Raw genomic sequence first — 142,100 nt, 5'->3', positions numbered from 1 at the left:
GTGTGTGTGTGTGTGTGTGTGTGTGTGTGTGTGTGTGTGTGTGTGTGTGGCTTTGTGTTAGTCAGGAGAGACTAGACTTGTGTTTTGAAACAATCTCCAGTTTTCAGTGGCCTAACACAATAAAGGTTAATTTTGCACATAACATAAGCAGTGAAGGCTGCTATTGAACTCTATTCCACACTCAGGGACCCAGGCTGATGGAGGTTCCCTCATTCTGGAGTTGTTTCATCTCGATCCTGCAGTCTCTTTGTGCACCTCATAGGGAAACAGAGAGCCAGATGGCTGTATGCTGGTTCTTATGTTTTATTCCAGAAATACCATGCCACGCCTGCCTATAGTCAACTGGCCAGATCTAGTTACAGTTAACCCCCAACCGAAAGTGGGGTGGGTAGTGTGGAGGGCAGATGGAATGCTTCTTGACCATTGCTGCCTTTGTCACAGGCTTTTTGATTGTGAGCCTCAGTGTACAGGGATCTGGCTGGCCTCAGGTGTCAGTATCTTTGTTTTTTTCTCTTGAATTGGTCATATTCCAGAAGAAGTCTCTTCTACTCTCTTACCTAGAGAGTGAGGCCTAGTAGCCAATCTCTGGAAGAGGGAAGGAGGCAGAATGGGTGGTGAGGGGAGCCTCAGCACTGAGTATGCATAGGGTCATTCAGTTCCTCTGTTCTGTACATGTTCTTTGGTTTCATCTGCTTCAATGTTAGGTGTGGGAGGAGCCATCATCCAGTTTCTTAGAGGGGAGAGGAAATCAGAGGGTCTAATCACTTCTTTAAAGCCTTTTAACCAGTTTTCCTGTTTTTAGCCTCATCTTCATACCCAAATTCATGGGCACCTCGCGCCACCTTTCCTGCTGCCAGCTTAGAGCATAGCCAAGCCATTCACCCATCTGTTTTTCATCTTCCCAATTTCTCATTTTCTCTCCCATTCTTTATGTGCCAGAGAATTTTTATCCCTTTTAAAATATTTTAATAGGGCTTCTGAAGGAAGTAGAGGTGGATGGATGCTTTAAACCCCCATCTTGATGCAGAAGACACGTTCTCACAAGTTTTAGAAAATCCCCTTTCTAATAGGACGCCCACGTCTTGAGTTGTGTATACATCTTACTTCCAACGTTTTTATTGGAACTTGGGACAGCTCTGTCCGACTGCCATTCAGGAAGAGAAAATGAGCATTTTTACTCACTCTGTCTTCCTCCTCTTTAGCAAGGGTAATAAGTAGATTTCTTAATTTTGGAGCATTTTTGTAGATGACAGACCATGGTTAATTCAAGGAAGCTTGGTAGAGTAGGGCCAATGTATGTGGAAAAGGGTGTTTCCTTTCTCATCAACCAGATCACATATTCATCTACCCAATATGCCCTCAAGACCTAAAACGCTGTGCTCTGAATGGTACCATAAACCTTCAGAGTGGGAAAGAAAAGCATCGTGTGGCTTTATCATAAACTTTTTCAATGTAGAAGAGGCAGAGGGTCTCTTAATGTTTTAAGAGTTTATTTAATGGTTTATTTGAAGCTTGATGAGAGCCCATTTTGTTCTCTTTATAGGGAGTCATAAAAGACCTGATTTCCAGAAACACATTGTAATTTAGCTGGTTCATTTTTTTTCTCAGAGAATATGGTGGAATGAAGGGAGACTTTGGGGAGTGGGTGGTGTATGTGAGACACAGGGACACCATGTTGAAGTTACAGCCTGGACTGAGCTCTCACAGGCTTTATTTTGTCTCCAGTAGAAACGAGTCATTGTTTGTGCTTTCCAAAGGGAGGACAAACAAATGCTTTGTGCTTGGGGTTTAGCTTCTGAACCCTGGTATAGTGTTTAGAAGATTATTGGGACTCAGTTAATCAACACTGCTTTTACATGCGATCATTTGACATCTTCCAGTTCCCTGGTGTAGAGCTAAGGCCCTCTGAGTTGAGCTCTGATGGCAGTCACCTGATGTCACGCCTAAGAACCAGGGGCTAGAATTACGGAGCTAGAACAATGTCCTCTGCACCATCCAGGCCAGCTTTCTGCCTTTAGCACATGCTAAGGAAAAGTTCAGTTTGAATCTAGCCTATGACTTAATGTTTCCCGGGGAAACCTCACTGTAATTCCATAATGGAAGTCACATTGTTCTTTAGATTCCCTCTCAGGATTGGCAAGGACAACGCCTAAGTCATAAGCAGGCAGGGCTCCTCTTTGTGCCCCAGTTCTAGAAAAAGGCTAGACCCCCCTCATTGTGCATGCCTTTTTAAATAGGCTGAGTTCAGAGTTACCATCTGGTATAGGCAGGAGTGGAGCTGGTGCCTCGATTTCACCTTGCTTCCTCCAACATCTTTTCATCAGTCTTGATGACTGTCCTGTCAATTTATTACCTTAAATTTTTTTTTTTTTTTTTTTTTTCTTCATGCGGGCCTCTCACTGCTGTGGCCTATCCCGTTGCGGAGCACAGGCTCCGGACGCGCGGGCTCAGCGGCCATGGCTCACGGGCCCAGCCCCTCCGCGGCATGTGGGACCTTCCCGGACCGGGGCACGAACCCGTGTCCCCCGCATCGGCAGGCGGACTCTCAACCACTGCGCCACCAGGGAAGCCCCAACCTTAAATATTTTTGAAAAGGCACCACTTTGTAGAATGGGCTTCTCTTCTGTCCTCTACCCCCACCTCCAGATATGATTCAGGGGAGAACCTCCTGTTAGTTTTTCCCCCTTTCTTTTTAACTGAGAAAACAAATTGTGAGGCACATGACTCTTTACCACGCTGCCTTTATTCCTGCCATTCATTTCTTCCTCTTGTAAGTGGGAGGCTCACATTTAAGGCTGTACATCCTTCCTGTCCACGGAGAGGGTAAGAATAATGCCCTTGTTCGGGATGGGAAACTGGAGATTATGGTCACATTAGTGGGATCCTGACTGATGACATCATTAGGTGTTTCGATCCTGCTCCTCATAGCCAAGAAAAGTCCTTTTGTCCCTAGGTCAGAAGAAAAAGTATAGGCTCCTGCTAGCCCAGCTGAGCAATTTGAGGAGCTCCCACTGCTTTCCTCCTCAACTCCTCTTCTCTGTCTATTGTGACTCCCATCAGAGGGTGGCAGGAGACTTCCACTATCCCTGAAAAGGATCAGGAGAAAGCCGAGTTGCACCTGAATGGCCTAGGCAGTTGACAGCAATCCTGGGAAACTGTAGTATTTCCTGAAAGATTGGACTGGAGACTAGTAGACTTTCAGAGGTCATCACAGACCTTCTGAAGAGGCACCTTGGAAGCTGGAGTGGAGGGTGGCTGGGACTCCTCCATGTACTAGCTTGGAAGTTAACAACATCAAGTTAAAAGTGGACAAACCCCAGATAACTAGGGATCAGTTGAAGCTGGTAGAGGAGACATGGACAGCCAGCATCAGGACCATCTGAGGCAGAATACCACTGGAGAGGGAGACAAAGCTGCATGGAAATGCTATGAAATAAGACACCCATGCTGGCTGCCCCTGGAGTGGGAGAAATTTGTTCCTGGCAAGTTTCTGAAGATGCACTGCAGGAAGGACAGTATAGGTTATGAAAGTTTGTGTCCTAAATATTATATGAGACAGGAGACTGTTGTAGAAAGAGCATGGGCTCAGAAGTGAGATCAGTTGTCATTTGTTGGTTGTTACATCCTTGGACAAATTACCTAACAAGTATGATCTCCATTTCTTCATGTGGAAATGTGGAATATATATCTATCTATCTACATCTATATCTATCTCCACTAACATAGTGCTTGGAGAAATGTGGACACTTGGTGTATTAGACGTGGGAAACTAACATTTATCCCTACTCCCTTATAAAGTCTCTGCTATATTTGTGGGGTTGGAATTCTGAGAAATACACTTCCCAGCATCCCTTATCAGCAGGATTCTAATTTAGATTCAGAATGGGAGGCATTCAGGTGTGATTTAGAAGCAGAAAATCAAAACAGAAATCGCTATTGCACCTGCAACTTTTGGGACAGTTACATGAACTTCAGAAAACAGTAGACATGAGCTTTTGCCAGTGGCTTCTGGGACTGCCCCCAAAATTGACCCACTTTAGGGCAATGGGCAGCATAGATCACTAGTGGCAGTTTTTTTGGGGGGAGTCTCTGTACTTTCTCATTTCCTGAAAGTTAGTTTTGGCTTTCCCTGACTTTATCTTCTCAGTTTATCCAATAGTATTGTAAACCTCTAATTCCCTGCACTAAATCCCTTCCTGTTCAAAATACCTAGGGAGGTTTCTGTTTTCCTGGCTGAATCTTACTAACATATCTGAGTTTTAAAAATACAGAAAGAATGGTGAGAATGAATGGTCTTATGTTTTCCTAATAAAAAGAGGAACATTTGCAAATCTGAAAGATGACACTGAGGGCTAGAATTGTAACAATTGGCATTGAGAATTGGGAAAACTTGGCTCAGGTTTAACCAGGAGAGCTTGAGGAAGAGAGGATAGGAAGTCATAGGTATCTGGGTAAGAAGTGAAATTTTAATTGCTTATCTTTCCCTGCCACTGGACAAGGAATTCTTGACAGCAGAATGATCTCAAGCAGAATAAATTGAACAAAGAAAAATGTAACCTGAATGGAAAAATAAGCTTCCTAATACTGATGTACATGAGACTGTAGGTGGAGAAGAGGTGATTGAAATAAAGAGATTTACCCCATAATAGATAGAGGTGCACCCATGTAACCTATGGTGGGAGGAAGAAACCCATAACTGCAACAAAATGATATCTCTTTAATGTTTTATTAGACAAACCTCCTGACCCCTTTAAAATAAATGTCATCTGCACCCCATTCAAATAGCCCTTTCAAAGTTGGTTAAATTATAAGTTTGTCTTCCTATTATCTGAGCGAAAGCATGAGCCCTTCCTCCCATGCAGACCACAAGGCACTTCTCAGAGGGGATCTCAGGTCGCACGTTGGTATAACAGAAAGCCTGTAATTTTGATGCATTCAGCAGTGGAGGTGCAGTTGTCAGTCTGCTTCTACTTGTGAGAATTCTCTTCACCCTCTTCTTCCATGCAGCTTTTCAGTAAAGACAAAGCCTTATTTTTTTTAAAACACTGAAGTACAGTTGATTTACAACGTTGTGTTAATTACTGCTGTACAGCAAAGTGATTCAGTTATACATTGTTTTTTTTAATATTCTTTTCCATTACGGTTTATCATAGGACATTGAATATAGTTGTCTGTGCTATAGAGTAGGACCTTGTTGTTTTTCCATTCTATATATAAAAGTATAAAAGCTTACATCTACTAACACCAACCTCCCACTCCATCCCTCCTCCACCCCCCTCCCCCTTTGCAACCACCAGTCTGTTCTCTATGTCCATGATTCTGTTTCTGTTTCATAGATAGGTTCATTTGTGTCATAGTTTAGACTCCACATATAACTGATGTCATATTGTATTTGTCCTTCTCGCTCTGACTTACTTCACTTAGTATGATAATCTCTAGTTGCATTACGTTGCTGCAAATGGCATTATTTCATTCTTTTTTTAAATGACTGAGTAGTATTTCATTGTATATATATACCAAATCTTCTTTATCCATTTAGGTTGTTTCCATGTCTTAGCTATTGTGAATAGTGCTGCTATGAACATAGGGGCACATGTATCTTTTTGAATTATAGTTTTGTCTGTATATAGACCCAGAACTGGGATTGCTGGATCATGTGGAAATTCTATTTTTATTTTTCTGAGGAACTTCCATACTGCTTTCCACAGTGGCTACACCAGCTTACATTCCCACCAACAGTGTAGGAGGGTTCCCTAAGACAGAACCTTATTTTAAACTCTGAGTTTGTTATCTTATTTTCCACAACAAAATCAATCCAGATAAAGGAGCAAATATGAAAAGAGACTTCACCAAGTAACAGAGATGTGTCTCTTCCATGATCTGTTCATGACTGCCCACACCAGACTGGGGTTGAGAGAAGCAATTTCAATATTTTGAATTGTCCAGATGGCTCCTCCAATCTGAGCTTCCACTTTCCTCTAGGGCTTGAGGGCAGTTCCCTCCAATGCTCACAGCTGACTGGATGGGGGCAGAATACCTAAGGGGTGAGGTCCAAGAAATTCCTGTCTTTGCCCACCTGGGCCACCCAAGGGGAAATTTCTTTGAAGAGACTCTGAAATGAGCCAGGGATCAGTCGCTCTGGGGTCCACTCAGTGTGCTGGGCCAGATGGAAGACAGCAGTAATGAATGAACACGAGCTAGGGAGGACATGGCTAGTCAAGGCCACAAGGAGCGGGCAAATGGAGATGCTACATCAGAAGATAGGGCATAGTGATGCCAGTGGCTCAGGACATGAGAGGGAGCAGACTCAGAGCCCTCTCATCTTGGACATAGTCAGAGGAACTTGTGGTTGCTGGGTTGGGCATCTTTCATGTATAATTTTGAATTCTCATGCCAGAGTACAAGAGATGCATTAAGGTGTCTGGCTACCTCTAACTCCAACTTTTTCTACCATTCGGTAGATTCGGTTAGATAATCTATTGTTTTGGAGGACACACATATATTAGGATAAGTAATGACCATGTTGATAATATATTTCTTGAGGAACGATTTAGGGTGTTTGTAAAGACATAAGGTTGTCCTTATATATATATGGACATATTCCGCCTGTTGCATTTGGTAGAATTAAAAGTGTTAAGTAAATCAAGAGAGCAGATCCCCTACAGTAGGGACTGGGGTAAAGTGAAGAGATTAGGAGGAGGGAACCACAGTGCGTGGCCACGGTGAGGAGGTCCAAGAGCACAGCTTATTGTTGATCGGGTGGAGCCGAGAATGCAGCCAGGAGCACACTGAGCAGCCCGCACCCAGCCCAGTTGCTATGGTTAGAGGGTCTCCTGCAAGAAAAAGAGCACAGTCCTGCTCGCCCAGCTCAGAGATCTATGGAGCTGCCACTACTTTCATCCTTAGCTCCTCCTTTCTATCTGCTTGACTCCCACTGGTGAGAAGCAAGAGAATGCTATCCTCCATGAGAAAGACCAGGAGAGAGAGGATATGGGCTTCAGTGGCCAATGGAGTTAACAGCCATCCTGGGAAACGCTGTAGCATTTCCTCAAGGACCGGACAGGTGACTGGTATTACAGTGAGAAGAGCTGCAAACCAACCACGGAAACTGTGATTAGAAATGGAACACCGAGGTCTTGTTAGCCACACCTTGGGGGAAGGCACAGTGGGAAGAAGATGAAGCCATGAGGGGTGAGCTTGGATTGGAAGAAACAAGCTGACACAGTGGACAACAGCTGCCTACTGAGTGGGCACCTGCCCGTCCTTCCTCCCCCTGGCATGGCAGAGACCATTATCCACAAATCAACATTCTCACGAATCCAGTTGGCCTCCCCTGGGGCAGCGTCAAGACCTAGAGGGGTGGCGGGACTGGTGATGGCAGGGCTGACTCCTTTGTTGGCTTTTGTGAATTGGCGGAAATTGGCACCAGTGTGGCAAACAGGTGCTTGAGCTGTCCCCTGTCCTTTGCTGTCACCAAGGAGGGGAAACTTCCCAGAGAGGGTAGTTGAGAGTCTATCCATCTATCAAAATTCCACGCATTCAAGGCCCAGCTCATCTATCATCTCCTCTGTGAAACCTGTTCTGAATCCCCCCAGCTTGGATAGGTGGTTCCCTTTTATTTTGCTCTGCCTTGGTTGTACATAATTGTTCCATTAGACTTGAACCTGCAGGGGCAGGGGTTATGTCTCCCACAGTTCCCGGAACAGGGCTAGTTCCTTGCTGCCTCTCAGTGTGTCCATGAAATTGAATGAATGACTGGAAGATGACGTGGTTAGGCACACTGGGAGCCTTCTCCTTACCTGTTCTTGTTGGTGCCATCTGTTGAGTGGCTCGTAAGTTGAGGGCTGTGTACTGTACATGTGGACTACACTCCAGAGCTGCCCCAGAGCTGGACGGTCACCACGCTTTGGGAGTATGGGAGGATAAGGGCCAGAGTGTCCCATCCCTCCCTCTCCCTTTGTGGTCCCTGTGTGTGTAGAGGAAAGGGGAGCTGTCTTCATAGGTGCGTGAACTAAGTCCCTAGGGTTTGTATCGAAGTTCTGCTTCCCCTCAGTAGTAGAGGTCGTCATAAAGAATGGTAAGTTGAAGAGGAAGAATCTGTAGTGCATGAATTAGAGAACTAACAGCAAGGGGAACACTCATTTACTGCAGGAATTCAAATGCCCCCTCCTCTGTGAAGCATGTCCCCTAGTGTCCTCCCGGGTGTACCTTCCTACAAGCAGAGTTCTTTGCTCCTTTCTTTCTGTTCTCTCTCTCTCAGCAGCAATCTGCTCATTCCTCTACATTAACCCTTACAGCGCTGTACCATATCTCTGCCCTCCCCCCTCCACTCCCACCCCTGGGCTATGAGTCCCTCAAGACCATGAACAGAGTGTTCATGTGTCATGACACCTGGTGGGAATGCCCTGATGTTTCTTAAAGGAATGGATATAGAGATGAATGAATGAGTGAGTGAATGAATGCACGGGCTTCAATTGCTGTGCAGATAGGGAGGCAGAGATTCATAGAAGGAATTCTCAACCTGGGTTAAACTCTAGCTTGACTACTTACTAGCCATCTGATAAGCCATGGGCCTTGGCCGCCTCATGTGTAAAATGGGGATAAATAATCCTGACCTTATGGTGCTGATGGAGGAGAGAGATTATCTAGTCAAAGGTCCCAAGGCAGTGGCTGACACATGCTAGACACTCAACAAATGGACAATTCTAAGACTACTTGACTCAGGGTGTTGCAGGGATACCAAGCCATTTGGAAAAAAGCGCCTCTTCTGGAGTGCAATAGGGAGGAAATTGAGGGGGTGCCAACACTAAACTAGGGGTGCCGACCGGCATTCAAAACCCTCAGCTCTCTGTTCCACTACTATGAACACTCCTGCAGCTCTCTGGTAGAGGGAGGTGGAGAAACCTACCTATTCTGTTCAGGTACGGAAACCGAGGTCTGGGCAGCCCATCTGGTGAGTAGCCAGAGAGAAATGTTTGAAAACAGGGAAGCACCAGGACATTCATTCATTCAACAGGCATTCCTTCATTATTGGGCACCTACTGCCTGTCAGGCCCTCCTACTTGCTGCAGAGACAGCCAAGGAGGTGAGCTGAGCCAGGTGGGAGCTGAGAACTCTCCACACGCTAGTCCTTGCCCCTTGAGCCTGGGAGAGCGGCTGGAAAAGAAGGCAGTGAGTTGCCCTGCCTTTATCAGCTGCCTTCTGTGGGTGAAGGACTCAAGGTGTCTCATCAGGTTCAATTCCAAGAGCATCTGAGCCAGGAGGTGTCTTTTCTCAGTTCACTGATGAGGAAACAGAGACAGGAGGTGAGGCAGCTGGACCCAGCCCACACTGCAGACAGAATGCTGTAAAGGAGAGGTTAGGCCTGGGTGGTCTGAGGTCCCCAAGTTTCCCAATGCTGCAGAGGGTTGGAGGCCACCTCTCTGCTGTAACCCAGTCTGGTATGAACACCTAATTTTGAGGCATGCTGTTGGAGCAAAGGTCCTAACTAGGATAGCTGGTGACATCTTGCAGAGGCCACAGGGAAGCACCAGGACATTTCCCAACCTGTATCTGTGGTCTTGCTCATCATTCATGCCTTTCTGTCCTCTGTTTCATTGGTTTTACTTCTCGTTTCCAGCCTGGCCTCTGCCAGAAGGTGATTCCACATTTTTCTAGCAGCCCATGGTTTGGCTGCCCCCATCTCATTCCCAGACACCAGGCCAAGCGACCCAGCATATGCAGGTGGGAATGTCTAGTTCCAGCTTCCCTGCCAAGTTCAAAAGGTAGCAGCTGCATCCACAGGGCCCAAGGCGGTGCAGCCAGTGCCTGTCACTGTCGCTGCACTAATGAGAGTTTCCACTGGGTGGGCCTGGGGGTGACAGCTTGGGGTGTGGAGGGGCTAGCGGCTGAAACTGGTGTGGGAACAGCACCTGTGGATCACTCACCACAGCTGGATCACTCACCAGCAGGCTAATGCAGACCCCAGGGCATCAAGGGACGCTGATCAAAGTGAAGCTTAGGGGCTTCCTGAACCCCTTTGGAACCCGAGGACTTGGGTTCAAATCCCAGTGCAACTACTTCCTAGCTTTTTGATCTTGAGCAAGTTAACCAGCTTCTTTGCCTCAGTTTTCTCATCTGCGAAGTGGGAATATTAATAGCATCCACATGAAAGGGATGGCCGTGAGGTTTAAATGACTTAGTCCATGTAAAGCATTTAGTTAGAGCTCAATAAACATTATCTGTTCTTTTCTGGTCCTCTGTCACCCCCTCCGTGCCCCATCACCCTTCTGCCTGCCAGCCCTCACAGATACTATTCAAAATAGTTGTTTCCCATCACTGGTCTTGCCTGACTGTCCTAAGATGCCTCTCCTTCTCCGTGTGCCTCCCCACGTTTCTAGAATTGAATTTGCAATCTGTACTCACAGGGCCACACAGATCATGTTCTCTGGGTTAAGGGATGTACCCATAGAAAACAAGAGGGAGAAAAGGCAGCCACTTCTCTAGGTTTGGCTTCCACAAAAACACAAATGTGATGAGGCTCTGGTGTCTTGCCCAGTGGTCCAAAATGCCCAAGCAGCCCTCCTGCTTGGAGCGTGTGGGAGCAGGGGTGATACGAGAAATATTCAACAATTCAGAGGGGCCCTGACCAATCAGAGTGGACTCTGGCCACAGTGCTGGATCACGGGGTACTGGGGGCTGGGGTCTGTAGCTCTTGACCAATTGGCAAGGAAGTAGTTTAACAATCGACATTGCTGCACAGGTATGTTCTGGGTCTATAGCAGCTCCCCTGGTGGGAAGAGTCAATGAGGGGCCTGTGTGGAGTCTGGCTGGAAGGAAGGCAAGTCCTGTTCTCTCTCCATGACTACATGGTAGAAGGTTGAGAGAATTAAGTGGTCTTGAGGGGCTAGCAGGGCAGGCTGGTGTTAACTGTGTTGGCTTTGACATCAAACTATCCACTTATGTGTTTTGGCATCTTGAGCAAATTTTTAACCTCTGAGAACCTTGGTTATCTAATCTGTGAAATGGGGGCAATGAAACACGCAGGGCTATTGCTAAGGATAAGTGTGATAGAAATCACCAGAATGCAGGGCCTAGCTGAGGAAGTGGGAGCAATCTCTGTTCATCTTTAGTATGCCTTGGTGTTCTTTCCATCAGGTGGGACTCCTCCCAACTTTGGGGATCAATGAGGTACAAGTCTTTCTTCGAAGCACTCACGCACCTGTGCAGCTCATGCTTGTTCTTTCATTCATGCAATGAGGGTTTACTAAGTGCCTTCTCTGTGCCGGGCACAGTTTCAGCAGCTGGAGAGGCTTCAGGGAACACACCAGACAGGGCCCCTGTCCTCATGGAGCTTGCATTTTGGAAGGAGAAGCAAGCAGTATGGCAGCCAAGCCTTTCCTCCTGCATCAAGCACTCAACAGTCCTGAGTCCTGGACGTGACTGACACAGGAGCAGCAACAATAAAACCTGCTAACCTGAAATCAAGGAAGAAAACCCTCAGAAGCCATAAATGAAAGCATGGCCTCCAACCAGAGGCCTGAGCTGGGCTGCTGTGGAAGAGGTGCTGGGGTTCAGGAACTGGATCTGGGTCAGCACTTTCCAGCCGGGGCTGCACCTCAGTACCAGCTGGGGAGCTTCTGGAGATGCACAGGCCACACCCAGACCAATCACATCAGAATCCCGGGGTGTGGGGTCCAGGTACCAGTGGGTTTTAAACTCCCCCAGTGGCTCCAATGTGCAGCTGAGCTGGCCAAGGTCTTTGAAGTGGGGCTGGGGATGAGCCTCCCGTGTAGGGCAAGAGTCATGAAGGTCTCTGAGTAGGTGGAAGGAGACTGGAAAAACTCCACCCACCAGCTCAGCTAAAGGGGTAAAATGCTGGTCATCTACCTGCAGGGGCCACAGGGGACAAAGTGTCACTGTGAGAATTCAGAGCTCGTCTGCGCCTCCTGAGAGGGCCAGGAAAGTGGTCACACCGCCGTCTGTTGCCAGTGCCCCAAGAAAAGACGTTAACCATAACCGTGGAGGGTGACCACTTCTGCCACCCAGGGCACAAGACACTGCTATGGAAAACAAGTCCCCACTGAACAGTCTAGGAGGGCAGGCAAACAATAAACAGGGGAGCAAATATGTCAGTGTTTCCCAATCCTGGCCGTGCACTAGAAGGGTTTTTTTTTTTGTTTGTTTGTTTGTTTTTTTAACTTCTGTCCCTCATTTGTTTCTGGAGATATTGATTAAACTTGTCCCCATTGTGGCCTGGACATGGGGGTCTTTTATGAATTTTCTCAGGGTTGAGAACTACAAAATAAGTGAGATAATTCAGATGGCTTATAAGGACCACCTAGCAGGATAATGTGTATGTAATAGAGAGTGATTGGCTGAGAGAGACTTGCGACAGACTCCCCCGGAGGTGACGTTCAGTTTGAGACTTGAAAGATGAGGTAGGTGTGTCCTGCAAGGAGCTGGAGAAGAAGCTTTCCAGGCAGAGGAGACAGAATGTGCAAAGGCTGGAATGAGTCTGGAAAGTACTAGGAGAAGCAAAAAAGCCTGTGTGGCTGGTGTGTAGTGAGCCGGAGGGGAGGGGAGCGTTCAAGACTACATAAGCCATGGTAAGATGCTTCGAATTCTCTTCCAAGGGCGAAGGAAAGCCACCGATATGTTTAAGCAGGGCAATTACATGAGCAGAATCCTAAAACTCATGGCTGCATGCATTTCATTGGCTCCCACTTACCCCCACCCGACTTTTCTCTCTGCCCCATCCTTTATTTGCATTTTCACAATTACTCTGGGAAGAAGGTAGGTAGCTGTCTTCTCCATTTTATAGCTGAGAAGGCACCAGTGTTGAATGACTCATCTGTGTCCCCTGGGTTCTTGAATGGCAGGCTTCTGGATCATCTGGTACCCGTCCCAGAGCTCTTGCCCAGAGATACTCCTGAGCACGAGAAGTCACAGTTGTTGTTACAGTGAGTCCCCGACATATGAAGCTCCAAGTTGCGAACTTTCAAAGATGCGAATGTGCGTTCGCATGTCCAATTACGTAAGTTAGTTCACGTGTCTGGCGTACATTGTCACGTGCGTGCATCCTCTGCAAGTAGTTGTACTTTTGTGTATTGGGTTGGCCAATATGTTCGTTCGGTTTTTTCCATCAGATGGCTCTAATAGCACTTAGTTGTCTTTAACTTCATTCGAAACGATTTTGTTAGATTGTATGTGACAGCTGTCATATCAGCGTGCATTTAAAAAAAGACTTATCAAACTTGGTGAAATTTTGTGTAGCCATTTTAATATTGAAGATGGAAGGAAAAAACATTTTTGGCATACTGTTCTTTATTATTTCAAGAAAGGTAAAAGCACAACCAAAACACACACACACACACACAAAAGATTTGTGTAGTGTATGGAGAAGGTGCTGTGACTGATCGAACGGTCGTGTCAAAAGTGGCTTTCGAAGTTTCACGCTGGAGATTTCTCCTTGCTGGACGATGCTCCATGGTTGGGTAGACCAGCTGATGTTGATAGTGATAGAGACACTAATTGAAAACAATCAATGTTATACCATGTGGGAGATAGCCAACATACTCAAAATATCCAAATCAAGTGTTGAAAAGCATTTGCACCAGCTTGGTTATGTTCATCGCTTTGATGTTTGGGTTCCACATAAATTAAGCGAAAAAAACCTTCTGGACCATATTTCCACATGCGATTCTCTACTTAAATGTAATGAAAACATTCCATTTTTAAAACAAATTGTGACGGGTGATGAAAAGTGGATACTGTACAACAATGTGGAATGGAAGAGATCATGGGGCAAAGGAAATTAACCACCACCAACCACACCAAAGGCCGGTCTTCATCCAAAGAAGGTGATGTTGTGTATATGGTGGAATTGGAAGGGAGTCCTCTATTATGAGCTCCTTCTGGAAAACCCAACAATTAATTCCAACAAGTACTTCTCCCAATTAGACCAACTGAAAGCAGCACTCGACGAAAAGAGTCCAGAATTAGTCAACAGAAAACACATAATGTTCCATCAGGATAACGCAAGACCGCATGTTTCTTTGATGACCAGACAAAAACTGTTACAGCTTGGCTGGGAAGTTCTGATTCATCCACCATATTCAACAGACATTGCACCTTCGGATTTCCACGTATTTCGGTCTTTACATAATTCTCTTAATGGAAAAAAATTTCAATTCTCTGGAAGACTGTAAAAGGCACCTGGAACCCTTCTTTGCTCAAAAAGTTTTGGGAAGATGGAATTATGAAGTTGCCTGAAAAATAGCAGAAAGTAGTGGAATAAAAGGGTGAATAAGTTGTTCAATAAAGTTCTTGGAGAAAATGAAAAATATGTCTTTTATTTTTACTTAAAAGCCGAAGGCACTTTTTGGCCAACCCGATACTCTACAGTACTGTATAGAGTACAGTAGTATGGGTACCGTTATTTCAAACTCAGGATGTCTGGAAGCAAGCGTAAAAGCAGTGGTATATAGCCGATTGTGTTCGTTGGGTACCCAGGCTAACTTTGTTGGACTTACAAAGAAAGTGGACTTATGAATGTGCTCTCAGAATGGAACTCATTCATACGTAGGGGACTTACTATACATTGAGTTACATTCACTGCAACCCTGGCCGTGGGGATGGGAAAGTTCAATCCTGGCTTTCCTTGAGCAAAGCAGCTCACCCCAAAGTGGTCTTCTTTGCAACAGCCAACATCCCATCACAGACACTGTCCTGCAACTCTACCGTGACAGCCTTGTTCTAGAAAATGAAGGCGCTTTGAAATAAATCAAAGGGGTGTTTTGCGGCGCCAGCCTCACCTTGACTTACCTCAATGTTCCGCCCTGGAGTCTGCAGTCCTTGTTGGCTGGGCCTGCTCTGTAGGGTCCACGTGGGCCACGGGGCCATCTCCCCACTGCCTGGTTGTCAGCCAGGCAGTAATATTCTACTACTTCCCCAAGGACTGACTGCTGACAGCTAGTGCTAGATCAGTTTTAGGGAAGCCTCTTTAATACTTGAACATGTTGTCATGGCTGGAGTATTTGGGGTTTTCTTGACACATGTCTTGGAACCCCTTGGGAATCCCATTTCCCACCCCAAGTTCTAGGGGGAGGTGGGATGGCTGAGGAAGTGGCAAGGAAGATGGAGACAGGCCACAAAGGACCTTCAGTGTCCTTGCTGAGTGGCTCTGTTGGGCTTTGGCTACAGCCAACTGGGGTGATTCTAAACACATGGGATGACCTGGGGTTGGAGAGCTCAATGCACTGTATGTGGAAACTGGTCCCACCACCTGGACCACTAAGGATGGAAATGAAACTCCTACCCTCATCATGAAGCCCAAAGGTGACAAAAACATTGCTTCTAGACAGTAACCATGGAAACCTCTCATTGCTATGGATGGCCCACCACCAGAACAGCTCCTTGTTCTATGGCATAGAGTGCCCCCCTCTCTCCTCCCCTCCTGCCACTTCACTACATTGCCCCAGGCCAGGGCTCCGGTCCCCAGGAAGAGCTATAACTTGGCTCTCCAAGGTTCGCCCTGATTTTGGTGGGTGCCAGGGCAAATAGCCCTGGAGAGGAGAAAACGAAAGGATGGGGATAAAGATGGGAAAAGATGATGACATCCGGCAGTGCTGGTGAGAGACAGGCAGGCTGGGGCAGACTGTCAGTGTCATTGGGGATGCTATTAAGGGCATTCATGAGGCAGCATGCATGTCTGGAGTCCCATCTGACTGGCATCATTCATTCCTGTTCCTGCTCCATTCATTCTGGAAGGGGAGCCTTAATTAGGCGTGAAGAGATTTATCAAACAGCAGCCCCTTGGAGCTGGTAGTCTCTTTGCCAGCTGGACGGATGGTTTCTACCTTGTGACAACAGCAGTGGGAATGATTTATGAGGTCCCACAGCTCCACCCCCTGGGCCTGGTAAAACCTGAATGGCTTTTGTCCTCTCCAAAAAAGAGCGAGATTTTGCCTGTGCTGATGGGCTCATGAGCGGGGGTTCGCAGTAAGGTTTGCCCGACTCTGTGAAGTTGATGCCCAGACCCGTGGCAGCCAGGACCTTGCCTAGGCTCAGTTTTCAATTTACAGTGACCCAGCTGCAAGGATGAACAGAAAAAGCCCTGGAGTGGGGACCAGAAGACCTGGATGCAAATTCTTTTGGTGAGCTATGGGGCTTCATGTGTTTTTTGCCTCAGTCTTATGACTTATACAATGGGGATAATGATTTCTGCATCTTCCTAACTCACGTGATTCTCTGGAAGTTCCTGTGACACTATAAGACACAAAATGACTTTCTTAATTATACAACCCTTGATAGGCATTGAGGATTTAATCCAACAAACATTTATTGAGCAATTGCTGTGTGCTATGCACCACCCCTGGTGCTGTGACGGACATGGATGAATAAAACACAGTCCCTGCCCTTGGCGAGCTTACAATCTAAGAACGGTCATAAGACAAGTGCACAATAACTATAATACAAGGCAGAATATGGTAAGTGCCATGAGAAAGGTACAAATAAAGTGCTACGGTGGTTCAGCGGAGGGAGAGATCCCAGTGGTTGGTAGATCGGGAGGGGGCTTCATGAAAGATGTGGTTTCTGCATGGGCCTTGAAAGAACCAGGAGAGAGTGTTTCAGGGGATGAGAACAGCAAGACCAAAGGCACAGAGACAGGAAAACCGGGCACCCCTTCCAGGAATGACGGCTACTCTAGATGGACTGGTACAAGGTGTAAAGGAAGGATGGGGCTTTACTGGATGGTCTGTAACGTCAGGACGAAGACTTGCACATTATTTTAAAAGTTTGTGAATGGCTGGAGATAAAAAAAAAAAATCTCTATGAATGTTTAGGATGGACTGGAGAACATGCAAGTGTGCCCAGAGGAAATCTGGGAGAGGAGACTGCTGCTGAAATTGAGAGACCAGAAGACAAGGATAGTGCAAGAGTAGCAAGGGAATGCATGGAGAAGACATGAAGATGACTTTAGGGTCTCAGAATTGGGGGGTTGAGAGGATCATGGGTCTTCTAACAGTAAAAGGAGAGATTGTAGAGGAAGGGGAGGCAGAGATGATACACTTGGCTTCAGAGATGTTGAGTTTCCGGTGCTGCCGGAGCAGATGGGGTGAATGACCAACGAGCAGTGTGCAGTCGAGCCTGGAGCTCAGGGGAGGCGCTAGGCTGCCGGAAGTGTAGGATGCCTCCGAAGGAAGGCGGGAGGTTGCTGATGAGATTGTGCAGGGATGTGATGAAAGGGGGCCGAGGAGAGGACGCCGAGGTGGGGAAGATCTAAGTGTGGGGTAAGAAGGAGAGAGGGAAATAATGGTCGGATCTACCTCAGCTACTTTTTAGATTAAGGTAAGGGTGTCAATAAATAAATCATAAATACATAAATAAATAAATACATAAATAAACAACAAAGGGGCGTTGGCAAAGGAGAAGAGTCACGAGAACGTGGCTTCCTGGGCACCAAGGGGACAGCGAACGTCCAGGAGGAGTCAGTGTAGAGCCAAGCAGTGCAAAAAGCTTGGTGATGAGAAAGGGCTTTTGACGTGGCAGCTGAGTCTCTGGTCCCAGGAGCATGGGGGCCACGAGGGGGTCGAAAGGAAAGGCGGTGCCAGCACCAGAAAGCCCCCCACCCCCAGGTCTGGTGGTGAAGGGACGAGCCACAGCAGCCAGGACGGGTGGAATGAGTGCCTGTTGGTGGAAAGAGAGGACAGAGGCAGCAGAGTGGCTGAGGACCGGTGAGAGGATGAATGCCGTTTCCCCGGAAGTGAAAGGGGAGGGGAGAGATCAAGAGATTTTGAGGAGAGACTGCGTTTCAGATGATCCCACCTCTTCACTGAAGGAGGAGGCTGACGGTAGGGGTCATTTGGGGGTTTGAGGCAAATGGAGAAGATCTGAGGGACTTCAGGGTGGGTGATGATGGGGTGACTGGGGATTGACTGATGGTCAAAAGGAGGTTGGCTGACGGAGCACCTGCTCCCGGAGGCCTGTGGCCACTGTTATTACAAGGCAGCAGATCAGGGTACCGGGTACCAGGTACAGGCCGGGACTCCGTGGGGCTGCCCCAGACTAGCTGGGCTGCGTCAGAGGCTACAGAGGAACCTCAGGCAAGTTGAGCTCTAAATAGGAGAAAAGGACAGGCTGCCTCCTGATCATGGTGCCCAGATGGAGAGGGCGAGGGGGGAAGGGAAGCCGAGGTCTCTGGAACTCACGCCATCACGGGGCCAAAGTGTTTTGGCAGTACAGGACGTGCGGGTTGGGAATGGTGATGTGTGGATTGTCTTGGGTCCCCAGCCTTCTCTGGAGAGAACCCAGAGGCAGGTTTTAAGAGTTCCTTCCCTTTCCACTCCATCAATTTCAGTTTAAGGAACAAAGACCAAGAAGAGACAGAAAGAAAACCGTGTTTTCCAAAGAGCTCTGGCCCCTTTACTCCCCTGCAGGTGGGCACTGGCAGGTACGTGGGATGCAGGGCCAACTCCAAGATCTGACATCGGGTTCCTCTCTGCACTCACCACTGGAACCTTCTGGAACCCAAGGCCTTAGCTAATCCACTGAGGCCCCACTGGCAATTTTGCCTGTTCCCCAGGGCACTGCGAGCTTCAACAATGAAATATCTTCCAAGGCCTCTGAGATTCTCAAGATGAAAGGCCCTGGAGAAGTGTAAAATGTGATACTAATTATTTCCACTTCTTGTGAGAAGTCCAAACCACTCTGTCCCCATAGAGCCAGTTAGGGCTGTTGCTTTTTTAAATATTAATTTTCTAATGCAAATCCCAAATCTCAGACTTCAAGCGTCAACAAGAAGAACAACAAGGGAAGACACACAGAGACATAGTATCGTGATCTTGGTTTGGAACTGGAGCGTCCGCGTGCAGGGTTAATAGGTTCTGAGCACCCTTCCACTGTCTCCACTGGCTTCCCGTCAGGCATTAATTTGGAGCAAATGTCCTGCTTGAATTGCCATTGATTAATTATGTCATCTCATATGCTTGGGAGCGGATCTTGATCCCTTTTCTTAACCCCCTTCACCTTCAATATAATGTTTTTTGACTTATCTTTCAAATATATTTTAAAACACCGTTATTTATCAGGCAAGGGAATGAATCTAACAAATCAAGCTGGCTAATGCTTGTCTACATGTGACATGTCATTCCAGCCCCTAAATTATCGGCATCAAGCCCAGGTTTCCCTGGGGAGAGTATGTCCAGTATTTGGATACTACATTTGGCTTTGGGTTTTGAAAAAAAGTCTTAACTCTTAATCTTAATAGGGGGGAAAAGGATTTTGCCAAATTCTAAAATCACTGCCTCTGTGAAAAGAAGGAGGTGGGGATGGACATTGGAAACTCTCCCCACAGAGCTGAAAACCTCAGTGTTGGAGCTCAGTGCCGGCAAGTGCCGGCAAGTGTGACGATCAGGGTAGGAAAGTGACAAGAAAGTGACATTGACACAGCAGTCTGGCTGCAGAGACACCCCCCACCCCGCCCTGGAGTGCAGGATGCAGAAAGCAAACACAGTGGCTGTAGAGAAATGGAGCTCGATGCTTAACATTCTTCCACACTCTGCGGCTCCTGAGGCACCCAGGAAGGCAATCATATATATTTTAAAGGGATGACATTTATCTTTGCGGTACCCTTTCAAGCTTTTGCGGCGGCTTCCCTGGAGGCAGAAGGGAATAGCACAGCCCTTCCTGTGACATTCTAACAGAGCAGGAAGGAGGCTAACCCTGAGGATGAAAGCCCAGGGTCCCTTCCTCTTTGACAACTCAAGTGGCTTTAAAGAACCACCACCACATTTGGGACACTCTTTTGCCCTATTCGGGGCTGGAGTGCTGACTCTTAGTAGGAAGCTGCGATTTTTCAAAAACACGATTTGGAACACCCTAGCAATTTAGTGTCATCTGCCTGCTCGGTCCCAGGTTCTTGGGGGTTCTTGCAAAGCCAGAATAGGACCTGTCCACTGTCTTCTCCAGCCTTCTCTCCAGAGCTATGGAGGCTGGTCTGGGACAGGTGGGTCAACTGTGGTTCGTCCTGTGGGCAGTTCAACTCTAAGTTCATGGAACCAAGTCCTCAGCTCTGATGTGGCCTCTGCTCCTTTTGGTGACCTTGTGCTCCTTGGCTGGGCTGAATGTTCCAACCTCCCTCTTCCTGGGAACAGCACCATTTTAGACTTGGGTCAAGTTGTCCCCTCTGGTGTTGGCTCACCCAGAATCCACATTTCTCAGAGGCTCGGGGCAGCTGCCAACAAGTGGTTCTCCAATCATCCATGAGCCCAAAGATCCCTCCAACTTGGGAGGCAGTCATCCAGTCATGGGACTGACATCTCTTCCTGTCAAGTCCTTCTGCCCCCAAAGATGCTCTGAGTCTCAATCTGATCCAGGTGGGTTCTCCACACCTTCTTCCTGTGGCTTATCTGCCTAATGCTAGATGAACACCACACAGTTATAAATACTCAGGTCAATATATATATGCAGGTATAGATATATATATTCTGGTCACTGTTTTACACTTGAACAAAGAAAACCACTAGCCTGCTTGTTCTAGAGTTTGTGCCACCCCGACTCCCACCTGCCTGTGGTGTAGCTGGCAGGAAATGTGAGCCACTGAGTCCCACAGGGTGCTCACCTTACGTGGCCCCGTCGCACTGGCCGACAGTCAGTTTCAAAGCCCCCTGCTCGTGCAGGTTCTTCAGGGCCTTGAACTCCAAGGGCATGGTATGGGGACCGGCCTGGGAAGTGTAGCCGTACTTGAGGCTGTCGTAATAGTGGTACTTGACGGGGTTCTGGTTCTGATCTAGCGGAAAGGGCCAGAAGCCATAGAGGTAGATCTGGTTGCAGAAACGCGTGGCCAGGGTGTACATCAAGAGGCCTGTGGTGGGTCTTTTGATGTGAACTTTGTTAGTCAGCCAGTATCTGGGGAACAAGAAAAAAAAAAGAAAGTGAAACAAAGAAACAAAAAAGAAACCTGAGTTTGCGAATTATCCTTTCCAGGAAGGGGAAGATTTTGTCCTGGGCCACAGCCTGCCGCCTGCTGAGGACATGAGGTTCAGCGATGAAAGGGGCTTGCCCAGGTTCACCTGGGTAGAAAGGGCATGACCTTGACTTGAGCTCAGGCTGGTTGAAACCTAAAGCAGGGTCTGGCAAACTTTTTCTGTAAAGGGCCAGGTGGCAACAATGGCTGGCTTTGCGGCCATACTCCTGGCCTCTGCCATTGTAGCCCGAGAGCGCCACGGACAACACACACGGGTGTGGCTGCGCCATAGTTTGCCAACCCTGATAAAGGGCCGCCTCTTGCATGGTGCCCACTGCCTATTGCCACACCTGACTCTGGCAGGGGTTGACCTCCTTGCCTCCTAAGCCTCATCAGAATTCTTTCCCATCCCTGCCCACAGGCCCCACCCCCACCCCCTTCCGCCTCTGATGCAGGCTGCCCATCTCTCAGCATACGTGGCTTCCCTGGAGGGCAGAGGGAGCAGCAAACAGCGGCCTTCCCTGTGAGGCTGGGTTCTGCAAAGGAATCTGTCGGAAGTGTGAGAGGAAACACCGGGCGGGGGCAGGGCGGGGAGAGCAGAGCTTTACGCTAAGGGCTTCCTGTGTTGAGTGAGGTGCTGAGCTACCTTTGTACATAGAGGGCCTTGGTTTACCTTAATCGAGAAAGAAGTGAGGAAGAAACCATCTTCATTTCACAGGCTAAGCAACAGAGGTTGAGAGGTGGTTTCAGTGACAGTTCTGTCTACAACTACCGGTGTGCCTTTGAGCAAGTTGCTTCTCCCTGCTGGACCCACTTTTTCACATTTATGCAACGATGGGGCACAGACCAAGGGATTGCCAAGACAGCCTCCAAGTTCCACCACAATCCAGAAGTGTCTTCAGAAGTGGGAAAATAGACACTCTCTTTGCCATCATTTTTATTTTCCATCATGGTTTTTCTCCTGCTTGGATTTAGAACCCACTGGGACGCGTGGTCCAACCTCTTTATTTCTAGTAAAACCTTCCACGTACCCAATGCTGAATCCTTTTAGATGTAATGTGTATGCCTTGGTGGAAAGCCGTACTTCCCTATCACAAAGTCCTTACTACTGTGTCTCCACCAGACAGTGTCCGTGGTTTTCTGTACTCAAACACACTCTGTGGGCCCTCATCCCACGAGCTCCCATTTGCTGCTGTGAAAAACACCCACGCCCCCGTCGGAAGCACAGGCCAACGACGTTCCCCGCGGCACCTCGGCACAGTGATGCCCAAGACTATAAAGTCACACGTGTCAGTGAAATTCATGCCGGAAGGTAAAACGATGCTGGACAGAACGCTTACATATTGCTGAAAGTTACAAGTGTTTTACATTATTAACAGTGCTTCTAGCTCAAAGTTTGTGGGCAGCTTCTCTAGAAGCCCAAGTACACCCTTTTGCAAGAGGCTCCTTCTGCAGCTCCAAACTAGGAACCCCCGAACATTTCAGAGACTCAAGCTTAAATCCTTTAGCTTTTGGGGGAGGCATTAGCCTTTGTATCAGACAAGGTTATAGATTCCTAATAACCCATATAATTTCAGTAAATCATATACTATTGGATATAATAAAACTTATTTCAAGGCTCCCTCCCATCCCATCCTGTCTGTCAGGCCAGGGTGATCTGAATTTCCCCCCTAACATTGATGATGGAGTCTGTGGTCCCCAACGGCCGGAATCAGAGTGAACATGATTCTTCTGGGCTCTGCATGTGGCCCACTTTCACAACGGCTCTTGTTTCATAAGCCTGTCAGTTAAAGGCCCCTTCCTTTGTAACCTCTCCTTTTTCATCTTGTCTGAGCCAAGAAACTTCCCTGCAGCTGAATTTTCCGACCTGGAATCAGACAGAGAGGCAGAGGCAGAGGACAGAAGAATGGCTCTAGTAACTGCAAACACAATACAAAAAATAATAGGAAAAGAGTTGGCGGACATACCACAGAACTTCATCATTTCTGTCCTGCATGGTTGAGAAGTTTCATCCCAGCTGATATGTAGGAGGCATGGTGCTGGCTCAGTGGGGTGCTTGATGCTGAGACTGGGGCTTATTAGGTAGGGAGCCCTTCCTTAGACTACCTCAATACTCTATACGCTCAGTGGGGTTGAGCTGAGCTTGGGAGGACCCTGGAGGTTGAAGGCAGGAAGAGTGCATGGAGGAGAAGAATTCAGAAGAGCAGCAGCTGACATCTCGGCTTAACTACATCTAATCATGGGGAGCTCACCCCCTCTTGAGCTACTCCATTGCACTTTCAGCTTTAACTTAATGGTTCTCAACCTAGGCTGCCCCTGCCTGGAGCTTTAAGAGGACCCATCCTGGGTCCCACATCCAGATGCAGCCTGGACGCTGGGATTTTTAAAACCTCCCCCAGTAATTCAAATGTGCAGCCAAGGCTAAGAAGCCCTGCTCTAACTGGTAGGTGGTTCTGCCAAAAGAACCTAAGAACGAGACTTATTTAGAGAAAAGAGGGGGAAAAAGTAAGCATAAGGGATAGTCATCGAGTTTTAAAGACAGTTGGGCCTGGAGAACTCATCTAGCTCAGCGGTCTGGCAGGGGATATAGCTGAGCGAGCTGGGAGTTGGGACATGTGTGTAAGGAAAACTGACACTGGCCTCTGTGTTGCCAAGGCAATAGGGAGTGGGGGGTACTGTGGCATCTAAAGGGGCAGCTGGTTTTATTGTTGTCTTGTATGGTCATGTAAGATTTTCTGATTTTTTCAAAGGTATCAGAAATCTGGATTTTAACACAAATTCTCCAAATTTTTAAATGTTGGCAACTACTTAAAAAAAGTTTTTTTAAAATCTGGTGAGTCCCTATTGAGTGAGTTAACAGACCATATCTATGGGTAATCCACGGTTCTCCTGGATTGAACTTGTCCTCTTCTTTCAATTTACAGAGGAAAAAGTGAGAATCCAGGGTGACTTGCCAGAGAAGAGGCAAACCTCTCACACAGCTGGTCAGATAGAGCTTGGATAAAATGCAGCCTCCCCACTCCTGGTTCTTGGGCTTTTTTCACTCCATAGTGATTCTGGGGGGTGGGGGCGTTGTCGGGGTTGGGGATGAGCTGGCTGCAGCTGCTGTTCACACTATCCAGGGACACATGAGCCACGGGCTGTGTCCCCTCATGAGACCATCTCAAAGACTGTTCACTCCCTGAGAAATTCAAGCCCGAACAACGGCCACATGACAGATTAGGGATTTGCGGTTTGTTTATTTTCTGATTGTAAGGGCTTAGCAGAGTAAGGCTTTCAGAAATAAATTTCTTTTCAAGCCATTGATGCTCTGCCCAGAGAGAGGCAGTGAAGAATTGAATCAGTGGGGAAACGTCCAAGTAGCTCATAGGTGGGTCTGAGTTTACCCAGACAAGTGCAGTGCCCTCCCCGTAGATGTGCCTTTCCCCTACATGTCCTCTTGGTGAACTCTCTTTTTTTTTTTCCCCTCAAACTGAGCACGTGAATCACGTCTTCCTGGAAATGCTCCCTTTGTTCCACTCTCTTCTCAGCTCAAACTGAATTAGTCATTCCCCCTTATTATTATGAGTTTTGTTTCCATGGATCCTATTGTGCTTATCAACCCGAGCTGATCCTTCATCACTGTATGGGTTGGACTCCCACTTGAAACGGTACTGTGATCTCCCCAAGAGCAGAGGCCATGCCTTACACTCCTTTGTGGGGTCATCAGAGGCACCTGGCTCAGTGTGTGGTGCAGCCAAGGCACTATGGCTGAGACGGCATCGCTCAACCAATCCTCCATGGGCTTGCCTATATCTCTCAGCATCCCTTGTAAATGAGCTGGGGTCACATGACCAGTTCTGGCCAATAGACTGCAATAGGAAATGGTCCCTGCTGGACCAACTGTTCCCCAAGAGCTTACTCCTGCCTTGGAGAACCTCAGTGCCTCCTGGAAAGATGATGTCAGCCTAAGATGAAAGAAGCCTAAATCCTAGAATCACTGGTTGGAAGACAGCTCCAACCAACCTACATCACACTTTGCGAGGATGAGAAATAAACTTCTGTTGTGCTAAATCACAAGGGTTTCAGGGATTGTTATTGTAACATAAACTAGAATTGATTATCCTGGCTTCCATGGCGCTCGGCAACTTTGGACTTAAATGGAATTGAAAAATGGGAAGAAGTAGAAAAGGAGAGAGGGGGAAGCTAGCAGTGCATGCAGCTTTGTGACTCTGGCCAGCTAAGACAGGAATAGAAACACCCAGCCTCTCAGATCTGCTGCCCAGAATCGCTCACTGCGAAAGGTGTTAACAGCAAAAGAGGTTCCGGAATGAATTGAGAGCTCAGTGGCAGGGAGGGACCCTCTCATTTCCGATTCTGCCTCTGTGGGTAAACAAGAGCTCCTGAGTGAGGTCTGACAGGGACACGGGGACACCGTTTAATGAGCAGCTTGTTCTAGAAGCTGACAGTTATGCGGGAACAAATCACTCTCCATTTCCTTTATCGCTCCTCAGTCGCCCTGGCCAATTTAGAGACTGTGTGCATGGCCGACTTGTAGACGATTTCTTTCCTTGAGATAACAGCTGGGTGTTAAAACACAAACTAATTAATTTTGCCTTCCTAAACGAGGTTAGCTGGGTGCATCCAGGATGCTGTATTGACAATGCACCTTTAATATCCCAGTCTGGAGGCTTTAATTAGAAGGCAAAGTCATCTCCAAAAAGGCAGTAATTATTTTTCAAATTCGTTACCCCAATTGCCAAGACAATTAAGTGGCATATTTTATGAGCATGGACGGAAATAAATGAAGATTGCCAAAATCATCACCAAAGCACACTTGTCCTTCTCCCTGGATTCCTCTGCTTGGTATGTGGCAAGCATGGTGGCTGCCATGGTCGGAAAAAGTGACCAAAGGGGCTTTCTCTAAGAAGCTGAAAGCACTTTGTGGGATATAGCTCATATCATCCTTAAGGAACAGGAATGCCTCACAGGTGGTCATCGAGGGATACTTGGTGATGCTTTGCACAGGATCATCAGCAAAGCCAGAAACAGGGCTCTCAGACTCCTGTTCTCTCGTCATCTACATCACCAGCCCGGTCTCTGGTCCAGGGGCCTCAAAGCTCATTGCTGTCTTTCCTTGGGAGCACCTTAGAGCTCTGGTGTCTTGGGGGGCATCTCAGGACGTAGCTTCCCAGCTTTGTGGAACTGGAGATCGGGGGGGTTGTTTCAGAATTTGGGGCTGGTGTGCAGAGCTGGTTAAGCCCTGGGGATGCTTGAGGCTGATTCCTGGTCCCCAGGCCTCCCTGCTTACCCAAGCCAGTGCTCTCATTCAAGTAAGCCAGGCTAGCCTCAAGTATTACCATGCCACCAAAAGCTCGCCCATGACTCCTGGGGTCCACAGGATAACATCCAGCAGCCTCAGCCCAACCTGTGCAGCCCTTGAGATTTGGGCCTGAAATCCCTCCTACCACCTGGCATGCACAGCCACACTGCCACCAGGAACTTCTGGTCTCTTCCAGGACACCACCACCTCCTACTTCTCCTGGCTGGCAACTCCTTCTCAGCTTCCCTGAAGGAAGCCTTCTAGGACCTGCCTGGATGGTTTTGTGTACTGTATGCTGTTCTTTTCCTATCCTAGCACTGATCATGCTATCCTGTAACGATTTGTTTACTTGTCTTCTCCTCCCCTACAATTTAAACTTCTATGAGCAAGTGGGTTGACTTCTTGCTTCCATGTAACCCCAGATCCGAGCATAGCTCACCCATAGAGTGGGTGCTTCACAGATCTCTGTTTAATGAAGCAGTGAGTAAAGATTAGCAAGTAGGGGTTAATGTCTCCCTTTGGGGGCACTGGCAGGAGAGGTGGAAGGAGCCTGGCCTCACCCTAAACCCTTCTAGGCAGCCACTGGGTTCTCACATGTGAAAGGTGGGCTAACAGCATCCTAGACAGTATGTTGCCAAAAGAAAGAAGGAAAAACCATGATGCCGGTTACTTAAGGCGTTCCTCCTGCTACACGTGGGGGTGGCCCCAGGGAGTCTAAAGACTGCAGCTCCCGCACAGGTATCGCTTCTGTCGCTAGAGGCCCTGCAGGGACTCAGCAAGACCATTTCTTGGGGGTTTAAACCTTCTGGCTAGATTCTGGAATCTAAACTGAGGCCACTACAAATAGAAAAAAAAGTTATATTTAACCTCATTCATAATTAAAGGAAAATTCAATTTCACACAACGAGATGCCATTTTTCACCAGATTGGCAGAGATAATAGTTGTTGATAACACATTATGTTGGGAAGGTTATGTGAAAACAGGTATTTTCAATAATCATAGGTGGGAGTGTAAATTGGTAAATACCTCTGTGGTGGGCAATTTGGCAATCTCTATGAAAACTAACAATGCTTATAGCATATATCCATCTCTCGTTTTTAGCAATGGCACATCTAAAAAGCAAGACTACATATATACATATGTGTGTACATGCCAGTCAAGGACAATTGCTGTAATACTGATCATACCAGCAGAAGCCTGGAAAAGCTTGCGACGCCCACTGATGCCTTCTGCTAACAGAAATTATGGTCCAGACACGGTGGAGTGTAAGGCAGCTGTGAAGGAGAATGAGGTGTTGCATGTCGATATGGAATAATTTCCGGAATTTAGCAAAGTGCAGTACTTAAAACATGCTCCCTTAGGTGTGAAAGTGGATATTTCTGGAAGGACACACATAGAAAAACCAGTTTAATAGGCTGCTTCTGTGGAGGAGGGCTCACTTTTCACTTGAAATCCTTCCATACTATTTGGCTTTTTCTTTTGACTATGTCCATTGCTATTTAAAAAAAAAATGGAGACAATCCATTAAAAATGACCAATGCCATCTGTGCTTTAACACCCCAGACCTTCCTCCCTTTCTGTAGGTAACACCACTATGCAATGCACTTCCACACTCCTTGTCCACTGGAGGAGACTGGGCCTCAACTCCTGTGACCAGCCCTGGAGACTTGCTCTGTGGACTCTGATAGGCATGTCTGGGAGGGGCCCCCTCCAGGCTTAGCTGGTCTCTCCCCTGCCTCCCTGCACCCTGCTTCCTCTCTCACCCTGGACCTGCCCTCCGGCCTCAGGTTCTGCTCCCCTCTGACAGGCAGCAAGGCCTACTTTGCTGAGCTGCTGCTCCAGCCCTGGCAGTGGTGCCCGCTGGATCAGTGCCTTCTGAGGGCCTAGGCTCAGCACTCCTGATGCCTAATTAAGCATGAATTCACCGGCCTTCCGTGCACTAGGCTTGTGGGCTGGGCGGCTGGTTACACAGGCCAGCCAGCGAGCTGCTTTCCTGCCCGAGGGCAGCCCTCTCTGTAGGTCCCAGCCTTCCCCATTGTGGTAACTGAATTAGAGCCATTCACTACCAGCTGCTGACCAGAGCTTCCCACTTCCTGCAGCCAAATTCAATTGCCTGGGTGTCCTTCCCCTCCATTGCTCACGCCCCTTGCCAACAGCCAGCCAGGGCACTGTGCCACCTTGAGGGCCGGCAGAGCCAGAAGCTCCTGGAAGCCAGGTTGGGTCAGGGGCAGTGAGTGTCGAAGGGCAGGCCTTCTGCTCAGTGTCTCTGCCTCGCGCTGCCCACTTCCCTGTAATATCCAGGACCGATAACTGCTACAGATGGCAGGAATCTTGAGAGTACATGGTGGGTAGAGATTCTCCTAGCACAGGTGTGTTGAATCAAAGGCTCTCTGTGGGGGGGGGGGGGCGCGGGTACTATGTAGCCCAACTGTTAAAGGCTGAATTGCATCCCCTCGAAACTCATATGTTGAAGTCATAACTTCCAGTACTTCAGAATGTGACCTTTGGAGATAAAGGGTCTTTACAGAGACAACCAAGTTAAAATGAGGCTACTAGAGTGAGTTCTAATCCAATATAACTGATGTCCTTAAATCTGGAGACAGACAGGGAGAATGATGAAGATGGCCATCTACGAGCCAAAGAGAGAGGCCTGGAAGAGATTCTTCCCTCAGAGGCCCCAGAAGGATTTCTAGCCTCCAGAACTGTAGGGCAATTCATTTCTGTTCTTTAGGCCACCCAGCCTGTGGTACTTTTTTACAGCAGCCCTAGCAAACTAACACCCTAACTGTATAATACATATTTCCCTCTCCACAGCCCAGTAAGGGGCATCCCTTGCTGTCTGGACATCTCCAAGAATGCAGAATTCATCCGTTCCTAAGAGGCAACTATACTCATTTCAGATGATCTTTATTTGTTGGAATGTTCTTCCCAGTGTCCAGAGGAAACCAGACTTACTCTAGATCCTTTCCCGACCCTAGTTCATACGTGGAGACTCACAGCCCAAATCTGCGAGCCCTTCAAGGGCAGGAGCCTTGATTTATTGATTTTTGTGTTCCCCCAGCACAGGCCTGGAACACTTGAGGTGCCTGTAAGTATTTGCTGAATAAGAAAGATTGCTCTCATACTCCTTGGAGACTTCTCTTCCCAAATCCTTTCAACTTTTGAATTTCTTTGCCACTGTGGTCCCTCTCCAGCCTGGTACCCAAAACAGAATGTGATTCTCCAACAATCCATCGCTGACCTCCCTGACTCTCAAAGATGTTACCCATCCATCCATTGCTATGGATGTGTATTGCTAAGATCACATTATCCCTTTGAGCAACCACACATCTGCTGATGGTTGGTACTGTTTATCCCTCTTTACCTGTACAACTGTTTGGAACCCAAGTACAGAATCTTGCATTCATTCATATGAAATTTCTTCCTCTTAGATTGGCTCATTGTTTCAGCCTGTCAAGAGAAATTTGGATTCAACTCTAAGGCCCCCAATATTGGGAATTCCCCAAAAGTCACATCACCTGTGAATTTGCTAAGCAGACAATTGATGCCTTCAAGTAAGTCACTGGTAAAAATGGGGACAGTTGGCAGGACAGGGTGCTGGTGGCCTGTTCTTAAAGATCTCCATGAAGTCAACATTAATCTAATCAATTAGTGTCTTTGGGGCATCAATGGTCAACAGACAGTGGTCAGTCTATGTGTCAAGGATATGGGAAGGCAGGTGGCAGTGGGAAAAGCAGAGACTTTGAAGCCTCTACATGTGGATTCTAATCCCCCTCTTCCCATCTGAGTGATCTTGAGCAATCCTCTTCACATTCCTGAGCCTGTTTCCTTATGAGTAAACTGGGGATGGAAATAGTATCTATCTTATAAGGCTGTTCTGAGGTGTCCTGACCTTCCCGCTTGTGCTGCTTGGTGGGGAAGCTGCCCTGTGCTTGCGATAACGGTGCTGTGCAGGTGGAGTCTTGACATGCTGCTATCCGCTGCGGTCTCCTAACACCACATCTTCAGTGCAGCAGCTCCCAGTCTTCTGAGCTCATAGCACCCCCAAATCCAGAACTGGGTGGGTGTGAATTTCTGCTGCATCTGGTGCATTGCATTAAAGGGAGACAATGTGGTTAATTTCATGGTTGTGACTCTTACTGGCTGGGTGACCTCATACAAATCACCCAACTTGTCTGGTCATCAAGTTCCTCATTTGTAAGATGAAGACACTAGGGTGCTCAAAGTCAATTCCCACTTGACACTCTGATCAACAAGCACAAGGATTCTAATTTCCTCACACTTGTTATTTTCCACTGTTTTGATAATAGCCATTCTAGTGGGTGTGAAGTTGTAATATTTCCCTAGTGATTAGTGATGTTGAGCACCTTTTCATGTGCTTATTGGCCACTTGTATATCTACTTTGGAGAGATGTCTGTTCAAGTCCTTTGGCCATTACTGAATTGGGTTGTTTGATTTTTGTTGTTGTTGAGTTATAGGAGGTCTCTATATATTCTGGATATTAATCCCTTATTAGATAATATGATTTGCAAATATTTTCTCCTATTCTATGGGTAGCTTTTTAACTCTCTTGATATATTGTCTTTTTGGCACACGAAGAGTTTTAATTTTGATGAAGTCCATTTTTATCTATTTTGTTGTTTGTTGCTGTTGTTGTTACCTGTGTTTTTGGTGTCATACTTAAGAACCCATTGCCAAACCCAAGGTCATAAGGAGATTCCCTACGCTTTTCTATAAGAGTGAATTTCTTCTAAGTGAATTGTACACTTTAGAATGGTTTCAATGGGCTATACTATCAAAAAACCAAAATAATGAGTGTTGGCCAGGATGTGGATAAACTGAATAACAAGTGTTGGATGAATGTGGAGAAACTGGAACTCTTGTACACTGTTGGTAGATTGTAAAATGGTGCTGCCACTATGGAAAACAGTACGGAGGCTCCTTAAAAAAATTAAAAACAGAACTATGGTATGATCCAACAATTCCATTTCTGAGTGGATATCCAAAAGAATTGAAAGCAGGGTCTCAAAGAGCTATTCACAGACCCATGTTCATAGCAGCACTGTTCACAAGAGTCAAGAGGTAAAAGCAACCCAAATGTCCATTGATGGATGAATGGATAAACAAAACATGGCATATACATACAATAGTATATTATTCAGCCTTCAAAAGGAAGGAGATTCTGACACATGCTACAACATGGATGAAACTTGAGGACATTAAGTGAAACAAGCCAGTCACAAAGAAGCAAATACTATATTACTTTACTTATACGAGGTATCTAAAGTAGCCAAAATCATAGAAACAGAAGTAGAATGGTGGTTACCAGGGGTTGGATATATGAGGAAGAGGGGACTTGTGTTTAATCAGTACGGAGTTTTGGATTTGCATGAAGAAAAAGTTCTGGAGGTCTGTTTCACAACAATGTGAAAATACTTAACACTACTGAACTGCACAGTTGAAAATGGTTAAAATGGTAAATTTCATGTGGTGTATATTTTACCACAATAAAGAAGTGTTTATCCTGTCCCACCCCATAAATGGGGTGTTTGTTGGACAACAGATTCTTAATAAGGAAATAAGATTATTCTGCAAACTACAACCCATATTGGAACTTTGAGGTAAAGTTCAGGTGAATTTGAGTTAGTCCATTTTTCTATAGGCTCCTTTATTAAATAGAGCATAAATAATTTTCCCTCCCAGTGATTTCACCCTCTGGTCCTGCTTCTACCTCTTGAGTCTACAGGACAAGTGTAATCCCTTGGTTGGTGGTTGGTGGCAGCTGCCATGATCACAGTAGTTATGACTGATTGTCTGTCTCCCCTGTGTTGGCACAGGACACACATTCTGTCGTAGGTATTGCTCCCCAGTATAAATAGAGAAAGCAGGGCACAGGAGACAAGCCACCTGGTCAAGGATGTTATACAACCAAGGGAGTAACGGAGCTGGGATGTGAACCCAGGTGTCCCTACCTCCAAAGCTCATGTTCCTGATGCTAGGCCAGATTGCCTCTTAGCCAGATTCCTCCTCAGCCTTATTCTCTATGATCCCTTATTGTTTTCTCAGATGCCTTTGTTCTGCATCCCTCACCAGCTCATTCTTCCTCTTGCAGTAAACGCCAGGTAAGTTCCCACCTGGTGGGAACAGAGGCAAGCCCTTGCTCTCAATACAGACATTGCCCACCTTCTCAGTGATGCCCTACTGGACCCAAACCCTATAGGGCCCAGTGTCCGCACAGAGGGAGGGGGCCATTGTCAGAAATCCATCCCAAGGCCCCTGAAGCCCTCATTCCTGCCCCCTCCCCTTGCTAAAAGGAGAACCCTTTCCCATCCGTCTCTCCTGCAGTATTTCCTCCCGGGAGTTCCTGCAAAGGAAGATGTTGCAATCTCAGGATTAAGAGCCTGTTTGTTTAAAGGGCTTATTACTGGTGCATAATGCTATTTTGACAGGTGAAAGTGAGTCAATTATAGCTGGAAATAGTTCCGGCTGCATAGTTTCTTCCAGGTGGTTGCCCATTCCCTAGCCAAGGGACTTCTTTTCTCTTTACCAAAGGGCACTTCGTCTCTTTCCCTCATATCCTCTGACCTCCAAACCACATAAAGACTTTCCTCCTTCCAGGAAGGAACAATGTTAAAGGCATGGAGCCTAAATCCATGAGATGGGGGCTGCTGCAGCAGCCCCCCTCCGTGAGGGGGTGAAGTGAGTGCTAAAGGGAGGCTTGACAGGTCAACCTCCAGGATAAAGAATGCAGCCCTAGCGAGCCTGGGTCCATACAGGTATCACTCTTCTCCATCAGCCACGAATGTGGCTGCCTCTCATTGAATGTCTCTCTAGGTCTTTCTTGAGGGCAATGGGTTTCTGTATTGATACCCATCCTAATTAGACCAGTGCTGGTCACAGGCTTGGGTGCCTCAGGTCGGGGGTCACCTTTATGAAGACAGCAAGAGTTCTTTCTGGGTGGCTCAAAGGACTTCCTAGGGTCACACCAAGTTAGGCTAAGGCCCCAGTGAAGATCATTCCAATGTCCCCCAGAAATTGTCTTATGTCACCAGAGCAGGACTGTGAACTGCCAGGTGGTTGGATGGACCACTGGATTCAGGGCCAAGCTGGCAGTCAGGAGTGTCATGAGATGTATTTGTAACAGGTATCTCACAGTTAATATGCCCAAGAAAGAGCTCTCTTCCTCAACATGCCCAAACACACACAGACTTCTTCCAGACTCTCCCATCACAGAGAATGGCACCACTGTCCACACATCTGCTCCAGCTCTAACTCTGACAGTCATCCTGGATTTCTCTCTTTCTCTCACCCCTTGAGGTCCTTAAATAGAATCCATTAGCAAATCCTGCTGCCTCTACTCCAAATGTTCTAGCAAATCTGACCAAAGTGTTGCATATCTACGACCACTGTCCCAGTCTAAGCCACAGTGATTCCCAACCTGGACTCTTGCAACCGCTTTCCAACAGATATTCCTGCTTTCCTTTTTGCCCCCCTGTGGTTTCTCCTCCACCCAGTGGCTGTCCAAGAATCATTCTCCACACCGCTCTCTGGGTGGGGGCAAGAGATTGCTCAGAACTGGCACGCCACATGCCACACATTTGCCAGCCTACTTCTCCAGGAAGGGAGGCTCAGAAAGGCCAGGTGACTTGCAGAGGTCAGACAACGAGTGAGTGGTGGAGCTGGGCTGCAAATGCACCTGGGAAAGGAAAACTGCCTCTCAAGCACCCCCCGCACCCCGTGGCTGCTCACCCGCGGACGGCGTGCAGCAGGCGCAGAGAGGGGTATGCAGTACGCACGTTGACGCGGTGCTTCAGGATGAGCTCGTTGACCCACTCGACCCGCTCCTTGCCGCCCCTGGCCATGAAGGCGGGGATCCACAGGATGCTGCCGTTGAGGCTGTGCAGCCGCTGCAGCAGCTTCTCCCGCCACGTGGCATTGACCAAGTCCTCGAAGGCCCGCTGGATGACAGAGGGGTTCATGGTCACCAGGTCTGTCTTGAGCCCCACATCCTGGGCGTACTCCTGCACCGGGGCCAGGTTGCACCTGCCGGAGAAAAAGGCAGCGATGGTCCTTTTGGGGAAGCTGAGGCACTGCTGCTTATACTTAACTTTATCCATCCTTTATCTCTCCTCGCATCCTTCTCATCCCCAAACAAAGACCTAGGGCATCTTCCTGAATTCACCAGGCCCTCCTGTCATCCCTGTTCTTTCTTCTCCTGACACACATATTGACTGGGCCCTTAGCACATACATAGAACCTTGCTGGGCCCCGGGGTTGTACAATGCCTGCCTGTAAGTCAGTCCTCAGCCCACAAGATGACCATGCTATAGGCAGGTGTGACCTGGTCACATTAGGTGACAGAGTGAGGGCTCTGAAGACACACTCCTGGGTTCAAAATTCAGCTCTGATATTTTCTACCTATGTTATTCTAGGTAACCTGATCAACCTCTCTGTGCTTTCTGAGAGCTTCCTCCTGGCTAAGGAACAGCCACAACAGTTTTTTTTACCTATGATGGACATCACAACAGCATCCCCTCCAGGGATTAAGGCAGTCCCTAGACACCCAGTCCTTAGAACGCTGCTGGACCACAGTGAGAGCTCAGTACATGTTAACTGTTACCATCATCCTCACGGGGAGGAGCATCGGGTGGGCTTCCTGAGGTGGTGACCATCACAGGAAGTCTGGAAGGATGGCAGAGCAGAAGCCCATCTGTGGATAAGGCACCTCAGGAGAGTGTTTCTCCAGCTTGCAAGAGCAGAAGAATCATCTCAGGCAGTGGTTAAAAATACAGAATCCCGGGCTTCCCTGGTGGCGCAGTGGTTGAGAGTCTGCCTGCCGATGCAGGGGACACGGGTTCGTGCCCCGGTCCGGGAAAATCCCACATGCTGCGGAGCGGCTGGGCCCGTGAGCCATGGCCGCTGAGCCTGCACGTCCGGAGCCTGTGCTCCACAACGGGAGAGGCCACAACAGTGAGAGGTCCGCGTACCGCAAAAAACAAAAAACAAACAAAAAAAACCCCAGAATCCCTAGGTCCCTCACCTGGAGGTCCAGATTCAGCAGGTGAGCTGAGGAATTGATATGTAGTCTTATAACCAGGCAGTTTAGGAAACATCATGCTATGGCATTTCAGGCCCAATAAATGTATCACGGGGGCCTAGGGGTATGAAGCAGTGTGGGTATTTAGGGGAAGGCAGGTGATTCGCTCTGATGGGGGCGTATTGTGTGGAGGAGATGGGGTGAGAGAGGCAAGCAAGGTGAGATAGCAAAGGGTCTGTGTGTCAGGGATGCTGCCACCTGGCAGCCAGTGGGGGTCTGTACACAGTGGCGCCGTGTGACTTTTGTCCTGAAAGACCACACAAGTCGGCCCCATAGACAGGCAGATCTGTGAGAACCATAGAGTAAAGGTCAAAGTACAGCCACACATTGTTCTAAGTGGCTCCCGCCGTGGTGTTTCAGGTCCCTCTTTTCCAAGTGCGTGTGGACCGTTGCGGACGTGAGTCCTGGGAGAGGCAGAGCATGCTGTGGCCGTGCCTCTCAAAGTGCGGTCCAGTCATCGGCACAAGGGTATTTGAAATGCAGAGTCTCGGGCCCCACCCCGGACCTGATGACTCTGCATCTTGATAAGCTCAGATGCTTCATATGCTGGTTGTGTTTGGAGACACTGGGCTAGAGCCTAACGGAAGGACTTCAGAGACCGCCAGCCGAACCGCCCAGGTTACAGACGATGAAACTGAGGCCCAGAAAGGGGAGTGACACACTCCAAGTCACGTGACAAATGGGCAGCAGAGCCAAGACTGGACTCCAGACATCATACCACTCACCTTGCTGTGCAAGTGTCAGAAAAACAAAACAAAGCAAAACAAAAAAACTGTGGGTTAGAACCTGCTGTGGCCTCTGGAAATCCTGGGGCCGGGCTGGGTGGAGCACTGAAAACTCAATATGGAAACCAGGTCAGGAAGGCCGCCTTCAACGCTGCCAGGCTCCCCAGGAGGTGATCAGACCCTGCCAGGGTCAGCTTTTGCCCTCTGACCATACCTTTAACGCCCTCCGCAACTACCCTCACCCCTTCTCCGGCTTCCAATCAGACAAACCTGCCACTTCCCTTCTCCTCTCCCTTCTCCCCTCCATCCCCAATTTTTCGACTGGAGAGCTTTGAGAAACAGGACTGAACCACTGGGTACGCCAGGCACAGACAGAACCTGGGAAAGGACAACAAACTAAGACAAGCGTGGCTGCTGGGCTGCCACAGCTTGTGCATCACAGTGGATGCAGGAGTCAGCACGCCACCTAATCCCATGTCCTGAGGTCCAGGGAGCTCTGTGATAAGGCCGCTTCCCAAAGCCCGGGACAAGGCTCTCTTTGCATCAAGAGAGTCCCGATAGAAACGTGAGATGCGGTTCTGCCAGTGCTGGGGTGCTGTTTGGGATGAAACTCGAGGCTCTGTGTGCCCTACTTTTGACCAGGGGACAGCAAGGCCTTGTTTTTGAGTTGGGTTGGGGGTCAGGTATCAGGGCCGTGAGTAACTGTGTCCAAATGTGTCCCCAGGCGACTGGAAAATGAGAAATGAGAATGAGAGCTCATTCTCTCTTTGGAGAGAATGATGGTCAAGTACAAATACAAGTTTCTCTGTCGCCCCTTCACTTCCCAGATTTTGTCTACAGGAGAATAAAGGAACTAGTAGAGTACACCTTAAAAGAGTTTTCCAAACTTGGGCCAACAACTGGCCAGTCCAGGAGACTTTTTTAACCAACCTTTTGGGCTGGGCTCTATCCAGTGGTCAGCAAACTTTTTCTGCAAAGGGCCAGATAAATATTTTAGGCTTGTGGGCTAAATGCTCGCTCTGTGGCAAATTCTTCAACTCTGTACAACTAACTCAACTCTACATCGCAGTGAGAAAGCAGCCACTGAGGATATGAGAATGAATGGGCATGGCTGTGTTTCAGTAAAACTTTATTGATAAAAACAGGTTATGGGCCATAGTCTGCCTGCCTCTGTTCTAGACCAACGGTTCTCAATCTTGGCTGTACAAGATCCTTTTTGACCCACGTCCTAGAGAAATGGAAATAAAAACAAAAATAAACAAATGGGACCTAATGAAACTTAAAAGCTTTTGCACAGCAAAGGAAACCATAAACAAGATGAAAAGACAACCCTCAGAATGGGAGAAAATATTTGCAAACGAAGCAACTGACAAAGGATTTATCTCCAAAATATACAAGCAGCTCATGCAGCTCAATACTGAAAAAAAACAAACAATCTAATCCAAAAATGGGCAGAAGAACTAAATAGACATTTCTCCAAAGAAGATACACAGATTGCCAACAAACACATGAAAGAATGCTCAACATAACTAATCATTAGAGAAATGCAAATCAAAACTACAATGAGGTATCACCTCACACCAGTCAGAATGGCCATCATCAAAAAGTCTACAAACAATAAATGCTGGAGAGGGTGTGGAGAAAAGGGAACACTCTTGCACTGTTGGTGGGAATGTAAACTGATACAACCAGTATGGAGGGTTCTTAAAAAACTAAAAATAGAACTACCATATGACCCAGCAATCCCACTACTGGGCATATACCCTGAGAAAACCATAATTCAAAAAGAGTCGTGTACCACAATGTTCATTGCAGCTCTATTTACAATAGCCAGTACATGGAAGCAGCCCAAGTGTCCATCGACAGAGGAATGGATAAAGAAGATGTGGCACATATATACAATGGAATATTACTCAGCCATAAAAAGAAAGGAAATTGAGCTATTTGTAGTGAGGTGGATGGACTTAGAGACTGTCATACAGAGTGAAGTATGTCAGAAAGAGAAAAACAAATACCATATGCTAACACATATATATGGAATGTAAAGAAAAAAAAAATGGTTCTGAAGAATCTGGGGGCAGGACAGGAATAAAGACGCAGACATAGAGAATGGACTTGAGGACACAGGGAGGGGGAAGTGTAAGCTGGGATGAAGTGAGAGTGGCATGGACATAGATACACTACCAAATGTAAAATAGATAGCTAGTGGGAAGCAGCCACATAGCACAGGGAGATCAGCTCGGTGCTTTGTGACCACCTAGAGGGGTGGGACAGGGAGGGTGGGAGGGAGATGCAAGAGGGAGGAGATATGGGGATATATGTATATGTATAACTGATTCACTTTGTTTTAAAGCAGAAACTAACACACCATTGTAAAGCAATTATACTCCAATAAAGATGTTTTTTAAAAAAAATCTTGGTTGTACACCTGAAGCCCTCAGGCTCCCTGGGCTACATGCCCCCACCCTTCAGACGGACTTAATTGGTCTGGGGTGCAGTCTGGACATTGGAACTTTCCAAGGCTACTGAGCAATTCTAATGGACAGTCAAGGTTGAGAAAGGGGACTCACCCAACTAATCTTGTTTCAACCTTTTGGGACAACTGGCAAAGCTCAACTTAAATATGCCTGTCACTTTGTGTCCAGGGAACCTACTGCGGTTACCTGATGACAAAGCTGTGTGTGTCAATCTCCTGCCCGCAGCCGCTGTTCAGCAAGACCCCAGAGTTGCCCACGATGGCACAAGTCCCGAAGTGCTTGTTCTTCAGTGGAGAGGTTCTGGGGAGGAGCTCATAGAGGTTCTGGGACACGTTCATTGTGCTGTCTCGGTCGAAGATGTAATGAATAATATCTCCGGGTTTCAGGGTCCCCTTGAGGACAGAAATGTCCTTTTCAGCATCCAAGAACTTTAAGATTTGCTTCCTACGAAAATCAAACACACATGAGGAAAAAGTCTCCTATTGCTACCTGCCCTTTGCCAACCCGGCTTTTCCTCCCCTTGGTCACCCTGCAGGGCTGATGCAGTCCAGCACACAGGGGCAGCTAGAGGTCAGATGCCCTCTGAGAATCTCTGGTTACACAGTTTTTAAAGTAAAATCTCCAGTTAGGATCCTCACCTTCCTAGGGGCAGGAATAAAACTTCCCTGGTAATTCTGAGAGGATTTCTATCCTTTTTCTGACCACATCTCATCCCGTCTATGTGTTTGACTGGAGAATCTCCAATCTCTAGTTCTGGGCAGAGACTGGCAACACGGCCCAGAGGCCGATCTGGTCCTACTTCTAGGAGATAGGATACCTGCCCTGGGAAATGACTTCATCAGGACTGAATGTGAGCTCATCATGAAGGGCCCTGGAAGGAAGGGTGACCTGCCATCCTGGTTTGCCTAGGAAAGCATGGTTTTAGACTGAAAGCCTTGTACCCCAGGGACAAACTGTACCTGAGTCTTGGGCAAACCCAGACCATGGTCATCCTATCTCATGCTCCCCTCTCTGAGTGGGATTCAGGGCCACCATCTGACAGGCAGTCCTGAATTAGGATCTGGAAACCGGAAAGACAGGTGTCCCTCATTCCTCAGTGGCCTATTTTCTTCCCTGGAAGCCTTCTCTGTGCACAGGGGCCTCCCAGGGGGCGAGTGGGTGTGTGGACACTGTGAGGTGTGTCGACCACTCCCCGTTTGCAGGACTGCGAACATGGTCTGCCGTCCGTGCACTGGTCCTTTCTGTGCTGTGTGCTCCCTGGCCCTCCTCACTGCTGGCTTGTTTGGAGTTTGTAAATATTGATACCTCTCTGGTCCCACAGAGCAGCGTTGCTTTGTGTTGTTTCAGAACTAAGGTGATCAAAAGACAGCGCTCTAGGCTTCAGCGTGACTTTGATTTATGAGGAAAGCTCCAGAATCATCTAGCAAAGCACATAGATGGGATGGGATGTGGTCAGAAAAGGGATAGGAATCCTCTCAGAATCACCAGGGGAGTTTTATTCCTGCCCCCAGGAAGGTGAGGATCCTAACTGGAGGTTTCACTTTAAAAAGTGTGTAAACTGCCCCAAAGATTTTTAGAAATGATTCAAGTCATTCAGAGAAGGAAATATGGTACCCAGATCACCTGGAATTAATTTCATTTCCTGCAGCTAGCGAGCCCCCATCTAGAACAGACACAATGATGCTGTTCTTTTCCGTCAAGCCCCAGAGGAACAGGACCTTCACACGCTTTGCAAATGTGAGGATTTGCAAGGTGGCTGCCCCATTGCACAGATGGTAACACTGATCCCTGAGAGCCTGTGTGATCTGAGATGGTCACAACCTGTGGTGTATCTCAGCAGGATGCACATTCAATTATTTGGGGAACTATAAAGAATTCAGAGGCTCCAGGCTGACGCCTGAGAAATCCCGATTCTGAGTGTGGCCCGGGTCTCAGCACGCTTTCAAAGGCTCCGAAGGGGACTCTAAGGTGGGTCCAGGTTTGGGGGCCTCTGGCGTCACCAAGGGGCACCTAGAATGCTTGACAGGGCACAACGCTCCTGTTCCACTGGTCTTGCCTTATCAATAATCTGGATCTCGTGCTTTCATGCAGGGGAAACCACTCTTGATGCATAATTTGTATCTCTTGATGGAAAACAGAGATACAACAGAAAACATCATTTTTATTTATAGTGCTTTACCCGGGGTTACACAACTTTACAAACTAATATGGTCTGGAAATTGCTGAAACCTTTGCAATTACTTACCCCCAGAGTATTTAAAAGCAAAGAGAGCCCCCAGAAAGCCCACAGACAAACTCCTCTGTGGATGAATTAATTTCCAACTAATTGTGAGAAATTACTACTGATTATTAAACATCATTCCACATCACTCACAGAATCTTTATTATGAATAATTTTGGTGACTAATTGAAGGCAGATGAAGGAAATCCTTTTCCCCCCTGGGTGAAGGCACATTGTTCCTGCCGAGGTAGCTGTGTGTTTGCAGGATCCCCATGGCGGCCACAGTCTGGTCTTCTCCGAAAGGGGGAAATATCCTTTTCTCTACCCAGTGGTGGGAGAAAGAGTGAGTGGAGATTGAGGTGGGCTTGTGCTGGCAGGAGGATTTCACTCACAGGTGGTGTAGTGGGGTGAATAGTGGCCTCCCAAATATATGTTCACCTCCTAACCCTGGAACCTGTGAGGTGCTTTATTTGGAAACAGCATCTTTGCAAATGTATTTAAATTAGGGATCTCGAGATCATCCTGATTACCCTGATGGGCCCTAAATCCAATGACAAGTGTCCTTCTCAGAGATAGGAGAGGGGACACACAGACACAGAGCGAAAGGCCATGTGAAGACAAGGCGGAGACTGGAGTGACATGGCTACACGGCAGGGAATGCCTGGAGCCAGCAGAAGCTGGAAGGGGCAAGGACAGATTCTCCCTTGGAGCCTTCAGAGGGAGCGCTCAGAATTCTGACCCCCAGAACTATAGGGGAATCCATTTCTCTTGTGTGAAGCTACTGAGTTGGTGGAAATTTGTTACAGCAGTCCGAGGACTCGTGCTTCACAGGGCTGCTGACCAGGGGTGAGTAACGCAGGTTGGCAGCTGTTGGGGTGTAAGATGAAGGCCGAGGGCCCAGCCAGGGGCCCTCAGAAGAGGCCCTGAATGAGGGGAGGCAGAATGGTGGTGACAGGAGTCAGCTCCTTCAGATGCTTTCTCAGCTGCTAGGGCTCCAATCTCACACCTCTCTACTCCTCACACTTCCTCAGGCCCCAAATCCAAGCCTCAGGAACCTGGGGGTAGGGGCATTTTGACGGTGAGCCCACCTGAAGGGGGAAGCTCCCTGCTCTGTATGGTGGCTACGGTCAAGGCTGACCGCCATGCCCCAGCCCCCTGTTCTCAGCTTCCTATCCATGATGATGGGCTGGGAAGGTGGGGCTGTGATAGTCAAGGCTTTCCCGTCTGGTCCTGGTTACTGCACTGAGCTCATCACCCCCATTCCCTCCTCCTGATGGGTGCTCCAGCAACACAGCACAAACACCAGACTTCAGGCAGCAGCTTGGCATGCCTGGCAAACTCCTAATTATCCTTCAAAACCCATTGCTCCTGGCAAGCCTTTCCTGGCCAGCCCTTTTATTCCCCTTACAAAATGGAATACTCTCCTCAGTATGATCTATCTCCACCTATTTATATGAGGCAACACCGCCTCATGTGTACATCACACTGCCCTGCTCTATCTTTGTTACATTTATGCCTCCTGCCAGCATGTCTGATTCATGTCAGCGCCCCTGGCTCCCAGCACAATGTCTGCAAGTGAATGGCTGGGTTATACTGACCACTCTTTGCTGCGTCTATCACAGCTGTCAAAGTCAAGTGGCCAAAGTGCTGACATTGGAATCCCTTCCTTACAGTTCCCCATTCCCGCCACCCAGCAATGTCTGCACTGCTCTGGAAACGTCACTCTGCAAAGATCAGGACAAGAGCTGCTCTCTGGCTAAAACAGACCTCTCCCTTTGTGGTTAGGTGTCTCATCGGCTCCTGGGTCACCTGATGCCCAGTTGTAGCTTTTCTTCATGTCATCAGGGAGTGGCTGCCTACTCAAGCCACACGGGCTGTGGGAGGAGACAGCTCTCCAAAGACAAATGGGGGGACCATTGCCGCTGAAAAGGCATGGATGCCAGGCAAGGACTGCTGCTTTGGGGTCCTCTGGGAGAAGCCATCTGTGATCCCCCTGCCCCAGGCTCTCACTGCTGCTGACCCAAGAGCCTCACTCCCTCCAAACCCAGGACCTCAGCCAGTTGCTCCTGTCACTTCCCCAGCCTGAGTCGCCGCACACATGTGCTGGGCTGCCGGGCTTGCCTGGGGTTTTTATTTCCAATTGATCAGTGAGAGATACAACCTGCCTCAGCGGGAGGTAAACATTTTATTTCTATCCTGACTTCTTTAGATGATGGAGAGCGGCAATTTGCCAGCTTGTGCCAAAGAAGGCCAAGTCTGTCTCTTGTCCTAGAGGTAATTACCACTACCTGATCCTCAGAGAGAGCGTTTGGTTGTGTCTCCACTTGGCCGAGGCTGGTTGGATGTTGCGCTTAAAGCCTTCATTACTTCTGTCAACAACAGCCGGGGACGAGGAGCCATTTATTACAACTTCAGCTCTGGAAGGGGGAAAAAGAAAGAGGAAGAGGGGAGACATGATCTGTTAGCAAGCCAATGACACGTCTAACAGTTTTGTTTTTGCACAAGCTTGAATGTAAACTTCTTCAGAGGAGCAAAATTGCAGTTATTACCTGAGAAGGGAAGGAAGTCTATTTATCTTCTAGAATGCACCAACTCTCTCCCTCAGGTATTACCTACATATATTCTGGGAGACAGGAAGGGGGTGATGAACTACCTTTCTTCCCACCCTCAGCCCCCGATGTCTCCTCCCAGTGAAACCTAGCCGTCACTGTCGTAATAGTAATACTTCAAGCCGCTTTTGTGAAACTCCGAAGAGCAGTTGAATTAACAACCAAGTATCATAAGATGGTTTACAAACTTAATAAAGAGGAAACAAAAACTCATATTGGGGCAATGGGATGTAGCTTTAGCTCATTATCCCTCGTTTGTAAGATGCCACTTCAAACGTCTGTGTAGTTCCAGAGTTATCCTAGCTCTGTTTCTCTCTCCCACTAGATTGTAAACAGGGGAGTTCCCTCACTCATTTCTATATTCCCCAATGGTCTAACATAGCAGCTGCTAAATAAATGTTTGTTGAATTTGAATTTGAATTTGACCTTGGGGGGGTGCCTGGATGGATGAAGTTGCTGGCTGGCTCTGAATGCCCGGGGCCAATCATAATTCTGCGTGCATACCATCTTTCCACCTGACTCAGGCGTTACAGGACCCGCTTGAATTCAGCTGTTCGAAATCTATGCTAGTAGGTTTCTATGAAACTAGGTTACGATTACATCTCAAAAGGCAGTGTAGGAGCCAGCCTGCCTCTGCTGGATGCACACAGATGCATGTGGGTCACATCGCAAGTTCCTTTTGTCTGTGCTGACAGCAGATTCTCTCAGTTAGAATGATAAGTGGATTTCTGATGCCAAATTCTGGAGCTTTAAAGAATTCAAACCAAACAACTATGTCCTCTGCATTTATCTTGGAACAGCCAAGTTAGAAAAGATGAAATCCTTTTAACAGGTCTAAACCCAACGCTCTATTTTGCTTTTTGTAGGTAGAAAGGAATTTATTTGGGGGTGCACGCTCTCCCCACATACCTCCATTCCCAATATTCCTGACTCCTCTGGCCGATATTACTTGTCTGGGATTCAAAAATATGTAACTTTTGCAGAGAACAGAAAATTCGAGGGTTTTGAGTAAGGTGGATGCATTCCTCCAGCCTGCAGGCTTAAAGGGAAAGCTATGAAAGGAAACAAAAGACCTGACCCTTTGCAATTTTTGCTGTTTTCATGAACAGAAGCAGAGGGTGTAGTGAAAAGATTTCATAAGCTGTGTGACTATGGGCAAATCACTTTATCTCTCTGAGCCTCAGTTTCCCCATTTATAGAAAGAAGGTATAGAAGAGGAAGATATCCTCTGGATGGGGACTGGGTAGCGTCCAACCATAGCCAGCGGCAAGCCTGAGTTTGTTGGCTTACAAGGCGTTTGCTCACACTCCTGTATCAAGCTGTCTTCTGGCCAAAGACCGTCATCCGAGGAAACACTCTTAGAATTTAGAGGGTGCCTTCAGTAATCAAGGTTAACATTTCTCAGTTGACTTCCTAAATATTTTTAAGAGGTCTCAGCAAAGTTCCTGAATGCTCTATTTTCTATCTTTACCTCCTGGACAAGCCATCTACCACAATGAAATTGGGCGAAAGTCCTGATTCCTTTCAGAGTCTCCATTATTCGGCAAAAATTCAAGTTATGAATAAGCTCATTGGTGGCTCAAGTGCCTCCAAGTGAGTGGGCTCTTTTGCAGAAAGAGACTCTTACTCATCTGAATTTTCTATCTCTGCAGACTCTAGACCTTGGGCCATTTCACGGGCTCCTCCTATCGACAACTCCCCCCGCCCCCCCAAAAGTGATTAGGGAAATGCAAAGCCAAAGTGAAACGAAACAGATCTCTTTGCTATTTGCTAAGTAAGAAGGGCACCATCCAGTAAAGAGGAGAAGCAGATTAATAGCTGCCTTACAGCAAAAACAAATGAACACAAAATCTAATTTACAAACCTATTAGATTTGCTATGTAAGCTGTTCACAGCTGATCTGATTGTACCTCTGCCTCCAGAATTCCTGCAAGACAAAGGAAATGCATTATTTATAAACCCAGCTCTTCTTTGCAAAGCCCTCTTCAGTTGCCAGGAGATCTCACAGCCCGCCTTGGAGGACTACAGAGGGACAATGAAATCTCACCTAGGCCTCTCCAGAAATGGGCAACCTCCTGGCCCAGCCACAAACCCAGGCATTTTCAAGGAAGTAGACCTCCTAGATCCTCCCTGGGCCTCTCACTTGGACATTGTTTCAATTCTCACCAAGGTTTCCACTTGAGAATTTCATTTGAGCTTTGAGACAAACTCCTTTGTCTCCTCTGGTTAAGCCCATAGGCTAGCACGCTTGAGCCTGACTACGCACCTGCTGCAGCATGACTCAGCATTTCCTTTAGCCAGACTCATCCTTTGCCCGTGGTCTTCGCTGGCCATCACTCACCTGTGGTAAGACGTTGTCCATCACATGATCTCCAAACTTGAGACATCAGAAGTCCAACAGAGGCAGCAAGACTGACTCAACCAGTGCCTCCAACCAAATGTGAGAATGATTTGCTTTTTGGGGGCAGGAAATATAATATTAAGTGGTGTCACTTTACCAGGGAGCAGGAGATGGGTGAGTAATGGGGTCCTTTGCATCTTCCTCTGGAGGAAAAGGTTTTTGGAGTAAAAGCATTCTAAGGCCCTTTCCAGCCCCACCACCTCTTCAGTTCTGTCAGATTCCATTCTGGATGGGGGCCATGAAGTTTCACCCTGCTTTGCTAATCACACTGGGCCAAGGGGAGAGATGAATCTATCTGCCCCTGGTACCCAGCCCACTTTGTGCTCTGTGTGTGTTTTTTCAAAAGTTGTATGTGACACTAATTATTTGTATTAAGTTAAATAATTTTTTCACCACTGATTTATAGGATATGTGGTTTGAGGAGATATTTCTTCACACTTTTCTCATTTTTTATTTGGAGAGCTATAATTTTTTTGTGATTTTATTTTAATTTTTGAATTAACTTTATTGGAGTATAGTTGCTTTACAATGTTGTGTTAGTTTCTACTGTACAGCAAAGTGAATCAGATATATGTATACATATATCCCCTCTTTTTTGGATTTCCTTCTCATTTAGGTCACCACAGAGCACTGAGTAGAGCTCCCTGTGCTATACAGTAGGTTCTCATTAGTTATCTATTTTATACATAGTATCAATAGTGTATATATGTCAAGTCCAATCTCCCAATTCATCCCACCCCCCTTTCCCCCCCCCCCGTGTCCATATGTTTGTTCACTACGTCTGTATCTCTATTTCTGCTTTGCAAATAAGATCATCTATCATTTTTTAACATCTATCATTTTTTAAAAGTTCCATCTAGCCTTTCAGCCAAGGTGTTGGCACACTCCAAAGAAATAATTAAAATCACTGCAAAAGCTGTATATTTAAAGAATCCTGTGACTTAATAAGAACTCTTTGGGGGAAGTTAATGCCTAGCTCCTCACTGGTTTTAAATCTGGATTTTTCTATCTGCTTTCTTTAGGATCCACATACTTGTAGATATAACATTGTGTGTGTGTGTGTGTGCGCGCGCGCGTGTCTTTTCCTGATAGATTGAAATGTCCTTTCAACATTATTTGGCAACAGGAAATATTCTGCCTCATAGCTGGATGACCAGGCAACAGGACGTGTGCTATGACTCACCCAGTGCCTCATCTCAGGTCTCCCTTCAGGTCTCAAATTTCATTACACACAGTCTAATTCTTAATTACACAGAGTATCATTGGTTCTTCACATTTAAATCGATGCGTAATATCTCTTTTTTGTCTCTCTTCATTTACCCTTGGGATGGCGGCTTTCTCACACATCTAATCCAAGGTTCTGGGAATACCTGGCCATCTCTGGCCTGTAGCCATAATCTACTTAGGTCAGTGCCCAAGGGCTTTCCTGGGCCCGCTGCTGTCCACATGACACTGACCTTTCACATGTCCTGACCCTGACCCCAGTCCTCAAAATCAGCACTCCTTGGGGGAGGGAAGACTTGCTGGGCCAGATATTAAGTCAAGTAAGTAATTAAAAGTGTGGTCATAGCTCAATACTAATGAAAGGTTATTGGAACAAAAAAGATTGTCTAGAAATGCTGCACACGAGAATTGATGTATGATTTTAAAAAATCATTATCAACGAGAAATTCAATAAATGGTTTGAAGTAGTTGATTAATAATCTGGAGGTGAGTTGGAAGGAAATCATGTAAGTGTTCCCTGACTTATAAATTTCAAGTGGATTTAACTAGTGTTTCTCAGACTTTAGTAATTCTCATATTCCTATCAGCAGTTTGCCATATTTTGTTTATCACCCATACTACTGTCTACTTAAGTTTTTAAATTGACTCATCTTTTAAAAACTTCTTAACCTACACAAGACCATTTGTGAAAATATGGGTTTGATATCATGATTATATACTCATTTGAAAAGAACACAAAACCATTACCACAAAAATATTTATCGGTGGAATTCCTAAAATCATCTTACTTATTACCAAGCATACTTATAGCACCTCTGGGGAAGACTGAATTAAACAGTTAAATATTTAAAGAAGGCAACCCATACAAAATTGGTAAGAAAATGGAAGAGGATATTTATCAAATCTTGATGAGGTATAAGGGATATATGTGAAGGACTTTTAAAATTCAGAAGTGGAAGAAGAAATCCTAAGAGAAAATATAGTTTTAAAAAAATCTTCATAAAAATTTAAAATTCTGCTTATACAAACAGCAAACCTCAACAACCTCTGCTCAGCACCTTTCTTGAAATCTGAGAGGACTCCAGGTGAGGTGAGCACTGCATCTGTGCATCTATCTGGTTTAACGCAACCAGGGGTTTGGAGAGGACTCAATGCTGAGCAACAACTTCCTCCTGCTTTCTCTTCTCCTGCCTCCAGGCCAGGTCCTGGGGAGCATCCAGCCCTGCTGACGTGGGCACCACAAACCATGCACTTTTTCATACCAATCCTTCCTCTAACTCTGGGTTTCCCCACCTCGGCACTATTGATATTTCAATGTGGGTGTTGGGGGTTGGGCAGCTACCTGTGCATTGTAGGGTGTTCTAGCTGCATCCCTGGCCTCTACCCACTTTATGCCAGGAGCAGCCCTCCCCACACCCCCAAATTGTGACAACTAAAAATGCCTCCAGACATTGCCAAATGTCCCCTGGGGCAGGGAGGCAAAATGGCCTCCATTTGAGAACCTCTGCTTTGACATTTGTTTTCTACCTAATGCCTCTGAGAAGATGAATCCCCTCCATCAGCCAACCCGTCCCATCACCTTCCTGTGCTAAACCCCAAGCCCAACACCTGTGCTTCCCCTCAAAACCATCTTAGTTTTCAATTCTCAGCCACCTTTTCCTTCTCTCCCTAAAGCATTCTATTACAGCATTTGTCACCTTTTCATATTTAATTATTTCATGGAATCACAGATGGGAGACTTTAAATAAATTTTGTCATTGACATAGTCTAAACTCCTCCTCTTATAGTTGAAGAAACCAAGGTCTAGAGATTTGGTTCTGGTTTCGTCTTCCTCAGCTGCTCGCCACACTAGAAGGGAAGATCCTGGATTGTGTGCATTAACCATGTCTTTTATTTTCTTTATCTGATGCTTTGACATCTGGGACCTTGCTGACTGTGGAGGGACAGCTCCTCTCAGGGTTAGCAAATTCCTAGAGATAGTAAACAACTGGCCTGGGAGTGCACCTTTCAAATACAAGTCAACTAATCTAGAGCCCATACCCCTGCCACCTCCCTTAGTGGGATCTTATTCTCTGGGCCACTATCCACCTGCCATAATCACCTGGAGCTAGGTACCAGACATCTATGCATCTATCTGGTTTAATTAACGAGGGGTTACAGTTGTCCCAGACAGGTAGGACAGCTCCTATGCCCCAGGGTCTGCTGAAGTTATCCAAACTAGCCAATCTTAAGCCTGCTTACCCTGCTTCACCCTTCCTTCCTACGGAAACCACAATAAAGGCTTTTGTCCACAGTTCCCTCTCCCCTCCCTCCTAAGTGACCTGGTGCTACTCCACGTGGCCCTGCATGATGTGGTGTGCCACCCCTCTTGGAATGTGGGAGTATAACACACTACATTTTCAATGGTGGTCATCTCCTGATCTGTTGGCCTGACCATACCTAAATAATAATAAAACCTATATTAAAACAGGGGGACCCTGTTTTTTTCACCTTCCCAGCCTTGCATAGTACTTTGTCCAGCTGGGGCTCAGTGAATCAAATCTAACTTCAGTGCTAAGTGGGACTTTTCTTCCAAAGTCTTCCCTGCAGTTTGCATGCTGTGTTCACACATATTACTTATACCTGTACAAGACACAGTTTCACCTCTCAGATACCCAGAGAACGGGGCAGACTGTCATTCAAAGAAACTCAGGTTGCAGATAATTTGGCTCAAAATGAATCCCATGAACTGGCAAGGGATTTTTTTTTTCTAATTAGGTTTTGCCTCCATTGTTATTAAAATAAGCTTTCATCCCTTGTGATTGGGGAGTGCTGATACCTGCTTGGTTGGGTGACAGAGGAAGATGGTCAGGTGAGAAAAATTTGCTAAAGAAAATTCATCAACTTCTGGAATCATAGAAACAAAGATGCTTAGGTCATCCAAATGAGAAAATATATGGGAAAGCTCTTTGCACACTATAAAAAACTCTATAAAACAAGGTATAATATTAGTAATAATCCCTGTCCACTTGACCCTACCCAATATTCCCAGCCATAGTGAGGATCGGAGTCTGATTACTCCAAAGCTCTACATTTTAAGATGTCAGTCTCCTTTCCACCATGAACATAATACTCTTTCCGAGCAGTAAACTAAGACAAAAAATAAAAATAGCCTGTTTAAAAAAATAATAACAGGGACTTCCCTGGCGGTCCAGTGGTTAAGACTTTGCTTTCCAACGCAGCAGATGCGAGTCCAATCCCTGGTCAGGGAGCTAACAGAAGCAATATTGTAACAAATTCAATAAAGACTTTAAAAGTGGTCCACATCAAAAAAATCTTAAAAAAAATAATAACATGCATAATTGGATTTGTTTTCAGTGAAAAGCAATTAGTAAACCTGAAAACTGTATTTCTGTTTAGCCTCTTCATCCAAGCGCAGTTGTTTTATAGGTAAGGTCATGTTTCAGTGTGCTGGGGTCTCACAGCTGTGTTAGAAACTCCCACGTCCTTGGTTCCTCACTGAAGAGTCAGGCTCAGTAAATGAACTTTCAAGAGCTGAAAGCTTTAATTAAGTGTGCGGACCCAACTTAAACAGTTGATTAGTCCTGAGAATAAAAGATTGAACTAAAACACAATTCATGAATTTTCAGATGATTCTTCCTTTACCGTTTTGGGAAGATACTGAACGTGTGCTTTCAACTTGTGCATATAAACCACTGGGGTTCCTGCCTGTTGATCCTCCAAGGACACATTATAAGTATGTGGCCCCACAAACACATGGTAGGGAGAAAAGAAGCAAAAGGATGATTTGCAGTCATTCACATGAACAGAGCAAGGGGTTCCAACAGGGTTCAAGGGTGTTTTTTTTTAAGACTTTTTCTTTTTTGTGGTGAAATATACATAACATAAAATTTCCATGTTATCCCTTTTTAGGTGTATGATTCAGTGGCATCCAGTATATTCACAATACTGTGGAGCCATCACCAGCGTTTATCTCTAGAATTTTTTCATCACCCCCAACAGAAACTCTATACCCACTAAACAATAATTCCCCAATCCCTCCTCCCCCAACCCCCTAGTACTCTATTCTATTCTATTCTTCTATCTCTGTGAATGTGCCTACTCTAGATATTTTTTGTAAGTGGAATCATACAATATTTGTCCTCTTATGCCTGGCTTCTTTGACTTAATAAAGGATTTCAGGGTTCATCCATGCAGTAGCATGTCGGAAGCCTGGCTTTGGATGTGGCCATTCTCAGGAGCTAGAATATCACAGAGACGGGGGAAGGAAGGTCCCTTCCAAAGTGTTTGTGTCTGGATCATTGAGCACCTGTGATTAGGACAGGAGCAGAGGTCCCACCAGCTGACAAGTGCTTGGGGCTCAAGAGCTCAGGGGCTCTCCTGCCCAGAGCATACTTGGCTAGGAACTTCCTGAATTTTTTGCTGGCAAAGTGAGCTTTGATGTCCATTTCCTCCTCCATTTGAAGAGCTGGTCGTACTTGGCCAAGTGCTCAGACGGGCAAGGGGGCACCCGCCTTGGTTGGTCCGGTGCAGATCCAGTCACAAGGCTGGCAATGACAGTATCTTCAGTTTCCCTGGCACAGTGAGAAATATGGTGCCCCGTCCTTTGGACTGGACCAGTTTGAACTCCTGAAAAGACTCTGTCACAGGGTCTTTTTCATTCACTCTGAGCAGAAGGCAGTTGCACAGAGTCCTTGCCCACAGGCTTGGGAATACGTTTCAGGTTGGTCACTGTGCAACCATCCCCTACCACCTGGGCACCACCTCCACTAGTGGAGAACTTCCAAGCTTTCCAGTCATACTGGTCTAAGGCATCTTCAGTGGATGCCACTAGGTAGTCCTTGATGAAGGACTTGTACTCATTCACCAACTCATCAGAGTGATATAATGGCTGGGGTCATCGGGAGACCCAAAGTTCAAGGTCATACTTTCCAAACTCTAAGAGTTAGATGCTGCTGCATCTGTGCCATTCACCAGCCTTTCCCACCACATTCCACAGCAACTCCAAGGCCTTGAATTCGTTAGGATATAAGTTGGCAAACTTTTCCTTAAAGGGCCAGACAGCAAATATTTTAGGCTTTGTGGGGCCAAGAGGAATAAGTGAAGATCTTAGGCAGATGAAGACACTTAAACAACAAAAGAGAAAACAAATTTCGACAAAGTTCTTATTGATGAAATTAAAAATATAATAATGATGATTGAGTACATTATTTTGGGTAACAGGTCTATTAATAAGAAGAATGTAATTTTTTGGGGAGGATGAGACTTTAGTTAACTGAGGTTCAAAGTTAGTGTTCCTGTCATCATGGTAGAAAGGTGGCCTCATTCCTCTATAGAGCCTTCCCTTGCTTCTCTGAAACACTGTTACCTTCCCTCTGGTGAACTCACCGGATTGTGTCGCCTGAATCTCCCTTTTGGACTTATACTCTATACACCCTAAGAGTGTTGGAGAACTTGTCATACGGGGAAGCAAGTTAAGAGCACAAGCTCTGAGATAAGACTCCCAGTGTCTGCATTCCAGCTGAACTGATCATTAGCTGTGTGATCTCTGACTACTGCTAACCGATCTAGAAGCTTCCATTTGTTTCCTCATCTAAAAACATGAGTGATAGTATCTACTTCATGGAGTTTTTATAAAGATTAAGTGAGCTAATGAGTGCAGAGGTTAAAACAGTGCATGACATATCATAAAGCACTTGGTATTAATGTTATACTTATTTAGATTTTTTTGCAACCCTTTAAAACTGTATAATCATCTCGGCTGGAGAGCCACATAATATCAGGTAGCTGCCCGGCTTTGACCTGTGAGTCGTGCTTTGCTAATTCCTTCTCCCCTTTGCCCCTCCACAAAGCATCTCTGACACATTTCTGATGACATCCTTCTGGTTGAGGTAGGCTTCTGCTGCCCTGAGCACGGCTTTCCTGAAGTCACAGCTCCAACAGTGAGGATCACAAACTCCTGTATTGTCGGCTCGTTAGCAGCGTGAGAACTACCCTGGATCACAGTGAAAGCTGGAACTGGCCAGTCACTTCCGCACTGCTAGCCAGGACTCAGTGTGACGGTACAGGGGCCCCTCTCAGCAGCTTCGGCTTTACAGGCAGCAAACGACACTTCTGGTATGATGTTCGCACCAAATTTAGGTTCATTCCCAGTGCCACCCGTGTCTGACACCAGTTTGTTACCCTCCTCCAGGTCCACCCACTCAGCTTCCAGCTCTTCAGGCCAGGTCTCACACCTTCACTGATGTGCTCGACAGTCTTTGAGATGCCTTTTCCTATTCAGCAAGTCTCGTGATGGCACTGGAGCTCTTGGACTTCACAGACACTGAAACGCTGCCGGGCATAGAGCTCCAAAGAGACCAGTGTAGGTTTCAGCCTTGACAATGGTGTTTCCATGACAGCTGAGACCTCTGGCTTATGTGGGTGTTGTAGGCGCTAACAGGAGGGTTACAGCAGCAAGCTCATGGGCTTCTGTCTTCTTATGCCCACCTCACTGAATGCTCAGCTCCTTCTTCTGCCATCCCCCTCTTCCTTAACGTTAAATATTAGCTTGGTCTGATGTATCTGCTGGCTGCAATTTCAGCAAACTGGTTTTGTTTGTTTGTTTGTTTTTTGCGGTACGCGGGCCTCTCACTGCTGTGGCCTCTCCCGTTGCGGAGCACAGGCTCCGGACGCGCAGGCTCAGCGGCCATGGCTCACGGGCCCAGCCGCTCCGCGGCATGTGGGATCTTCCCGGACCGGGGCACGAACCTGTGTCCCCTGCATCGGCAGGCGGACTCTCAACCACTGCGCCACCAGGGAAGCCCAAACTTTTGTTTGTTAATCAACTTCCATCTGTGTTCAAAAAGGTACCAGCTCACTCTTGGCTCTTCCCTCTGCTCGACCTCAGAAAATATTCTTGAGAACGGAGGGCTTTGATTCCAGCCAATTTCCCCAGTCTCTTCCCCTAGTCATCTGCACATCAGAAAAGTAAACAAGCCACTTGGATGCCAAGCATTTCCCATAACACTTATTCCTGATCTTTTCTCTTTCTCATCATGACCAACAACGAGGAGAGAGACCATATAATTTATCATCCAGACCAAACACTTTCGCAGTAAACCGAGGCACCAGCCAGAAATGATACATGAACTGGGATGACCAACTCATGTGGTACTGGTCCTCCTCCAATCTACACTCATTTTATAAAGGAGACAGACTTTATAATACAAAGACTTCTAAGAGAATGCTGCATTCCAAATCCAGACCACTCAAAACCCCAGAATCCAACGCAGTTAAAACTCAGAGGCGATACATACCTATGCAGTTGGTTGGACTGGAGCTGGTGAAAGCTGTCAGTAGAGAAGACTTCTCCAGTAAGTAGTTCATGGCTATAGAGCCTTTTCTGAGTCCCTCCCACCCCCCTTCTGAAGACCCTTCTTTACAGTGAACTAGCGTCCCTTGACCTGCCTCGGTGTCCTGGTCACACCTGCAGCAAGGTTCTCCCTACACTCAGCTACCACTGCAGCTTCACCTAGCGCGTGGCTTCACCACCAGCCCCTAGACTGGGGCCAAGCCTAGGACAGGGTCCTGATCATCTCTGCATTACCATGGAGGTCACATATCTCCTGCACATCCAGTGTGCTCCAAAGAGGACTGCTGAATGAATAGATGAGTCAAAAAAGCTGAAGCCATCCCTTCGCTGTAGAGAAGAGGATTCAGCCCCCGCCGGAAGCACGTCTCGGGGAGGAAGAAGGGAAACCCCAGCCTCACTCCCACCTCCACTGCCCACCTACCCACACCTGCCAGGAGTGCTCCAGATACAGGGCCTTCGCACTGGCTGTTCCCTCTCCCTGGAACATTTTTCCAACAGATACCCCATGGCTCACTCCTCCCTTTCCCCCTTTTTCAAATCTTGGCTCATATCGGACCTTCTCAGAGTGGCCTTCCCTCACCATCCCATTTAACATAGCATCTGCTGTCCTACTCCCCCCACTGTGGCCCTTCCCACTCCCATCCCCTTCTGTCTTCTCATCACCATATCATGTATCTTGTGTACGGTCTGCCTCTGCCACGGGAGTGTAAGTTCCATGATGGGAGCGCTGTGTCTACCTTGTTGATGGCTGCACCCCTAGTGCCTGGACATCATCAGAAGTCAGTGGATATTTACAAATAGAAGGAATCTGCCTCCTCCCGTCCTTTGTTACAAGAAGCCAGCTGTCCTCTTATCCAAACCCAGTACCTCCACCTGTGTTCGGAATTGCATTCCCTTCCTGCCTTTGGCGATTCTTATTCCATCAACTACTTCTTCTCTCTTCCCCATATAGTTAAAGCTTCATTTCAGCTGCGTAATAATTCTGGTCTTTATCTTGGACCTTGTATATGTCAGACTCTGTCCTACAAATTTTATATTACTTCATTTAAGCCTGACAGTAGCCCAAGAATGTAGAAATGATGATCCACTTCTACCTGAGAGGAAACAGAGGCACAGAGAAGGGGAAAATCCTGCCCGGGGCCACACAACTACTAAGAAGGGATGTCAGGATTTGAACCCAGCAGGCTGGCTCAGAGCCTTATGACTCTGCCATGTTGCTGGCTCATCCCCACTAGCATTTATATATATGTTTGCTTTTCCCATCTTCAATAAACGACCCAACTTTTCTTTCATACACCCCTCAGCTACTTCTCTGTCTCTTGCCAGCACTTTGCAAACTTCTACACTGTCTGTGATTCCTTGCTCCACCCTCTCCCCCTACCACTCCATTCTGGTTCATGTCCCCAACACTCTATCAAAAGCACTCTTGTATGAACACCTTGTGATGGGCATGTCTGTCCCCATCTTATTTGAACTCTGTCAACCTTTGGTGGCACGTCCTCCTTCCTGGATAAGTAAAGTCGGGACTTCCTGGTTCTGGCCACAGGGTGGCCCTGGACAAACCTTCTCCCTCTGGAGGAAATAAGCTACTGGGAAGAGTCATGATAAACGATCCCAAGTGAAGAGAAGGGTTAGAGTCCTCAGGGCATCTTTAAGATTCCTTCTGGCTCTGAAAATCCATTATTTTAAATCACACTCCTCTCAACACTTTAAGGTTCCATTAATAACGACATAAAATCCCTCCTTGATTCTTTCTGTTCCCCTAACAGAGGGTGCCCCCCAATGAAAAAATCTCAATTTTTCTCTATATTCACACCCAACAAGATTTTGTCCAGCATTACTTTCTATCAAAATATAGAAAATATTTTTCTTACAAAGTATTAGTTTTATAAAATTTTCAGATAAAAAATATGGTTGAATATTTTTGTCAACATCTTCCTGCCCCCCCCCCCACCAAAATTTACTCCCCAAGAGCGATGGCTTCACTATTCCAGGTGACAATCCCAGTCCCAGACGTACATGTTAACAAAACACATCCTTAGGAAGGGGATGTGGATTCCAAGAGAACAGTGAAAAGTATTAATAACTTCATTTGCTTGAGCTCCACCCTGTGCCAGGCACTGTACCAGTGGCATGTTAATTTTCATATTTTGGTTTTAGAAATAGGACATGCAGGCTCAAAATGTTTAAGTGATTTGCCCAGGGTCACCCCCAGCAAATAAACTGTCAGAGCAGGGATTCAGTTTGCATGTAGTCAAAGCACGTGTGCCTGCAGAACACTGGCTCCTGCACCCTGCCCTTCACCTGCTGCATGTAAGAATTTAATACACAGTCAAAGAGATGCCAGAGACTTAAGAGGAAGCAAAGGTTACTCAATAAGTAGTTGTGAGACACTTGGTGAGCTAATTGGAAAAATCAAGTCAGATTCTCCACTGGCACCACACCAATAAGGACAAAATGTGATCTAGCCATTAAAAACTATGCTTAGGAAGAGTTTTATATGAAAATTCATTCAATCCTATTTTAGTCCATTTGGGCAGCTAGAAGATAATACTGTAGTCTGGGGGGCTTATAAACAACACCAATTGATTGCTCACAGTTCTGGAGGCTGGAAGTCTGAGGTCAGGGTGCCAGCATGGCCAGATGAGGGCCCTCTTCTAAGTCACAGACGTCTTTTATCCTCACATGGCAGAAGGGGTGAGGGGTCCCTCTGAAGCCTCTTCTATAAGGGCGCTAACCCCATTCATGAGGCCTCCACCCTCATGACCTAATCACCCCCAAAGGCCCCATCTCCAAATACCATCACATTGGGCATTAGGATTCCAACACGTGAATTTGCGGGGTGGAGGACACAAACATTCAAACCATAGCACTTCCACTGGCCTGTCACTTAGTGTCCACTATTGAGAGTTGCTGCGGGCTCCTGCTGCAGACACACTGTTAGCCTTGCCTGTCGTTTTCCGCTTTTTTATTGTATTAGAAATATACCACTGCAAAACCTTAACGAAGAGGTTGGCAGCCCTGAAAACTTCTCATTTCATTCATGTCACACAGTGTGGATAAATCCGTGCTCTTTAAAGAGAAGCAGAACGTCTGTCCGACGTGCCGTGCTCTGCTCTTGAACCCGCCTCGCTGGGACTTGAAAGCTCTCTGCCTTAAGCTGGCCTTTCTTCCCTCCCCTTTGTTCACTTCTTGACAGACCTGCATTCAGAGAGGCCGTGTCCCTATTAACACAGCTGCAGTCTTTTCCTGAGAAAACCCCTGGAGGGCACCTGGGTTGGGGACGACTTTCAAGTCACTTTTCTTCTGGGTGTTTGATATGTCTTGTCCCCTTCCCTACTCTGCGGGACCTGGATAAATGCGGCTCCCCCGACAGCCAACACCACTCAGGGAACGTCGCTGTCACCTGGAAGGAGCACGGCGGGACCGTCAGTAAGGGTGCTGGAGTTCTGGTTCCCAACGTGCTCTAGCTTTGCAGCCCTTGGCCTCTCGAGGTCTTGAGGCCCTTCTCTGCAAAGCGGGGTCCTGTGGTGGGATTAAAGCAAGAAGCTCCGGGCAGACGTGAATGTCAGTTGCAGTGTTGTTATTGAAGGTGATGGCTGCTGCCTTCGGGGTCAGAAGAAACCACTGCTGCGTGTGGACTCTGCCGAGCCCCCTCGGATCAGCTGTCCTCAGGGAAGCTGCCTTCCAACAGCATGGTCCATTAGGGAGAAATAAGGAGCGGTGGATGGAAGAAAATGGAATGTGTTATCTGTGGCAGAACTGTGATTCTCACCGCTGCTGCTGCTCTGTCGGATGGCTCTGCAGCCGTCCAGTGGGGAGATCTGCCCGAGATTAAATTAGTGCATTTTCTTTTCTTCAGCAAAGAAGTGCTCAGCTAACTAGCACGAGAGGCACATCTGACAGTCATGTTGCCAAGACCTGGGTGTGGTCCATCCACCAGTCACGGGGCTGTGCTGGATGGAGCCCCAGTGGGACCCACAGGGTGTGGCCTGGTCCCTGAGTGTGTTGGCGACACATCAGTTCTCCTGAACGAGACCCTGAAATGTCCCTTAGGTCCTAGATTCCCTCCTCCTTCATCAAGTGTCAACACTCCTCCAGGTTTTCCTTGAAACTCTTCTCTGCTGCTCCCTCCCAGACCTTCCTCCTAGGCCCTTCCCCTAGATGTCAGGGTTGCTCAGAGCCCACCCTTAGCCCTTGAGAAGCCCCGGCTCCCATTGTTCATCTACATGCCCACAAGTCCTGATGCACTTCCAGGTTCCAGAATCACAGAACAGACTAGTCACCGCCACACAGACCTCAGACCTGACCGGCACTCACACCTCCAACCTGCTCTCCCCCAGGTTTCCCTCAGGGAATGGCACCCACCCAGTCATGCAGAATCAGGGTGCTGTGGACACTCCCCATCCTCTCTCACCAGGTTTCCCCTCCAAGATCACCCAGCCTTCAGACTCTCCCACCTGAGGACAGCAGGTACCATGCCCTCATGCCTTCCCTCAGGTTCCCCGCCATGGTTTCTGTCTTACCCCCCTGTCTGCAGAGAGTCATCCTTTGCCAAACGCTCCTACGTGGGACCTGGATTTCCAAAATGCAAAGTGCAGCATGGCGCTTCCTCCTTGAAGCTTTTCTGGGTTCCCTCTCTGAGCCCCATTGCTTTCAAAATAAAGTTCGGGTTCCTTAGCATAGCACAGAAGACTCTGAGTCTGTCCTCATCTTCACTTTCTCACACATCCACCTGCTAACTCCACCAAGCAATGGGCAGTTTCCGGAACGTGTGAGTCAGATCATAAGATTGTGCCTTTGAACATTATCCTCTCTCTCCAGAACCCTTTATTCTGTTTTCCATTTACTTAATTCAGAGTTTATGACTTGCCAGCCCCAGGTCATATCTGGCCTGGGGAGCTTTCACAGTGTTAAATCTTTTAGGATTAAGAGGCCAATTGTAAAAACCCAAGGGATTAGTCATTATAAAATATCTTAAGTTTTGGCTTCTTTTGAACAATCAGAACCCTGAACCATAGTAACTGGTGGAGATGAGAAGCAGCTGTGCCTCACGTTGGGGGCGGGGTATAAACTATATTTTCCCACAGTCCACATCACTCCTTACTGTCTTACACTGTACTGTTTCACTTATTTATGTGACCTGCCTAGACCTTGAAGGCATTTGAGTTTGAGATCCCTAGACCCACTCCTACTCAGGTAGCAAAACTCAGCTCATGTCACCTTCTCCATGACCTTCCCTGACTCAGAAGCCCCGCTTATGCCAGGTACAGCAAGGCTACGGGAACTGAGGGTGTATAGGAAGTGGCAGGGAGTACTAGTTCCTTGCTCCCTTTCAATGACAACTGACAAGATGCTTATTGATAAAATCAACCAGAGCAGAAGAGGAACACCCAGAGGCACCATCGTCCCCACCCCACACACAATATTCAGAAGAAAAAAGTTCTGGAAAAGAAAATTTGGGAGCTCCATTCTCCCTATGATGTGGCGCGAGGCTGCTTTCTTGGACTTGCTGATTGAATCACTAACTGATAGACTAGTAATGGAAAGCCAGCCCTGGCTCTGGAGGGATACTCAGCCCTAACGCCTTAGGTGTGAGCTGTGGTCTCCATCCCCACTCCCCAGCGCATGCTCTGTGGGAGTCCAAGGCTCTGGGGAGGAATTGGGGGGGTGGTTCTGCCCTTTGGGTCCCCCTTGTGAGCTGCTTTCTGATTGCCTTTGAGAAAAGCCCCGAGACAGTGCTCAGGGTGGAGAAAAATGAACTCCAGCCCTGTTGCTTCAGGGCACGGAAAGTGACATCAGCCAACACACATCACTGCAGCTGGTAGCAGGTGGGGGGTGGGATGCGGATGGGCATAGGGAGGATGCTGGCACCCAAGGCTGTGTCCAGGTTGATGCTAGAATCGGGTGTCTGAATGGGGACTTGAGAAGGCATCTGCTCAGATGGATAGTGGAGAAGCGACCATCACCAGAGTTAACACTGACTGACTAGGCACTTACCACGGGGTAGACACGGACCAAACCCTCACTGTGGATTTTCTCCTTTTGTCCCTAACGCAGCCCTAAGAGGTGGGCGTTTTTATGACCCCCATTTTGTTTAGGGATCTTAAGCATCATATCCAAGGGTTTACAGGGAAGAGGGAGCTGGGGCAGGATTTGAACCTGGCTCTGCCTGACGGATTATCTCCAAATCAGGAACTTGGTGCAAGAGGTTGGGGTGGAGGGGTGGTGAAAGTCTGAGCTCAGTCAGAACTGGGGCATGCTGTAACGGGAGCAAACCCAGAAGAGAAGCCAGAGAGCAGGGCCAGACGGGCATCGTACCTGGGACTCTACACCTGACTCCAGACATGCCCGCAACTCCAGCTGCCACAGCTGAGAGGAGGAGGCGTGAAGCCATGTCAGGACAAGCGGAGTGTACAAGTGACCCGGGGTTGTTCCATACCTCTTGATTCCCACCCCTCATTCTAGGAGACTTTGACCTTAACACTTTGAATATTTCCAGCAGCTTCGGACAGGAAGTTCAGGCTGTGCAGAAGGCTGGGAACCTGGTTCCTGTTCTAAAGAAGCACAAAGGAGAGGAACGAAGATGGGTTAACAGGAAGCCCCCCCTCCTTTGATTTTCCTCTTGCCCTAAGCATCATTCCAGACGTCCGGGGTGGGCTGGGCCCTGAAGCGGCATCACAGTCACAGGCCTGCCTACCTCCAAGGTCTGGGCTGGTGGCCCTGGATGGTGCCCAGGGGACAGTGGCTCAAGTTGTCACTAAGGGCTCTGCATCTGGGGGCTGCTTCAGAGCCTCACCCTCTTTCCATTTCTCCTGCCATCACATTCCTGTAGAAAGTGCCAGGGGAGAAGGCTAGGGTGAAGGGGGACACCCCGGCCCCTCCTTGAGGTTTAGAATAATCAAGAGGCAAAGAGAATTCTCTACCTCCCGACTGACAGGTGGACAGGAAGTTTAACCCTTTTTTTTTCTGGATAGTAGAACACCTGCACATGCTTTGCATGGGCACATTCAGAACCAGGTGATGCTGTGGACGGGAGCAGGGAGAGGATACACAGAGCCTAGCCATCCCCTGGCAGAGGGGATGGGAGAAAGGGATCTAGCCTCTTGTTTTCTTGGTGGAAATGCCTCTTTCATCCAACACTGCCATTAACATGGGCTTTGGTGAGATCCCTAACTCCACCCTCACTAGCGGAATATGTAAAACGGAGCTTCCTCACCTCTTAAAATAAGTAAACCATGAAGAGTAAAAGAGATAATGATTACGTATAAACAGCTTGGCAGACGCTATTTTAAATTTTATTTTTATTGTTGTTCCTATTAAACTTTTCTGAGAAGAGAGAGTAGGTCATGGCTGAATTCTTCTTCCTTCTCTTCTTTTTGTTCTAATTAACGTGCATGATGGGCCCCGGGCTGGGCTCTGGGGTCACAGTGGGGGATGGAGACAGTCTCCAGTCTGAAGGTTCTTAAAATTGAAATTTGGAGACAAGAAACACTCACACACATACACGTACAGGAAACGCTGCAGCAAAGGAACAGAATCATAACCGCCCATCCATACACTGGGTGATGCTAAGAAGAAACGAGGAGAAGCAGTGATTAGAGACTGAGGGTATACTTGGGAGCAGGCAGGGAAGAGCTGTCTGGGGGGGTGGCATTTTGTCAGAACCCCAGAATACAAGGAGGGCAGCCTCGAAAGGGCTGTGGGAAGAGCATCAGGCAGAGGGGTCTGCACAAGCCATGGTCCCAAAGCAAGAGGAGCCTGATGGGTGAATGGATCCCAATCTTCCCTCATGTAAAATTCATGTTGTTTCTGGGCCCTCCACGCCCCATAAGATGGTCTCTGAGTCTTCATCCCCACCTCTGTTTATTGGTCCCATTTTCTCCTCAAGATTGTGACTTTCTCATATAACCTCTCCCTCTTTCCTTCTCTCCCCTCATTGCTTCTTTACCTTATTTTTACAAATACACTTTTTAAATTTTTAAAATATTCTCCTTCTGCCTGGTCCTGCTCTTGACCTGCTTCTCTTTGCCTCGCAAGCCTCTAGCAAGGCCAGACTGTAATCATGGCCCCCTTTTATCAGGGACCTCTCTGAAATCTCGCATCACCTCACCACACCAAGGAAAGAGGTCTCTCAACTGTCACCCAGAGCCCGCTGATGCCCCAGCCAGTGGCCCTGGAGCATCCTCATCCCATGTGCCCTTCCGCTGGGGGTGCTTGCCCCCCTTGGTCACAGCTTTGGTCTCTCGGTTCTCCCCTCACTTCTTTGTCCTTCTCCATGCCCTTTGCTCCCTTGGTTCCTCCTTCCAACTCTCTAAATGAGGGCAAAGACTGAAGCTTAATCCTGGGGTCTCTGCTACGTTAAAGATGGCTACACTCATGGCTTCAACCGTCTCCCTCCAAATGGCTTCTGATCTCCATCTCAGCTCTGACCTCTCTCCTAAATATTATTCGCTTACGTATTGGTTACAGTTGCCCACCATCCAGGTGACCATGGGCAAGTCCCTTCCCATCTTGGGGTGTCATCACTGTACCTGGAAAATACAGGGGAATGGGCTGGCTGGCCTCTTTTGTACCTACACTCCAATAATTGGTGATTCAATGATTTTTAAATGTCTTCATTCCTACATAGATGAACTCTATCCTCTTAAAATCATCATGTTTAAAGTCAAACTCATCATTGGACCTTAAGGCACAGCTTTCCCTCTGGATTCCGATACCCACAGTGGGCTCAGCCATCACTGACCATCCCAGAGTATTGTCATTTCTCCTCTGTAACCAAGACTCCCTAGCTCTCTCTTCCTTTCCATTTATAGCCCCTGCCCCCCAGCCCAGACCCTCCATGCTGCTCCTATAGATGACCTGGGTGGTCTCCCTAGCTTCTTCCCCTTCCAGCAACATACAGTCTACACATTCCTGTTCAAAACATTTCAAGGGTCTCAACTGTTCATAGCAGCTCCTCTTCAGCTTTGTGGTATCCTTTGAGAATCCTTTAAAATGTATGGGGTCCTTCCCTGGTGGCTCAGTGGTTGGGAGTCCGCCTGCCAATGCAGGGGACACGGGTTCGATCCCTGGTCTGGGAGGATCCCACATGCCGTGGAGTGGCTGGGCCCGTGCGCCATAACTGCTGAGCCTGTGCTCCAGAGCCCGCAAGCCACTACTGAAGCCCGTGCTGCCTAGAGCCTGTGCTCCGCAACGAGAAGCCACCGCAATGAGAAGCCCACTCACTGCAGCCAAGAGCGGCCCCCTCTCGCCACAGCTAGAGAAAGCCCACGTGCAGCAATGAAGACCCAACACAGCCAAAAATAAATAAATAAATATTTTAAAATGTATGGATCCTCTGGCCAGAGAAATGCCTAAACTTTCAAGAGTTTCTCCTCCATCAGACCACAAACTCCTCAAGCACTTTTTCTGTGCTGGGTTCATCTTTGCCTGTCACCAGCATCTCGCACAGGGCTTGTGAGCCCTTGTGTGTGACGAGTCAGATGCATTTTACTCACACAGCTTTGTGATGACCACACAAGACTCGTGGTAACAGTCATGGAAACCAGGTACCAGGAAGCCTTCCTGCGGCTTTTCTCCAGGGGCACTGGGATGCCTTGTAAGGCGGCTGTTTCTGCACCTAATTGGGAACAGACTGACTTTTCCAGCAGACTTGGCCCCTGGCAGAGGGTGTGCTGGTTACCCTAAAGTGCTGTACTTGAGATATAGTCATTGAGCATTTACTGGGCGACTTGCCCTGGGTATATGGAGATGAACAGGATAGAAATGGATCTTTCCCTCATGGAGAATCATCTTGTGGAAGATGAAAAAAAGAAGAACAGAAGTAAATATACCATCACCTGGTCCAGGCAGAACAACCTCTCCAGTGGCTAATCTCCACCTATTTCCAAGACAGAAAATAAAAACAACACTACACAATGGGAATCTGATGAAGACCCCAAACCCAAAAGTCAACACAGTTTGCTTTATTTTATCTCAATTGATCTCAACTCTCAAATATTCCAGCTTCAAAAGGTAAGATTAGGTACCATTAAGCCAGCCAGACCGGCATTGATTAAAAAAACCCTCCTTGATACTACAGGATGGAGGAGGTTGCAGACCTTTATTAATCTCTTTGTTATCAGCATGATCTCAGCCTGCCAGGAGCCAGCATACCTGATTCCCAATTCTGGCCACATCCACATCCCTCTGGTCCTCTGGCTTCTGCGTACCAGGCCATGGAGCTTGTATATAGCACCATGAATTACCCTGTTAAGAAACCTTTAACAGTGGGCTGGTCTTTTCTCCAAGGAATCAGGGAAAAGGAAAAGTGCATTTCATCTGTAACCAAGACGGAACTCAATGGATTTCAAATCAGACAATCATGTGGGAGCTGATATAAACCATCATATTTTCTCTCCTTTGGCCATGAAAAGGAATATATAAATGATTGCAGAATGTAGGTGGCAGGAGCTGTTCTGAGCTTCTCTCTGGAACTAACTCCCTCCTTCCTGCCCTCCCTCCTTTCCTTCCTTTATTCTCCAAACCAGCACTTACCCTCTGCCAGGCACTGTGCAAGGGGCTGAAAGTACAACGCAGCACAGATGTGAAATGGTCCTAGCCCTCCTAAAGCTACAATCTACCAGGCAGGAAAGGCACCATGCAAGAAGTATGAACCGTGAGGAGGAAAATATAGAGGGCGCCGGGAGACTCTAAGACGGGAGTCTCACCTAGTGGTGTTTCTGGGAGTTGGTGGCAGGGCTCAATCATCCTTGCCTTTTGAGTCATCCACAAGGTTGTTTCATTGGAGAATTCTTTTTCTGAGCACTGGGCAATTTCCCAGATACAATGAGAAATCGTATCTGTAACTAGGTACTGTTTTGGAAGATTAACTCACTTACTCTCTATAGAAGTTTTACAAGGACTTGTCGCGGCTTTGCTGCCAAGGGGGCAGATAATGGTCACAGAGAGAAGTAAGGCAACCACAACATCACAGCATCGACTTCAGTCATTTTGGGGGTCTACCTTTACGTGTTTTGCTAATCCCACTTTATTGACTTAATAGTTTTCTTTAAATCGACTCACTTAAAAACTTAAATGAATTAATCATCAAAGGAACCTTTATATCACTACCATAAATAGAATACCAATATCCCTTGCCCTAAATAGAAAGTAATGGCAAAAATAAATACAATTAAATTCTTGGTTTCCAGCCTGCCCAGAGGCTGTCTTTATCTGAAGTAGCAGATTGGTTTTTAAAGGCTCCCCTCTACTTGCCTTTGATAGCCCCTAGAGGCCTCCCCCATCAATTCCTCTGCTTTTTATAACTGAGAATGGAGTTTGGAATTAGATTGCTGGCTGGGCAGGCCACCAAAACCACTCAGGAACCCCAAGAAATCTAAGGAACTATAACCACATATGCCAACTGTGAAGTGGGGCCATTGGCTGTGTGAATGATCACATCCAAGCCAAGCTCATGAGGGGACTTAATGACACAGTCAAGGAGTACTTGGCTGACCAGCTTCTCTGGAAATTTCGATCACATGCTCCAGCCCTGGGTCAAAGTTATTCTGGTACAGACATTGCGGCCTCCTTAAGCTTATTTAATAAATCAATTCAATCTTGGTTAAGATTTCTCCTTGCCTTGGGACTTCCCTGGTGGTCCAGTGGTTAAGACTCTGCGCTCCCAATGCAGGGGGCATGGGTTCGATCTCTGGTGGGAGAACTAATATGCCATATGCTGCACGGCATGGCTAAAATAAACCCAAAAAACAAGTTTTAAGAACTTCTTGGCCAAGAAAGTTGCAAAGAAAGGGTTAACTCTGAAATCTAGATTTAAAAAAAAAAAGCCTCATGGATGAGATGGAAAATAAACTGCATTAAAAAAAAAAAAAGATTTCTCCTTGCCTTACTTAATGCCTCAGGCCTCATTTGTGGGAGGGTGAAAGGGAGAGAAGAAGGTTAATCCACAGGCCTAAACCCCGGCACCCTGGAAACGGCCAGGTAGACCTTCATAAAATTCAGTTCTTTTTTCTGTGTTTATCAAGCAGTTACTTTACCTGAGTCTCAGTTTACTCATCCATAAAATGGGTTTTTCCAGGGTTTTATAATGAAATAATGTATGAAAAACCCTGGTGTGCACACAGGCATCCAGCTGTAATAATAACCATGACTGATTTTTCTGACATCCTTTTGAGAGTCAAGGCCAACTCTGATGGGCAACAGGGATCCTCAGACAAGTTTCCCCTGGTTTGATGGGCCAAGGTCTTTGCCTTGGGCTGGGGCTCTGCAGAAGGTCATGAAACCAATTATTCCCACCAGTGCAGGGAGTGTGTATGCAAATTACCTGGGGTCTTGTTCTGATGCAGATTTCATCAGGTGTGGATCTGGGGTGAGGCCTGAGATTTTGCATTTCTACCAAAACTCCAGGTGAAGCCCATGTGGCTGGTCCAAGGACCGCACTTTGATTGACAAGGCCCAGTGGTTCTCCAAGTGTGGTCCTCGAAAGGGCCAGAGATATCAGCGTCACCTGGAACTTGTTAGTGATGCCAGTTTTCAGGCTCCACCCCAGACCTGCTGAATCAGAAACTCTGGGGTGGGGCCGGCACTGTTTGTAACAGCCCCCAGTTTTGGGACTGCCTGACCCTGGAAACCACAGCACTTGCTCACTCCAGTTGTCTTCTGGGAGTTGCCTGGCATGAGCCTAAATGGGGAGAGTCAGCTGTATCTCAGCAGGTTCCAGACCAGCAGGAACTCCCTTCTCTGTTCCCTTGAGCCAAAAACACTAACCATGGCTACTCTGATGCAGATGGTAAGAAAAGCGCAGCTAGGAACCCAGATCTGGGAGAGGGGTGGTCTGGGCTATCTGCACCCTTGGCCTCCCACCTCTCTCCCCCCTGCTTCCCTCCCCCACCACTCCCTGACTTCCATGCAGTTTAGACTTTGACAGAGACCTTATGGACCCCTCCACTGAAGTTAGACAGGAAGGCAGGCCAACGAGTAGTTACAGAGAGTCCATGAAAAGTGTATGTTTGCACTTTCCAAGGTCCTAAATCCCAGGTGTTGGGAATTTGGGCCCCCTCCAGCAAGTGTATCCAGATATGCTCACAACAAAGAAATGGTTTGTATATCTCTAATTCCAGTCTACGTCCCTTTCTCTTTTTCTCCCTCTACTGCCTCCCAACCATGATTTTTGTGCTATATCATTTTTTGAATTAAATAGTACTCACATTGATGTTGCTTTGTTAATACCACAACTATGCTCTTCAAATAAATCAATGTATCTTGAGCACCTGCCAGGCACTCTTCTGGCTGCTTTCATTTGTGTGTGTGTGCGTGTGTGTGTGTGTGTGTGCATGTGTGTGTTTAGTTGTGGTAAAATACACCTAACGTAAAATTTACCATTTTCACCATTTCCAGCTGTACGGTTCAGTAGTGTCAAGTACATTCACATTGCTGTGCAACCAATCTCCAGAGTTCTCATCCTGCAAACAACACTGAAGCTCTGTGTGCCCACTGAACAGCAACTCCCCTCCCGCAGCTCCTGGCAACTACCCCTCTACTTCCTGTCTCCATGAATTTGACTATTCTAGTCATCTAAGTGGACTCATACAATATCTGTTCTCTGTGTCTGGTTTATTTCACTTAGTATAATGTCCTCAAGGCTCATCCATGTTGTAGCAGGTGTCAGAATTTCTTTCCCTTTTAAGGCTGAGTAACATTCCATTGTATATACATACCACATTTTGCTTATCCATTCATCCATTGATGGACATTTTTTGGCTATTGCAAATAATACTGCTATAAACACGGGTATAAAAATATCTGTTCAAATCCCTGCTTTTGATTCTTTGGGGTATATACCCAGAAGAGGAATTGCTGGGTCGGATGGTAATTCTATTTTTAATTTTTTGAGGAACCACCCTGCTGTTTTTCTCAGCAGCTGCACCATTTTACATTCCCACGATTTATAATTTACTCCTCAGAACACTGTGAGTTGGATACTAGTAACTCCATTATACAGATTAGGAAACTGAGGCTCAGAGAGGTGAAGCCACCTGCCTGAGGTCACGCAGGTAATAAGCGTTTCATCAGCGATTAGAGCCTCAGTCTTTCCATAGCAGCTCCCAGGGGCTCCAAAGGTGTGGCCTAGTGTCCAGAGGCATGAGCAGTGAGTCTGGCTCATAGAGAAGACTTGACAGTCCTTACTGACCGGAGAAAAGGAAGGCCCCAGGCTGGCAGCTGGGAGAGATTTACAAAGAAGCCCTAAGGGAGTCATCCTAATGACGCTGGAGGGTAGAGCTTTGGCGGCAGTACCCTCTGGGGAAGGGGCTGCAGAGCCTTAGCTGGCTCCACCCCCAATGCTAGATGGTCCCCGTCTTCTGGAGCTATTTGTCGAGGAGCTGCTTCTCTCATGCTGCAGTCTAAGAGGCTCTCTGCCCGGTCCAGGACCTGTACACCACTGTGGGTTTCTCTCTTGCCCTTCTATCTGCCTCTCCTGGGAACTAAACCTATGGACTGGGGTATAGTTTGGACATCAGGCAGAGTCCGCTTAGAGCTAAATCCCAAACTTAGGAACCTCAGAGGTGCAGTAGGAGGGGCTTTGCTGCTTACAGGAGAAGAGCAAACGAAAGTCGCCTGATCAATTTACCAGCTCATTTTCTCCGGGTATCTTAGCCTCCCCGCTGCATTATTTAATGGCATTTACTAAGCAAGAAGGTGTGAATTAATCCTGTGTAGCGCTCCTCCGAGCATGGCCAATATTCTTGTTCTTGAAATTGGAGATGGGAAACCAAACAGCAAGCGCCCACACCTCGCTGGACAGAGTTCAAGGGTGTGTGCCCCTCCTCAGCCTTGGCTGAAACGTTGCACCCAAGGGCGTGGTCGCCATAGTGCTTGGGAGGCTCACCTGACATGCCACGAGTCCTTTCTGAAGTCCTAATGTTTCCAGTTTCCCTTTGCAAACTGTCTTTGTGGTACAGAAAATGGCCCAAGGCAGGAGACGGGAGGCAGGGGGGACAGGGGCAGGCGGCCCAGTGATTCGGGGACACAGAGTCACTATGAACAGCGTGGGTGATGGAGTCGGGCAAACTTGGCTGGCACCTCATTTCCTTGTTACTGGCTGTGTGTCCTTAGCAAGTCTTGGCACCTCTTTGGGCCCCTACTTCCTCATCTGCTCGTGCAGCTCCTGGCACAATGTCAGCTCCCAGGAAACGGGCTCCCTGGGCCTGTACAACCTCCCTGCAGAAGCCTGTCCCCTCCCAGCCTACTTTCTTCCCTCCTTGCCAGGTTCCGGGAAGCGGACTGCACTAGCCCTTCTCTCTTTCCCCAGAAGCAAATTCCTCCAGGCCTTAATCGCCTGTGCTGTTTTTCTCTCCCATCAGTGTGTGTGTACGTGTGTGTGTCTACTCCAATGAGTTGGTCAAACAAATGTGCTCCAGAACCACTCTGATGAGACCTGGTGGGGACGAAAAGGGGGCTGGACGGGAGGGAAAGGGGGAAGGTGGAGTGGGGGGCACCATTCCAAAACAAGATGCTGTGGATCTGGCGACCCTAAATCTCGTTGATCTTCTGGGCTGCCATATTCCATTACGGCCTCACCTCTAGTTTCCTGTCTCCTGAGCTCTCTTCCAGCGTTGCTGCTTTCCGGGTTTCTCTCTCCCACAGACCTCTCTCTTTCCAAGCTTCACCCTTTGGAAGCACGAGCATGCATATTTTCCCCACTGGATGTCATTTCGTACGTCCGTTTGGGAGAGTTCTACTGATTCCCTGGAACCTGGGTTCCCATCCCAGCTCTGCAACTGACTAGCTGTGTGACCTTGGCCAAGTTACTTAACTGTTTTGTGCCTCAGGTTCCTCATTATAAAATGGAGATAATAACAATATGGACCTCATAGGATTAGTTGGGGAGATTACAGGTGCGAACAGAGCTAAAGTGCTTAGGCTATCATATGGCACACAGCAGACCCACCCCAAAAAACATGACTGTTGTCACCGTCTGCTGGCGTCAGCCTCCACGGAGGAAAGATGTATGAGGAATGAGCCCCTGTTTCTAGAAGCGATGCCCTCTGTTTACTCTTCAAGGTAAACGGAGACCCCAGACTACAGATTTCAGTGATCGGTAACATTTCCAAAGAATTGGGGTTGGGGACTCAGTTTAGGAAAAAGATCACAACTACTCTCTACCATCACCCTCTTTCAGGAGAGAAAAGACATCAATACCCAAAAGAAAAAAAAAAAAAAGAACAGCATCTCAAAGGATAGTTCTTGGGAAATGACAGTTGGCATACTTGAAACTAACATAATTGTCATGGCTACATTGTGTTTTTTATTTTTATTTTTTCTTTTCCTTTTTCCTTCTGGATCATCACCCATCAGCACTGGGAAATGCTGATCTCAGGGTCATTTCAACCTCCAGGCATCAACTAAGAGAAGGAGGAGAAATTGTAGCCCGGAGCCTTAAAAGGGGACCAGGAAGCAGAGCTGAGCGTCTCCGTGTTTCTCCAACAATAAGAGCAAAGTGCTGAGGAAACTCTGTGACAGAGCCAGGAGCTTCCTTCTCACAGAGCAATTTCAGAACTCAAACACACACCCACACAGCAAGGCAGGACGCTGGGTTTCCAAGAGCAGCGAATCAGGATTCCAAGTGCTAGAAGTGTCCGGAGGAGCTGCTCCCTGCCGTGTGGAATACAGACACCCCTGGAGCAGTTCCCTTTGCCACTGCGAAGTCTGCGACAGCTGAAGCTAAGAAAATGCTGTGACAGACATGTCCTGTCAGGACACTGGGCGGCTTCCTAGCCAAGTGACCAACTGCAGGAGACTGGGGAGAATTTAAATCCAGCCCAGCTGCCCCCCAGGAGAGTGACTAACCCCAACACTTAAGGACAAGCCCCAGACCAGCAGTCACTCATTCACAGGGGACGGTTTCCCTGCGTGCAGATGGCACCCAAGCGTCTCACCTTGGGGCTTCTCCTGGAGAGGTGGACCTGTCCCTGTTCCCTGGCAGGAGGCGGCCACCTGACCACCCCGCTGGTGGCATTCATGTTCCTGCCCCTGCCTTACTCCTTTCACTGTATCTTTCCACCTGCCTCTTGAATTTGTTTTCGCTTGAGGCAGCTGAGAGGTGCGAGGCTCCTGAAACCCACTGAGGGTCCTTGCAGCTGCTATGAGTCTTGGCTAATCCATCACGATTCCCTGGTTTGACCAGTGTTTGAAAATCATAACACCACTTAAAAGTGCTTAATAGAGAAAATCTTTGAGATGACACACATCAACCTGACCTCTTACTTCTTACTCCCTCAATGTTTCAAACACACAACACAGCCTTTCTGTTCAGCATCCTTTCTGGGGACCAGCCCTCGGAAGGAAACAGTTGGCCCCAACTTAAGTCTGCTCTTAACGCCAGTGTGGAAGCCATTAAGGTGATAAAGATGGACAGAGCAGGCATTTCCTCTCCAGGCAGAAGGAGGATGGGGGAGGTGCTGGCACTGTTGGCAGTGGCAGGGCTAGAAAGGGCTCTCTGGAGAAAATGAGCTGGACAGAGGCTTGGAGGTGGGGCTCTATATCTTTGCTTTTTATCTGAACTGACAGTGGGAAACTTATCACTGGGTCCTCCTCTTTTACAAATTAGAAAGGTGCTTTCATTCCCATTGGCCTGTTCTACAACATTCTGAGACAATGAAAACTGTGCCCTTAACTGGGCTGTGCCCTCCATGTTGGATACACATGTTGGGAAAAGCAAGGGGCTTTCTGAGCAAGTGGAGGGTGTTTAATTGTTATTAGAATCGTGTAGACCTTTGGGGTCAGAAAGGCTGAATGCTTACTTTTGCCATGTGCTAGGCCCAAGTTTGTTCATCCTAAAAATACTTTATGGGCTCTATTTACTAAACCATATACTTATCACCAGGGGCTGGGGATAAGGGAAAAAATAAAACAAAATTGTTGAGTCCATCTCCATAGGATACTGTCACTATGGGATGCTAAGTGTACACACAGGAGAGGCAGCTACCCCAGACTGTCCAAGGAAGGTCTGGGGTCCTGGAATTCTTTGCAAAGGAGATGATACTAGCCTTCGCCTTAAAGGAGGAGGGGGGGGAAGTAAGGATGGGTGGGGTGTGGGGTTAAGAATAGTGTGTGCAAGGAGGTTGTTCTAGAAAGCAGTAAGAACATGTGCAAAGGCACAGAGGCATGAAGTCATGGTACATTCCAGGGAACTGTGAGCAATACAGAATGTCTGGAGGCCAGGAAGGCTGAAGAGAGAGGCTGGGGCCAGATTAGGTATTACCTTGTACGCCATGCTAAAAGCAATGGGAGCCTTTATGGAATTCCACTATCTCTGAGAAGTATTTATCATTTGCGATCTACAACATCCCCAATTTGTAAAACATAAGCAATTTTAAAATCAAGCAACCCCGCTTTACAAGGGGAAAGAGGCCCTGAGTGGTGAATTGGTTTCTAAGATGGATATCTATTTGCAATTTAAATTTGATGCTAGGAACAGTTGGCAACAAGGGCTTGGAGCAAGTCAGTTAAACACCAGACTTTCTTTCTGTCCTATTTTATCCTCCAATCATGTTTATACTTGAGTGAAGTACATGAGGACTGGGGCGAAGAATGGGCTTTAAAAAAATGTTGCACGGTCTTGTGCGAATACGTGTGTTTCTTACAGAGTCCCTGGACTGCAACTGCCCAAGGTCATTTCCTTTCTCATCCACCTGGACTCATCCACTGAAAGGTGCACCTCACCTCATTCTCAGCTGATGGCAGTAGTTGCCAGCCCACGGATCTGAGGGTCAGAGCTAGTCCTTCCTTGTCTATTACCTTCCCAGACAGTGTCTGATGTTTGGGGGGCACCACGGATCTGAGGGTCAGAGCTAGTCCTTCCTTGTCTATTACCTTCCCAGACAGTGTCTGATGTTTGGGGGGCACCAGGACCCTGACCATGGTGTACTGGACGGCATCAGTTCTGACCAGTCAGATGTCCATTCTCGCAGGTCAGTGCCCGAGAGGGACCAGTTGTTAAGCATCTTTAACTATCACCTAGTCCAGGTTCCTGGATACCCAATCTTGTGGTGTGTAGAAGTGAGGAAGTCGCATTCAACTGACATCAGAATCAGGGTTGCAATGGAATGGGAGTTTTCTCTCCTTCAGAAGCTTCAGCCCAAGGCCCCACCTATAAGTCTGGGGTGCTCAGGCCCATGGCCAGTGAGCTTGTCTGGCAAACCAGGGTATAGCATCACACTGAACTTTGACTGGACCAGAGGGGCACTTTGGGGAGACGAGCCCCGAGTCCTTCTCCAATCCTCATTACTCACCTTCCCTCCTTCTAAACCGCTGAGGGCAGGGGAGCAGGTAACTACTAAGTCAGACCAGGCTCTTAGGAAAACTGGGCCTTTGAAAGGATGCGGGGGGATGAGTTAGGAAGGCTAGTTCTGAGACCTATTATGTAATGTTACTGCAGGGGGCAAAGAATTCGAAGGACAGGGCAGTCTAGCACGGCAGTCAAGACAGGGGCTTTGGCTTCTCTTAGAATTAGGGTCATTTGCTTTATCACAAGCAAGTTATACAACCTCTCTGAGCCTCAGTTTCCTCACTGATGAGGTAAAGATAGCCACCCTACCTAGCTTCAAGAGGTTTGGTGAGGACTGAGTGAGCTAGTGCTTTAAAGCAGTAAGCACGATGTCTGGCAGTATTTGTGCTCAACAAATAGTAGCTTTTGGCGCCACTAGTAGGTGACCATTGGGTTGCCAGGAGGATGACATGTGTTAGCGTCTATAAAGCACTTGGAATAGCTCTTGGTTCATAGCAAGCACTCAATAAATAAATGAATGTTAATGACCACCATCATCTTCACCTTCACCATTGCCATGATTTCTGTTATTACTAGCTACATCCTCTTTAACAAGAGTTCTGTAACTATTTTACGATTAGAGACCTCATTTGGGGACTAGGGCATTGGGTTATAAGTGAGGAGACCTGTGCAGGCTTGCCCTGTCCCTAACCAGCCAGGGTGTGATCTTGGATAAGAGATGCTACTTCTCAGGGTCAAATTTATCCTAATTGTAAAAAGAGAGGAGGTTTTTTAGGGGGAGCCCTGCACTCCTTTCCCACCCTAAGGCTTTGTGAGTGTCAGCCTTCCCTAAGGATGCCGTGTATGCTCATCACTGGGCCAGACCCCAGAAAGATATTTATCCAGTAGATGTTTACTGAATGCCTTCTGTGTGTCAGGTTCTGAAGGCATCACGGTGGGCAAGACAGCCATGCCCATAACTCTCTCTTGAAGGTTACACTCAAGACTAAAGCCCAGGGGATAATCAGAAAAAGAGTTTTAGCCTACGACTTGGTCCAACTGACTCTAAATTTGGGGTGCTGCATGAGTTGATGAGGGCTGTTTTACCAAAGCTCCACCCAATCTCTGATTTAGAATTTGAATTCACTCTTTGAATGCTTTGAAGAGCATTTTACATTTTTTTTTTCTCATTCAGCCCTAGGGAGACATTTCCCCAAGCAAGCAATTTAGAAACAGAACTTTGAAAATCATCGCTTAGGAAGAGACGTGTCTCTAGGGAAATAGCCCCTGGAAGAAAACCCCTGCCCTTCATAACCCATTATATGATTCCTTGGGCAGGACAGAACTTCTGAGATCACCACAGCAAAAGCCTTATTTTATAATAAAAGGAATCAAGAGTTTAGCAAAAATATATCTCAGTTTTGTTCCTCTAGACGATACACATGAAATTGTCTTTCCTCTTTTACTTCTCATGTGTTAATCCTTGGAAAATTTACTTCAAGAAGAGATTTTTCCTTCTTTCCTTCCTTCCTTCCTTCCTTCCTAAAAGATCACAGGGTGCCACCATTGCCTTCCAGAAACAGCCATCCTTTCACAGAATTGTCTTCTCCCAGGGAGTGGTACTGGCAGGTAATTTGTAATCTTCCCTAGCACAGGTCAATATCAAGTAGGGGAAGGGTGGGCAGGGCTGATGCAATAGCACCGTGGTCTCGAGGATGATCCCAGGTCTCCCGGAAAGGCAAAGCATAGGGGGAGGAAGATGAGTCCTGCTCCTGGCGCCGCCTCACTGGCCACTGTGCTAGGGCACTGAGCCCCCGCTGGCTGCTCAAAGCTGGGGTGCTTCCAAGGATTAAATAAGTGACTGAGCTTGAAACTTGGCTTGAAAAACAGATATAGGGGGCTGCGGGGATTCCGGTCCTCTGTTTCATGTCCTTCCTCCCCCAGTTATGGCAAATCCCAGATGAGTTAACAGTGTGTGGGGAAGACTGGGGGTGGGGCTGGAGGAGGGGCTGCAGGAGAGGGGTCTCAGGCCTGGGTCAGGACTGGTCAAGTCAGGGGTCAGCCTGCGGACAGGGGCAACAGAAGGGGGGATAATGTCACACCAGATGACACAAAATTGTTAGACAATTTTCCCCAGTGTGGGTCCAAGCAGGACCCCCCCCACACACACACAATGAAACACATCCATAGCACAAGAGCCCTGGGATTTAAATATATATGTAAATGCCCTTCTTAGCTCAGGCCTTGCAGCTTATTTCTGGATACCGTTAGAACAACCTAACGTGGGGAGTAAGGGCTTTACAACACATTTGGCAGGGAAGTGTAGCATTATGTGCAAAGTGATTTGTTGATTGCATTTTAAAACTTAAAAGTCACTGGCCTATAGAAGAAATTCGGTAAAAGTTCAGTGAATGGACAAGCAAGGGATGCCTGAATGGGTGCAGCTCTTACGTTTTCATAGCAGAACAATGGGCAGCTGCTGGTTCTTCCCTCACACGTCAAGGTCAGCAAGTGGTCTGGGCCAGGCAGAGCCCACATCTGGGAGAAGAGTGTGGGAGCCGAGAGGAAGACCCTCCCCACCGCGTCCTCCATCACCTCAAGCCTTGTCTTGCCTGATTTCCTTTCCAATCCACGTTTTTGAGGCGAACAGCTACAGAACGTAGCGTTTCTCTATCTCCGCGTGGGAGCATGTCGTGTATTAACTGAACACTATTTGTGAAAGTTTTCTGAGCTCTTGGGGAAACCGAGAATGAGGAGGAGGGAGAGGCAGAGAAACGTTTGGTGCTTGAAGAGCACTGGAGTTCACAGAAGGAATTCTGCGGTGGCCAAGATGGGAAGGGGCAAGGAGAAAAGGAGAGAGCAGGTAGTGGCGCCTGCCCCAGGTTTGAGTCCTTAGGGCCTTGGCATCCTGGATCAGGACTGGCCTTTCTCTTCTGAGGGATCTGTCAGCTTAGCGAGCCCTCAACTATCGCTGATAGTGAATGAAATAACAGATGGGACAAAGGAGGGGCGCACGCGGTGCGGGACTAGCCCCACGGAGGAAGGGACTTTCTGCCCACTCTGCGACCTCACTTTCTCTCTGACCAGGGCCAGGAGGCTCTCCAAAGGGCCCCTCAGAACCCTGGCTGCACACTCCCCCCACCTGCCTACAGCGGGTTGGTGGCTGTTTGTAGCGCCGAAGCGGAGAGGGGCCGGCCCAGGGGCGGGGCGCGACTCTCAGCCTCCAGGACCCACAGCAGGTGCGCCCCGCGCCGCAAGCGCGCACTCTTGGAAGTCCGGCGGCAGGGCAGGGGCTCGCGGTTCCCCCGCTGCCCCCGGAGCGATCGGGAGAAAAGCGAGGGCTAGAACGCGTGCTAGGCACCCTTCTCCCCAGCCCCCGAAGACGAGAGGGCGGTGGTACAGACTTTCCCGAAAGGTCTCCATCGCGGCGCTGCGAGCGCACAGGAACCCGGGGGCATAAGGGGAGCCGCGGGATTAGCTGAGCGCCCAAAGCCAGGTGAAGGTGGGGAAGGGATCTCAGCTAACCCCCACGCGCTCCGCCTCTAGCGGTGTCAGCCCACACCCCTGTGCTGGGCTCCCGGGCCGGCGGGAGGCGCGTGTGCGTGTCTGTAGGTACTGGGGACACTCGCCTTCCCGGGAGCCCGTGAAGAGCCCCCGCCCTCCGCCCCGGCCCGGGGATCCCCTCCCCCAGCAGAGAGATCCCCGCGCGCCCCCTGCCCACTTTGCTCAAGCGAGAAAGCGGCCGAGCAGGAGACAAAGAAACTCCTGCCTCCTCCACTCTCGGCCCCTCCGCCCGCCCCAGACACTCCCGGGCGCCCTCCCTCGACCCCGGCGACAACGCGCGCGGACATGCAGAGGAAAGGAGGCAGGGTGGGCGAGTCCGCTCCCCGACGCGGACCAGCTGGAGGCTGGCAGTGCTCCCTGCCCGGGGACTCCCAGCGGCAGCCGCGCCCCCACCCTCCGCTCCCCAAACAGTCCCGGGCTCCCTGCACAGCCACCCCCGGCCCAAATCGTCCCCCGGCTCTCCCGCGGAGCGACAGGGGGGCGCGGCGCACACAAAGCGGGCGTGAGGGAGGATGCGGAGTACCGGGGTGGTAAGAGATCCCGCCAGGGCTCGGCACGGGCCCAGGCGCAGCTATTTACCCGATTTCTTCTTCGATCTCCGAGATGTCTGCAAAGATGAGGAAGACCACGAGCAGCGTGAGCGCAGCCAGCATCCAGCTCCGGAACTGCAGCTGCATGGTGGGTTCGCGCCCACCGGGACCCGCGCGGGCCGGCGCAAGGAGCTGGGGCTGGAGGGCGCAGCGGCAGGCGCGGGAGCCTCCGCGCGCGGCGCCCAGCGGGGCAGACACCCTGCGCTCCGGGCGAGTCCGGGCCGGCGGCGGCGGCGGCGGCGACGACAGCGGCAGACAAGGGTTGCTGAGGCGCGGCGAGCCGACTCGCTCCCTCTCAGCTCCCGTCCGCCCCTCCTCTCTACTCCCCTCCCCTCCCTTCCCCCGCCCCGCGCGGGCCTCCGCGCGCAGTTTGACAGCTTCGCTCAGCTCCTCTGCCCTCCTCCTCCCACCCCAGTCAACTCCAGTGTCCAGCCTCCCGCCTTTGCTTCTCCCGCCCGGCTTCTTTCAGCTCCCGAGGGCACTGGGATGTGGCCGGAGCCTGCCACTCCCCGCTTAAGGAGGCTGGGCTCGGGGCACCGGGTGCGTCCGCGTACAGAGCTGAGCCCAGGGAAGAGCGCGCACCGCCCGGCGTACCCCGCCGGCTGGCAAACGCCCTCCCTCGCTCGCTCTTTGTCCAGAGCCCTCGGTTTCTCACAAAGTTTTCCCGACACAAAGACTAACACCTGGGGACAGCCCCCGCGCGCGACGAGGAGGCCGCTTCAGCCAGTCAGAGGTTTCAGCAGTTGACGAATTAGGAGGGGTGGTGGAGGAAGGGGAGGGGAGAAGAAATATCCAGGACAGGCCAACTTCGGCAGAGATGCAGATTGCAATTTGTGGGCGAGGTGCTCGACCGCCGAGAAACCACCGCCTTCAGGCGGTCATCTTGGTCTCCATTGATAGACCCAAGGAGACCGGGTCCAGAGAGTCCCCTGAGTTGACTGAGCTCTTGCAGCCTTGCCTAGAACCCTGGCTCCTGCTGGAGTGACTGCTCTACCCACAATGGCAGACTCAGTGCCCGCCCTGCCTGGGCCCTCGCGGTACTAATTCTGAGCTGGGCTTCATCTCAACAGCTCTTGCCCTCTCCTGGCAAAATCAATAATCCCCGCCCCGGAGTCTTATCTTGATCTAAAGGTCTGCTAGAAAATATGGCTCCCACAAGGGGTAATGCCCCCTGTGCTGAATATTTTATGCTTCCCCAACCTTAGACAGCTTAACTTAAATTACATTTTGCACCAACCATTAGCCTGGGGTGGGAAGGGCCCCATTAAGTTTTACTGGAATTAGATAATTACCCAAATTTTCTTTTTCTTGCACTAATTGTAACAATCCTGAAATCGGAAACTTCCCAGAGATGACAAGCTGGTTATGAAAGTGAGAAGCTATATGGAATGTCCTCTCTGTAAAGCCCTGGTGAATGAGTGGGAGAGGCAGATTGGCTGTGCCCCCGGGGCCACCCATACAGAGCCAGGTCCCAGAGGGGCGTGGAGAGGAGCTGGCAGTGTCTAAGCCCCTTCAGAAGAACCCTGGGTTGGTAAGAGGGCCTTTTTGATTTCCCCTCCAAAGCACTGGCTGTGCTCTGCCTCTTTGCCTTCTTCTGCCTCTCTGTGTGTAGGAGTTGTATTTGTTATCATTTTGCCTTGTTTTTCTGAGATGAATGGTTGGGATTGTGGGATAGGGAGAGGACAGAACAGGATACAGCTGTTACGCTGCTTAACATTTCAATCACTCATCCGTTCACTCCGTCACTTGGCAGTATTTATTGAGCACCTACTCTGTGCCAGGCTCTGTGCTAGGGGCTAGAGATAGCATAAGAAGAGACAGGCCATGTTTCCTGCCCTCTAGTGGTTCATGGTTCACGAGGAAGGCAGACCTGGAAATTTGTAGTTGTGCTCGGGGCTGTGAGCTACAATACAGCTGTGGCCTCTTGAATAGCTTATAATTGATTAATAAGATCACCCGCAAAAGCAAGAAGGAACTGGCTGGCCTCTCTCTCCCCAGCTCTCTGCTTCTCTACCAACTACACTCTTACTATGCGGAACATCACGGAGAGATTGCCATGATCCTAAATTTATCCCAGGTCAGGTAAACGTCACCGCTATAAGCACTGCTACAATAGAGTCTATTTCCACTTCCTATTAGGTGACCCATGTTATCATCCCAGCCTCAGAGGCTTCCTTCTTTGGACTCACTTGAGGAGTCATTATAAGTGGCCAGGAGGAGTAGAAACTTGGTGAATAGTTCCATCCCTTATAGAGAAATCCTTGTAACCAGACCCAAAGAGCAACATCCCTCAAGTACATCTGCTGGGAAGTAGCACTAGCTTTGTAACGTGGAGGCTGTCCTTGCACTGAGAGTCATTGAGATGGGATTTTACTCGGAGAATAATAGGGAACCCTTGTGATAGTTGATTGTGGAATGCTGTCCCTAAGCACTTGGGCTTGAGTCTGTGTGGGCCAGCTACTCTTACAGTGATCTGTGTACATTCACCGCCCCTTGCAGCTGTCTCCAAAAACTGAGTTTGTTCCTGGGATCTGGAAAGAGGAAGAATGATTGGATCAAAGGTGTCACGTCGGCTGATGCTGGGTAACCTGCCGTGTGGGCCCACGCTTGGCTTGGCCATCCTGACCCCTCCTCTCCTTCTGACCCCTCTGTTTAAGCGTGACTTTTTCCTGCCTTGGTTTGCCCAAGAAACTGGAAGGTCCCACAGTAATCATTTCTTTAAGCTAAGTCATGGAATGTGTGGGTTAAAATACAGGAGCTTATGGGAGTGGCAGCAAATGAAAAGTCACTACTACCCATTAACATTTTAGCTCAAATTAATGGCGTCTATTAGCTATTCAGGCTCTTCATCAGGCCCCGGGAAGTGCGTATTAATGAGGGAAAGAGGAACAGGAAGCTCTGCGGAGCCCTGAAGGGGCTCAGTCGGGTCACACCCAGTCATGGGGCGGCCCCTTCTCATCCCTGACACTGGCTAAGGGCGTGCTTCCCCTTCCAGGGTCCAACTTCAGGAATGGGGACCGCAACCCAGAGCTGAAACTCGGAGAAACTCAAAATTGCATGTACCATTTACACATCTAACTAAACTCCCTCCACCTCTCACCCCCAGATATATAGACTTTTCACCAGAACTACTTCTTAGGTGGTAATGAAGAATCCTTTTGGCAATCCTTTCACATGGGTACCACCTTCTTCATTTTACACTGGAGGAAACGGAGGCTCAAAAGAGGCTAAATTGCCCAAGATGTTTCACCTGGCAGAGAGGAACTTTTAATTCAGTTAGGCCTCCCCTGGGCCTCAGCAACTTCGGGGATCAGGTTGCCAAGGCCCCCTCCAGCACTCCAGGCAGCTCTAAATGGATTTGTAAGCTACCATTGCCTTTGATTCTTACGGTATCTTCTTAGTTCTGGGATGTCAGGATTCAAGGAACAAATTTATCTTCATTCCCTGAACACTCTTTATCACTGGAGAGACCATGATCATAAATCTCAATTTTTGTCTTTCCACATGAAAGAGCCTAGGCCTTTCAGTCAATCCAAACTTGTTTTAAAAACTCAATAATAAGTAATAATTTTCTCATTCAGAACTCTTACCTGGTAACTATCACCCTTGACCTCTCTCCGAGAGAGAGAGAATTTTGACATTTTTAACATTTTAGAATGTTAACAACCTGCAAAGTGGTAATAACCTGACTTTTTCATCGTCTCTGAAGCAGAAGCTATGAACAGCTATCGGTGGGACAGGGTGGGTTGGGGGGTGTAAGGAAGTAGAATATCTTAATTGGAACAGACTAATAGGCTGTTGTGTTGCTGCACCTCCAATAGCTGAGAGAACCTGCCTTCCTTTCTGAAATTTACTCTAAATTTGAATGTTCTCAGAAATGCAACTTTTCACCCTTCAAAATCAGAATCGAGCCATAACAAGGAAAAGTAAACAGGCACATCTGCATTCCATCTGTAGCTTTTGTAAGTGGTAAAACTGTATATTAGCCAAAGAAAGGAAGGAAATATATCCAGGCAATTGCTGTAAATGTTTCTGGGATTATCAGCAGGAGATCTTGGAAGGGACTTGGGAATGTGCTCCCCAGAGAATTGGAGGTGTTAGCAGAGAGTGGGGAAATGGTTCAGTTTTGCTGGGATTTTTCTAACCCTTCAGACGGTATTAAAGGTAGTTTGAACCAAAGCATGAAGTCAGGTACCAGATGGCAAAGATAAACCTAAAAGAATGTCCTCACTTTGCTGTACATCTGAAACTAGCACAACTTTGTAAATCAACTATACTTCAATAAAAAAGGGTTTAACCAAAAAAAAAAAAAAAAAGGAATCATACAATTAAAAAAAAAAGCATCCATGATACCAGTCCTTTGTCAGATACACATATTAAAAATACTTTCTTACAGTCCAAAAAAAAGGTATGTCCTGTCTCTATTCTGACCAGTGCTTCAGCGAAATTATCACTGCGATCCTGGAATCAGCTTTCTCTGAGTCAGCTCACCCAACTTTGCTCAGAGTCCAGCATGACCCCTCACCTGCCACCACCCCTTGAGGCATCTGAGGAAGCTGGCCTGAGCCGGCCATCCCTGGCACTCAGTTCTGTGTCTCTTCTTTTAACCTCAGTTTGGATCATGGACCTCCATATTTTCAGAGCTGGAAGAGTGGGTAGAGACAGCTCCTGGCCACTCATTTACTTAAGTGTTGTTGCATCACCTGTCATGTGTCTGGAACTCTGCCAGAGGGCTGGGATGTAGTGGGGATCCGTAGGTACAGTTTCTGCTCTTCTGCAGCTTGGAGTCCTGGGGGATTTTACAGATGGAAAACCCTGGGACCCAGAGACAAAAAGACTTGACCACAGCCCCACTGCTAATTTCAGAACTGAGAACAGAATTCAGCTCTCCTGTCTTCTAGTTGAGTTCAGTGCTAACTCTCCTGCACATACCAATTTTATTTAGTTTTTCACGACATTTCAGTGAGATTGTAAATTCTCAAGGGGTGTGGACCTCTATTTCTCTTCTGGTCCCATGTTATCCGTTATGGTAGAAACTAACTCAATACCTGTTCCAGCCATGGGCAATCTCAAGCCCCAACCATCACCTCACTGAAGGCAACGTTGAGAAGAGTTGATATAGTATTTCTACCATGTACAGACCATACATGAAATAATCTCAAGAACATAGGTAGGGGACTTCCCTGGTGGCGCAGTGGTTAAGAATCTGCCTGCCGGGCTTCCCTGGTGGCTCAGTGGTTGAGAGTCCGCCTGCCAAAGCAGGGACATGGGTTCGTGCCCCAGTCTGGGAGGATCCCAGATGCCGCAGAGCGGCTAGGCCCGTGAGCCATGGCCGTTGAGCCTGCGCGTCCGTAGCCTGTGCTCCACAACGGGAGAGGCCACAACAGTGAGAGGCCCACATACCGCAAAAAAAAAAAAAAAAAAAAGAATCTGCCTGCCAATGCAGGGGATACAGGTTCAATCCCTGGTCCAGGAAGATCCCACATGCTGCAGAGCAACTAAGTGCATGCACCACAACTACTGAGCCTGAGCTTTACAGCCCGCAAGACACAACTACTGAAGCCGGCGTGCCTAGAGCCCGTGCTCCGCAACAAGAGAAGCCACCGCAATAAGAAGCTCATGCACTGCAATGACGAGGAGCCCCCACTCGCCACAACTAGAGAAAAGCCCACGTGCAGCAACGAAGACCCAATGAAGTCAAAATAATGATAATAATAATGATAAATAAATAAAAATTTTAAAAAAAGAACATAGGTAAAATGTAGAAAATAAAATTAAGATGTGATGCATTCCGAGTATGCATTGCCTTTAATATAATTTATTAATGTAAGTTTATATACTTTAATGTTTAATGACAGCCCTGTTTAACAATCAGGCATTTCCAGCACAACACTGGTGACCAGTGGCAACAGGAAGTTGCCACAGTCACATCATCCTGGTGAGCAGGTTTGGTGAAATACCATTTCTAAAGTAGACTCCAGATGAGATAGTCTCCAAAGCCATGGTAGCGTTCATCAGAATATCCACCTGCTGGGATCTTAGCACAAAACACTGGTTAAAGGGGAGTGCCCCTTGGCCCCAAGTGGGTTTCTTGTACAATGTCCCTTTAGGAGTCCTCTTCTACTTCTCCTCAAATGTATTATTTGTGGTTGTACGTCTTTTTTTCCCAGTTCCCCAAGTCAGGTTTGATAAAGCAGATTGGGAAAGTTGCAGAAGGATCAAGAGGCCAGTGGTTTTATGAGTGAATTAGTTTGGATTAAGTTTAGCTGCAAGCAACAGTAAACACAAAATGCCCAAAACCAAGTTTTTTGTTTTTTTGTTTTTTCTCATGTGCGAGTCTCCAAGCACATAGCCACGGCTGGTTTGGCCATGGGGTCCCCAAGGTCCTTAGGGACTCAGGTCCTTCCAGCTTTCCTCTCTCATCCCTACAGTGAGGCCCTTTCCTTGTGACCCATCACATCCAAGTTCTAAACAATAGTATGGAGGAAGAGACAAAGGCAAAAAGAAAGTTCTTGAAACTGGCCACATGATACTTTGCTTCTGCCCCTTTGTCCTGAATACTGTCATGTGGCCACGCATAGCTGCAAGAGAAGCATGAACAAATCTTTACTCTGGCCTTCTATGTGCTCAGCTAAGAAGTCTATCATGGAAGAAGGGAAGGAGAGATGTGGGAGACAACTGGCAGGCTCTCCCACAGTGGGGATGGAAAAGACCACGGCAGGCTTTTTCTCTCCCACCTCCAGCTCTGCACACAAACCCTCATTAGGCCTGCCTTCAGATGACTGTGTGAAGCAAGGACTTGCTGGAAGTTGCTGACCAGAAATAAGCATGTGTGTGGGTAGCAGAGCTGTTTCTGTAGCTGAGTTTCATGTTGTTGCATTTTCTGTTTCTTAGCACCCGATTTTCCTACCTTTATTTCATTGTTATCACCCTAGGAGGCAGTGTAGTGGTTTGTATTAAGCAGGTATTTTGGTTCTAATGCTTTGACATCTGGATCCTTGCTGACTCTGGAGAGACAGGGAGACCCTGGCCAGGGTAGTCAGTTCCTAGAGATGGTAAAGGATTTGCCTGGAATTGTACCTTTCATGTGCAAGCCAAACAATCCAGGGTCCACACCCCAACCACCTCTTTATGGGGCTCTCAGTCTGGGCCACTATCCCCTTGCCCTAAATACCCTAAGGCCAGTACAAGATACCTAGAGACAGCCCCTATGCCCCAGAGCCCACTGAAATTATGCAAACCAGCCTATCCTAAGCCTGCTTATCCTGCCTCACCTGTTCCTTTCCATGGAAACCACAATAAAGGCTCTTGCCCACATTTTCTCCCTACACATTCTGCTTTCTGACTGACCCTGGTGCTTCCCCTGGTGGTCCTGCATGGCATGTCATGCCCCCTCCTCTTGGAACTGTGAGTAACAAACTATCTTTTCGATGGCTCTCCTGATCCATTTGCCTCACTATAGCTGAATAATAACACCTACATTTAAAAACAGAGCAGTGCTCCTCAAACTATTCATGGTGCAGGACCAGCATTTTTATTAGGTTTTAAATTGCTCATTGATTGCAGACCAGTGCATGTCCTTCTGCATGACTAGTATGCATTTCACACCATGGGCTACTCACTGTGGCTGTCAGGCATCCCCAAACCCTCTTCATCTAGGGGAGCCCTTAATCACACACAGATGTTGCAAATGTGAAATTGTTATAAAAGTTTCTAAATGTTTGTCTTTACTTTCTGTACTTCTCTCAGCAGGGATCAGTAACATACAGTTCACACATCAGTACTGGTCCATGGACCACACTTTGAGTAGTTCTGGTTTAGAGTTGATTTCCACATCACATAGATCACTGTTCAGAACTTAGCTTCTTGTGTGATCTGTATTCAAGTTTCAGTCTCCTAAATAATAAGTGAGGAAAATAACAATACTCAGCTCACAGATTTCAGTGAGAATGAACTAAGATAACGTATCTAAAGTACATGGAATTCTAGTATAAAGTAAATGCTCATCACATATGGACTTTCATTTATTATTTAGGATAATGCAAACATAGAAAGGATATATAAATAAAATGTGAGCAGTGGTTATTGCTGGATGGTGAAACTTGAGTTGATCTGTATTTTTCTACATACTTTTCTCTGTTTTATAAAATTTTCTACAATGATCATAAATGACTCTGTAATCAAGAAAAATGTCATTAAAATTTGTCATGCCTATTTTCTCTGCACTGAATTTTTTTCTCCCAAAGTTTAATATTCTTTCTCAATAACCCAATATAAACACACATATTAAGAAAATTGGTTTTGCAAACAATTTCCAATCTATCTTTGATGTTTCGTAAACATCTACCTAGTATTCATATTGCAATTTACAATGAAGGAAAGCACAGTCTACAAAACCGTGCCCCACTCATGTTGGGAGCCTTGGAGATTCTTCCCTCTCATATACTTCTCACCTGATGTCACTGATCATCACTTAACCTGGATTTCTCTGTTGGTTGTTCTACATCTCAGCCCAGCCCCAGCTTCTGGAGCAAAGGGGCGATTCAGAGAGCCACCTGCAGGGAGAGGAGACAGTGGCTTAATGCCCACATGGTGCCCCAAATCTTGCAACTCGCATGGGGCTGAGGGGGCCTCTTCCCCTCTGCCCCACCATTGCTCAAATTCTGCTGACCATGGTTTCATGCTGGCAACAATACTGACGATCTGTTAAAATGAAGGGTGAGGGTGAAAGAAACATGAAGTTCATAAAGACATCCTTTCTTTTCAGATCTTCACAAATAAAGTTCTTGTCCAGGCCTTCAAGGCATCCTATGGTGTGCAGCTCTCTTTGAGAAGAATAATCCTCACTTTAAATGCAGCTAGGTGACCACTACACATCTTGAAATATCCTCTTTTTTGCTGGGAGGAAATTTATTGAGATGAAAAAGAAAGCCGTAATTTAAGTTTCCCCGGACAACATATATTTTTTTAGAAATGTATTAAATCCAAATTGTCTCAAACTCATCCAAACTCTAAAAGGGTATTATTACTACTCAACATTTATTACAGTGAACATTTTCTTGGAAAGACTATCTTTACCACCAAGTAGAGTTGCATGTTTTTATGTTACAGATATTCTTCATAGTACTTTGGGATCCCACATGCCATTGAAGCTTAGACTAAAAGTTTACATACAGGGAGATAATTTTGACAATTCCGAATGATTATGGAGATTTGTAGCTGTGTACCTGCCTTTACATAAGCATATTATTGGTGATAGCTATGATTTACTTGCTTCTAAGTCCTTAGTCAGTAATAGAACCCCAGCTATAACCATGATCCAGTGAAGAAATACAGTCCATTTCTTAGGTTTCTGGAAATTCACTGAGATGACAGATGAGAGCTGGGTCCCTCTTTTGGTCCGAAAGCTGTTTAGTACATTTTCCTGAGTGGCCCTGGGAGCCGCCTCTAGCCATCTGACATCAGTGGGAGGTAGACTGGGCACCTAACAGCCACCCTGGTGAGCCCTTAAATTGCTCACATACTGAGTCAGAGAAATGCCACAAGATTTTCCCAATATAGCAGCGCATGGGTCCGGGAGAGATCAGGAAGGCCAGTTTACTCTTTCAGTTTTCTTCCAAAAGGAAAAAAACTGGAGTCTCAGATCCAGAAGGGCCCCATTGTGGGTTATTTTACCTCTGTAAGTGCTCATGAGGTCCTTGGCCAAACTCTCTCACATCCACTGAGTCAGCTGTTTGTCTGGATTGTGCTTCTAGAGCTTACAGGGAAGGTCAGGAAGAAAGAGAGACCCAGTGACAGCTGGAGAACTTGGAAGACTTTCTTTACAATGTCCTTCCTTTCCCCTTTTCCTTTGTGTGAATAATCCCCATTTGGACAATTTGATGAGTTTTGTAATTCTTTTTTTGGGGGGGGTGTATAGTTGATTTACAATGTTGTGTTAGTTTTAGGTGTACAGTAAAATGAATCTGTTATACATATACATACATCCACTCTTTTTTAGATTCTTTTCCTATATAGGCCATTACAGAGTACTGAGCAGAGTTCCCTGTGCTATACAGTAGGTCCTTATTAATTATCTGTTTTAGATATAGTAGTGTATTATGTGTCAATCCCAATCTTCCAATTTATCCCTCCCCTCCCCTAACCCCCCAGTAACCGTAAGTTTATTCTCTACATCTGTAACTCTATTTCTTATTTTGTAGTTTTCAAGATATAAGTGAGTTCCTTTGGCCTTTTATAACAAACCCCCCCTCACATTCTCATCCTATTTTCTACTTGAATTGGTAACGTCTTAGCTTTTATGTGTTTTATAAACCTTTTGTTTTTTTCCCTATAGTTCAGCTCATTTCAAAGGATACTATTCTCTTGTGGTTCCAGGCCTAGCAAAGGGGATGGCATCTTCACCTCCTCTTCCTTACCATGTCTGTGTGCCAGCCGCTGGGAGGGGCAGATGTCCTTCATGCAGGATGAGTGCCCCAGGATCAGACCACAGCTGGCCTCTGGCAGAGGTGTGCCACTGCAAAGGAAGAAAACAAAAGCAAAGCTGCATTCATTTCAAGCTCCATTAGGGGCATGTGTTGGGAAAGGAAATCAATGGGAAAGATGAAGCTGGCAGGAAAAGAACTTCTTTTCCTTCGTTTCTAGAATGGAATTGACCACAAATAACGACAAAGCAGAAATCACTAAGCGGCATCTATTTTTAAAAATAGGGAAATTTAAAAATCACATCCCAGAAACATTTTGTTGTTATTTCTAAAGCATAGCTAAAGAAAAAAAAAAAGAAGATAAATACTAAAAAGATTACTGCCACTTGGTTCTTTTTTCCTTCACACGGAAAAATATTAGCCAGGACCCAGGACAACAGTGCACAGCTAGCCATTGTGAGATTATGAGAGGGAGACTCTTTGAATGAAGAGACTCTTTGAATTGTTGTTCCAAGGTTGCTGCAGCCGAGTTTGAAAGGATAAACTCTTAAGTATCAATAATATTGATGATTCATCATAATTTTCTAGATAATAGAAAACCATTTTACAGTTTTGCTTTCAGAAGCCGGTAAAGAGAGGGCTTTCACAGGGAGAGGTTTACCACTCAAAAGTCATCCTCATTCACTGACAAAATAAAATATAAAAGGTATTTTCAAAGAAGATGTGGATAGGAATATAGTTTTGGATGTTTGTAAACTAGTCCCTGCAGAATCAATCCTTACTCTGCATTCATACAACTTGTGAATTTATGGCCGTTCCACAAAAGGAGGAAATTTTTTCTATCAGTCATTTGATTTCTTTTATGCAGTCAGTCCTGGATGCTTTCATTTCCACTCATTTGATAAGCTTTTCCCCCCAACTGCTTTTGTTGTCCTGCTGTAATAGCTGAGGGGAACCACCAGGTGGCACTGTGCAAGATGGGCGGCGGGGTGGGGGTCGGGCTTACCCAGAATGACGTGGTATCCCTGGGCTGAGCCAGTGCCAGGAAAGTACTGGTCCACGAAGAGTCGAAAGGGAAATTGGGAGAATGGGAGTATAGCGAGGAGACAATCACCTAAAGAGGCAAGAATCTTACATTTTGCTTATTGACCTGTCTCAGAAGCCAGTTTCAATCACAATGTAACTGGAATTGAGATGAAAAAGTCGTTACAGTAGTATCTCTGGAAATGAGTATCCAAGGCAAACAAGTCAAGGGGAGATGGATGTGGATTTTCAAAAACTGGTTGGAAAATCCGAGTTATTCCTTCAGAGGAATCCAAGGTATTTCTTCAGAGGAGTCCTTTTCTTAATGCCCCTTCTAGCTTGGGTGAAGAAATTAAATTTGAGCAGTTCTTCAAACAATCAATAACAAAAGTCAGCAATAGAATGACACCTTGCACCATCAGTGAAAATCAATAATAAATCAACACTTTGCACTATTCCTGATTTGGGCACAACCACAGTAAGATGTACATTTCTAGCTGTTTTAAATCAAAAAGTTAAAAATATGAAATGTCCCCACTTTCCCCAGATATCCTGACATATAATTAGACCAAAAACCAGAGTCTTTCTCTTGACATCCCTTCCCCTCCCCCAAAGAAAGGGATATAAAACAGCAAATCCACTTCCTTGAAGGAGGAGGAAGAGGGTGATATTAGGACAGTATTTGTGTCCTCACAGCTCACACACCTGCCACAAGATCCTAGTAAACATCTTCCCCTTATGTGCCCAGCTCTGTGTCCAGCAATCTGATTTTTAAGAAACTGAAGCCAGATCTTTTCCCTCAGAGTCTTTGCAAAAGATCCCCAATTCAATTATGAGGTGACACTTGTCACATGTTGCATAGATATAGCTGCACCCAACTCCTCATTAACTTAATGGATTCCTATAGTCAGTCCTCCAGGGATGTGGAGATTCATGGCAAGTGTGGGAGTATTTATAAATGCATCTCCCATTGCTCGCAGGTTCTGAAAGTGAGAGTGTTCTACTCCTGTAGCAGGTAGGGAGGAAGGGAACACAGTACCAGAAAAGCTGTCATCATTTGTTCATTCATTTATGCTTTTTATGACACCTAGTTTTGCTTCCCAAGAAGAGAATGTTTATTAATCTTCATGCCCTTTGTCCATCTTGGAGTTCCTGCTGACCCATTTCATATGACATTTTTGGAGTAAAGACTTAAGTGTCACCTATCTAGGGCAGTTGGCTTTGCTTACAGGTTGCATTTTTCCATGTCCAGAGGAAATTATTTTTTACCAAGTGTCTCTCAAGTATAAATCATGGATCATAAACTCATAGCCCAAGTTTACGCTGAGTCACAAAAATATCTTCTTGGGCCAGCAAAGTAGTTTAAAATGTTTTGAGTCTAAAGGCCTTTAGTGGGCCACAGACTTCAGCTCTCAACAGGGTCCACCACTCCCTGTTGTTTTAACATCTAGTCTGATTCACATACCTGTGATCTGTGCTTGGCTCCAGGGGCATCTAAGAACTAGATCTGTGTGAAACTCACATTGTTGTTAGGAAAAGAACCCAGAATGTGTGCACTTTATTGAGGATGGGTCAGCACCTTCTCATATAATAGATTTTAAATAGAGGGGGATAATCCCATATACTGTCCACAGGGGGGTAATTTGGAGCAACTTCTCTGGAGGGCAAACCTAGTGATATAATGGAAATCATGTTATATGGGACATCTGTTCTATAGAGGAATTGATGGTCAGTGAGAATGGAAATGGGCAGACCCACCAGGAAGAGGCCTGCTCCTGCACAGCCATTATGCTCTAGGAGCAGCAGTATGATCTACAGAGAGGAATGAAGGCCTTTTGTTAACCCAAGTCCATTAAATGGAGATCAGTTAAAAACACCTCATAACATAACAAAAGTCTTTAAAAAGAGTATGTCCTCAACCCAACAATTCCATCCATCTCTAGAAATGTTTTCCTAAGCAAACATATAAATGAGTGTGGAAATGTTTAGTTACAAGGATGTTCACAGCAACATCGTTTATAGAAATGGAAAATCGAAAACAACCAATTGTCTGGCAATAGGGTTTCATGAATAAATCATGTGATGGCTATTCAGTGGAATACTATGCAGTCCTTAACTCATAAATAAGTGACATTTGTGTATATAGAAGTTAGGTTGCATTTTAACCTAAGTGTCCATCGACAGATAAATGCATAAAGAAGATGTGGCACATATATACAATGGAATATTACTCAGCCATAAAAAGAAATGAAACTGAGTTATTTGTAGTGAGGTGGATGGACCTAGATTCTGTTATACAGAGTGAAGTAAGTCAGAAAGAGAAAAACAAATACCATATGCTAACACATATATATGGAATTAAAAAAAATGGTTCTGAAGAACTAGAGACAGGATAGGAATAGAGACACAGATGTAGAGAATGGACTTGAGGATACAGGGAGGGGGAAGGCTAAGCTGGGATGAAGTGAGAAAGTTGCATGGACATATATACACTACCAAATGTAAAATAGATAGCTAGTGGGAAGCAGCCGCATAGCACAGGGAGATCAGCTCAGTGCTTTGTGTCCAGCTAGAGGGGTGGGATAGGGAGGGTGGGAGGGAGGCACAAGAGGGAGGAGATATGGGGATATATGTATACGTATAGCTGATTCACTTTGTTGTACAGCAGAAACTAACACACCATTGTGAAGCAATTATACTCCAATAAAGATGTTAAAAAAAAAGTTAAGTTGCATTTTTAGTAAGTTGAAGTTTATAAAACAATATGATCCCACTTTGCAAGCATAAACATGTACATATTTTCAGGGTGGAGTGGGCATCGTCCAAGATGGTGCCCAGGGATGTCTGCCTCCTGGTATTCATGGCCTTGTATAATCCTCTTCCAATGAGTAACTTGTTTCTTACCAGTAGAACACAGCAACATTAAGGGGATTTCAATTCTATAATTAGCCTACAAAAGATTGTGACTTTTGTCTTGCTATCAGACTCTCTCCATTGCCTTCTTGGCTTGTACATTTTGATGAAGCCAACCACCATGTTGGAAAGGCCCATTTGGCAAGGAACTGAGCACAGCCTCCAGCCAACAGCCACTGAAGAATTGAGGCCCTCGGTCCAATAGCCCATGGGGAACTGAATCTTGCTAGCAACCATTGAGTGAGCTTCCCCAGTTGAGCCTTCAGATGAGACCCAGCCCTGGCCAACATCTTGTATGCAGCCTGTTGGAAACTCCAAGAAAGAGGATGTCCAGAATCCTGACCCATAGAAGCTGTGAGATAGTAAATGTGTGTTGTTTTAAGCTGTCAAGTTTGTGGTAATTTGGTACTAATAGATAACTAATACCTAGGATAAGAGGTCTGGAGGTATATATTGGAAAATATTGGTTGTCAGTATGTCTAGATGGCATGAATGTAGCATTCTTAAAATGTTTGGGGGCTACAAATCACTTGCACGTGATACTGGCAATCTTTTATATTTTATTCTGATGAAAAATTTGAGATTTTGACACTGTTATTGAATAAACAGAAGAGTGTCTTAACAGTTTACAATGTATTTGGCTGATTTCATATACTTATGTCAGAGCGATCATGTCTCTGAGACACGTTCTCTATTTATGGTGGGGGTTGTGATTTGGGGTGACTTTAATTCACATATTTTTCCTCCTCTTTATTTCAGTTTGTGTTCTCTGGAGGCAGGCACTAAAACAGAGTTTAACTTCCAAGATTGTTAAGGATCAACACCTGTGAAAGGAGGGGGAGGAGTGGTATTGGGTAGAAGGAGACAGTGAACTACAGTGCAGGTCTTATAAAACCTCATCCACCCAGAGGGGAACCTGGAGACAATATTGTCTCCTCCATGGTGGATGCTCTCTGGTAGATGTTAATATGTGATATAAAGATCTTCATACCTTGTGTCCGCTGCCATATGGGCATCTTGGGTAGCATGCTGCTACCCAAGACCTCTTTGTCTTCAATCTCCAAATCTTTCTCTGTCCAGGCTCTTGACCACCCAGACAAACTACTCATATTACCCATGAGCTATAATGTGTTCTTACTATGGTCCAATTCTCCTTCTGCACAAAGTGAATGATGAGGTGCACTGCATGAAGTAGAACCCATTGGAAGGGTTTTCCTCACCTCTGACTTTCAAAGCCACCCCTAAGCAAGACTCTAGAGCAACTGCAATGGCCATCCACTTTTAGCTTGTATTCACATACCAAGATGACTGTCTCAGACAGCTCAGCTACTATAACAAAATACCATAGACTGGGTGGGCTAAATAACAGACACTTGTTTCTCACAGTTCTGGAGGCTGGAAGTCCAAGATAAAGGTGCTGGCAGATTTTGCTCCTGGTGAGGACCTTCTTCCTGGCTTGTAGACAGCTCCCTTCTCTCTTTATCCTCACATGGCAGAGATAAGTTTTGGTGTCTCTTACTCTTTTTATATGGGCACTAATCCTGTCATGGGGACTCCACCCTCATGACCTCATCTAAACCTCATCACCTCCCATAGGTCTCTCCTCCTAATACCATCACATTGAGGGTTGGCACTTCAACATATGAATTTGGGGGGGGCATAAATATTTAGCCCATGACATTGACCCATCTGTAAACCAAGCTTGGGTTTTTCCTCCTTCAGCTTGTCATACAGGCTCCTGGATATGATGAGCTGAGAGTGAAGCCATGAGGATCTAGGCTCTCTATTCATGCAGCTTGCTTGCACCCTCTGGGCCAACCGTTGCTCAGTCTCATCCCGTTCATTTTTGTTGGGCTGCTGCTGGGCCAGCCCAACCTGAGGACATGATGACAGACTTAGACCATGATGGAAAATTCTGGACTCATGGTCACCTTGTGTTCCATGGTCAGGTGCTCCATCTCTACCAGGAGCTATTTTCTAAAGGTGTATAATTCTACACTGCAGATCTATGGCCTTGCAGAACCCTGGGTTCTTCACTGTGGTTATTTCACTGGAATTTACCATTTGCTTCACACAGCATATTTGTCCACCACCATCAACTCAATAGCATAGGTTCTGCTGGGTCATACAGCTCAAGTAGCAAGGCTGCTTGCACTGCAGTCTAGACTTGCTACAAAGTCCTTTCTGGCTCTGGCTCTACTCGAAGTATACAGTATTTCATTTCAGCCAGTATATGAGCTAGAACAGTACTGCAAAGTATATAATATGATACTTCCAGAACTTGACAAAATCTACCGGTGTTTTATCAAGCACTGTGCTTCCTTCCTTCTTCATGGGAGGTATAAATGCAATACTTTACCTTTTTCTTGGGAGGAGATGTCTTGGCATGCCCCTGACCACCGTACTCCTAAAAATTGTATTGATGTGGCAGACTCTGATTATTCCTTTCACTCTCAGAAGCATATGTGTCACACTAAAGCATCCCATGTGCTAGCCAATTCTTTCTTACCTGACCCAAATTATTGCAATATCATCAATGTAGAGGATAGACTGAATGTGCTGTGCTGTGGGATGTTCAAAGCATTCATATCTCTTTTGCAGGGAGAGTTCATATATCCCTGGGACAAAATTATGAATGCATATTGTTACCTGTTCCATGTAGGTGCAAACTGTTTCAGATCCTCCTTTCTGGTAGGAATGTAAAAGAATTCATTTATCAAATCAATTACCACATATCATGTACCTGAGGCCATGTTAATTTGAGCTAACAAAGTCAATACATCTGGCATGACAGCTGCAATTGGGGCTACAACTTGGTTGAGTTTGTGGTAGTTTATTGTCATCTTTCAGGATCCATCTGGTTTCTTCCAGGGTCCAGACTGAGGCATGTATGGAGATGGCATATTCTGACATCTTTAGATCATGAGTCAGTAAACCTTTTCTGCAAAAGGCCAGATAATAAATATTTTAGGCTTTGTGGCCATACATTCTCTGCTGTAACTACTCAACTCTGCTGCTATACTGCAAAAACAGCCATAAACAATATGTAAACAAATGAGTGGCTGTGTTTCCATAAAACTTTATTTAGAGAAACAGGTGGTGGGCCAGATTTTGCCTGTGGGCTGTAATTTACCAACTCCTGCTTTAGGTCTTTAAGAGTGTCAGCAATTCCTGCCATCCTTTCCAGGACGTGATTCTGTTTTTGATTTGCTCTCTTGTTTTGGAGGGGGATGCAGAGTCAGGCCAAGCAATCAAGCAGTTCATAAGGTTTGCTTTCTGCACTTTCATACATTTGATTGGTAACAAAACAGTGAGGCAAAATGCATTCAGACAATATATTTATTAGTTATGGCACAAAATGTTTGCATGGATTCCCATTGTCCCCCAAGCTCCATGGGACAATGTGGAGTGGGCTTAGTGGATGCTACACACACACACACACACACACACACACACACACACACACACACACGTCTATGTCACAGGCAAGGAACAACGAGCTTAGGAAACACTAAATCCTACATGAGGCTGCTGGCAAACACACCCATCCTCCTCTCCAGAGAAAGATTAGGCTTATTACTCTAGAAGGTAAGAAAATCTTCTGGGAGGAGGGAGATTTTATCATCCTGGAATGTGTCTGAGGGTCTCTATCTTAGAGACACTATTTCTAGCTTCTAAGACTGTCTGTTATAGAAACAGTCTTGCAGCGTGCTTGGCTCAGAAGATGAGCAGAAGTGCCATAACTATGGAGAATTACCTCCAAACAAGGACAGAGTTCCAAGGCTTCCCCTTTGCCTTCCCCACTATGATAGTTCCCACCCTACTGATCAAGAATCCTGTATGGGGGTTGCACCAACTACTGAATACATGAATCGCAAAGATGCATATCGAGCCCACAGAAGTGACCACTAGGGGGCTTCCCTGGTGGCGCAGTGGTTGAGAATCTGCCTGCCAGTGCAGGGGAAGCGGGTTTGAGCCCTGGTCTGGGAAGATCCCACATGCCGCAGAGCAACTGGGCCCGTGAGCCACAACTACTGAGCCTGCGCGTCTGGAGCCTGTGCTCCGCAACAAGAGAGGCCACGACAGTGAGAGGCTCGCGCACCGCAATGAAGAGTGGCCCCCGTTCGCTGCAACTGGAGAAAGCCGACGCACAGAAATGAAGACCCAACACAGCCAAGAATAAATAAATAAATAAATAAATAAATAAAATTAAAAAAAAAAAAGAAGTGACCACTAGGTGGGTCCATGGACCCAGTGGATCCATTGTAAGCCAGATCTTGGCCAGGACCCCACTTATTACCTGGTCCCTATGTACCCCTGACTCTAACAGAGGGGGAAGGATAGTGATGCCTTAGTTTTTTGAGTATCAGTGTTAGCTCAGACTTATGTCCAACAGTCCTCCAAATGTTTGACTGTTCCCCTTTCCCCAGTGTACAGCTACCCAAGTAAACAGCTATAGGTTCCTTTGAGGAAGGACTGTGGGAGTCATTACTGTGTACTTGCCATGGTGTTGTAGACTCCTTCCTCCTGGGACAAAGCCACCTCTTCAGTCAATTGGCCTGAGTCTGAAAACTGGCTCAAATCAAGAATATGGATAAGAGGATGTGACATTTTATTGGGGTGACAGCCTTCAGCCTTCTGCTCATCTATTCTTGTTTTCTTCTGGTGGTACAAGCTTAATGGTACCATTGTGGGATGCCCATCTATCTCACCTCTAGTGACATTATGTTCCGTTACTTGTCTCCATAACAGGAATTTTCTGTGGGTCTAGCTCCCTCGGATGCCACTCCTATCACAATTACTGTGTCCACCTGGGCTTTATTGTTCCAGGGTCCCATCATCCCCATTGTTCTCAGTGTGCCTAGCTCTGTAACAGCCTCTCCACCACCAGCCCAGGCTTACAGAGGAGAGCTACTACTGAACTTTTTAGTGATGCTGGTGCCCTCCAACCACTGACTTTAGAAAGTGGTGTCTTTTTCAAGACTTCCTTGGAACATGCGCTGAAACTTCTGGCTTTACATTGTGTATCCACTCCAGCCCATCCACTTCTCTGAGCCTTTTAATCCCTTTCTCCAGCATCTGCATGGTAGTTCTGGCATTTCAACTTCACTTAGCATGAGCCATCACTACTCCATGCTTCTAGGTGCCATCCTTGTGGCAAGTCAGCACCATCTCCTGGGGTCCTTGCTAGGGTGCATCTTGTCCACTCTTAAATGAAGTCCTGAGCCGAGGCCTCAGTTTTCTTTGTCCTCTCACTACAGGAGATGAAAGCCCCTTTTTTGGCTATCAGGGAAGACCTCTGGCTTTCACACTTGACTTTTGTCAGCTTTTTGTGAACTTTCTCTAGGGTACCAGTGGTGCTTAAAAATAACCATCCAATCCATTGTCTTTATAGGTACTATGCCCCACCCCCACCCCAATACACTCTTGATAAGTTGCACCAGCTAATGCATTCCCTTCAGCTGGCTCACCATTCCAATTGATCAAAGGTGTGAATTCTAACAAATGAACTCTCTGCATTTTAACTACCACCGGTCATGGGGTCTTCATTGCCAACCAAGCAGCCAGTGATCCTCCAAATCGTCATCCTATTGCCTGTTTTCTTGGACCGCTCCCAGTACCGGTTATCCCAGGTTGGGTTCTCTCCAAGTAGATGTCGAGATGGGAGTTTTTAATGGGGCCCAACACCTGTGAGAGGAAACATGATTGGGCAAAGAAGGAACAAAATTAGCATGCATGCTTAGTAAAGCCCTGGCCAACCTCCCAGAGAGTTCTGAAGCATGCATGGCCCATCAGAGTTGTCCCCTATTGGGCTGAAATGTCCGGGCATCAATGATGAGTCACTGGGCATGAACTCCCCTGGGAAGGGCATGTTCTTGGGCAAGGTGGTGCTCAGGAGCTGAGGCAGACACTGAAGGACCTGACATCTGGAGCTGTCTGCTGACTGCACACCCAGTAGCTGAGGCAAGTCTTTCCTTGATTGGGAATCTGGGTGAGGCCTCCTCCTGTCCACCATACTGCTGAAATGTAATTCCTCATTTTTTTCCCTACAGTGTTCATGTATTCTTTTTCTAACTAAACTAAGAAAAGAAGAAAATAAGACAACATTTTTTATTTCAAGGTGAAATTCAAATCAGATCAACCTCTCCTAATTTGATTTTTTGTTTCAACTAATTTGTTTACAATTTCTAGGGTGCAAGGTAGCATATATGATCAAGCTTCCAAACATCTATTTAGAAAGGGGTAAATTCAGTAAATCAGGTGATCAGCAGATAATTTTAACACCTTTGTGGAGTCCACTACTGACTCTCAGCCTCTCTTGGGTTGACTATACCAGGTGCATTTGACATCCACACAAGATGAATTCAGATTTCACAGCCAATCAGATAGCCCAGGCCCTGGGAAGTAATGTCATGTGATGTCCTTAGGAAGACAGTGAGTGACAGGCAGATCGTAATCCCATCTCAGTGTGGCATTGACTTGTCCATGTTGTACTCATTTTTGGAGTTCTTTTTTCTGAGTCTGGCTTAGATTCATGTGGCCATTAGAGTCAATCCATTTGCACAAATACTGATTTATTAACCTGAAACAATCAAGGGGAGGGAGTGTTCTTTCTTCTCCCCTTTATCCATTTGAATGTTCTCTTTCTGTGAAAGTGCTTTTGGGAGTGAATTAGTAGAAGTCCTTTACTTTTGAAGATATGAAGACCTGTCTCATCCCTCAGCAGGATGGGGCCTCATCCCTGCTTCTGTCTAATAAGATCTCTTTTCTAATAAGAAAAGTCACCTTCTGACAAGAGGCTTTGAGGAGTAAGTAGGGAATTTAGTTTCTTTCCAATAACTATGGGAAAACAAGCCCAGAGGAAAAAACAACCTGAAAAATTGTGGAGGGTCTGTCCGGGGGAGGGAAGATAACACAGGATTTGGTGACAGTCAAGCTCAGGGGTAGAGGTTTAAATACTACCTATTTGTATGAGACTTTGGTCAAATCATAAAAACTCTCTGAAATTCAGTTTCTTCCTATAAATAACCAAGATCCTGGTGTTGGGCCATTTCTCTGCCCCTTTTCATAGCAAAATGTGCTTGCTGTCAATTCTCTGTCTCCATTTCCTTTACGCTTACTTTCTCCTCAACCAATTCCCAACAGTGCTTTGCCCACCATTCTGCTGAAGTGGCTCTTAGCTACCTCACCTCTACCTCCATCTTGCCAACCAAGGAGTCCATTTTCAGACCTCCCAGCAGCATCTGACTTGGTTGGCCCTTCCTTCCTCTTCAAAGACTTCCCCCTCTAGGGTTCCAGACAAAACACTCTCTTGGGTGGCCCTTTCTTCTCTTGTTTTTGACCATTTCCTCTTCCTCTGGCAGACCAGGGCCAAACTATGAGTCTCTTCAGATCTTCTTTAGTAACACACTTTCTCTAACGATGTCATCTTGGGGATTCAAGACTTTAAATATTACCTGCAGGCTGAGGACTTTCACACTTAGATCTCCAGCCCTGACTTGCCCCTGAATTTCAGTCTAGATATCCAGTTGCTTACTTCACATCTCCATTTGAATGACTCATCAGCATCTCAGACAGACTCTTGTTTTTTCCCACTGTGCCAGTGGGGAATGGGCTCAGTGAGGAACCCAAGAGCATCCTCCCCTTTTTACTCTGCTCCCATCAAAGGTGCTGGGAATCCAGCAACTCCATTTCCCCAAATCCCTGACAATGGGTTTCCAGTTTAGATTCCACTAACAAGAAGCCTTTGTATGAGATTTGGAGGAAATTAGAGAAGCAGAAACCAAATAATTGCTCCTCATGGAATCAGCGAATGAAAGATTTTGCCGTGGCCCCCGGCAATTTCCTATGAATCACGTACCTCTGAAGGTGAAATTATTTCAAGAGGTTTTCCGAACTTCCACAGCTTCCTCTCTCTCTGTAAGCTGGAGGTAAACCAAGCTACCCGGGGCACCTTTCCCTGACCTGTATTCTTTCTCCGTTTCAAGGGTTTGGTAACCACCTACTACCTTAAATCCTTTCCTGCTTAAAATAACTCAAATTCTTTCACTTCTGGTATATCCTCCAAATCACCAGCCCTCACACATCAGCATGCATCAGAAGTACCTGGATGTCTGTTAAAATAGACTGGTGGGTCCACCACAGAGTTTCTGATTCAGTAGGTTTGGGGTGGGAGTGAGATGATGCTCATGCTGCTGGTCCAGGGGCCATAGTTTGAGAACCATGACCTAAGCCTTTGCCATCTGAGTTAATGGTATCACCATCTATATAGTTGCTTAGGCCAAAAACCTGGGAGTCATTCTTGATCCTCCTCTTTCCTCCATGGCCATGACCATGATCTTGGTTATATAGATGAAGAAGCTGAATTTCAGGGAGTTTATATAACCTGACCAAGGTCTTTTACTGATATGTGGCATTTAAACCCATTTACTTCAGAGGCTGACTGTCACCAAATCCTATGCTATCTTTCATCCCCATGGTAGACCTATCACAATATTTTAAATTGGGGAAGCAGTTTGTATCTGCATCTCTTCATCCATGAAGACAGAGGAAGGGTCACCAGCTAAAAGAAGTTGGAGGTTTAAGAAGTGAGGGGCCTGTATGACCTGGTCACCTAGTAGAGCAGAAAGCCCTTGGACTAGGTAAGAGTTGTTGAATTGCTAGGCATGGTTGGGGTGCATTTTGAGATTTGAAGTTAAATTTTTATTTTTTGGTGAATTATACTTGATTTACAATATTGTGTTAGTTTCAGGTATACAGCAAAGTGATTCAGGTATATATACATTTATGTGTGTGTACATATATATAATATATATTCTTTTTCAGATTCTTTTCCATTATAGGTTATTACAAGATATTGAATATAGTTCCCTGTGCTATACAGTAAATCCTTGCTGTTTATCTACTGTATATAGAGTAGTTAATCCCAAACTCTTAATTTATCTCTCCCCTCCCCTTTCTCCTTTGGTAACCATAAGTTTGTTTTCTATGCCTGTGAGTCTGTTTCTGTTTTGTAAATAAGTTCATCTGTATTATTTTTTAGATTCAGCATATAAGAGATATCATATAATATTTGTCTTTTTCTGTCTTACTTCGTATGATAATCTCTAGGTGCATCCATGTTTTGTTAAATGGCATTATTTCATTCTTTTTTAATGGCTGAGTAGTATTCCATTATATATATATATATATATATATATATATATATATATATATATATATCTTTATCCATTCATCTGTTGATGGACAGTTTGCTTCCATGTCTTGGATATTATAAATAATGCTGCTATGAACATTGGGGTGCATATATCTTTTCAAATTAGATTTTTCATCTTTTCCAAATATATGCCCAGGAGTGTGATGGCTGGATCATATGGTAGCTCTATTTTTAGTTTTTTAGGGAACTTCTATATTGTTTTTCATAGTGGCTGCCGCAAGTTAAATGACCACCAACAGTGTAGGAGGGTTCCCTTTTCTCCACACTTGAGGTGAATCCAGTGCGTCCAGTCTGCACAGGCATGGAATTTTCTCCAGAAATGTTTGCATGGGCCACTGTAGCTCTTGAAGAGTCCAGGAGCAGAATTGCTAAATCAGGAATCATATACACTTTACATTTTGGTGACCATTGCCAAAGAGCTATGCAAATGTACTCTCCCATCAAAGTGTTCTCCACACCTGTTAATATAGCATTGTATCAAACTTGTGTATCTTTGCCATCTGCTAGGTAAAAAAAAAGTCTATTTTGTTGTTTTTAATGCAAATTATTTCATTATATGTGAGAGTGAATATCTTTTTGTATGCTGCTTCTGTGAACTGCCTGTTCCTGATGGGGACCACTTATGAATATGGCGATAGTCAAGTTAAAAGAAAAATACATTGTTTGTCCAAGCTACCACGCAAATACCTGCTATTAAAATATTAAGGAGCAGGTCCTAATACCTTGGGGCTCAGGTTTAGACACTGGCATCAGAGGTGTGACTTTTTCTAGAAAGTAAGGTTTCCTTTGTTCTGGCTAGAAGCATTTTGGTTGGGGCCACAATCCTTCTCAAAAACATCCTCATCCTACCAAAGTGTAGGTACCAGCCAATCAGAGACTGGTACCCAGATTCCCAGCTCCTACCACTGTAACCCCATGACAGGTGAAATTTTGCCCATGACACAGCCCTAGGGAAACACTGAGAGGGAAGGAGAAGCAATGAATAAAATGAAACAATAAAATAAATCCTCTTGCTTATAGGTTCAGTGGGAACTGTGAGTCAGAATGATGCATTTGGCAACATAGAAATGATGCTAATGAATACAAAACTTACGATCATACACTTTTTTTTTTAAAGAAGATGTTGGGGGTCGGAGTTTATTAATTAATTTATTTTTGCTGTGTTGCGTCTTCGTTTCCGTGCGAGGGCTTTCTCTAGTTGCGGCAAGCGGGGGCCACTCTTCATTGCGGTGCGCAGGCCTCTCACTATCGCGGCCTCTCTTGTTGCGGAGCACAGGCTCCAGACGCTCAGGCTCAGTAGTTGTGGCTCACGGGCCCAGTTGCTCCGCGGCACGTGGGATCCTCCCAGACCAGGGCTCGAACCCGTATCCTCTGCATTAGCAATCAGACCCCCAACCACTGCGCCACCAGGGAAGCCCTGATCATACACTTTTTAACCCACTGTACAGCTCCTTAAGAGAAAGTAATACTCCTAAATCTAGTAAGTTTGTCTAAACTGAGACCCATGGTGCATACACATACTGTGCTCTTCCAGATTTTTAACCTGGAGTATGAAAGAAATAAATCCCTTGGACTGCTTTTCTTTTTTTGTCGGGGGAGGGTTATACATAGATTCTGTTGAAAAGTGGCTGAGAATCTCTCTAAGCCCGTGCTTGCAGAGGGGGCATGGTGCTGATATCGGAGAAAGAACATAGGGCATTGGGATAAGATGCTGGTACAGAAGTAGACACCTGTCCTGAGGGTGTGGTTGTGGCCCCAGGAGTCCAGGCAGGTAAGAGGGAAAGAAGTTGATGTGTTTTGGGAATGTCCGGGAGGCTGATGTGATGGGTATATGGTAAAGCTGGGGGAGAGAGAAAGAGACAAGCACAGAGGGGGAGGCAGTGTCAGGCCACATAGGGATGGGGTTAGGGTAAGGGCAGTTGGATGAATGACCTCCACATCACCATCCCAAGTAGTCAGGTGCAGGGAGATGAGGAAGGCAGGGAGCAGTGAGAAGTACCTACAAAGGCAGAGCTTTACTGCCAAAGGGAGTGAGGTCTGCGGGCTCCCTGGATGCTGTGGCAGGTGGGCACATAGTTGAGTAACCGCATCCTAGACGGCCCCGCTGTGGGCTGTGTTAAAGCTCTTTCTTACTGGGAGCTTCCTTACTGGGAGCCCAGTCACCTTACATATGGGAGGATGTGGTTGGTGGCTTGTTTCACTAGCAGCAACAAAGCAATTAATCTTTCTGGAGCTGCATGAGCCTTTGCCTGAGCATTTCACAAGTGTGCTGCTGGGAAACAATCCCAGGTAAGTGTCTGGGCTTCCTTCAAGCCCCCTGATTATAACAGCACTCCTCTAGGGCAACTCTCAGGCCGGCATAATCCCATATCTGCCAAGGGCAGAGCGGGAAGGGCATGGCTGTCTCCAGAATCCTTTTTCCAGATGAGAAAACTGGGGCCTAGAGAAGTGACTTATCCAAGGGAACTGAGGGTGTTGGAGGCAGAGCTGGGACTAGACCCAAATGGAGGGCTGAGGAACTGGTCTTGACATTAAGCCAGGGTCAGTGCACCTGACCTGGGTGAACGGGTGCTGCTTCCTCCCTGGAGGTTTCACTTGGGTTGAGTTAACAGGAGTTTGGTCTCAAGGACAAGGGGGCTGATTTTATTTTTCTCGAGTTGAGGTCACAGCAGGCACACTGAGGGATTTTCTGGAAGACCCCATATTTAAGGGGTGCACATAAAATGTCTAGAATGCATTAAGAGAGTGAGACCAATGGCGAGAGAGAGTGACAGCGTGGCACGTGGACAGTGGGCAGTGGAACCGACAGCATACAGCTCAGAGGATCTGGGGGTTGGCTGTGCAGAACATGGTAACGAAGTCCAAATATATGAAGGGCTGACATGAACAAATAATGTACTTTGCTTGGTTATTATTATTTTCTCTATCATTAATTAATAATCCTATTGCCATGGAGCTACTTCTCATGTTTTATTCCAAATATGTAGGACTGTAATTCCTTCACACAGGGTTAACTGCTTGGGACCTGAATCATCCTTTAGGAGAAAGAGTCCTAACTCTAGCTGCACATTTTAGGGGCTTTGCAGTCCCCATACCCCACACCAGAATTTTTATTTAATTGGTCTGGGATGGAGCGCTGTGGTAGTTTGGACCATTAGGCAGAGTATTTTTTTCCATCTTGTTGATATTGGGCTTGGCTGTAAGATGTTACTGGACATGACAAGAGCAGAAGCCTTAAATGTGCTTAGTTTGGCTTGTCTCTCATATTCCGTTGATGGGTCATGAGAAGAATGTACCCCAGGTAGTCACTGCTCTAAGGAGTATGAAACATACATAAAGCTCACCAGAATACAACCTGCAGTCCAGAGCGTTGCCCCAGTTGAGCCCAACGTAGATCAGCCAAGCTCTAGTCCACCCACAGACCTGTGAGTGAGCAATGAATGCTTGTTGCTTTAAGCCACTGAGTCTTGAGATGTTTGTTACACAGCATTGTTACAGTAATATCTAACTAATACAAGGCCTCAGCCCTAAGATGTTCTGATTCAATTGATCTGAGTTCAGGTCCAGGCATTAGTATTTTTCAAAATGCTGCCCAGGTGATTCTATGGACAACCAGAGTTGATAATTGCTGATTTGGAACACTGCTTTTCTGCCCAGGATTTGGGTGATTCTATCACAGCTCAAGCCGGTGTTTCTTAAAACCTGGCTTTGGTACCATGTACATCAGAATTCCTGGGATAATAGGGCATCTCACATATTAAGAATGGAGATTCTTGGGGCCTGCCCCAGACTTACTGAATCAGACTCTCTGGAGTGCACCCAGGACTTTGCATTTTTAACATGCATACCTTCTCCCACCTCCCCTTCCCAACCCTGGGCATGTTTCAAGCACACTGAAGTTTGGGAATGGCTGGTTTAGGGATGCTTTCCCATTTCCCACCACTCTGCAGTAATAGAGTTGATGATAATTGAAACTTTCTTACTAAAAATTCAAACCATTTCTGCTTGCCTCTATGAACATTTGACTTTAGTCTTTTAAGTCTTTATAGTGGAGCAGAGGAGAAATAGGTTCTGATCTGATTTTGATATAATGGAGAAGGTTGGACTACATTATTTTGTCCAGCTCTAATACTCTATGATTCTACACCATTATATTTGTCATATAATCTGTGTAGCAATGGTATGAAGTGGCTCAACCATTAGCTACTGCAGCCAGAATGGTGTCTAAGAGCTGTAAGCAGGAAGTCACAGGTCCTTACGGGTCCTGCCTCAGACATTAAGCCAAGCTGAACACTGGGGCTCTAGATACCTTGGCCTTCAAGTCTGAGCTGTAGCGCCACCAGCCAGGGCCCTTGCAGAGGACCAGTCTGGATCCCTGTGGCTCTTGTCTGGTTGACTTTCTTTACACTGTGCTCCATTTCTGCTCCACTTTGAACTCTTGGCTTTCCAGTGTGGATGCCAATCCTGTTGCTAGTCCTTTGGACTTGAAGTTGAGATTTGCTCTCCCCTGAAAGGGAAGCTCACTTTTTCTTGATGACTCTGATTGGCTCCAACCTCTAGCCTAGCAGTTCTCCATCTCACCTGGGGAACTTGAAACGACCTTGATTCAGGCTCCCTCCTCCCCAGTAATTCAATCAATATCTCTGGGGTGGGACAGAGGTGTCAGAATTTCAAACACTCTCCAAGGGATTCCAAAGGGCAGCCAGGGTTGAGAGAGCCACTCTCTGGCAGAAACCACACCACTCTGTAGCGCCCCCCCTCTACCTCCATCCCCAAAGCTTCGGTTAAACCTCCCTCACCAGGATGCTGCTTCTGCCAGGAGGATTTCAACACAGTAACCATGTTTCTACGCGACAGAAGAGCTCTTTTTAATGTCAGTCCCAAACTGGTCATTACCTTCCCCACCCACAAGAAGTAGAGGGCTTGAAATATGCCCCCCATCATCAGGTTGCAGTCTGAGAACAGAGGCAGCTGGCCAAGGAAAACAGAGCGCTCAATGAGAGAGACAGAGACAGAAAGCTTCGGGGCCATGCAAAATAGGAAGAGAAGCCATTCCCTTTAATGAGTAACCAGCGGCAGGCACTTTGTTGAGCAATACAGTTGATAAATACTCTGTACTTAAAGTGAACTTTGAACAAATGCATAAGCAGAGATTGTTTTCTGCAAATAGAAGCAAGCAAGGGCTTCCTACAAAGAAGCCGTGTCCCAGCACAGACTGAAGTGCGACAGGAACGGGGTTAGAGACACAGCAGAAATAAAGTAGCCAAACCTAGGTGGTAAAATAAACTTCAAAACACCCAAATGAATCAGATAACAGGCAAGCTTCTTAATGATACTAAAGAGGGGTTGCACGAGTTCTGTAGTGAGAAGAAATTGGAAACTTCTATCGGAATCTCACTGTACGTTATTTACAGTTTGCTCTTTGCTGACTGTATAGTAAGTGGTTTATCATTTTTCTTTCCACAGGGTGGGCTCATCGTTTTCCATTAATTCTTCTGTTGTCTTCACAAAGGCCAGAACTAAGGGTTCTTTTACGGAAACATACCTGGACAGGGGGGTTTGGACATCCAGCCTGGGGGCAGACCAGGTAAGAAGCTCCCCTTAGAGAATGGGCCTTCAGCATCTTAATTTCTCTCTAGGGATGATGCAAGTTAAGTCAGCGCTATCAGCCCCCAGAACAGAAGATAATCAGTGGCTGTGAGAAAGGATGAATGTTAAAGTCCCGGGAACGATGTGGTTGGGACCGTCTTCAGTGAGACGAGGAACCAGAAAAATCTGGAAAGGGTACTTGTCGTCAAACCGGAGGGGTTGAGAGAGTCAGGAGGAATGTTTCCAAGCAGCCATGTCTGCCTTTCATTAAGATGAAAAGCCAGATAACTTCCTAGTGCAATACCAACAGATCTCAACAAGGCAGCCCAAACTCACCAGCCCATCAGTTCCAAAGGCAATGAGCCTGTGAGAATGGGATCTGACTCCCTTGTCTGCCAGGACCAGATATTGATTTTAGTTTCTGACGGAAATAAACAGAATTTGCTTTTCTCGGTGATTTAAACACACATAATTAAACAAGAAACATCAGGGCTGAAAAGAGTAAAGTGGCGTGAACAGACTTATTCTTTTAGCTTTCCCTTCATTCCTGGTCCTCCAGGGAGGCACCTCTCAGCTCCCCCACTGCTGGTGATTCGTTTTGGAGGAGTTTCTGGAAACTCGGCAGAGGAGAGGGTTAAACGACATTGTGGCTGAAAATGGATTAAGACCGAATGATTACATGAGAGCTGGGCTGAAACAGAGCCCTGCCCTGGCAATAAGCTCCTGACCACAGCACGAGGTTACGTTATGTGGAAGGTCTCCTTGGATTTTCACAGAAAAGGGCAGATTATCAGCAAACAAAAGGATACAAAGCCCAAACCTTAAATAGCTAGAGAGAAGCTGGGTGGGAGAAACAGTCCTTGCCAGGTCCTGTTTCTTGGAGCCTTTGAGGCCAAATCCCATTTTGCACCAGATTTAATGGAGAATTCTTCTGAAAGTCAGGATCTGCCCACCGCCTTTGAACATCTTCCTTTAAAACGGTGTTAATGAGCTTGAAGATGGACTTCAAGACCACGAGGCCCCATTGCTGCACCGGCAGTGTTGCCATCTACCTACCCAGGCCCTACCATCTGATGGGAGATTCAGTTTCACCCCCGATTTTCCTTTTTTATTCCTTTATCTGAGAAGAAAAGAATATTTAGACATTTAATTGTCATGTAACGAGATAACTATAACAAGTTAATTCGTTCTCAATTAAGTTGCATTTACCATACCATACCACCTGAATGTGTTCTCGGCAATTAGGGGCGTCTAATGAACTTGTAGTAGCTGCCTGCTTCCCACAGCCAGCAGCACCGTGAAAGCATCGCTCCTGGGATCTGAGGCACCATGTCCTCTAGAAAGCTAGCATCAGTGTATACATCCAACCTGTCTTAGAATCAACTAGATGTAACAGCTGGTCAATCCTCGAAACAAAAAGCCGGACCAGCTCCGTGAAAATGGAAACAAAGAATCGTGGAATTCATGTAACGGAAAGAGCACTGGCTTTGGAATCCAAGGGATATGGGTTCAAGTCCTGACTACTACTTTCTAGTAATGTGACTTTGGGCAAGTATCTCCCCAAATCTCTGAGCCTCAGTTCCCCCATTCCTATGACAGGCATAACAGTAGGGAGCTTACTAAGATTCCTGGGTAGAATGGTCAGAGAGTGAGGGCAAAGCCTCACAGGTGCTGTGTATAGTAGACATTTTGTTAGTTCGTGCATGTCTCTCTGCAGGCTCTGTGGTTTTGTAGGATTTGGGCAAAGAGGTTACCTGGCTAACCATTTGGGGGGGGTGTTAATTGTCATTTTAAGTCATTGCAGGAGCCCCTAGTGACATTTCAATGTCCTGTCAGAGGAGAAAGCTCCCCGCAAGCATTATCAAAATAAGAGGGATGGCCAGGGGCCCTAGGTGGATAAGGGTAATTATTCATTTTATTCTGGTGTTTCCCTTAAGATTCAGTGAGATGGAGATCAGGAAAATGATGGGAGTTATCAGTCAAGCACTGGGGAGCAATCATGAAACTAGTCTCCTCTGGGGAGAAAACAGAGTGATGGAGGGGGAAGGAGGAGGAGGAGAAGGGGTAAGGCTCTCAGAGAATCAGCATCCAGCCACAGTGAATGGGGTTCAGAATTCCAGCTCTCCCTCCCTATTCCTTTCTAGCCACGGGTTCACCTTTCGTTCAGCGCCCACTATGATTAAAAAGCCACATTGAGGAATCATCAGAAGGAGTGAAAAAAAATTTACAAACTAATTTGCATTTTAATGAATTTTTAATTGAACCCAAATCTGTTGTTTCTCTTTAAAGATGCAGCACTGACTTTTTTCCCCCCCGCTGCTGTGGGCCAAGCAGGAGCTTAATATGATAAAAACAATGATAATGTTAAGCTTAATTAGGTTTGAAATCTCTTCTAGAAAGGCTGCATGGAGTCTGGGAATGGTGAGCATTTGCTAGCAGCAGGCTAAGAAGCCAGAGTGCATTGGTAGATACCTTCTTCCTAAAACCACCAAGAACGCACCCAAATCAGCCAGGCACCTATGCTGGGCCAGGACACCATCAAACAGTTCTCTCCTGTCATGGTGCTTTTGGGGAAGAAAGCCAGCTTTGGGGAGAGAGATGCTACCTCTTCCCTTAAGGTTAATCACTGCGGACACAGCTCTGGGAAGTAGTCCCGGTAAAGAGCAGTCAGTGCCTTGCATTCCTGGCACCCTTAGCAAGAACATACAATGATGCTCAGGGTCCATGGTGGCTTCCAATTCCAACAACCATGCCTATGTGTTACTTTCACAATCAAGGGCCATGTCTCAGTGGATTCAAAGGCAGTGTGTATAGTAGGTATAGTGGGAAGAGGTTTGTTTCTTTACTGGAAAGGAGTAAGTTATTTGTGGAAATTATTACTCAGGCAGTCCTCTGTTTCTCAGTATTTTTGCGGTAGATAAAGTTCTGGAGTATTAATTGGTGAGTACCACTCGACTCCAAATTTCTCCATTTGCTCCAAATGTCCTGCTTGCTTTCTCTCCTCCCTCCATCACCCTTTCTGAACACTTCAGCCCCAGCAGTCAGATGTAAGCCCAGTTCCCCCAAAAGTGATGACCACGGCAGAGCCAGAGGAAAAGACATCACATACTTGGCTTTAAAGATTAAAGAACCACTGCACCAGAGTATGGCAGGAAAATTTGGGAAGGATGTTTGTTTGCCAAGCAGCTCTTTTTCTTCTCCAAACCAGACTAGATAACAACTCCACAGCCTGAGGGCAGGAGAGAACCATCAGAGAGGAAGAAAGAGGTGTGGGTCCTTGTGAACTGTCCCCTCAGGCTGACTAGGGGGATGCCTACTCAGTAGGACCCTCAGATAAATTTAGGGATAAGCTACAGCGGGAGCAAAATGGTGTCCTGGAAAATATGGTAGAGAGAACCTGAGAAACTCACAAAATTTCTTAGGGTGTGCAAGAACAGCTGAATTTTCCCTGTGGCCTAAGGTCAGCTTCCGCAGGTGGCCTGGTCATCAAAGTTGACGTAGGTTTTAGTCCAGCCTGTGAGTTCCAATTTGTTCTTGCTCTCCCTCATATTATACCCATCTTCCCTGCCAGCTTATTAGTTCTGAGGACTTCAAGTGCAGTGTCAGACGACAGCCACACAGGGACTGCTTATAGTTGTGTAAGGTCAAATCCCTGCTGTAGCACACACACCCACCTACCCATCCATGTACCCATCTACCCACCCACCTACCCATTCACCCACCCATGTACCCCTCCATCTACCCAGCTATCCACCCATCTACCCATCCATCCATCCACCTATCCACCCACTCATCCATTCACCCATCCACCTACCCACCCATCCAGCCATCCAACCACCCACATACTCACCCACCTACACATTCACCCTACCCCCGCACTCATCCATCCAAGTGGTTCTGCCAGTCTTTGATTTATATAGGTCACTCTGTTTCCATCTAGAAGGAAACATCTGGAAAATGGTGGGCCTGTGGGCATGGAGAGGAGAGAAGGAATTTAAGAGAAGCTTTTCCTCCATGCTTGCTCCAATCACTGAACTCTTTCCTCCCCCAAATCCTTTGAACTCTTAAGTCTACTCATCCTATAGAAGCTCTATGACAGAAGAGGGAAACCAGGCCATTTTCACTGTTGCCCAGACTGGGAAGCAGGATCATGTCTCTGCAGGGGAGACAGAGAAGCCCTTCTGATTTGACAACTCTTCAAATGCATCTCTTACAATAGTGACTCCAACCAGAGAATCAATGAATCACACCAAACAAACCTAGTTATTTTTAGTACTTCTCTTTATATAAGGTGAAAGTACAAATGTTTGCAATTTTCCAGTGGTCTACTGGGAATTTTCAAAGATAGGTGTAGAAAATATCCTGAACATTTTATTTTATTTTATTCTAAGTTAGGATCCAATCTAGGGAAGGCAAAAAATCTAAAGAGTTGCCAGAGGATATTCAGATACTTGATTAAGATAGGATCATTGGATGCTTGAAAAAGAATAATTGGCTACCTATTTATCAAAGTGATTATTAAATATTTTTAAATAACAGGCTTATAAAACATCTGAGCTCTTTTTATATGATGAACTGCTTTTTCATAATCAAGGACATAATAAAGTAAACATAAAGCTCAGATAGAGGGATAGAAAATTATTCTGGTAAGACAAAGAATCTTTGCTATCTAGGAAGATTACACAGAAGGTAAAGAATATTCTTTTATGATAATGACATTGGTCAGTAAATCAAGGAAGCCAGCCCTTCAAAGCTGGGAGAACTTTGTCAAAATGTTAACATTTTCATGGCTTCTTTTCAGAGTCAGGTGTTATAAACCAAGGCAACTAGATTTCACTTTCCAAGTTGTGTCCTTCCCTTATATCTTGGGATAGACTTGCTTAAAAAGTGAAAGCACACAGGCACTTGTATTTCTGTCACCATCACCCTTAGTATTGTCTCAACCATCCATATTAATTATGACTTCTAACTAAAGTAACTAACTTCTATTTCACAGAGCAAATTAGGGGGTAGATAATGGAGGACTGTCTGTCTTATAGGAGCATTTTAGCAGACTGACAGAACTTGTGATACACGCAACGCAATTTTATATAGCTACAGACACCACTTTTACACTTTAAAATGAACATGTTTATTAACATGACCCCAAGATTTAGCTGTATAGCTTATAAAAATAAGAAGCAAAAGCACATATACTTTAAATTATAATTTGTAATCAAAGTCTCATTATTCTATCTTATTTTGAAAATAGCTAAGTATCTAAGAATTATCCATTTATTAGCTCACTCTGATATTTGTCCAAGCTTTTAATTCACCTAAAGATGTTGGAAGTTGTCTAAACTGGTTCAATACAAAATATAATTACTGTTGACATGAAAAGGTCAGATAATGACTCAATTCAGTTGAATGCATATTTACATTTTTCATAATCTTAAACCTCATTGGGAGTAATGTTAGTTTATTTGATTAGTAAACCTATATAAACTTAGGAGACTCAGATTTTGTTAGGAATACAAACCCAAGTAAAATAAAATGTACTATTGTATTACACTTAACACTGATAAATCAGAGAAAAGATATAGCTAGTGTTTCTTGAACTGTGATTTGCCAAAATTTTCTGTAATTATGTGTTTCGTTCCCTACAATGTTTCTGAGCTAGCAATTTATGTAAGATGGATTTTTTCAGGTCTAGTACATCGAAGTATCAGAAATTCAATGTTTCTATTTCCTGGGAATTTTAGGAATATTCCACTTATATGTTGATTTTTGTTTATAAACAAGTCAGAAGAGTGCTCCCATAATTTAAGAAACATAATATCTTCCAGAGGTAGGAAAATATTTTATACTCTTACAAATGAGAAATCAAGGCCTTTTTCATTTATGGACTAACAGTCATATAGAGAATTTGTAGCTTCAGCTCTACAACTTTAGCCAGAAGTCAAAAGTAAATACAGAAACACAAAAATTCACTGGTCCATATTTAAAAGAGCCAATCTCCTTCCTTGTAGGCTGAAATTCTTAACTGAGCAGAGCTTAAAATAGTCAAATAGACAAACTAGGTAATCTGTCACCTGTCTCACCCAACAGAGACTCTAACATCCCTCTACAGAGATTACTACATGGTCAGATCATAAAACCAAAATCCCAATCATTACTGCCATCCCAGGGATTCATTTATCGGTGCCAAGTGAGCCACAGACAAGACAAAGATACCAAATCAGTAGAAAGGAAAAACCTTGTCTTTCTGCCTTTCCTCTTGACTGACCCTCACATTCAGAGCAAGTTTCTGCTGCTATGACCTGAGTCACACAGGCAGATCTGGGGAGCAGATGGTCCAGTGTGGTCCTTTGTGGTATAAGGCAACACAACTGGTGTGTCGATCTCAGTGTGATGCTCTTAGAGTGACAGAGCAAATGCCACACTGGGAGCTAACTAACACATGTCTGAGGCAATAGAGAAGGAGGGTTTTCCCATGGACATAGAGTTGGTAGGGAGCTTAGTTATCTTCCCACCCAATGTCCTCATTTGCAGAAGGGGAAACTGAGTCCCTCAGAGGCCAAGATTCTCTCCCAGGGTCCCACACCAAGTTATAGGTAGCTCCAGGACCAGAAAATGCAGACCTTCTGTCTTCTAATTTTCACAACCAGTGATGTTCATAGTAAGTTACATCATGTAGCCAAGTTATTTTTCTGGTACTGAAAACCCCTAAAAGTCTTCATATGTATTCAGCACCCTGGTCAGTTATTTTCACTGCTTTTGTCATTATCAGGAGTCTGATTATTTGATTCTGTAGAAGTTTTAGAGGAAGCCAGATACTGTGTGCTCAGAAATGGTCTCATTCTTTTCTGGATCAAAGATAATTATAATAATAGAAATTCCATTCATGAGTCTGTTCTGTAGGCTGGATATTCTACTATGGGCTTTACATTCATTCTCTCATGCAGTCCTTTACAATAACCCTTCAAGGAAGGCACAGTCATTGCCGTTTATAGATAAGCAACCTGTGGCACAGAATGGGAGAGTAATTAAGGCCAAACTTTCACAGGATTAAATGCCAGTGCTGGGATTTGAACTGGGATCTGATTCTTGATCCTGAACTCTTGCCACGTTTGAAGAATATTAAGTCAAGATTCTGGAAGGTTTTGAAAGTCAAGTTACTCAGTCTGGATATTATTTTTCAGACAGGCCTTTTCCAAAGCTTATTCTATAAGATATAGTCTTGAGATTCTAGCAGATGTTTCAAAGGGCAAAGGAAGTACAATACATTTCTGTAGCCCAATTCATTAAGAAGACCCCAAAACACAGGAAACAGGTCTGTACTCCCTTTAATATGCTACTGTACATTGCAAAACACAGAGAGGATCTTATCTGCAGCATCTCCCCCAAACTTATTTGGCCACATTTCCATGCTCAGAATATCATCTGTGGACAAACTACAGCAGTGGAAAGTCTCAGATCATTTCTGAGCAGAAACATAGTCAGATCTGTGTTTACAAAGGCAACTGAGGCAGTGGATTCAAGCATGGACACAGTGGTTTCCACCCTCTGGGAGACCAGTTAGAAAGTAGCTAATTCCACTGAGGTAGAAAGAAAAAGAAAAGTAACCTCACTCATCCATCCGCTAATGGGCAGAGTGGGATCCAGGGACCACGATTACCAGCATGTTCAAAATCCTCGTCCAGTTAAAAAGCCATCCTGTTTGAGACAGCACTTTGAAAACCATGTAGAGCTACACACACACACACACACACACACACACACACACACACACAGATTAGCAAAGACTAGACATCAGAGATGCTGTGTGAACACACAGACTCCAGCCTTAGTTCATCCTGTGTCTAGACCTCAGCCCACCTGCTCTGTGTTGATCCCAGTTGTAAACACGCACAGTCTAGGAACGTAAGCTCCCACTGCATCAATCCAACCACCAGGCTCACCACGGACATTCATCCACCACATCATTCACAGCTCCCTTCTACACCAAGACCAAGCCTGCTCATCCAGAGATGCCATCCATTGGCAAAGTATGTCTGTGGCACCATCCAATTCTCCACCCACATGGAAGCACTCGAGGCAGTGAGTGTTTGTCATGGGTCTTGTCAACTGATGTCGTCTTTTCTTGTTTCTCTTGGCAGGTGTAGGTGTGTGTGTTTGGTTCTTTGCATCTCCTTACTCTTCCCATCATAACAGACCTTGCCGGACTCTCTGGATTGTGGGTGAGTTCTACTAAAAACATGTCTAATTGGGACTATGTGAATATTTGGACCATTACTTTTGTGATTACCTTCTAAGGGTCGGTTAAAACAAACCACAGCAGTGTATAAGGGGAACACCTAGGCTTGTGGTGGAGGGGACACACTAACTGCTATAGAACCAGATAGAGTGGATGGGATTCCTGACTCCATGTCTTAATAGACATGGACCTTGGACAAGTTATCAACCCTCTCTAAATTCCAATTTCCAAACATCAAAAATGGGAATCTGGGACTATTTCTACAGTGGGTTTAAGGATTAAAAGAGGATAAAGCACTCAATAAATGACAGGGCCCAACATCTGTCCACAGGGAGGACTTGGTGGTTAGTACAATTGGCTTCTGCTGCTGGCACAAATCTCTTTCCTATTTCACTTTGCTTTTGCCTGTCAGCTAGTCCCCATTCAGGTCCAGTGGTTCTGATGGCCAGGCAATTGCCTTTGCAAGCTTATCCAGATGTTCCAATTCTAGCCATATCTGATTCATATCTCTGTATCAGGGACCTAAATGAAAATTGCTATGAGTATCAATTCCATCAACTCTGGAAATTGCTGGGCTCCAAACTCTCCCTCAAGGGAGACTTTTGGCAACATAACTTAGATTATAGTTCAGCTAATGTTTAGAGAACACCTGCTATGTGCTAGGCATTATGCTCTGTGCTTTCACACAAGTTATTTCACTAAAGTTACAGAAAAATGCCAATTGTATGGTCTCTTCAGTAGCTCGAGGTAGCATTTATACATATATGTCCAATCCTAGCAGGGTAAAACTTCTCTTTTCTGTTTTTGTTTTTTTTAAAATTAATTAATTTATTTATTTTTGGCTGCACTGGGTCTTCGTTGCTGGTGCGGGCTTTCTCTAGTTGCGGCGAGCAGGGACTACTCTTTGTTGCGGTGCGCAGGCTTCTCATTGCAGTGGCTTCTCTTGTTGCGGAGCATGGGCTCTAGGTGCGTGGGCTTCAGTAGTTATGGCTCGCGGGCTCTAGAGTGCAGGCTCAGTAGTTGTGGCACATGGGCTTAGTTGCTCCGCAGCATGTGGGATCTTCCCAGACCAGAGCTCGAACTCGTGTTCCCTGCATTGGCAGGCGGATTCTTAACCACTGCGCCACCAGGCAAGCCCCTCTTTTCTGCTTTTAGGAGTAATATTCAATATATTTATCAACGTGTATAGCTTGAGTTCCAACCAGTCAAAATGAGACCCTGGAGGATGGCGCTTGGGCAGGGTCGGGGGTGGGGGGTATTTGAGGACTGCAGCTATTTACCAGCTGGAATAGAAGTATTTTAACAATTCAACTTTCAATATTTTAATAATTGTTATGACTGATCTTGGTCAACCTGGATGAATATTAACCCCATCTTCCTTCCCAATGGTTCAGACATTGGAGAGATGGCAAAATATTCCTTTACCTCCTTCAGTTGCTGTTACAGGAAAATGCAGAAAGTGTTACCCTTGGGGCTCCAGGGACAGAGAATGAAAACAAGATCCATGGTTTCTGGACTTTGGAGACAGACAGAAGCTGGGTGGGCTAGTTGAGGCCATGTATATAGTGGTTAAGACCTCCAGCTCTGGATCACGTGGACCTGGTTGGAGGCCTCCCTCCATCACTTACTACCTGTGTGATACTGGACATGTTATTAGCCTTGCTGAGCCTCAGTTTCCCTGTTTATGAAATGATGATAACAGAACTACCTCACAGGTTTTTTATTTTCTTTTTTTTTTTGCGGTGCGCGGGCTTCTCACTGTTGTGGCCTCTCCCGTTGCGGAGCACAGGCTCCGGACGCGCAGGCTCAGTGGCCATGGCTCACGGGCCCAGCCGCTCCGTGGCCTGTGGATCTTCCCGGACCGGGGCACGAACCCGCGTCCCCTGCATTGGCAGGTGGACTCTCAACCACTGAGCCACCAGGGAAGCCCTTTCTGCAGTTTTATGAAACAGTATAGATAAGTCTCTTAACACCGTTATTGGTTATTAGTGTAACTGGAATAATATTTTCAAAATACCCGTCAAAGTTTTCTCTCTTCTCAGAAATCCAGTTTTCTGGAAATTCCCTGGCGGTCCAGTGGTTAAGCCTCCGTACTTTCAATGTAGGGGGCGTGGGTTTGATCCCTGCTTGGGGAAGATCCCACATGCTGTGGTGTGGAAAAAAAAAAAAAAAAGAAGAAGAAAGAAATCCAGTTTTCTTCTTTTGACTTTTATGCCCTCATTGCCTAAGGGAGGGAAGACCAAATATGTGGAGGAAGTAAGATTTGTCAGAAAGGAAGAGGAAGCAGAACGCCCGCCATTGCTGGGGGGCAGAGAGAGGGGGAGGGTGAAGAGCAAGGGGTCAGACATGAATGTCCTTGCTTCCTCCCCCCTCCGATTCCTTGGGGAGACTGAGGAGGATTTGTAGAAACATTCGAGAATTGGGTGAGTCTCAGAATAGGAGGGTTTGCTCCCTGTTTCCCAGAGGGTAGCCCAGGAGAACTGCAGCCTCTCAGAGAAGGCCTGCCCTCGGCGTGGACCAGTACGGAAGGTGCCAGGCTGACAGCCGGGGATGTTTGCCCCCGAGAGAGGGCCCAGCTCCCTTGTTGCCCAGTTCCCATGGCATCTGGGGCCCCGGAAGTTCCTGCTTGTTTCCCCTGGTGGGGGACACAAAATAATGAGAGATCCCAGCATGTAGAATATCACTGGGAAGTAGCCCCAGCACGTGGGGACCTAAGTGGGGGCTTATGGCAGGGACTCCAGATGTCACCTTGGACCTCAACAGGATTCCCAAGAAACAGACAGTAGCGGTTGCCCTTCGGTGAACACCAGCACAGGAAACCCAGTGAGGGCGTGAGAGGAGGGTCCACCTAGCAGGGTGCATGTGGACCCAGAGGATGGTGGGTGACCGGAGGGTCCCTCGTTACCATTGCGGGGCTATGCCAGCTCCCCTCTGCCCTTGGTGCCAGCTTGGGAGGGAGAAGGGGGAGGGGAAACCCCTTGAAATGGGAGCTGAGAAAGAGCTGAGAAATTGCTACCACTTCCCTCCTGCCCAGCCCTGTTGTCTCCAAAATGGGGACTCAGATGAGGGCAGTTACAGACATTAACTCTTGTCATATATTAATTTGGATAGGTCACACCAGCTGTTATTAACAGCAACAACAATGATGCATTGTGGCAATGGTCAGGTGCAAGGCAAGAACAATGCAACACCAGGGGGACTTGATACTTCCCATCAAGAGGGTGTCTCTGGAGCACCCCATCACACCCTTCTGAGGGGGCCCCCTGGCAGCTCCCCTCCCCCAAAACCTCAGTGACCACAGCCCAGCTCCTCTGTCTTTCAGCTTCCCGGCTTCACCCTGCCCCTTTACCTGGACCTGTTTGGATTGGTGACCTGAATTCACACTCTTTTTCCTGGTCCACCAGATACCACCTTCCAGTGTATCTCTAGTTTGCTTCTATTAGAATCCACCTCTGAAATCATAACATTTCAGACATCCCATTCTCTGATCACAACCCTGTCTCTGCTCACGTGTGTCACTAATTATTCATCCTCCTTCAGACAGCCTGTCCCTTGACCTATCTATTTCCCTCTGTCCATCAGCAACTCCCATCCTCCCTGCCCAGAGTCCGGGATCCATCCAGAGTGTCAGCCACTCTCTTGCCAGCATCCTCAACTCAAGCCCCTTCATCTCACCCTCCTGGCAAAATCCAGCCACGGCACCACTTCAACTCTTAGCCCTTTCTGCTGAGCGTTGTGAAAGGAAAACAAAAAAATCACACAAGCCTGCAAATTGGGGCCAGGATAAATTCCCAATATTCAACCAGAAGTAGAGCTGTGACACTGCCCAGGATGACTTCTATTTTCTCCTGTCAGCCCTCTGTCCCCATTCTTCAGTGGCTTTAATTGATCACACCTACACCCACCCTGTCTCAGCAGACGATCTTACTTACAGTCTACCTCCAGAGAAAAGTAACACCGCAAGCCAACGTCCTCAAAAGGTCCTTAGGCTTCCTCACACCTCCTAATGGATTTATACCTCAATGTACCATTTCTCCTTTCCCTCTACATCCAACCCCTGTGCTTTGGACTTCATTCCCTCCTGCCTCCTCTTCACCCTTGTTCTATCCCCCCTTTGGCCCCATATCTTCAACTTCTCCTTCTCTCCTGCCCCTTTTCCCTCCACATTCAAATTCTGAAGTCATTTCTACCCTAAAAATAAAAATAAATGAAAAACAAGCTCCCTAGGCTCCACATCTCCCCTCTAGCTGCTGGCCCCATTCTTCTTCCCTCTTTTCTTAAAATAGTGTTTTTTTACTCATTGCTTCCAATTCCTCATTTTTACCCACTCCTGGGTCTCTGCAATCCACCATAATCCCACCACTCCACTGAAAGTGCTCTAGTCAAGGTCAAAAAGGACTAACATCCATGGTCACTACAACCAATGATGTAGATCTTACCTTATTTGACCTTTTGGCAGTATTGCTCCCTTTACAAAAATGCCACCTCCTTTTGATGCCAGTTCACACATTTTCCTGGATCTCCACACACCTTGCTGGCTACTTGTACTCCATCTCTTTTTTGGAGGAAGGGCTTCTTTGTCTCTGATGATCATCCTTTAACCCAGTGGTTCTCAGAAATGTGAGCATGCATCCGAATCATCTGGAGGGCTTCTTAAAATACAGGCTCCTTGAGCTTCCCTGGTGGCGCAGTGGTTGAGAGTCCGCCTGCCGATGTGGGGGACACGGGTTCGTGCCCCGGTCCGGGAGGATCCCACATGCCGCGGAGCGGCTGGGCCCGTGAGCCATGGCCGCTGGGCCTGCGCGTCCGGAGCCTGTGCTCCACGACGGGAGAGGCCACAACAGTGAGAGGCCTGCATACCACAAAAAAAAAAAAAAAAAAAAAATACAGGCTCCTGGGCCACACACCCACAGAAGCTCTAATTCAGTAGGTCTGGGGTGGGTCCTAAGAATTCACATCTCTACTAAGCTCCCAGATGCTGCTGACGCTGCTGGTCCAGGGCCCACACTTTGAAAACCACTGTTCCCAGGTGTTTGTCTTCAGCTCCTTTCTCTTTTCTACACCAGTGGCTCTTGACCCTGGTTGCACATTAATATCACCTGGGAAGCTTTAAAAAATAGGAAGGCTTGGACACCCAGGCTGAGTTAATTAGAATAGCCAGGAAGGGAGCTCAGGCATTTGAAAGAGCTGCCCAGGTGATCCTAATGTGTTGCTAGGGGTGAGAACCACATCACCCCTGGTGATTTCACCCACCAATATGGCTTCACTTACTCTCTAAATGCTAATGACTCATAAATTTCAGACTTTAGCCCAGACGTTGGTCCTGAGCATCAAAGCTGTATTTCCAATCACCTGCTAGACATCTACCCTCCAACAGCTCACAGAACCCTCACATTTACCATGGCCATGCTGGAACCCACTATTACCTACCTACTTCTCCTTTGGGGTTTTCCATGTTCAAAGTCCACCCAGTTGTCCAAACTAGGAAACTGATGGTTAGCTCTCTATTAGTTTCCTGTGTCTGCTGTAAATAAATTTCCACAACTTGGTGACTTAAAACAACAGAATTTTTCTCCCACAGTTTGGATGCCAGAAGCCCCAAATCTGGTTTTGCTGGGCCGAAAGCAAGGTGCCTACAGTTTTGCGCTCCCTCTGGAGGCTCTAAAGGAGAACCTGTTCCTTGACTATTCCAGCTTCTGGCCAGCATTCCTTGGCTTGTGGCCATATCACTCTAATCTCTGTCTCCATGGTCACACTGCCTTCTCTGTCTGTGTCAAATCTCCCTCTGCCTCTCACTCATAGGACGCTTGTGACTGCTTTTAGGACTCACTGGATAATCCAGGATAATCTCCCCATTTTACGTTCCTTAACTCAATCACACCTACAAGGTGCCTTTGCCCTATAAAGCAACATTTACAGGTTCCAGGGATTAGGACCTGGTATTGTTGGGGGCCAGTCTTCAGCCTACGACAAGCTCCTTCACCCCCATGCCTGCATCATACTTTAGTATCCCAATTCTGCCCATGCTACTTCCACAAGTATCTCTGGTGTCTTTGTACTTCCCTCCACCTCCATTGCTGTGTTCAAATCCAGGTCCCATCACCTCTTGCCTGAACTACACAGTAATCCCTTAAGTGAAGCCCTGTCTGCCCTCTTGCTACCCTCTAGCTCCTTTTCCACAAGGCAGAGTAATTTGCCCCAGAAGGTGATGCTGTTCCCCTGTTTTACCATCTCCAGTGTCTTCCTATGATTTCTATGTAAAGCCCATTCTCTTGGTCCTGGCTTTGGGATCCCACTCTGGAATCCCACTGCACTTTTCTCCCTGCTTATCTGTGCCAGTCTCTGTGATCTTGGAGCCCTGCTACACTCTTTCCTCTGCCTGGAACATCCTTCACACAGCCCCTATTGGGTCCTGGGATAGCTTTCCATGGCTACCTATGCTTCTTCAATCATAGACCTAGCGCAGGTCAGTTGTAACCAAGGTTTAATTTTCTGTTTCTCAACTAGACCGTAAGCTTCAGGAAAGCCAGGCCTGATTTGGTATTGTTCTTCTCTTTCTCAGTGTCGAGCACAGTGTTGCCTCAGTAGGTATCAAACAGTGTTTATTGGATTGAATTCCCATGACCCTTCCCAGCCCATTGTGCTTTAGGGTCTCAGGGACACCATCTGGACTATTTAGACATCACTATTACACAATGAAAAATCAGTTCCTATTCACAGAAGCCCCAGGTGCATGTTTCTTCACATCGTTGTTGGGGCTTACCTGTGTATTCTCTCTCCATCACATGGTTTTGGGAGAAAACAAACTGGCACGATGCTGGTTTTCTCTGATTGGCTGGAGAATGATCCCACATCAACTCTGAGCCCTGAATCTAGTTCCTACACTCATAATTCCAAGCCCTTGAGCTGGGCCAGACCCTACATAACCCATAATCATGAATTTAAACAACATTGTACCTACAAGACCCAGGCTTTATGTTCCTGGTAGCTCCCTGCCTGCTGCCTTTCCCGACACTAATGACTACATATAGGGAAGGGTCAGGGGCACGGGTCAGATGATCTTTAATGACAAATGAATCCAGATAATTAGCTGGGGATCATGCCATGTCACTGATACTGCATAAAATGCAGATAAAGAGCCCCAGGCATGGTAAAATTCCAGATGCCCTTACCTCTTGCCCAACTTCTTTCCTCCTGTTTCACTGCCTTCTTCCAGATCTTTTAACTTAACCTCCCATTCCCAGCTCTTTGCCCTCTGCACTGATCTCAGAGTTTAGGATATACTCTCTCCATCTTGCTGGCCTGGATATCTTATCAAGCACCTAACTCCTAGAAGTTCATTATCCTACCAGCCTGTCCTTCCCTAACCCCCAAAAATGGGGATGGGGAAAGTGCGTGCATGCGTGCGTGCGTGCATGCGTGTTTGTGTGTGTGTGCGTTACAGAGCAGCTTAAGGATTTTCCTCTTTGCTTTTGGTCTACAAGACTTCTCCCTCCTTTGGTCCCCTGACAAGACTGTCAGCGTAGGAGACCCTTTTCAGTGCCACTACTTTGCTGGCGTCATTTCCCTACCTGTTCCTCCACTCCCCACCGCATTTCAGGACGCTGGCTGCTACATGCTGTTCCTGCCCCTGGAATGCCATTCCCATCTTCTCTGCCTGCAAATTCCTGCCCATCCTTTGGGAATCAGCTCCAGTGCCCCTTGCTTTCTGAAGCCTCCCCATTGCTGCAGGCAGAAATAGACGTCCCTCCTTCCTGTACTCATAACACCACCATTGAGCTCTATTAGAGCTCCTGCACCATTGTAGGCTAGGGGCTGTTGGCAGTTGTCTCCCCGACTCAAATGTGAGCTTGCTCAGCAGGTCTCTTTCGTCTCTGGATTGCCCATGTCTGGCCTGTGATTGGTGCTCAGCGTTTGTTACAATTATTCCTGGACCACGAGGAGAAAAGTCCCCATCCAGCAATGCTTGCTCAGCCTTGGGCAAGTAGGGTAAGCGGCCCTCCCAGAGCCTCCCTCCCCACTCATCCTCCGCCTGCTCCCACTTCTTTTGTGATTTAATTGGGATTTGGTGCTTCAGCCTCTTGGCTGGTGCCTTTAGAAAGAGAGTCATCAGCGGTGAAATCTCGCCACATCGCTTCATACCTACAGGGCTTGCTGAAATGACGCCCGTGCCCCTGCCTTCCTGGCCTCTCCAGCACCTGCGCCAAGTACACAGGGACCACGCTATGCGTTGGATCGGAGGGCAAAGCTGTTTCGAGAAGTCCCCGCACCTGGCGGGACATTATCTCGGTGGTGTTGGAGCTTAGGAAATTAATGAAAAGGGAGGGAAGGCACCGGGATCTCAGACTCCCAGTTGGGTCTTGGCAACCCCCGAAGCTGGCAGTATTAGGGAGCTAATGTGCTGACCGCGGAAGCTCAGCTGGTCTCCCGTTCTGCACCCCGCGTTGCTTTTCCTTCACGCCGATGAGATGCTGGCGGAGATGCAGCAGGCACGCTGCTGCAAATGCTAAGCATGGGCAGCTGTGCCAAGATTTGCAGGAACAGATGATTCCCTTGCAGCCCAAGAGGCTTAACCCATCCAGCTACCCTCACTGATTCAAATGGAAATCTAGAAGGAAACTGATTCTGTTGCTTACTAACCATGTGCCAGGTACTTTATATTGTTTACTTCACTTAATCTGCCCAAAAACTCTGAGGCCTTATGCCTACCATCCCATCTGACAGAGGAGAAACCCAGGGCTCCTGAGGGTATGTCACCTCTCACAGCCTGACCACCTCTTACCCTTCTACAAGCTGTGTCCTGCACAAGGGCTTTGGCCAAGTGATCAAATGGAGGCTGAAATCTAGCCACATTCTAGTTGTCAAACTCTCCAGAGCATGCCTTTCCCCAGAGACTGGCTACCAACCCTGCTTTGCAGCTAGGACTAGGGCTAAACTGGAGTTGGTTTAAATCCTCAATTGGCTATCCCGCCTCCCTGTATATTTCAGTCCTAAAAGCAAACCCCAAACTTAGGTGAGGGCAAAACAAACAGGAATCAGGGGAGACTCAGTTTTGCAAGGAACAAGGATCCATTGACCTAGTCCCTCTGCCATCTTTTTTTTTTTTTTTGTGGTACGCGGGCCTCTCACTGTTGTGGCCTCTCCCGTTGTGGAGCACAGGCTCAGTGGCCATGGCTCACGGGCCCAGCTGCTCCAATGGCATATGGGATCTTCCTGGACCGGAGCACGAACCCATGTCCCCTAGCATTAGCAGGCAGACTCTCAACCACTGCGCCACCAGGGAAGCTCTCTCTGCTATCTTATTTCTTCTAATCACGACCTGATCATTTGTGAGTCCCACCCCAGCTGCTTCTCATTTTTCAACTAAACTTCTTTGGGCTGCATTTGGGTAGGATAGGGAGACTGGGACACATGTCATTATATCATCTTTGCTTATTTTTTTAAAAAAACAATCATTAATATTAATACACCCTCAATAACAGGGTTCTCTTGGGCATAAGGCAGCTAGCTTGATTGGTTTCCCCACAGCTGATACAGCTGGGGTTTGAAGGTCAGCATCTTCATGGAATTGCTATAAACAATACAGTTAAGCCTAGCTGAACACAACTCCAATGCTGGTTTGATTCCTGCCTTCTTACTGCCTCAGCCTCTGCCTCTATCTCTACCTTCTCCAGCCCATCCTACAGACCTCTGACAGATAAGCCCCCATAAATCACTTAGCTCATTGTTTTTCTTCCCAGCTCAAAAGCTTGAAGGGGGTCCACGTTACTCAGAGGATGAAGTCCTAACTTCATCCTAAAGTGGTTCTCAGAGTGTGGTCCCCAGACCAGAAGCATCAGTATCATCCGCCGACTTGTTAGAAATGCAAAATTTTAGGGCTTCGCTCCAGATCTCCTGAGTGAGAAACCCTGGAGGTGGGGTCCAGCAATCCGGCATTGGAACCGCCCTCGAGGTATTTCTGATTCTAAAGTTTGAAATCCCGACCTCTTTGTTACCTTCCACTCCAACCAAATCTATCCCCTCCCTGCTCCTGGTCATGGGCTATTTAATCATCTTTTTTTTTTTTAATTGAAGTATAGTTGATTTACAGTGTTGTGTTAATTTCTGCTGTACAGGGAAGTGATTCGGTTTTATATATATATATATATATATACACATATATTCTTTTTTATATTCTTTTCCATTATGGTTTATCACAGGGTATTGAATAGAGAGTTCCCTGTGCTCTACAGTAGGACCTTGTTTATCCATTCTATATATAAGAGTTTGCATCTGTATTTAATCGTCTTCATCTCTGCTCTTATGGTGCTCACTGGTGATAGCAGCAGCTGGTTTTCTCCCCAGCCTCCATCCTCCTCCCCTTTATTGCCAATAGACCTGTATTACGGAGACACCATGGTGCTTTGCTAACAACATTTCCTTTGCCAGTAGGTGTAATCATCGAATTAAATTCTAGCTAATGATTTTAAGTGGAAGTTTAGAGGGAGGGACCTCTGAGAAGGCTGGGGTAAGCCCCTTTTTGTCTTTCCACTTTTTCCTCTTCCTTCTAACTGCTACCTGGAATATGGATAGAATGGCTGGAACTGTAGTAGCCTTCTAGGACCTTTGGGGGGAAACCTTGACAGGAAGGCTACACACGGCCAAGCAGAAAGGTAGAAAAAGCAAGGGTCCTTTGAAGCCACCATGTCAGCCCTGGAATATAATCTCTGAACTTCACAGGAGAGAGGGAATCTCTGTGTGTAGAAGCCATGAAAGTTAGGTTTCTGTTGATAACAACAAAAAGCAATTTCTAAAAAAATGCCTTCCAAATTTCTCTTTATTTATGCATATCCAACCTGTTCTTTAAGGCCTGGTTTGTTTCACATCCTATTAATTTAGCAAACACTGGGGAGCATCTCCTCTGTGCCAGGCCCTGAGTAGGTCCTGGGAATGACAGGTGAGCACAGCCTCATCCATGCTGATGTGATTGAGGACTCGTCTCTCTCCCTTGCAGTCCATGAGCCTGTCTGCCATTCAAGGGCAGAGCCTCTGGCTCATTCATCTTTGGCTATTAACCCCTAATGTGGAGCCTGATGACTGGGAGGGGCCTAGTAAAGGTTTGTGACATGAAACAGTGACTGTCGTGGACTCCTCTAGAAGCTTCACCTGAGTTCTCTGGTCCACATTGACCAAAAGAGAAGTGACATTTACCAAGCACATACTTTATGCCAGGTTAGGCAATTTTTTCCACACATGATTTCTCTTCTTCCTCCCAGCCACCCAGAAACATTTGAGTTATCATCCTCATGTACATTTGGGGAAATTCAGCCTTGTTGAGATAAAAATGATTTGCAGGCTCATTGTAGCTCAGCTGGTAGCTGATAGAAATGGGATTGATACCCTACTGGGATGTTTTCGGTTGCAAGGAACAGAAACTCCAATTTAAACTGGCTGAAATGATAAAGGGAATTGATTGACTTACAAAGCCCCAAACCTTCAGATGTAGGGCTGGCTTTAGGCAAGAGTAGTTCTAAAAGGTTCCTTCTGTCACAATCCACAAAATTCCTGAAGTTCACTTGATTGAATTAACTTGGGTTCCTTGCCCACTCCTGAACCATTTGTGGGGTTGATGAAGATGCGATATCTTAGGCTTACATGAATATTTATGGCTTCCAGGCAAGTGTACAAATAGAGGCTTCTAGGCAATAGCCACCCCCCCCCCTTTGCTCGTCCATCCCATGCTCCGTCCACACGGCGAAGGGCTTTATACACATGCATGTGGATACCCCTGCCCTCATGTTCAAGCTCCACACCTGGCCTAGGCGTGGGCCCACTGGCAGCATGATCTGCCTCTGGGAGGACAGAAATGGGCAAGAGACCAGTGCAGGCCCAGGAAGTAGAGCCCTGATACCGAGGGCCTGCTCTATAACGGGAGCTGTAGGCTCCTTGTGGGTCTGTTCCCCCAGTCCCCCAGACTCTCACATTATAGTAAAATGCATGCTTGAAATGGGGTCAAATGCTGGGCACTCTGAAGTGTGTGGCCCAAGGCGGGAGTCGTGTTGCCTAATTGCCGTTCTGGATACAGGGATTAACCTCAGCTAGTGGGGCCCATCTCCAGAGCTGGAAGTAACATCGTACCCACTCAAACCTCAGGCCTGCAGAGTAAAGTGGAGTGTGGCTTGGGAGGGATGCGATGGGAATGGATGCTGAACGGGCAACCACCAGCTATCCCTACAGGGCTAAACCACGATGCCTGTTAGCCAGAACTTGCAGGCAGGACCCATGTTTTGTTCACCACTGAATTCCCATCACTAGTTGCAGAATCTGGCCCAGTGTAAGTGCTCAATATATATTATGAAACGCTGAATGAATGAATAAGAAAGGCTTCCTCTTATCCCCATCACTCATAGTTTCCATCATATGTATCTTGCATAGTCTAAATCTTTTTGCTTTTGGCCATTTCAGGTAAACTCTCTAGTTCCCCCAAGTCGAGCCCCTGAGACTCCATTCTAAGATAGGGGCTGCAGGTGGGCCTGGTGTGGTTCCTTCCCTCAGAAGAAGTGGCATCAATCAAAGCAGGACACATGTTTCAGAGGGAAGGTCAGTCAGTGACTAAAGAGCACCGTGTCTTCCATATAGCCCAGGACCTCCAAGACAGAGTGTAAATGAGGGTGGGGTGCACATTCTTCAGCCAGTTTTCTAGACCTTCAGATGCTGACATTAGAATTTGATCACACCAGATGTGTAATTTGGCCAGGCACCATGAAGCACTTTGCTTTTGTCTAATTTACCATTATCAATGGTCATCCATGGAAATGACTACACTTTGATGCTCAAAATAGCTGGCCCTGTCTTCACTCCTGTCTCCACAATCAACAAGGGTCAGCCCTGTGCTCTTCACACACCGGCTCCCAGCAGCACCTTTTCTGAAAGGGAATTTTCTTGTCTCTGTGATGAGAACAAAATGTACGTTACCTCCTGCTTCCCAGAGATAGCACCACATTTTCTGAGATGTGAGTTTTGACCTGTGATAACAGCCATCTTCAGATGACGGCCTGTCCCTGGACAGCTGGGTCCAGGGCTCCCTTGAAACAATAGTATAAAACACACCAAATGTGAGGCTGCTCTACAGATAAACTCAATCTGGTTCTTTTAATCCTTTCAGTCAGTGATTTGAATCAGCACATACCTAACCCTGGAGGGTATGATGTGACCCCCATATCCCAAAGTCCCCAAGTAGGTTCCAGGGGCTGACAGAACCTATATTTCACTTAACTTATTCTTGACTTGAGTCCCCTCCCTATTCATTCCACCCACCAGTTCCTCCTGCATCAGAAGATTGGTCTAAATTCTCTGAGGTATTTCTTGGAGGACTGTATGTACAAGAACTACATTCCAAAAAGTTCTCTCTGAGTGATTGGTCCATAGCAAGTTCTAAATAAACAGTAGCAAGCCTCATGGGACCATAAATTCATGTTTACAATATTGTCTCTTATCTCTGCAGCCCCAGCATTGGGTGGGTATTATCAGCTTGTAATTAGTAAGGAATGATTGATTGATTGAGTCAATGAATGGATAAATTCACTGTCCCTGGATTCAACAGGTATAACCCAACTCACTCTTCCCCCAAGGTTCAATTCTTCCTTATACTGTAGCCTACCCAGATGGCACAGTAATAGCTACAGTCTCCCACAGTTCGGGATGTCTCAGTCTCAGAGAATTGTCAGTCCTGACATATTCAATATTGTCTGGTTCATGGGATTTATCTGTTACAGGCCCTGGTACGGAAAAAAGCACTGTGAGCTGAACTGGCATGCCTAATGTGCAGTTGTATGCAGTCCTGGTCTTTACTCTAGTTCTCATCATTGCTACAGTGGCCAGAGCTGACTAGCAAAAGAGGCGATAAAAGTGAGTATCCAGAAAGTCAAGGCCTGATTTAAACCTTGTGCTTAGAACAAATGTTCTCTAATTTATATTGAGACCCTGATAACAAAATGACATTTACAGTTTTCAGTGTCAAAAATGAAGGGGAAAAGAAATCAAATCTCAGATGCCAGGTCTTACCAGTAAAGGATGTAAAACCCATACGAAGTACAAATGACTGTTTGACAGACTTCTGATTGATGGCTGAGACATGGTTACATGGTGTTTTAAAATTGACAGGACCTGAAGAAGAAGCTGAGGAAATTATTGGAGAAATACTATTCTCAGGTTTAGATGCCTTCTGAACAGATGTTGTTGGTAGGTTGAATAATAGTCCCTCAAATATGTCCATGTCTTAATCCCTGAAACCTGTGAATATTATCTTACTTGGCAAAAGGGACTTCGTAGTTGTGATCAAGTTAAAAATCTTGAGATGGGGAGATTATCCTGGATTATCTAGGTAGACCTGATACAATCAGCATGGTTCTTATAAGAGGGATGCAGAAAGAACCAGAGTCAGAAGAGAAGGTGGTATAATGATGGAAGCAGTGATTGGAGTGATGTGCTTTGGAGATGGAGGAAGAGGCCACAAGCCAAGGAATCCAGGTGGCAACTAGACGCTGAAAAGGGCAAGGAAACAGATTTTCCTCTCAGAGCCTCCATGAGCAAACAGCCCTGCAGATACCTGGATTTTAGTGCAGGAAGACTGATTTCAGGCTTCTGACCTCCAGAACTGTAAGAGAATAAATCTGTGTTATTTTAAATTCACTAAGTCTACGGTAACTTGTTACAGAAGCAATAGGAAACTAATACAGATATCAACCATCAACCCTGAATCTATGGCTAATCTTATAATGAGTAATTTGTTGTGTGTCTAACCTCCTACCAATGGAGGATTTACCGGTGAGGAAGGTTCATGTGGCCTCACAGAGACTTGCTATAGAACACTTTAATGATTTGTCATGAAGCATGAAGGGATTGGAGGAGGGGGAAATCCCACATTACCAGTTTGAAAAGTCATTCTGCATTCCAGTTACTTGAGGAAATGAATCTGAGATTTGGTGGAGTGATAGCCAAGAGTAGCTTCTGCTTCCAAAGAACAGGTTAGGAAACAGAAATGTTTTCTACAGAAAACTATTTTCTCATGTTGGGACTTTCTAAACTGTTTACCACAGACCTTTCAAGATGTCATTTTAAGTCTCCATAACTCAGTTTTCCTAGAGTGGTTAAATGTATGGACTAGAGTCAAGTTGCCAGCAGTGCTGAAGGCTCCCTTGAGATTGTGAGCATAACTTTAATGTCAGGCAAGTCTGCTGTTTGTTTCTCTCCAACTACATCCAGCTCTTCCAAGGCAAACATGAGGTATATAAGCAGGATTAAAATTTTATTAGGCAAGTGCAGTGGCAGAAAGAGAGGAAGGGGGTTGAGGATGTGTAAAAGAGTGTTACTAATGATGGGCCATGGATTTAAGTCAAGAAAGGAGAGCAAGAACTTGATGGGAGTAGTGGCTAGTAAGAGATTGGTAGGCTCAAGCGGTTGGAGGTCCTCGTGGGACCAAGGAATGGTTGGAACCAAACCACTAGAAGGAGTAATGGTGGTGGTGGGTAATTACACATAAAATACAATCTAGACCATGATGTGTCTCCCAACTTCCTCTCCAAACTCTACCTCAGCCTGCACTGTGCCTTAGTCCTTAGCTCAGCCACACCAGCCTCTTCTCTTCCTTGAACCTGCTCAACCTCCTCCAACCATCCCCCCATTCTTTTTTGCCCTCGGTGTTCTGTCTGCCTGGAAAGCTCTTCCCCAGAATGATCCTGTGGCTGGCTCCATCTCATGATCCAAGCCTTCCCTGATCTCCATGTAAAATTGTGACCCACTCCATCCCTCACTGAGGTTACTCTTGATCATATCAATCACATAATACTTACCTAAACCTGAAGTTATTACATTTATTTGTTGACTTGTCTACTGTCAGTCTGCCCCTCCCATCTGGAAGGTGAGCTGCATGAGAGCAGTGACCTTGAGCGTCTTGTTCTCTGCTAACCCTCAGCACCCGGAACAGTGCCTGGCACAGGAAAGGAACCTAAGAAAGTAAGGATAAATGGACAAAGGCATGAATAAATGGATTTTTGTAAACAGAATTTTCCTTCATTAACCTTAAAAATTGTTTAAAACAATTAAAGCAACTTAACCTAAAAAATTGTTAATCTACAGACATTTTTTTTTCCCCAAACAAGTTCAGTATTTCTGTCAAAATCCTTGGAAACCCCTTCTAGTAGGGGCAGCAGTTCTCAAGTGGGGGCATTTTTGTCCTCCAAAGACATTTGGCGATGTCTGCTGACATTTTTACTGTCCAGTGTACTATCGGTATCTGGTGGGTGGAGATTCACGCCACAAAAGCCTCTGTGCACCAGTGCTGAATCAAATCTTGGAGACAGAGTTTTGGGTGAAGTAGAAAAGAATAGCTTTATTGCTTTGCCAGGCAAAGGGGGACACAGCAGGCTCATGCCCCTCAAAACCGTGTGTCCCAACCCAGGAGAATTTGGTGAGGAGGTTTATAGCAATGGTTCAAGGGTGGGTTTGCTGTTCAGGATTAGGGGGTGTGTAGGGTCTGCATTCCTTAAACCTGGCCTCAGGTGGCTTCTTGCTGTGGTTATCAGATGGTGATCTTCTCTGGAATGAAGAATGCTAACTTCTTCCATCTGTTGAGGGTTCTAGTTCTGTAAAGAGCTCAAAGATATTTTTATGTGAATCCCTTGAGGCAGAACAAGGACCCTGCCCCAAGGCTGCATTACTGTTTCTTGGCTGCTCCTCCCTTGTCTCTGCATCCCCTCCTGTTCCCTGATTAGCAACTGTTCAAATCGGCCCTTTGGAACTCAGGAAGGTCATGGAGGCTGGAGTCTGTTCCCTACAAACAAGCAACGGGGGACACAGAAAGGCTTCCGTGCCCAGGAGCCCCACAGGGTCCTGCTCGGTTTCAAGAGCATGGATGCTGTTAAATATCCTACAGTGAATAGGACAGCTCACTCCCCACAGTAAATTATCTGGCCCCAAATGTCGATAGTATCAAAGCTGAGAACCCTGCTAGGAGCTAAGAGTAATCACCCTGTGAGAATTGCTGGCCAGACCAAACCCTGTGAGAAACTTTGTAGCTCCCCAGTGCCCTGGAGAAGTGTCACTGTCCGGTGAGGTTGGAACTCCCCCATAGGCTCTTCCAGTGCACTGTGTCTCTCCAGTGAGATGTTGTGAGAGAGCCACTGGATTGGTACTAGCCAAGATAAACAATCCAGAAACTTCACACACTTCTTCTAGGAAAGAATAAAACCAAGAGGGTAGACCTGCATTTGTAACTGGTTGTCATTTGCCAACTGGGGCCTGGGCAGCCTTGAAATGGACAAACGTACAATTATGTGAAAGTGAAAGCACACATTGCAGGCCTGTATGGTCCCAGCACTGGCGGTTTCTCAACTCCCAAAGCCCTTCCTATTCATCAGGAGAAACCCCATTTGCAAAACATTTATTCAAGGCTTAATTACCAATAAATCCTCCCGTGAAGCCACTCCATTGAAAGGCTGCACAATAGCTTGGCTTGGTAATCAATGCCCCATTCATGCGCTAATGAGCGGAATCAAATGGGTGTTAAGAGGTGTGGTGAGCAGGCCCAGGGACCAGAGAGACTCCATCTCCCTTTTTCCTTTAGGGCTCTTCTCTAATTAGGGCCCTGTTCACATGTTAATCAGTGCTGGGATCCTCAGCATTCCCCTGAGGCACCTGTGCTCCTGTGTAGGCAGGTGCACTAGTCCCTGTGAATTTCCTCCAGCCTGAAACATCAGCCCTGCTTCCAACCAGTTGGTGTCTTGAGCCCTGTTTTTAAATAAGGTGGGGTTATCCCTGAGCTGACCTCTACCCATACATGCACATCATCATGCATCAGATCCAGGGACTGGGTGCTGCTCTACATGCATTGTTCTATTTAACCCTTATCACAAATATGGCACATGATTTAATCATTATTATCCTGATAATAGAGATAAGAAAACTGAGGTTTCCTGACTTTTTCCAAATCGTATAGATAATAATCGGAATGATCTCCGACTCACCAATGAATTAAACATTTATTTTATGCACATGTGTGCCTGGTACTAGAAATACAGTCCAATGAGGAGGACAGATACAAAAGCAGGTAATTATCACGCCACACATGGGGGCTCATGAGGGGTGCCTGCTCCACTCTGAAACCCAATGTCCTTCTCCCCTGCGTTGAGTTATCCCTCATTGGTAATCCAGGTAAGGGACTGTGGTGACTTGGACCAGTGTGTAAATGGTGAGAAGCCATCAGATTCTTATAAGGAACAATTAATTCCTATAATTTTAAACTTACTCTAGGGCAATAGGAGAAAATAAATTTACAGTTTCATTTCATTTGTGAACGTAGATGTACAAAATATTACATGAAATATTAGCAAACTGAAACTAACAGGATATTTAAAAATAATATACCTGGAATTCCTTGTGGATTAAATAAGAAAAATAGCAACCCCAATGGAAAAATAGTCAAAGCATATAGAGAACAAACGTATGGATACCAAGGGGGAAAGCGGGGGTGGGGGTGGTGGGATGAATTGGGAGATTGGGATTGACATATATATACTATTGATACTATGTATAAAATAGATAACTAATGAGAACGTACTGCACAGCACAGGGAACTCTACCCAACGCTCTGTGTTGACCTAAATTGGAAGGAAATCCAAAAAAGTGGGGATATATGTATATGTATAGATGATTCACTTTGCTTACAGCAGAAACTAACACAACACTGTAAAGCAACTATACTCCAATAAAAAGTAATTAAAAAAAGAAAAATAGTCAAAGCATGTGAACATGTAATTTATGGAAGCAGAAACCAAATGCACCTGCGGAGGTGCTTAAAGTCATTAATAATCAAAGAAAGACAAATTACAAAATAATATACCACTTTCTATCTAGTAGATTGGCAAAATTAGAAAGCTGGATAATGCCAAGTGTTGGTGGGGATTTGGAGATGCACACCCTTAGGCACTGTTGCCAGGAGGGCAGATGGTGTGATGGTCTGTAGAACACAGCTGGTGCTCATCTCTTAACTGAGTCCAATTAAGTAGATGTACACTGAATGACTCAGCAATTTTATCCCTCTCCATCTGTAGTCTGAAGAAATACTTACACAGCTCCCCAAGGGACATATACAATACTTCTGTGCGGCATTGGTTGCGGTGCCAGGAATTCGGGGACCATGTGGGTACCTACCATCTGGAGATTGGAGAGATAAACGTGGGGAGTGCACAGAACAGAGCAGGGAGCAAAAGTTTAGAGACAAAAGATGAATTGTAGCCACAGTAACATGAATGAACTTGAAAAAAATTGTAATTAGTGAGAACGGTAAGAAGCAGAATGAAATATATAACTCAATAACATTTATGAGAAAGTTCAAATACATGCATAAAAAACACCACCATTTTGCAAGAACACATACATGTAAGTGCATATGTTTTCCATTCTGGGAAGGGGACCAGGAGTAGGGTGTACAGTCAAGGTTCCAGTGAGAAACAGATGGCACACCCAAATTAAGATAATTCAAGGTAGATTTGTTTACAAAGGTGTGGGTGGGTGTAGGGAAACCACAAGAGGTAGTACAGAAACCCAGGGCTATTATTTTAACCCAGCCTGAAGGGAATGGTTAGTGGAACTTAAAGGGAGAAGACTTGTAAAGAGAGGGTTGCCAGGAAATCAGCAGTGGCTTTCAGCTGCTGAGGGACCCAGCTAGGCCTAAATGACCCCAAGGAAAGGAATCAGAGATACATTCCCTTGACTTCACTCTCCTCCCTCCCTTGTCCTCCCCAGAGCTCCCCACTGGTCTACTCAATAGAGAGCCAAAGGGCAAGGGAGGCCATTGATGTCATCCATTCAAGTCTGTCTCTTGGACAGAAAGAAGAGTGAAGATGTGTGTGAAAAGAATGGGTCTGGAAAGACAAATGGCAGCTATGTGACTCGTGAGCTCTGAGGAGAAAGGGAACTCATCAATAAAACAAATAAACATAAACATGGAAGAGGGTGGGCCTTGAAAGAAAAAAGCAAATAAAGACATTTCCCTTTCTAGGAGTAACCCAGTGGTCAGCTGTAAAGGACACGAAAAATATGTTTCACCACATTCCTCATATCCTACATTGTGTATGTGTGTGTGTAACACAGGCAAATTTGTTTTGTCTGTTCACATTTGTGATACTTATTTTAAAGTTGGTGAGTTAGCACACAAAGTACCAATGGTCTCCAATAAAAGTAATATTTGGAAACATAACCTTTGAATATGCAAGTTTTTGTTAGACTGAGAAACAGTTAAGTATATAGAATTTCTGAATCAAACTTTTATGGAATCCTTGCAGACCTGAAGCATCCCCATAGGACCCTAGTGCTTTAAGGCCAGAGCTTAAGAATTACTTTCTTGAATGAATGCATGGCTCTCTGTGATTATCTAATCCAAGTCATCAATCTCCATAATGTGTCCTCTCTTCCAGCTTCTGCCTTTGATTAATCCACATTTCTTCTAGTTTCTTTTATTACAGAGTATTAATGTTTAAAATACCATAGTCTATAAGAGTGCAATTAAGTGACCTCTGGAAAATTCCATTCCTTCCTCCACTTGAATGATGAATCTTCAGAGAATGACTTGACCATAGCGTGAGCAGAGGAGAGGCTTTTTTTCCTACTTTGTACCAGAGTTGGAAGATAGAAGTGTCTCTTGTATGAAACACAGAAATTTGCTAAGTGAACCACAGTGAAATCTAGGCTTTGCGATCAGGAGTGACTTTCCATGGGGTCTGAAACAATGGTGAGGAGCCCCAAGGTAAGAAGGATTCCACCACGATGTTCCCTCAGACACTGGAGGGTGGGCACAGTGCTCAGTAAAATCAATAGATTGAAAAGTCTAGAGTCTGGCTTTGTTCATGGCTAGAGTTCGGCAGCAGACCAGTAAATGGTTCAGACAAACCAAATACACTGACTGAATATTCCATGAAGAGGTCCTGAGGCCCGGAAACCATACCACACAGACCTCAAGAGGAGTGATGTCTTTGCAAAGGGATGCCACGTAGACCAGTAGTCCAGAGCTGCGCATTTTTGGAAGCAAACAGAGTGGGCTTTAGGGACAGAGCTACTCTGGACAGATTATATGTAAGAAATTCTAGGACTTCTGAGGCTAGAAGTGCAAGCCCGGGGCCCAAATAAAGATGGAAAGCAGGTTTTGGAGAAACCTGCTTCACACTAGATTTGAATGAGCACCACTGCTGGATATTGGGAGAGTTGAGAAATATGGGCTGAGGAAAGGTTTTCCTTGCTCACAAATCTATCCAGCTCACTTGATTGATTCATGGTTTCTGTGATTTTGTTTTCTACATTCTTCCCCCCCCCCCCCCCCGATCTTTGTAACTCTTAAAGTTTGTGTGTCTTTTTACCATAAGATGGGTATGGACAGGGAGGTGGAAAATCCCAGGGATCCTGCTGGTATGGTTATGGAAGGTACAACGGCAAGGAACCCAGGAAGATCTCGGAGTCTGGGGCCCTGAGAGCAAAAGGGCAAGTTTGAGCCTGACTGTGGAGGCAGTCAGGATCCTGAGAGGGTCCCACAGCTCATTCCCAAAGGGAAAGTAGGGTCCTTAGAAGGAATGCCCAAGCCCCCCCCCAAGCTGGTCCTGACTTCTCTGGTTCTGCTCACTCACCAAGAGCAACTTAATCTGACATTTAAGTGCAAGTGTTATATTCAGTGGAACCCTGGCTGTGAAATATTAGTGGGTCTTAACCTTGTCAAGGAGGTGGAGTTTCTGGAAGTCATAGCATACCTTGTGAGAAGCATGGAATATTCAAATATTTGCAGTAAATTTCTTGTGGGAAAAGCTCATGTCTGTATTGTGCCATTAAACCTAGCACAGTGCCTGGCACCTAGTACATGATAAATAAATGTTTGTGGAAAGAAGGAGGAAAAGAAAGAAGGAAGGGATGGAGGGAGAGAGAGTGGGAGGAAGGAGAGGACAGGTAATCAATTTAGCCAGAGGAAACATTCTCCAGATGTTATTTTCTAATCATATTTTAGAGATTTTCCTTTATTCACTCTTATGTTTAGTCATCATATTAATTTATCAATACTTGCTGGCAAAAAAGTTGGCAGCAGGGAGGCAAAATTTTAAGAAAATTTTTGGAAGGACAAATATAAAATGGAGTAAATTCCAAGTTCCTCTGCAAATTAGGAGAAGATAGACTTTTATCACTTCATTTTTAGTAGTGGTCCCTTTTGACATAAGTCAAAACTGAGTGTTTTGTGGGCAAAGTTGGAGAACTGCTGCTCTAGTGGATAACTTGACAATTGTGTGATGCCGCGACTCAGTTTAAATCCACAGATATTTACTCAGTACCCGTGCTGTGTAAGGGAGTGGTTGGAGGAGGTCAGTGAGAGGATGTGACCATCCACTGACCTGCCAGCTGCACCAGGGCAATGGGAGGCTCCTCACCCCCTCCCCTGTCCTTGGAATGTACGCTCTGACCACTGTTCCCACAGTGGGAGCTATTTCAAGGACACAGCCTAGAGAGAGTAGGGTGGTGTTAAGACCATCTAGAAGGTATAAGTGACTGACCCCCATTAAGGCCTCTATATACACTTTAAGATTCTGCGGGGTGAATGTGGAGATCTGCTCATTTTGTGGAAACCAAGACAAGCCTCACAAGTAAGTTCCCTTGTGTTGGGCTGCACCCCGCAGGCCTACAAGCCTGCAGTCTCAAGACCAAAGAAAGGGCCAGGAGTCAGCGACGGAGACATCAATGGTTTATTGGACAGGGGTATCTTATACAAAAGGTCCTGGGGTGACACCCCACCATGCGTGGCAGACAGGACACGGCAGCAATCTTTACTGCTTGGGGGATAAGGAGGCTGCCATTTATAAGGGAGATTGACATCAGGTGGGCCCATCATTTACAGGGACTACTTAAGCCCTATAATTAAGAGGATTGGATAGTCATGTGGGTGAAGCAGGGGCTGGTCGAACAGGGGACGTACAGAGAGCAAAAGAACAGCCATTTTGAATAGCCTAACCACACACCTTGCTTAATAAATCTGCCACCTACCAATTTGGGGTGGTCTGCCTCTTTTTTCGGTCTCTCCTTGCCCTCTGTGTATGGGCAAGGAGAGACCGAAGAAATCAACAGGAGTTGTCTTGCTAGAGGTATGGGCTTAATACTTTCCTTCCAAGAGTAAGTCTAGAAGTGGAAGGTAGTGTATGATTATTCTGGAGGTACATAGCATCCATCAGTTTTCCCATTTTTCCTTCCCTTCCTCCCTCCCTCCCTTCCCTCCTTCCTCCCCCCTTCTTCCCTCCTTTCCTCCCTTTCTTCCTCCCTCCCTCCCTCCCTCCTTCCCTTCCTTCCTTCCTTCAATCTTGGCAGCATGTAGGAATCACTTGGGGAGCTTTAAAAGTGCTGATGTCTGGATTCCACCCCTAGAGGTTCTGATTTAGTTACTGCGGGGAGGGGGTGAAGCCTGGGTATCACCTCCCATTTGAATGCTCTCCATTTGATTCTAATGTGCAGTCAAGGTTGAGACCCACTGCTTCAGTAGGATGAGTTTGAGTTTGCTGGACAGATAAGGGGAGAGAAGATCATCCAGGGATAAACATATACAGAGGCACAAGAAACACCCTAGAGCAAGTTGCCTTCAAGGGATAACAAAGAGTAGACATAGATGGAGAAGAAAGGATGAGCTGGGGCACAGGAGAGAGGGACTGGGCTTCTGTAATAGGTGAGAACAAGGTGCGGTGGGAGAGAGCTTGGGGTGGTTAATCTTCTAAGACGTGAGGATTTGGGAAGACTTCTTAGAGAAGGCTGGAGTTAACTCCCTCCCTTGAAGGACAGCTAGGACTTGACAGGTGGAGATGGGATGAAGTCTCTCCAGGTGGAAAAGGCAGAACAATTGGGATAAAGTTGTGATATGTCTAGTGGAGGTGGAGCCTGGAGTTCCCAGGCCAGAGAGAGGGAGTGACATGGTGAAAGAAGATTAAAGTTAGGTCACAGGCTGAGGATTTTGGATTTTACCCTTAAGACAATGGACAGGATAGCTAGTGGGAAGCAGCCCCACAGCACAGGGAGATCAGCTCCATGCTTTGTGTCCCCCTAGAGAGGTGGGATAGGGTGGGAGGCAGGGAGACGCAAGAGGGAGGGGATATGGAAACATATGTATAGGTATAGCCGATTCACTTTGTTATACAGCAGAAACTAACACAACATTGTAAAGCAATTATACTCCAATAAAGATGTTAAAAAATAAATTAATTAAAATTTTTTAAAAATACAATGGACAGCCATGGAGCATTAGTCTTTGGAAGAGGGGAACGCCAAGATGAAGTTTGAGATTTAGACCTCTGAGGCAGCGCGGGAGGAAGGCTGGCAGGTGGGAGAGCCTGAAATGAGGCTAATGGATAATTTCTAGGCAGTAGACTTTGTGTGTCTCCAACGTGGTTAATAGGCACATTATTTTAGTCTAAATGAGCAAGAGACATTTTCTTACCCTTTAAAACTCAGAAACTGATTTAAGTGAGGAGTCATTTCAAAGATCAGTTTTGAAATTGTTGTTGGTAGAAAGCAGCTTGTGGGGTGGAGATGAGGGCGGTAGAGTAGAAACAGGATTGGGTTTTTATGAAAAATCCTGTTGCCTGAAGAAATGGAGCAATTAACAGAGGATGAGCCCTGTCATTTCTGTGTTACCTGTTCCAGGAAGGCGGGGCCTCCAGAACCCGCCTGTGCCCCCGCTGCTCAGTCCCTTTTGGGGCTGGGCATTGAGCAGACTCCCCCAAACAGCTATCTGATCCCCCACAAATATCTCAAAATGGAAAACAAGAACCTTTACAGATGGGACAATTTAGAGGAAAAACAAAGGGGAAATGGGTCAGCCCTACCCCTGGGTCTGTGGGCACTGAGACCCCGTACCTGCAGATTAAGTCTTGCTTCTTCCTGAGCCATTCTGAGCGGGAAAGGGGCCCTTCAAAAATGTACACCCAAGTGGTGGGGACAGTGTCTGGAATTTAGCTGGTGAGAGCAGGGCTGACGTTATCTAGAAGGCACCTGTACAGATAAACTAGATGTTAAAATCCTGAAATGCTTTCTTAGCAATTGGAAAGTTGTGTCTGCTGTCTAAATGCCCTTGAATTGCTTGGTTGCCTCACCCCCTTCCCTGGGCTCCCTTTGGACACCCAGAGCTCTCCGTGGTCCAGGAACTAAATGATCAGTGGTCCTGGCACAGCAGGGGCTCCATGCTCCTAGTCTAGAATGTTACTGGTTCAGGTGCCTCACCTTACTGGTTGTGCACTATTTCGAGTATCACCCTATGTGTGTGAGTCCAGGTGTCTCTCCTGATATCTTTGGTTTTGCTCTCTAGTTCCTAGCTGGAAGGGAGCCGTCTTTGAAGCCATGTTCTGACCCATGCCCAGCCTTCCCCTGGGAACCAGTGCTCTGCCCCATTCCCCACATCCCATCCTGCATCCCTGACTGCTGACTAGGACCTTGCTTTGAGTTTAGTGGACCACCCTTCTCCAGCATCACTGCCAGATACACTTACTATGTACATACACCAATTCTGTGTTGTCACAGATCTAAAGAGTGGCAGGGGCCTCATTAGCACTGCCTCAGAGCTCCTTCCTTCCCCAGGTCTCCTGATTGACTCCGCATCCAGGCCCTGCCTAAAATTGCCACATGCCCCAGTCAAGTGCCTCTGAGTGAAGACAAATGCAGTGTCCTACAGGACGGTCTCAGGTCTCTGCAGATCCTCCCTTAGTGTTGAGGATTGGCCCTTTGCTCGAGGTGGTTGGTGAAAATGGGAGAGGCTAAGGTTAGAGCCAAGGCCTTGGGTGGCTTATGTTGTCTTTACTATGGTCCAGGCATGACTGTAAGCACTTTGTAATTTAGTCCTCCTAACATTCCTATGATGTAGGTACTACTATTCCTATTTTACTCATCAGAAAACTGAGACACAGTGGGGTTCAGTAAATAGCCCAAGAACAAACTATTAAATGGTGGAGCCAGAATTTGAACCCAGTTAGTTTTTAGAGTCAATGCTCTTAACTATTATAATTGGCTGGTTGCAGCCAATATAAATTGAATTTCTGAGAAAGTTTGTGCTTTCCTGAGATGGCTTCTTTTCTTCTTCTGGCCAGTAATGCCGGTGGGAGGTGTGAGGTACAGCCATCATCTTACGGCCTTGAGGTGACAAGTGCAAGGAGTGAAAGCCACACAATATGGATGATGAAGCCTGGGACAGTGATAACACCATGGGCTGCTGTACCACTTCACACAGCCTCCCCTGGGCTCTTTGTTATGGGGGAAAATAACTCTATTTCGTTAAGCCATTGTGGTTGGGTTTCTGTAGCTGAATGAAGATCCTAACTGGTATACTAGTCCCAGCCTCTGGCAAGGAGGGCTGTTTATGGGCTCACTTATAACAGAAGCTTTTTCATGACACAGCCTGCTTCAGGCTCATGTCCATATGGCTGGGAAGTGGCCCCTTAAGTGACCCAGCTGCAGCACTGCTTGTCCACACAGTGAGCTGAGAGGCTTCAGGCATCATCACAGCCTTTCCCGAGCTCACTCCACCCTAGATGTCAGTGATGGTGATGGAGAGGCTCACTTAGACCTCTCTGACATGGGCAGAAAGATTCCAGCTCCATTCTCTCTGCCTCCCTGGCTGTGAATGGAGGAGGAGAACTGTATGGTATGCCGAGGGCCCATTTGAGCAAGATGTAGATGACCAGAGAAGACTCGGGAACATTGGCCCTACAGAACCTTGGCTAGGAAAATAGAATAGCTTCAAAGTGTGTCTCCCAGTTGCCTAGTGTGATGCTTAGCGTATAGGGCTGCTCAGTATATTTTATTCATTCATTTTTAAAAACTTCATGGTAGAGGAGGGGGGAAGGCATTCATACATGGGCATGCTAAACAAAACAAAG

At 46.4% G+C, this 142,100-nt stretch overlaps 1 protein-coding gene and 1 non-coding gene across 3 annotated transcripts; both read right to left on the bottom strand.

Annotated features, from left to right (window-relative positions):
• Positions 1 to 20,603: 20,603 nt before the first annotated feature.
• ST8SIA2 (ST8 alpha-N-acetyl-neuraminide alpha-2,8-sialyltransferase 2) lies at positions 20,604 to 77,967 on the bottom strand. Of its 2 annotated transcripts, XM_029238748.1 has the most exons (6): positions 77,773 to 77,967; positions 45,245 to 45,307; positions 43,060 to 43,188; positions 38,737 to 38,994; positions 34,001 to 34,294; positions 20,604 to 20,889 (listed from the first exon to the last, which is right to left on the bottom strand). In XM_029238748.1, the coding sequence occupies exons 1-6, from the start codon at positions 77,868 to 77,870 to the stop codon at positions 20,604 to 20,606; spliced, it is 1,128 nt and encodes a 375-aa protein (XP_029094581.1). In that variant the 5' UTR covers positions 77,871 to 77,967. The 2 variants fall into 2 exon arrangements, with proteins under 2 accessions (XP_029094581.1, XP_029094582.1); XM_029238749.1 differs by lacking the exon at positions 45,245 to 45,307 and having other exon boundaries at positions 77,773 to 77,888.
• Positions 57,329 to 57,467, bottom strand: LOC114905441. The gene has a single exon (XR_003796266.1). It is a non-coding gene; the product is annotated as a small nucleolar RNA U109 (small nucleolar RNA).
• Positions 77,968 to 142,100: the final 64,133 nt, after the last annotated feature.

Source organism: Monodon monoceros, unplaced genomic scaffold (genome assembly GCF_005190385.1).
Source record: "Monodon monoceros isolate NGI ecotype Baffin Bay Population unplaced genomic scaffold, NGI_Narwhal_1 Super_Scaffold_21, whole genome shotgun sequence".
Classification (NCBI taxonomy): Eukaryota; Metazoa; Chordata; class Mammalia; order Artiodactyla; family Monodontidae; genus Monodon; species Monodon monoceros.
The sequence above is the reverse complement of the archived record's forward strand: the minus strand, read 5'-3'. Positions and strand labels throughout refer to the sequence as shown.

Excerpts from the sequence above, each read along its gene's own strand:
- ST8SIA2 (XM_029238748.1), bottom strand. The coding sequence starts at position 77,870 with ATGCAGCTGCAGTTCCGGAGCTGGATGCTGGCTGCGCTCACGCTGCTC. Across the intron at positions 45,308-77,772 it reads GAGATCGAAGAAGAAATCGG|GAATTCTGGAGGCAGAGGTA; the intron begins GTAAATAGCTGC and ends TTTGTCTTGCAG. Across the intron at positions 43,189-45,244 it reads TTACATAGCAAATCTAATAG|AGCTGAAGTTGTAATAAATG; the intron begins GTTTGTAAATTA and ends TCCCCCTTCCAG.